The sequence below is a fragment of the Glycine soja genome, chromosome 17 (assembly GCF_004193775.1).
Source record: "Glycine soja cultivar W05 chromosome 17, ASM419377v2, whole genome shotgun sequence".
Lineage (NCBI taxonomy): Eukaryota > Viridiplantae > Streptophyta > Magnoliopsida > Fabales > Fabaceae > Glycine > Glycine soja.
In genome coordinates, this window is record NC_041018.1 from 40,705,460 (window position 1) to 40,849,638 (window position 144,179).

Genomic DNA, 144,179 nt, shown 5'->3' on the forward strand with positions numbered 1-144,179 from the left:
TACTCTAGTATTAAACTTATCTTCCATCTCACTTCTACCTTATTTTTTCTACTTATTTTCTATTATATCATTTGTTACATTTATCAATTTCTTCTTCCTATTCATACTCTCAAAACTAGTTTTTTTTTTTTTTTAGTACCATTGCTCACAACTATTATATGTGTCATTTACCTAGGGTGGTAAATGCGAAGAACAAAGAGTAGTCTTGGTGAGTGGAGTAATGGAGTTGGCACGTCCCATATCAAGATGACCCACAATCTTAAATTTTGTCACGAAAAGATAGGGCCCAATTCTTAAATAACAATTACGTTCAATTACAAAACGGTTCCAATATAAATTCACTTGGCCACGTTTTTCATTCTCACACACTACTTCAACTCTACCTTCTCATTCGTCTTTCTTTCTTCTCTATCAAAATCATGGCTCTAATCCCAAACTCAAAAACCTCTGCACTCTTCCACCTGCTCCTCTTCTTATTAGGTAAACAAACGATCTCCTTGCTTCACATTCAAATCCCCCACTAACACACCCACTTACATGTTAATACTTAATACCTTATATATGTATGGAGGATATGTGCTAATGTCTTCAATTATTGCTTGTGATTGCAATTGTGACTGCAATATTAAAGATTTACTTATGTGTTAGATTGTCTAGAATTGTATCAAATTGCATGTAGCCGTGTGAACTCAAGGTTTTTGAGACTATAATTGTGATTGTATCAACTATCAACCTACATTTATTTGTAATTTTCTGCTGCCATATCAAGAATCATGACAAAATAGTTACTGCAATGTATATGAAAAAAAAAATCTATTACACAAATTTTGAAACACTATTTTAAGATATTAATGCATGTTTAAAAAATATTTTTGAGACGAAAATAATTTTATCAAAAAATTATGACATTTATTTTTGCGTTCATTTTATTTTTACTCGTTAGATTTATATTAAAATATGTGCATAATATTTTTAACTTCAATCCAAACATCTACTTAATCTTTTGTTCCCATCCTAAAACTAGTATATGTTAGCTAGGGAGGTAAGTTTTTGGTTCTCCGCCCAAATTAACGTTAATTTGTTAGGAGATTGAAGTCAATCTCAGATGGATTTTGATATCTCAAAAATAACATACCAAATAAAAAAAATCACAATTTAAAACCTTAATTTTAATTATAATCAGTAAAATTTTATTATGTGCTAATTGTGAAAGAATTTTTGGATTGCCTTTTCTATTTATTTTTTAATTTATGCATGAAAACATTTGCAGGCAATGTAGCATATGCCACAGTGTTTACCCTGGAGAATCATTGCAGTTACACAGTTTGGCCCGGCACACTTTCCGGCAACGGCGCTGCCCTTCTCGGCGAAGGCGGTTTCGCCCTGGCACCCGGTTCGGCGGTCCAGCTCACCGCGCCGGCTGGCTGGTCCGGCCGCTTCTGGGCCCGGACCGGGTGCAGCTTCGACGCCTCCGGAAGCGGAAAATGTGTCACCGGAGACTGCGGCAGCGGACTGAAGTGCAGCGGCGGAGGCGTTCCGCCGGCGACTCTGGCGGAATTCACCCTCGGAAGCGCCAGCAACGGCAACAAGGACTTCTACGACGTGAGCCTGGTGGACGGTTACAATGTGGGCATGGGTGTGCGGGCTACCGGCGGAACCGGTGACTGCCAGTACGCGGGGTGCGTGGCGGACGTGAACGGTGTTTGCCCGGCGGAGCTGCAGGTGAGAGACGGCAGCGGCGCGGTGGTGGCGTGCAAGAGTGCGTGCTTGGCGTTGAATACGGCGGAGTATTGCTGCACCGGCGACCACAACACGCCGCAGACATGTCCGCCGACGCATTATTCGGAGATATTCAAGAATGCGTGTCCCACAGCGTACAGTTACGCATACGATGATGCGTCGAGCACTTGCACGTGTTCTGGATCAGATTACCGTATCACATTTTGCTCCACGTGATCGTACTCTTAGTCATTGGAGATTTTCATACATTATACACTCCATTATGAATAAAAATCTTTGTTTTGTTTTTATTCTTTTCAATTTATAACACTGAAGAATTGAAAAATAGTTGATTTTTTTTCGATGGTACCATTGATTTTGCAAGTTCTGTGATGATTCAATATCTTTATTTCAAATCTGTTTAATTTGGTGTCGTTCATTTTAATTTAGTTAACTTTTCTAGTACTTTTGTTTTCAAGTTTAACGTGGAGAATTAAATTAAATTAATTGGAGCTGTAGAATGCAGATATTGTAGTCCAAACCAAATAAAAATAAAAGAAAAATCTATTATTCCAATTTGCTTGTCTATTCTTGAAAAACAATCCGTTTGAAATCACTTCTCTTAGCCAAGATGATTAAGGGGGACGTTTGTTTTATTTATTAAGTTTGGATATATTTTTTACTTGGAAAATCATAATTTCACTTCCAGTCAATATTTAATCTGGTGAATAAATATACATATCATCTTCTTATTATCACACTATTCTTAATGATCTATTCATGGATATATAACGTATATTTTGTTTGTCATTTATTAGTCTTAGAATAAAACTATTTGTATATATTATAAAAAAAATAACATCTTTAACGCAATAAAACAATATTTTAATAATTATAATATATATTCTAAGGAAAACATAACTTAAAGGCAAAGACAATTTTCACATTCACCATGTTGTTTAGTTCTACTATTAAACTTTAATACTCTTCCGTGAGATATAAATATTATCAATATTCTAAAGATATGGCCCAAAAGCCAAAGTACGGTTATTTATATATTTGTTTCATTGAATTATAGTGTTTGAATATCTAATGATATATCGTATTGGTTAAATTATTTACTATCTAATTCTAATGGTCTTAGTCTAACGTTTTTTTATTTGATACCACACAATTAGATCATAATTTTATTAAATTAACTGAAATAAATCCCTTGACATCCAATCTAATAGTTGTTTTGCACGCAATTAATAATTGTTTTGCACGCAATTAGTTATTCATTAAATTTTCTTACTGTTGATATTTTTGGATAAAATTGAACAGGGCCTAAAGACAATCACAAAAAGAATCGCATACCAATATAGACAAAACTCAAAAAATTAAAATGGTGAATTAAAGGACAAGACAGACATCAATATCAAGTAATTATAAATTATATATACAGAAAAAAAAAATGAAGCTTACTTTTTTTCTTTCCCAGTTTTCTCAACAAGAGGCTCTCTTTGAAATTCAAATCTGAAATCTCCTCATCCCAATTTTCCTAGATAGTTTTGGATAAGAAAGCCCTAAATCTAAGATGTTATGCATGCCACCATTTTTTCCTTACAATAGACACCCCTGTAAAAAATTACAATCCAAGTCCAGTGACAGTGAATCTTCACATATGCTAGATTATAATCCTAACATACAGAATGCATGACATATTCTTTGTCTATTGTCTCCATCCTTTCTCATACTTCTTGGTTAAGATCAGGGAATTAAGTGTCAAGATATTTAGCCAAATAAGCAAATTAACTTCTAAAGCTTCATTTTTAGCACAAGTTTCGTTTAAAAATATTGAATTTTGACTTCATAAATCTCATCATATGTTGAGCTTCAGATTTGCTAACTATATCTAATATTGGTGAGCATTTTCAGAGATATCTTTTTTTTTTTTTTTTGCCAAGTCTTTGGGAAGACCAAGCTTAAATATGAAAAGTAGCCATTGATTTTAAGCTTTTGTTTGATAGATTTTTAGCTAAAAAATAATTTTATTTGAGTGGTACATTTGTGTTAATATTTGTTACTAGATGTTGCACCTTCGAATGTTTTTGGAAATGAGCATGTTTGATATTGTACTCTTATTTTCTTTATTTTTTGATTGATCAATATTAATTATTATTAGTGTGAGGTATTTATTCAAAAAAAAATGAAAGGAATTTGAACTCATACTTCTCCCTTTCCTCTTCAACTATCAACTTTTGCTCTGTTTTCTTTGTAAAACTTTCATTTTGAAAAATTGGGATTTGGGAACTAAGCATATAAACTATACACGTAGGACGTATAATTAATAAAACGAAGCATTTTTCTACCGTCTGTTTATAAAACAAAGTCATCATTTTATTATAAAGAACACGCGTTGCTTATTCTACCTTGAGAAACTTCTTGATAATTTGTTTGTTAAATCAAAACAATTGAGTGTACTTTCATCCATTCTTTACTCTGTCGATTCATCCCTAGGATGGACCCAAGAGGTTAGACTTGCGTTGGATGATGTACTTGAGCTTGATAATGCAAATTTAATTGTAACCAGGGGTGTTACATATATCATAAGATAAGTCAAAATACTTTATAAATAAGTTATTCCGAACATACCATTAATTTGTGCATATCAACAGGAGATGAGATACTTTTTTAAATGAAAATTTGTAAAAGAAACTATTTAAAGTATTAATAAAGGGATATACTAACTTGCATTCATTTATTTCTTTAGAGTTTTACCAAAAAAACAAAATATTTTTTTAGAGTAGTATTTTAACAAATTATAAATCTTGGGTAGATTAAAATATTCCTTCTAAAAAAAACAAGTGACTACACGTACGTTAACAAATCTTTGTAAGTTTTATTAACATATTGTTTCTAAAAAAATAGGTGAGTGTAGCTTAGTAAATTTCATTAATAAAAGAAGAAAAAAAAAGAATACATCACCGTACTGGTTGACATCATGGAAGAGAGAAAAAAATGGAAGTATATATAGATAAGGTATAATGTATTAATGTGATAGGAAAGAAAAAAATTAAAATAATGAAATCCTCTGAATTCTTCCACCTGCTCCTCTTTATATTAGGGAAACAAGGATCCCCTTGCTTCTCATTCAAATTGTTAATCATGATTAATTTCTGAGTAATTGACAGTACATTAAAGCTAATTTAAACTCTTATAATTATAATTTAAAAGTTTTATTATCTGCTATAATTGCATTTTGGATTTTAATTTTGAATCCCGCGCTATTTAGTGTGAAAAGATCGCACGAATACGGTATGAATACATGTGCACATTTTTAATTGATTCATCAGAAGTTAAAAAAGGAAAAAATAGATTAGTGTGTTCGATGCAAAAACATGATTAGTGTTTCGTATATCTTTCGTCTATTATTTTTCTTCGTACTAAAAAGTATTACGTACCCTTTATTATTGTTTTGGGGATTAGATTCTCATCTAATCACAGATTCTGTTTGTCATGTGAGGTAAATAAATAAATACATTAAAAATTAAGTGTAAATTACAATTTATTATTCCTATTATACTCTTTATATATATATATATATACACTATACACACTTGCAGGTAACGTAGCATCTGCAACAGTGTTTACCCTCGAAAAACATTGCAGCTACGCAGCTTGGCCCGGGACACTTTCCGGCAACGGTGGTTTTCCCTTGGCGCCGGATTCATCGGTTCAGCTCACCGCACCGGCCGGCTCTGGGCCCGGAGCGGGTGCATCTTCGACGACTCTGACAACGGGAAATGCTTAACCGGAGACTGTGCCGGAGGACTGAGGTGCACCGGAGCCGGTGTTCACGGTCGGATCCGCCGGTAACGGCGGCAGCAATGACTTCTACGACGTGAGCCTGGTGGACGGTTGCAACGTGGGCGTGGGAGTGCGGGGGGTGCTCGGAGGACTTGAACGCGGCGTATATAGTTACGCTTACGATGATGCTTCAAGCATTTGCACTTGTTCTGGATCTGATTACGTTATCACTTTTTGCCCTGCTCATTAATATCGCCAAGGAAAAGGAAAAATATTAGTGATCATGAACACCGAATTATCCTGTAGTACTATTCAACACCTATAGACCAAAATAGCAAAAGTATGAGTATGATTAGATATTAGATAACATGATGTAATAAGCAAAGAGAGAATTGCAAATGAAATAATAAGTGTCCGTCATCAAGTGTTTGATATTAAAAATAGTTTATTTTTTGTGTGATACATAGGTTTTTTTATGGTAAATTTTAATTTTCTTAGAAATGACATTGGGAGGATTTGAATGGTGATCTTTCTCTCCTTTTCTTTTACCCTTAAATTATTCTTTAATCATCGGATGAATCTTATATCTCGCTCTCTGCTCTATGATACTAGTACATTTTACAAATTTCTGTGATGATTCAATAGGAATCCGTCTAATTTGGTGCCCTTCATTTTAATTTAGTTAACTTTCCTAATTGTAGTTTCAAGTTTAATGTGGAACGAAGAAAGGCAACATGTTCAAGTCACGGAAAATCAAAGAGCAAATGAAATGATGAACTTCTAACGATGAAATAATGACATTGAGTATGTTTGCATGCACTTTATGAGCATGTACCATCTTATACATATTATTTTTACAAGTCTTGGTGATTTGGAGCCTGTGGTTGGACAATGGTGCCGGGATTTGTAAGGTAAAAAAAAATAACTATTTAGAGACTTCATCAAAGTTGTATTTGTCTTTTCCTTCAAAGCTTTCCTGGGTATGAGAGCAGTGAACATTTTGTGATGGTTGTGGATTTGGATAAGAGATAAATATTATCACTGTAAAGATATAGTCCAACAGCCTAAGGACTATTATGTATCTATTCACCTATTTGTTTGATTTTGCTATCTCTTGTCAATAGGGTAAATTTCCTCTATTGGTGTACCATGTTATTTTCAAATTTTAATTCTAATCATTTAGTTAATCAACTTTTTTTTATATCATGAATATTCGATACTTTGCCTGGTGCTTTTAAAAGTGGTCAATATTGAGTTAAGGATTATTAGTGCAAATTGTCTTAAAATATACTATAATTAACAGGTACTAATTTCTTTAACTTCATATTTTAGGAAATAAGGATATGTTATATTATCTAGTGGAATAGTTATATAATTCGTTTATTTACATCTAATACTACTATTCTCAGTCTATGGGTAGCTCTTTTCAGAGCACTCGTTATTTAGAATAAAAAAACAGCACCTAGTTATTCTTAAAATTTTCTTACTGTTGATAGTTTTGGGATAAAATTGAACAGGGCATAACAAAAGAACAAGTTAAAAAGGGTTAATTAAAGAACAATATTTAACTAAACATACAGATGAAGAAATGAAGCATAATTTTTTTTCTTTACCCTTTGATGGCCTTCGGCCAAAAGTCAGTTAACCTTAACCATGTGAGGTTCTTCCCTTTTTTTTTCCTTTTTCTTTTTTTCCCCTCATTACCTATATCCAATTCCAAAGACTTTCAATTTTCTCTACAAGAGGCTCTCTTCGAAAGCCAAATCAGTAACCTTCTCATCCCCCATTTTTCTAGACAATTTTGGATGAGCAAGGCCCTAAATCTACGACGTTACGTGCCACCAATTACTAACTCCTACAATAATAACCCTGTAAAAATTACAATCCACTTCCCCAAAAGTGAAAAACAATTGAAGCTAAAACTGCCTATATCTTACAGATATTCCTTTGGAGAAACTGTTTCTCAAAGAAAAACTATTTCTCAGTCGATTAAACCATGACAATTTCATTTCACCAGAGCCAGTGCACAGACCCTCATCCCCCCCCTCGCTGCTGAAAAGGGTTTGGTCACCACAGTCCAGTGAAGCTCCACATGCTAGGTTATAAGCCTGACAAGCGGAATGACATACTCGTAGCCTGTTGTCTCCATCCTTCTCACACTTTTGGATTGAGATCTGGAAATGAAGTACCAAGATCTTCAGCCAAATAAGAAACATTACCAACTAATGCTCAAAGTTCTAGAAACAGGATCACCAAACATTATACGATTTAGAAAAGAATTATAGTTTATGTTTCAACCATCCTCAAAATGCACATGTTAGGATCAGCATCTTGGTTAGTCAGAAAACAGGTTTACCTTGTGACTAACGGAATAGCCATTGTCAATATATCATATCAAAACCAACTAAATTGGTATGTGCTAGTTTTATCAGATGGAAAGTCGCACACAATGCATCAAAATGTGTGAAATAAGTAGTAAAGGGAAAATTAAAATAATCACTTTGAAAAGAAAAATTTCAAAGCTGAGCATTACTAAATAAAATACATTACTAAAGGAAAAGGAAGGATCTAAAGAAGGCATGAAAGATAGAATTTACCCAGCATGCAAGCCTTTTAGCTGCCTCATCACAGTAGGAGCTTCCAAATATATTAAATAGTTTCCTAGCACCACCAGGAAATAATCTATGGTAGTTGGGCATGACAACCACTTCTTCTAGCTGCTGTAGTATGCTAGATTCACTGGGAGCACAATGCTGCCCGGAGATATCATTTCCCAGCACATTTCTGCAAACTGAAAGACTGGAGAAGAGCATGGAGCTGTTGTGGCAAGTGTATCCCGCATAGTCAGAACAGCGAAATTCGCAAACTCCATTATCACAAACCCCGCCATGAAGGCTGCATTGCTCGTCACAAACAGCTGCGCGTAGTAATATCACAGACAATGAAGAAATTCAGGGGGGAGGGAGTACACAAACTAGGAGCCTTCATGAATTACATAAAACAAGTTAATTATCCTAAATACAGTACATATGTTCAAGTACTCTAATATCCTTCATATTGGCTAACAATGTAAAATATTATTCAAACGGTCATCCCTGATTATCTAACTAATGCTACAAGGTTGGCGTTATTTATTTATTATAATTTAAGCAAGAAATTACAAGGTATGTTTTAGAATATAAAGAAACTAATGGTATTTTAGAGTATAAAAAACATGAGAAACTAACAAAACTTGGAGTTTACCAGTAGAACAGTCAATGCCAGTATAGCCAGATTTACATTCACAAATTCCACTGGAGAGGCACATGCCATTGCCGGTGCAATTGCTGGGGCAGGAACCTGGAATAAGGGAAGAGAGCAACAATTAATAAAAGGAAAAGTAAACTATATTGTGCCACTAGACAGAAGGTAATTTTTAAGCAGTTGAAGCAAAAAAAGAATACTAAAGTTATGACATAATGTGGGAAATGATTCATGAGAACTCACGTCTACTGCAATCATGACCATGAAACCCAAGCAAGCAGTGGCACCTTCCATCAACACAGTCTCCATTGGAATTACATGCACTGGGACATTGCCCAGACACAACCACTGGATTTGTGTTACAGAGCTCATGATATGCAGGGCAGATTAATTTACCTATTGAAAAATATAATCAAAAGCAAGCCTTCAACTTACTGGGGATCTAACATTAATGTGTAAACAAACAAAACAACAGTAAAATATTGACCATTAAAGCCAGGAAACTGAAGGGGTCCACCAGCCTGAGGACACACTTTCCAGATACCATCCACAGCAACCTGTATGGAACAAGGAGCTTCAGTGGTTTCACAAGAAAGGAAAGAGAATGAAGGTGTAAGAAACCAAGAATCAATTCAAATAGAGGCCAGAGAAAACACAAGCAGCAGTTGCAGTCTGTCCAAAATAATAATGAAGTGTGCTCTACTAAAATATGGACAGATTTAAGAAAAACAGCATTTTCCTAATTATTAACACTCTAAACTATACCTCTAAAGAATTGTTGATACACCTGTGCTGATAACAACCATTTCCCTGGGTCAGAGAACCTCGTACAAATCCTGTGCGCACTAATGATGAGGCCATACACCTGCATTGAAAAGGAACAACAGTTAGAAATCCTACACCTGTTTATATTAGATTGCATGTAAAAACATACCACATTATAAATTTGAAGAAATCTGACCTAGAGTTACTTCCTCGAACTTCACCTAGCATTCTATCAGGCGCCCTTGCACTGCTAGTGTCTGTACATGACCCATCAGAGTATGCAACAAAATAAGTGCAATAATCAGCCAATGAGGATTGTCCTCCTGCACCATGAGTGAATAATGAGATTTCAATTTCACAACAGCCAACTCATCATTTAGTATTTAAAACCATTTACAACAACCAATGACAAAAAATAAAAATAAATGAGCAATAAAGACAATAAAAGAAGTAGCTCCAAATAAATCAGAATATAACATCCTTGAAACTACAGCAATTGCTTGACAGTCTGCAAGAACGGCACCAGAAATAAGAAATGAATATGATTATGAAAAGAAGGCAAGAGACACAAGACTTTTATCATTCCTCCTCAAGTCTGTCCAGAGAAGATAGATATAAATGAGAATAGGGTGTATACAGGATAAGTAGCTTCAGAGAATCCTTTCCCTTACGCACCTCCAAGAGGACATTTGAGAGTCCTTGGCTCTCCCTTCCCATCCACTTCTAACTAAATTCGCCCCTGCCTCTACAACTCCCCCACTCCTATATTTATATGAACTAATTCTGCTAAATCATTAACTGTCCACCTTTACCCACTCTGACCTTTCCCTTATCTATCCTACTATAATGTTTCCAATTGGAAGTGTAACACAGTCTAGCATTAATAAACAAATAATCTGGCCCAAGTAATGGTTGTCAATAGATGAAAGGCATCAACAGATCATGAAAATATTAGAAATGAATACATGAAAATACATACCTTTATTAGCTTGAGGAAAATACTGAGCCCACTGAGGAAGGTCTCCGCTGTAGGTTAGAATTGGGCAGTAACCCTCTGCCTCTCTGTTATACGTACAACCAGAGAACTGTGTTGTGTTGCAATGATAGGCCCCTTTCCAGAGATTGCAAGGGGAGGTAACAAACTCAGTTCCCTGGTTACGACCCCAATCAAGTCGGTCTGCCATGCTATAATTGGCTTTGTACCATCCACTATCTTCTAAGAGAGCTAGTGTCATTTTTGAAACTACAGATCTTGTATCCACAGAACCAGTCATGATCTCATTCATCAGAAGTCTCTTTTCCCAGTGAGACCCTGTAAGCCAATCACCAAACTTGGATTGATGAAATTGATGGTAGGTAGAAAAAGCCCTTAAACATCATGCATGGTATGTTCTAAGAAACATTTTTTTTCCATATTTTTGTTTGATTATTTTAAGTGTCTTTTGGGCAAATGCAAATTCAGAATTGAAAGCTAATGCTTGGTTTATAATCTTACCAAGAAGGCAAAAATATTTCAATATTTCATTTTTGCATATAATAATTCAGTTTTAAACCATAAAACTCATGTCACTTGAGCATATTTTATAAACGTGATACCGCAACATTTAGGATTCACCAGTCTTACTACTAATATTCGTTGGACTTAAGCACAGGGATAGTATTATTCTTACAAACAAAAAAGGTGGATAGGAAGGATGATGGATTGGAAATTTAAATAAACAGATAAATTGTTCTAAATGAAATTCAAGATTTGCCTGCTTTCATGAATTGCAAAAACAGTTAACCAAGGTAAAAAAAAAAAAATTATAGAGTTCCAGTGGAAAGAACAAAAACAAAAGGAACAGGATGACAATTATAATAAGAAAGAAAAAATGATGAAATTAAAAACCTGATGTGCCACGTCCTCCACCATCTTCCAGCTCTAAGCCAGTAAAATTTCCAGAAAATGCCTGCCAATAAATCATTCACCAATCACTAGTTGAATCTTCTAATGAATATCACATTGAATATATTAAAAGCAAAAAATGACATTGAAATTTTAAAGAATATGTTCCCCAGCAAATACCGCATAATGATGTCGAGAATGCATGACAACACGTGGAAGCACCACACGTGTTACCATTCGCCCAATCTTTTCATCCATTACTTGTTCGGTAACCTGTAAAGACAAGTAATGATGAGCTGCCAAATCGTGACCTAGTAAATGCCTGAAATGGAAAAGGTGTGCTTAAAAAGAAAAAGGTTTGTAGAATTCTCCTAAAAAGTCTTGCATTCATTGAAGTTCCTCAACTTATGTTAAAGACAAAACAAAGATACTGTATAGTGTATACCAACTCCAGTACTATAAAAATTTGTCTCCACCAATACATACTCAACTATCACGTGTTTCAAACATCACGTCTAACGTAAAAGATATAATTATAATAAGGAGAACACAAACAACTTCTATATCCAAAGAAGGGAAAAGTTGTCATGATTTAGTTATGTAAAACTCAAATCACCAAACATGGAGTAAAGTATGCTCAAAAACCAATGGTTTATATATGTAGAATATACCATTCTATAGTAAGAAAAAAGGAATCAACAACACGAACAGCAAATACCTTATTACGGCGTCTTTTTCTTTCATCTCTAAAATGAGCAAAGGCATGAGGATCGAAACCAAGAACATGCATAACCTGAAAAGTATCAAATACAATCAACAGAGCCACAAAATTGTCAGCCATGCTTCAAATCTAATCTCTTCTATACACAAAAAAATAAACAAACCTCATGTATCAGAGTCGCTGAAAGCAAAGTCTCTGCCTCAGCTGTCAAATGACGAGGAGCAACATTAACATGTCCTGCACACAAACAAAAAGGCACTTTCAGTTACAAAGCATCCCAAATGCAAGATAAAGACCACCATTTAAACCAACACAATTATAGGATAATCTACCAGCTATAGCACGGCCCCATTGGTCCCGTTCACATGCCACAGCCCAAGCAAGTGTATTTCCAGTTGTAGGTCTTGTAGTCACCAAGAGAACTAAGTCGGCATCAGAGACTCCCTCTGGGAAGGTGAACAAAGAGGTCATCTTCATAAATTCACAAGTACAGCTAACTACAAGCTTTATAAGAACTACATTTTCAACAACAGGGATGCAACAAATGAATCATACCTTCAACATATTCATGAGGAAGCTGCACACCTCCATCTTGTCCACATGCAGAGTACCCACTTAATCTCAAGTTACCCTTGACAGGCTCAACAAACAATGCTCTCCTAAACCAGTCAGCTGTCTGACCTAATGCCTGCAATAAGTTACTACATTTGACAAATATCTCTTTCCAATCTTTATGTAAATAGTAGTACTGCAACTATTATTATAGCTTTAGCAACACCAATCACCATGCCCAACGATAAATAGAAAACTGCCAAAGATGACACAGAATCACATATATCATTGGTCTAATGAAAGGGAGCCATAGCATACTGATTGGAGTTGTTGCCATGTGACTTAGAAGTTATAGGTTCAAGTCGTGTAGCCATCCTCTTGCAAATGCAAGGTAAAGCTTCCTATTATAGACCCACAAAGTGGATCTGACCATTCTCTGGACTCCACACATAGCCAGATCTTTAATTCTTTATGGCACCAGGTAGCACTTTTTCATTATCAACCTAGAGAAACAAATCATAGTTGAAAGGAGAGAGATGTGGGATGTGAAACAAACCTTACGAAGGCGATGCTTTTTGTCCTCTCCTGAAATGTCTTCAGAAGTGCAGTTATACCAACAATCACCAAAGACTGGAGGATCAGCAAGAGGATTACAAGAAAGCAAACCAGGAAGAGAAGTCATGGGAGGCTCCCCAAGCTGTTCATAGAAAATTAATGATTAACTGTACTGAGAGTATATGTGAAAGAGAATACCAATGTTAACACTAAATTCTTTTCTTTTTCTCATTCAATTTAAACACTCACCTTGACAACGTCACCAATTTTTTGGCAATCCCTATCAGGGGAGTGGCCAACAGCATCATAATTTAGATATATCCTAATAGGTTGTTTTTCATTCCCTTGCAACTCCAATGATGTTGATACACCAAGTAATGTCCTACCTTTATGCTGGAGTGGTTTCGAGAGACCAGGCTCATATACCTGTGGGGTAACTGAATAAACCTTGTGACCAGGTCGCTTTCTCTGTTCAAGTATCTGGTCATGTATGCAAGAGTGTGAGGCAATGTTCTCAATCCTCCCTTCCAAACCTCCCCATTGAAATTGGTGTTCTTGGAGCTTTGCATTGTTGGCTTCCAACCATGCCAATATCAATACAATCTGAAGCAGGATTTAACAATAGATATCCATCATTAGCAACTGTATTGTCTACACTCTACACCCTTAAAAACAATATATTAAACAAACATTATGAAACAAAACTTATTAATTTAATAATTTGTTTCTTTCAAGCAATGACCATATCAGAAAACACCAATGAAACACTAGCTACAAAGATATCATCAACATAGAAACTTCAAAATTTTAACCCATAAGCTCAATGTTACTTACTCTGAAGCTATTAAGGACATGTTTGATTTTCTTCTCACTTTTCTTATTATAAAATTGCTTTCTAAAACAATTTCGCTCCACTCAGCAATCAATTTCTCAGCCAAAATCTAACAAGTTTTGAAAATAATTTCCAAAACAAGTGTTGTATTTTGAAAACATTTAGGCAGTAAATGACATATTTCAAAAATAGAAATCAAACACCCTAAATCTTCATCTTCTCTCTCTCTCTCTCTCATTAATGTTCGTCCAAATCATGTAAATATACGTTACAGAGAAAAAAATCTTCAAACAAAAAAACCAAAAACATTTAGGCAGTAAATGACATATTTCAGGTCCGAAAATATAATGGCCAAGCATCAATTATCCTCTAAATCTCCCCTCACATTCTTGAGCGTCAAATTAGATCCTAAGCATAGTTCAGCATGCTAATCAGAAAAGCCTATGCCATATACGCTAGAACAACATTGAACTAAAAGGAATCTACGAAAAATAAACAAATAAACGAACGAACAAAAAAAAATCATAAACTCATGAAGTAGCAGAGTCCACCTCGAAAACAACGACGGCGAATCGAAGGCTAAAACGAAATCTGGATAGCGCGCACGAACTACAACACCGAACCATGAACTCCATGGAATGGCGAACACCGAAGCGCAAACGTCGCCGTTTCCATCAAACCGCCGGCGATTCCTCGATAGGAGCACACGACGAGAACCGCTCGCTCCGATGCATTTTTCAGAAACGCTTCGCGCAGAACAGAGAGAGAGAGAGTAACCTAACCTTTTTGCCTCTGACCGTAACAGTGGCTTCGATTTGTAGCAAAGAACAAGGTTTTAAGATATACAAGTGATAGCGGAGCCTCGGTTTCTGAAGAGAGAGCGTAGAATGATTCAACGAGCTTTGAATTCGCAGAACGACATCGTTGCAAACGATTTGAGCTTCTCTCTCTCTCTCTCTCTGAAACGAGGGAAATTTGAAGACACTGACAGTGAAAGGAATGGAAAGATGTTAGATAGAGAGAAGAAGCTGAGAAGAAGAAGAAGAAGAAGAAGAAGAAAATACTGGGTGGAGTTGTTGGATTTTAATATGTTTTTAATGTTTTCTTGATATTTTTATTTATTACTTTATGTTTCCACTTTTTGTAACAAAATATTCAGACTTTAATAAAACTAAATTTCCTAATCACGCCTATTATTTATTAAACATTCTGGAGTATTTGACAATTATTAACTAACGCGTGCAATTAGTTCTTAATGGTTAAGTTTTTTTTTATTAATACATTATTTGTATGAAATATTTAATTATATTTTCTTATTCTCAAAGTTGAGATTTTGTTTGAAAAATCGAGTATTATTAGAATCAATAATTTATTGCTTCTTAATGGTTAAGTTTACTGTTGAGGCATATATAATTCCTTGCTTGCTTTATACCCAAGAATAAAAATTACTAATTTTGAGCTGAAATAATAATTGTTTGTTAAGACATCTTTGAAATTAATAATGTTCTTCAAATCGTGATTTGAGTTTGTTCTCCTTATAACCAGTATTTAGATTTATTTTTTTCAGAACTAGTATTTAGTTTTTGAATTATATCAGATATTTTTTATGTAATTGAAAATTATAATGAATGAATATTTTTCAGTCTATAAATAAATAGCTTTAAATATAGAGATTATATTTTAAATTTTGATATTAATAACCAAAAAAATAAACAAATATTGTTGAAATTCAATTTAAAATAAAGATAAAAGATGTGGTTAATAATATCAAGTATTTAGATCAAGATAAAAGAAACATCTTTTTTTCTTGAAAGAGATTTGGCCAATTGTAAATTAGTATATTATTTTATCTATAGTAATTAAATACAATATCAAAAAATTTATCATACACATATATTTTATTCAATCAATTAAATTAGATCTCTTTAATAAATTAATATATATATATATATATATAAAAGATAAAAGAAACAATTCTATATTAAAATATTCATATACATAAGATGACATTTAAGAAGTGTTTGATAGAGAATTATTTTTTAATCAGTATATCAAACATACATATAAAAAATCCTAATATTTCCTCTACCAAACATTTCTTATAAATATCATCAATAAAGTTGCTATATCCTATGCACCTGTAATTTAATAATAAAAAAATTTTACTTAAAGAATTGTAAGTTTATTTTCATTTGAACCAACTTAACATTGGTGAAATATTATGTGGTATGCTTGTTTGGATTTGTTATAAAAAAAAATATTTTAACGCTCTCAATAAAATTTTAGTTATAGATTTTAGATATCAAATAAATTGATCTAAATAGGACTTATTTTATTTTTTGTGATTTCATATTTAGTTGAGCATTGTGCAATAGCAAGGTTTCTTTTGATACCGTATGAATCTTTGAGGTGAAAGACGGTCATATTTCTATTTTAAAATTGATATTTGAATATGAAAAAACATAGACAAATATATTGCATAAAACACGTTTGATATTGGTCCTGAGTATATCTTTAATCAAAAACAAAATAAATAAATAATGTGTCTGGAAATAGATGCCGGCGAGAAATGGGTTTCGTTCTCTGTTTTGCCAAATATGGAGTAGGGGTCCAGATCATAAATAAAGGTTAGTGTTCTATTTTATAATTTATTTATAATAGAATTAATTTTGGATCTACTTTTATAAGTGCTTTTTCACATTTTAATTATAATTAGAGTTTTTATTTTAATAATTTGTATAATAATATTTTAAAACATCAACCTAAATTTTTGAAGGAAATTTTTTAAATCTATTGAGTGGTGTAACATTTCATTGCTTTCATGCGAAAAAAAATTATTTAACAGAAAAAATTCGTATCAATTTTCACCATGTAAACAGTAAAAATATTTACAAAACTATCTAAATTTTAATTCTGTAATTTATAGTACTATTTTGATCCCATATTTTGAGCATCATAATTACCCATCATGCATGTTACCACGCTGAAATGTCTCACGCACCAACTGACAGAATTGTACCTTTGCCATTTCATATGGTATTCATATCTCTCAGTCTGACTGATTAAAACCACGTTAAAATGTTTCAGGCCTCTTACAATAACGTTTATCAATAGATTAAACACACACATTATTTGATTCCTTATCAATAAGTTCTGAGGACATAATCATCAACAGTTAGAAAACGATAATTTAACCAATAAAAAACATGAGTGGGGAAATAACGAAGTGTTTTTTTTAAGCAGTGAAGTGTTTTAATCTTTAGCGCATATAAGAAACCGTAAATTAAGATATACTAATTGAAAATTTTCAGACCCTTGTTCAAAAATTAGTATTAGTCCTTTCTTTGAATCAAAATTGACATTCCTCCTCATTCCTTTATTCTTTCCTTTTTCGCTTTTGGTTTTGTTTTCACTCTTAATAAAGCCACTTTTCTTCCATTCCATATATTCTCAAATTTGTTGGAGTAACGTGAACTGTGGTTCTCTTCTCGTTCCGCATAAAGCCGCAACAAATACTGGCCCAGTTACCAAAACCTAGCTGCAAGTTGAAAATTTAATTTTCACTCATTCTCATAAAATCAGACGGTTGAAGGAGAACCAATGGGTTATTTTAATTATCAATACATGATGAGTTTGTGAAGAAGAATTTTGGATTTGATTCTAATAGAATATATTCTTTTGAGAAGGATAAAAAGTTTTAAATATAATTAAATTTTGATCCAGAATTAATCTCATAATTAATTAAAAAATTAAAATTTTTAAGAATATCTTTGACTAACACTAGGAAGTGTAGGATCCTAATTACAGTGATAAAAAAATTGTTGAAGGAGAAAAATAATACAATTGGTTCTTTCTCATAAGTGTACAGTGCATTTCTAGTTTCTAGGCATATAGTAGGAAAATAAAAGGTATAAAAAATATATACTATAAATATATTAATTTATTAAAATTAAATAAATCTATACTACTATTAACAATATTAATTATTATCTTCATTTTTTGATAAAAAAAACATTTTACTTATTCTGTAATTTATTAACCTAATAAAAAATATGAAATTAACTTGGCAACCAAGCCAAATGGATGCTAAGGATAACATCAAAACAATTCTTATTTGAACCCAGCAAATTAAGCCAATGGATATAACTCACTTACAAGCAAAAGACCAAAATCATGGTTATCTTGTAATGGGGATGTGTACAACCAAAGATGGGTTATTGGGCTGATTAGGTTTGGTATTTTGCTAACCTACAATCTAAGCTTTCAAGATATTTTAATATGCTTTGACCTTCCAACCTTTTTGTATTCATAATCACCAAATTGGATTGGATAAAGTAAACATACACGCGTAATTAAATATAGTATTGATTTTGAATTAATAACTGTTGAAAGATCTAATAAGGTACTGTAGTACTATTAGCTCAACAACGACGTTGATCAGGAAATTGGGTACAACTCATCCACCTCTTGGTGACCAACCAGCACAAGATATTTTAATCATAATTGATTAATTGAACTTGTGGATATAAATAAATTGGTGGATAATTTATAAATACGTGGATTCAATTTCAATTATCAATATGAATATTTATTGGTGAATATTTATTGGTGAATAATTTATAAGTTTCTATATAAATATTCACTGATTTTTGAGATAAGTGTTAATCCCGATGAACTTCCGAAACTTAATTCACTTAAATTTTTTCTTATTTTTTTTAATAAGACTAGACTCATTTATGAAAAGTCTTACTTATCCCATCTAGGTTGGCACCAGCAATACAAAACAACAAAGAGTCCCCAATTTATTTCATTAAAAGGAAGAAAGCATGGGGTAGTACCAAATCCATGGTTAAATATTTTTTTCTTATTAAAAAAATTTGATTATACAATTGGTCTCTTAATTGTATTTTAAGGTTTAATTTGGTTCCTCAATTATTAAAAAATTTAATTTAATCAGCCAATTGTTTTAAATGTAACAATCATGTACTTTCTGTCAATTTTACTACATTGACCATCATCACCCTCATACCCTCTTTTCTAAGCCTCATCAATCAAAAGCCATGCCACCACCATCACGCTACCATCGCACCATTGTTGTTTCATGGTGAATCCTAATCTGCACCCATGCACCATGCGAGTAAAGAGAGAACAAAGAATGAGCTCGCTAGAATGGGAAGGAAGAAGGGGTATGTTGAGTTTGACGAAAATTGAAGGTATTTGCAAAAATAAATTGATTTTGGGACATCCTTGGTGTAAATTTGGTAGTTAATGTAAAAAGAGCTTTTTCATAGGTTATATTGACAATCGATGTAAAAATACCAATTTTCATCAATTAAATTAACATATCTAGTGAGAAGAGTATAATTGTTTTATTTTAAATAATTGAAAGATTAAATTAAACCTTAAATTATAATTAAAGGACCAATTATACATTGAAGTTATTTTTTTAAAATAAAAAAAAGATGTCGTTTTGAATCCCCCTGTCAGCATAGTTTTATATAGATCTGTCACAGGAGAGGTGTTTGTGTTCCGTGGTGTGGTCATGAATCATACTCCCGAAATCATTCTCTGAAAGCTAGTGGGGCCACCCACACTATATATGGTTTTTCTTTTTTAAGACACTTCAGTCTTTAGATTTAGTTTATCTAATTATCCTAACGTGGTTAAGTAGGGAATTGCACGCTTGTTTGATCAAGTTTGACTTTTAAAAAAATGTTTTAAATCGATAATATATATGTCTAGAATTTATGGTAAAAATTGGATAAGATTGTTATAAAAGATCAAGAAAATATTTTTTTGTGCTTTTCTTAGAACATACATATATATATAAAATTATACCCCCACCTATGTATGCAAATTAGGTATCTATCTTCTTTCTATTGTCACTGGATAATGTCAACCATTCGGTAGTAGTTGTTTTTCTTTCCCCCAATGTTTATACTACATTATATAAGGAAAATGCGTAATATATAAACTATTAAGATCAGATTCTTTTTTCATATAAAAAAAATATTCCAATTAATCCATCATTTTGTCAAACTTGGGTTTGCATATGTTTTAAGTGCTCTCAATGACTGTGGTAAATCAATATTTGTTTTAGCCGAAAATTACCTTTTTTTTTAAACTTTGTCTTATTAATTTATTTATATACGTGTAATAAATTAAAATTTCGAACCCATAACATAAATTTTTTAAATGGATGTAAAAATTATGAGAAACAAAAAAGAATATATTAATTTCACTATTTTATACTTTTAACTTTTGATAATACTAACAATATGAAAAAATCATAAAATATTTTAAAAGTATAAAAATGCATAGATAAAAATTGTAATATGTAGAAATTTTAATATTTTAGATTTTTTATAACATTAAATATTTGGTAAAAGTTTGTGATACTTTTATTTTACTAAAATATTATAAATTATCGAGTTAATTATATTTTTGGTCCTTACATTTTTTGTAAATTTTACTTGTAGTCTTTAATTAGACAAATTTTTTCATTTTTGGTCCATGTAATTTTCTTTTATTAATAGTTTTAGTTTATGTTGTTGAGTAATTATAATAATTGATGATATAATCAATTTTGTTAACAATCTGTAACTTGTCAATTCTTAAGAAATTTGATGCGAATAATCACATGTAATTTTTCAGTAAGTTGTGTTCTTAATTCAGCAAACTGTGTTATAAAATACTTCATATACTTAGATCAATTGATGATGTGAAACAAATTTACATAATATTAAAAATATATTTTATTAAAATAAAATTACACATATTTATCCAACAAATTTTCTGATGTCACAAGTTACTAGACTACTAATATGAATATTTATTATTAATTAACATTGTTACTTGATATAATAAAGACTAAAACAGATAACAATAAAAAAGTATAGAAACCAAAAATACCAAAAAAATTGTTTAGAAACTAAAAGTGAAATTTGTAAAAATTTAGCAAACAAAAACATAATTAACCTTATCCTATTTTTTGTCTCCACCAAGAATATTTTTTGGATCCGCCACTTTAGTCACGTTTATTTCTATCACTCCTTTTTATAAATCAATTAATTTAGAAAAACTAAAAATCAAATAATATAATAAATTAGTTTTGAGAAGATTTTGGTCACGTTTATTTTTTAAAATACATATCAATTAGTTTTAAAAAGCTAAAAATCAAATAATATAATTTCAATTAAGATTTGATCATGTTTATTACCATTATTAGTTTGAAAGTTATTATAAATATATCAATTTTAATAATTAAGACTAATCAACAGATATATGTTGTATTGAAAGTATAATCTTGTTTCACAAAAGTTTATATTATTTTTTTAAAAAATATTAAATTATCATGGATTTGAAACTTTTTAAAAGTATAATATTTGCTTGATTTTTAAATTATTTTATGAGACAATAGAATAAAAGTAAAGAAAGGAAAGACAGTTATTTTTTTTAGATAAAGTATTTTATTAGAGGAATAGAAGAGTGTTTCATAATGTACGAGAATGAGATAACATATCATCAGTAATATAAGAAAATTTTAAATAAAATAGAAAAAAGGAATGTAAAAATCGTTTCCGGTTATAAATAAATTATTTAGATAAAGAAATCTGGTATAGTTGTTCCTCAATTAAGGTAAGATATGATCTTTTATTTTTTATAATAATCTAAGTATGTTAGTTTTAGAAATTTTAGATAAAGATATTATTTCCATTACCAAGAGATTACTAAAGGTCATTTAATGTTTACCAATTAGGTCAACAATGAGCAACTCAGTACTCTTGTCCCACAACCTCGTGTGGGAGATACACAGCCTAAGAAGTAACTCTTGGAGGAAATTTGAAGTTAATACTATGCCTTATCGTTCTTAGTTCGGAAAAAAAAAATATTAGGCCTTTTTATTACGGACATTGTGACTGTAACAATTTCCCAGTATACCTAGATAAAATGTGTCAATGGTACTGTTTGGGATGAAGAAGAATGTTTGACGCCAATTGACTTGAGCAATGAGGTGTTTTTTTACCACACTGTTAGCCTCAGACATGGGTGATATTCATCCTATTTTTCAAAGACACTTGTTGTTGCTAAAGGGATTCATTGTTTTGTCTTCAAGAAAACGATACACACGTGTATTTATTCACATATCAATTTTAGGGGAAGTTGATGTGAAAGAATCATGGATTAAACTCTTCAGGGTTAATCCGTTTGGTCCGTTACACTTACCATGCATTCGAGATCTTATGGGAGCAGGGAAGAGATGTGAGATATTCTTCAGAAAAATACACTTTGAATTAGGCTGGTTTGATTTAAGTACTCAGAAAATTGAAATGCTTGATTTTAACAAACGACAGATAGTAACTTACCAGGAAAATCTTCTTTCAATGGGAGGATTAAAATGCTGGTTTGGGTTAATTTAGGTTTATGATGGTTGTAATTGTTAGATTTCATCTTAAAATCAATTGGCATGTGAAGTTGTCCAACAGATATATAAGTTGCACTTCAAGGATTGACACAGTTGATGTAGAATTTGGATATTTTTCAATACATTCCCTTCACGTCTAACACTTATTGAGCTTGGTACGTGAACATCATTAGTGTGTCTCAACTATAAGTCACTTTTATATAAAATTGGAGTTCATTCGATCATCATTCTTACAAATTAAATGTTAAACATAAACCTTCAAAACAAAACTGATAAAGCAATATTCATACCCTCAAATGGTTTCTTAATTTGTCCTAGGCTTATGTATATAAAGATTAAAAATGAGTAATTTTAAACAATGAAGAGAGATATCTTTTTGTTAGTAGTGAATATTTATATGTATGTGTGGAAGTTTGTTAAGAGACACACTAATGATGTTCATTCTCTTGCTAGAGATGCTATGTCTTTCGCTGCATACACATCATACCATACCAAATTGTATCTCATACCATGTTATTAATAAAATGAGTTAAGCATATTTCCTTTCAAAAAAATTATACGTGTGGAATGCATTTCCCAAAGAAAGAAACGGGATTGTTGAAAATCTCTGATAAAGAGCGAAGAAAGTGACAAATTCACTAAGTCTAAGTTAAGAAAGTGACAGATTGAACACATTTTATTATTATTCATTGGTTACAATTTATTGAAAATTATAAAATAAATATGAACCCATTAAATAAGAAGTGAAAAAAATATGATTTTTGAAAAAATTCAGTCCCAGTAAAAAAAATCAGTTAATAGTTAAGGTTTTGTTCCAAAGAAGGTGTTGTTGATTATTTAAAAAAAATTATAGTATACAAATAGATTATCAATATATATATATATATATATATATATATATATATATATATATATATATATAGAGGCTCTATTGCGGAGCCCAATCAAACCATTTAGTCCAATGCATTGATAAGCTGAATCTGACAGACAGGCCCTAGGCCCAAAGCAAAACATAAGAGTACACTTTCATGCCACCTTTCATTCTCAGATGTTTGTGTCTGTTCTCTGATAGTCTCATGGGTTATTTACACAATCATTTTATATAACATTTTATTATAAATATTTTTTTAATCTTTATTTTATCCCATATTTTTTACACAAATTTAAGTACAAATTTCTCTTCTGTTCTGGCGCACACGAATCACAATCTTTTTTCATGTTGGCACTTCCCTTCCCTACGTGGTACTTGTCTATGATTTACTATATTTCTTCTTACGCTTTTTTTTTTAAGATAAAAAAGGATGGATGTCTTACAAGTCACATTTCATTAGCTAAAATTGTTAGAATATATAATAATACATTCTGATTTTATACTTATATTCTAATTTTGTACAGTTGTCATATTTATTAGGTGTATATTTAGTCATATAATTAACCTTTAACTATAGCTAATCAGCTTGTATTCTTAGCCTAACTTTAGCCTAATCTTGTATATAAGGCTTAATGAATTATTCAAAAGAAATAATTTCTTTCACAAATATTAATCTTATTTGTACTGTGTGTGACTGCCTTTGATTAAAAAAATTACATACCAAAAAAATTAAACATAAGTTCTCCTCCTAAAAAATTATTTTCTCATATGTAAATATATCAAAACCTACACGGCATGAATCATGTATATTACCTTAACACCTTGTTTTCACATGCTGGTCTGATTTTTCATTATAATTTGTGAAATATTAATTCATTTTAGTGAAGGAGACTACTTTATTCATTATCTGAGAATTATGTTGAATATGGTGTTGAAATCATTGTCGTATTTTCTAGTAAGAAAAATGATCTAGAAAGAAATTGAAAAATAATTAAATGTTACTTAAAGCTCTGCTTACATTCTTTTTGTAGTTTGGTTATACTAGATTTTGTCGTGTACATTAACTTTTATTTAGATTTTGCATTTATGTAATGTAATTTGTTATGTTTTTTCTTCAGACTTTGATAATAAAAAAAATATTCATTTGTTATATGTTTTTCATACTTGTGATGTTTGTAAAATAAAACATTTAATAAAATATTTAAATCGGAAAAAAGACATTCATAAAAGGAATTCAAATTTAAATTATTATAATAAAAACATAATTTTACCATAATAATTTAGATATTAATGTGATTTCATGTAAATTATTTCATCTCGTGAATTAAGTAAAAATTTCTACTTGCTTCTATATAAAAAAAAAAAAAAAAAACAAAAAACCGCATTCATCACTATGTGCTATATTTTACAGGCATGGATAACCTAATACTCGTCCCTATTCCGTTAATAAACATGTAGGGAAAATATGTTTAAATTATGTGGGTACCCATTTAACAATTTATCTTTATTTCATTATAGATTTTATCGATTAATATTTGTGGGTGCATGTATTTTTGCCATCCTTAGTGATGAGCTTCCTCCACTATTATCGGAAAGTGTCCCAAGTCATCCCATTTTTTCAACTGAGGAAAATCAGAGTTAGTCTGCAGCGAGGAGCTGGTGCTTGTGAAGATGACTCCTTTTACTCGCAAAGCCTTTAATTTAATATTCCATGAAAGAATAGAAACTTATTTAAATGTCATAATTGATAAATAAAAAAAATGAAAATAAGGGCAATCTCTTTCTCAAAAAAAAAAAAACACATGTTAGGTAGTGTTTCCTCCATCGTATATATCCACAAGCTCCACACTTGATGACCATTCTACAAGTTAAATTCCTTTTAGGTGCCATCAAGAATTGGATCAAGAGCCTTGCATGGGTTAACATTTGAACATTCATGATCATAAAGAATGCCATTTTCAAATTAATGGTGGATAATTTCTTTTGAAATCAGGGTGAGGGATAAATTGTTTACTAGTGGTTCCCACATTGCAACAAATTGATTATTCAAAACAAGAATCTTTATCCCTTGATTGGAATCACCATATGACCATTCCTTACGTTTCCAAATTTTAACACTTTCTGATCGATTAGGGCACATAAATTTGAAAATACTGCACCATTAGTTGTGCCTTCCACGTTATTCACAAAATTACAAACATATACATCCCTAAATTTGGTATACGTGAACCATGCCCTACATTTTTTTAATTTGGCACATTATTGTTATGATTTATGTTGCTACCATGCAAAGAATTAGGATTTATTTGGTTATTCCAATCCCATACATTAAAGGCAACATCTCCACCGTCGATTTTGATCGTAAAGACCATAACCTTAAAGATCAAATGCAAAACTAGAAGTGTCCCAACACAGGAAAACTCAAATCAATTTCCTCAAACGCTTGCCTTCACAATGCTGACACTAATGCTAAAAAGACATTTTCATCATAGTACTCCATCCTCAAACAAGGATACCTTATCCAAACTACTGTACTATAAATCTTCATCGAAGATGCTGTGAAATTAGATGTCCATGGTCTCATACTGAGTTAGTAATTAATCAAAGATCATCCACGAGCCACACCAATAACCTTTTCTCTATCCATTGCAAGATCAAACTTGACCATGGCCAATATTCACCACATCTACACCAATTACCCTCTACAGAGTTTCCAAATTGCCCTAAGTCAATCTCATAGAAAGGAAGCTAATATTCCTCCCAAGTAGTTTATGATCACTACATCGTCTACAAGAAAATCGCGATTTAGAGAGGTAATGTGGCCTCCATCTAATTATTTATATTAAAATATTTTATAACATATATTATGTATAATGTATAATTACTATAACATAAGAAATATTTTTAGTTAATTAATATATTGAATTTCTTATTTTGTCAAAAATAATGTTATATTAGTTAAACATTCTTTAGTATTAATTAATATAAATTAGTGTTTAGTTTTATTTAATTACTAAAATTATTTTTAAAACAAATTTCATTTTTTTAATTTAAATTAGCTTCAGATTTGCCAGGGAATCATGACTTCGCTATTTTGCAAGGAAAGTGCGAGGAATATATCCTCTTGCTAAATTAAATATTATTGTCCTAAATTCTGTGAAATTTTTTTTTTTTGCAACAGTTTAAAAAATGGTTGTTATTACCTCGCTCAGTAGCGAGGGATTTGAGATGAAAATTTATCCTTTCTAATCCCGTGTTATTTATCGTCGAATTAGTGAGAAAAAAATCATAATCTCAAGTCCTTCACTATATAGGGATGAACAAGTGAGAGGAAATTTTACTTTCTTATACATTGCTAATTAGTGAGGAATTAGCAATAGAAATAATTTCTTGTTAATTTCCCTCACTATATCCCAATTTTCTTGTAGTGATCTTTCTATGACAACCACAATTCTTGCAAGATGCTTGCATCTATGTAGTATTTCAATTTCAAGCCTATCACTATCTTCCAATTCAATCATGAAAAAGTTCCTCCCAATAAATCAGTAATGGGCAAAGGGTGTTGTTGCAACCTACCAATTTATCTCGAAAAGATAATTGCGTGTTGTAAATAAAAAAAGTAAAAAGGTTAGGAAACCTAAACTGATATGACATAATTTTGACTAAGGGTTAATGACTTTAGTGTCACTTCCATTAATTAATTAATGTAATGCAATTGATGCAAAAGATAAACATGACATATTTTTTCCTTTTTTATCATTCAAAAACTTGTCTAATCATCATATTACTTTAGACATGCTCCCCCTGCTAAAACACTTCCACAACCCTGCTAAAACACTTCTAAAAAAAATTATACAACTTCACCCTTAATTTATGTTTTTTTAATCAAAATATTCCTTAGTCAAGAATTAAGGATTAATCTCCTAAAACATTGAAATTCATTTAAGAAATTTATATCTTACAACAAATATTTTGTCTTACCCACCAATCAAGGATCGAATCATAATCACATGTTTTAAGAATAATGTTATCTATCAATCATGTCACGCCATGATATAATTTATGATTTTTTTGTTGTTTCCTTTTTTGGTATTCATGGGGTTAAAGTGTTACAATTTTATGGGAAAAAAGGTCCCAAAGAGCCACAAAAAAGGATCATCCCAAGGGAGGCCGGAAAGACAGACAACACTTATATTCTATGTTCAAACCCAACTTCATAAGTACAAAGCGCCACCATGTCCAACAATGGACAAGGCTTTTTTCATTTGGAGGTAAAATGCCTTCTAGCCTTTGCCTCTTGCCTTTGAATATCATGCATCTTTCGACCCAAAAAGAAAGAAGAAAAAAAACTGAACATCTACAAAGTACTGATCCATCTTCTCTACATCTTTCTCTACATTTACTAGACTAATGGAAAGATATCTCAGTCTGTATAACTTTATAATCAAATTTTAGTTATGTAGTTCAGTTTATTTTTCCATCTTGTTTAGATAAAGGGCATTAGGCTCCATGGTGATCACAAAGTAATACTCTTACTTAAATAAATAGTCATTTATACACATATAATTCTTCAACGATGCAAGGCTCTTAGATCAGTTAGATGTGTCTCCCCAGGGTAGTGGAAGGGATAAGAAGATTCAAATTTGGCACCACCATGATAATTTGTATAGCATGCCTTAAATAACTCGTTGTACCTACTCATGTCAAAGTTGTGTGTCTTCATGAGACGCTCTTGCTTGGCCTTAAACCGGTGATGGAAGAAGCCCTGAAAGGTGGGTTCTGTGGAGGTCTTGAGGAAGAAAAGATAAGCAAGAGCGAAGCCGAATGAGGTAACAAAGAAGCATATGGGCTCCATCACATCCCAGCTTAGTTCCCAGAAAGTGAGCCTCATGAACCCGAGGGTCTGGACTGTCAAGAAGCCCAGCCCAAAATAAAGCTCAGCTCGGACCTGGGCCTTGGCCTTTTCATCAATCATCCACTTTTGCTTCTCCATCAGCTCTAGCTCCTTCCTTCTAGGGTCATTTGGATTGGCTATTGATTGATAGATTAAGCTCTATTGATTTTGCCACCTATAAAACAAGAGAATCACATTAACTTTATACTCAATGAAAAAAAAATACTATGATTTAATAATAGTAGTGGACATTAATTGACCAGGTCTTTGTCCCATAGTGACAATCAAATCCTAAGCTAATTGTTAAAAGTCACCGAATCTATCAAACCCCACACTTTCTGCGATGAAATAAATTATTAAAAGTTGTAGTACATATAATAGCATTTAATTTAACTATATCATAAATCATTTAATAGTGTTTAATTTGACGGTATATGTATGTGAATGTGCATATGAAAAGAGAAGCAACATGAGTTTGTTTTAAACGCACCGTGGCTAGCAACATCAAAGGCAAGAGTTTGGTTTAAAAAATTAAAGATAATTTTGTTGCCTCTTGATGAAGATTGAGAGCCGGAAGACCCGCGGGCAACGAGAGCTAACATACATTACAGCAAGGTGCCACGTTTTTAAGAACCCAACAGTATAAAACACAGCATAGCAAAATGTTGGTGAGAATGTAAGGAATGAATGAAAAACATGCACATGACTAAGAAAGAATCCATGCAAAAAAAGTGGTGGTGATTGATCACACACGACCTCCCCCAGGTAAGAGGCATATTTAGATGCCTCACATTCCACATGTCCCACCCGAAAGAAACCGTTTCAAGGGAACCAGCCAAAGCACCGTTACGCCACACTAGGATAAGGATCCACGTCATCATCATCCTCTGCAGTCTGCAACTATAATTCAAAAACTGAACTGCAGTTTCCATTGAATAGCTTCTACTGACACCCACATTATCACTTTTTTTTTTTAAGGGGACCAGAATTTTCTGCATTTCAATTTTCTTTTTTAGGCCTGTGCATGCTGTGACTGCAGTCAGTGTGGGCTTGTGACTGCAGAGAATCATGGCCAAGAAGATACTATAAGAGAATCTCACAAATATTTTCTTTAAGAATAGCTTTTTTTATTTTGTTTTGACTTTTTCCAGTACTAAATTAGCATTAATTTCTTGCCATTCATAACAACAATAATATATTTATGAGAAATAAATGCAAGTAATTTCTGTGGTAAAAACATGGATTATTTCCCACCGAAAAGTAAAAACTAATCTTATCTTCACAGATGTTTTCTTGGAATCAAACACTTGATCTGATCACATACTAAATCATATACTTGAGCCATAATTTAATTCAGTTTGCAAAAAATTATTATTCCTTTATCACTGAGATGATAAATTTCCAATAAAAACGCAATCAAACCACACTTCAATGTCATTTTAAGATCGGCTCATGTATAATTTGAATATTTGATGAATGAAACACTTGAGCCATATTTAATTTAATTCAGTTTATAGAAATTTATTATTCCGTTATCACTGAAATAATATTTCTATTAAAAATGCAATCAAACCACAGTGGTTTATATCACTCCACAAATATTAGGGAATTAGTTATTTCTATATATATATATATAAAAGAAACCTGAAAACAACAGGGAAATAAGAATGTCAGTTAGTGGAGCTGCCAGAAACAGCAGAGCGGAATACCTCCTCTGGCCGGAGAAAAACTGCTTTCCCCAAAACGATGACGTTTCCGGATTCATCCAAGATCTTTGCGAACTTAGCCCCTTGCTCATGATTCTCACACGTCTCAACGCAGATCCGCAAAAACTCCGAGTACGGAACCGAACTCTCCGAAACGTTTCTCAGCTTTGCCTTCACCTTCTCCATTTGCGGCACCCTCAAAATCTTCCTCGCGTGGCTGACAGACATTCCACTTCCAAACACCGCATCGCTGGCCATAGGTGCCGGAGCGAGAGCAACACAACAGTCTCCTATGCCGGCTATGTTGTTGATGCTTTTGAGTTTCTCCCGGAGCTTCTCTCCGACGGGGAGAGACAGGAAATCCGGGAAACGTGCCGGACTGGAGTGGTACACCGCTTGCCGGAGGAGGAAAAACCGCCGGAGAAATCCTCCGTCTGCCGAACTCGCTCCCGGCATGCTCGGAGGCGCGATGACTTGTTGTTGCATAGTTGGAGACGACACGACACTGCGTTCAAACGGCCTCATTTTGACACCGTCAAAGAAACGCTTTGATAACAGTTTCTGAAGCACCATTGATGTGTTTCTGAGTGTCTTTTTATTTTTATTTTTTATTTTTCTTCTCTCTGTATTTGAGAGAGATTTAGAAAAAAAAAAAAGAGTGTATAGTGTGTCCAATGGAACAGGATCCAGAACACTCTTGAGATCTAGGGGAAGAAGTTTTCCCAGAGTGTATATATATAGGTCCTATTTTTTATTTATTTATTTTCCATTATTTTTTTGTTATTTTGGTGTTTTTACAAAAGTAGAAAAAGAATCCCTTTTTTTATACCAGTAGAAAAAGAATCTCAAGTGGTTTGGTGTATTAATTCGATTAATGTATACTCCATAGTCCATACTTTTTTTATACCAGAAGAAAAAAGAATCTAAAGTGGTTTGGTGTATTAATTCGATTAATGTACATTCCATATGCAGATTATTAACATACATTTTTCTTATATCCAAAAATGTCAATTCAAATAATTTAAACTCAATCTCATTTTCTTTTTTTCTCTCTTGGTCTTTTTAATAATCACTATGTCAATATTACGTTTCCTATTCACTAGGAATAAAAGTAGATCGATTTTTTTCAATCCAATTAAATTTGAGAATTAATTTGAATTATTTTTCAAAGAAAAAAATAAACCTCAATCCAAATTAATTTATTTGTAAACGATCTAGATTGATTTAGTTTAATGGGTCAAAACATTTAAATTTTTCTAATATTTTTTATAAGCTGAATTTTTAATCAAATGAAATATCAAATGAATTATTTAAAATTATTACCTGTAATCAACTTATGTAAGAAGAATCTCATTGTTGTTATCTCGACTTGTCAACACTCTTATTATTAACATACATTTTTTATTTTATGAAAGAAAGTCTTTTTTTATTTATGCATGTAATGAAGATTTAATATCAAAAGTCTTTCATCAAAGTGATATTAAATCAAATACTTTTAAGCAAAGTCTATGGTTTTAGTATTATGGGGGGAAAATGTGGTTGAGTGAGAAGAACCTTTATTAAAGGTGATCATGAAAATTAGCCATTAATAAAGTTCAACAATATTTCATAATATTTCATGATAATTTGCATAGTTTTTTTAATAATAATACTCAGCCTTAAATATTTTTTATTTTTGAAATTTAGAAGTAATTATTCTCGTCACTCTAATTTGAAGGAAAAAAACCCACTTTTGTTCCTTATTAGTAACTAAAATGATTTCAAAATAATGACACACAAAAAAATATTTTTTTATTTAACAGAAAAAAAATACTTGACTTTAAATTTAATAGATAAAAATATACTTAAATCAAATTTTAGTTATGTAAATTACGAAAATAAAACTCTAATTTTAATTTGAGAATAAAGCAAACAATAAATATATAGCTATATATAAGTTTGTCCAATTTAATTATAGTTGGAAATTAAGTATGAATGTAATTAAATATATATCACTTTAAACTCTGTATTAGACTTTGAGTGCAATTTAATAATTTTTGTGGATTTGGATTTTTAAATAAAAATACTAATACTTTTAAATCATTTTTGGTACTTTTTTTTAATTTTATTTCAGTACATTAATTATTTTAAATCTAATAATGCTCGGAATTTTTTTTTAATATATGATTTCAGACCTTAAAAATAAGATAATGTCCCCTTTCATACTTTTTATGTAAAGTCTCCTTTCATAACTTTAAAAATTGTCTTATTCTAATTCTTTATTTATTGGATTATGTCATTTATATTCTTATTTTCATAGAGAACAAATTAAAAAATCAAACAATTTTTTAAAAATGATAAGAGCTACATCTAACACAGTTTTATGAGATAATAATAATAATAATAATAATAATAATAATAATAATAATAATAATAATAATAATAATAATTTTTGAATGACTAAAAAAACATTTATGTATTTATTTACAGGCCTAAAAACAATTTAATCCATTTATTGTTTTCTGAGAGAATATGACTCATGCTAAAATTCTTAATAATAATCCCGTCCTCAATATAATTGTCACTATTTTAGTCGGTTTTCAATTATTTTATTTTAAAAATTTAGGAAGACCTTAATTATTTTGATATAGTAAATAAAAAATAAAAATACCCTGTATTCCTAACTTGTTAATTGCTATGCATGATGACATTTGACAATAATATTTTAGTGGCCGACACATATCCAGATTTTTTAAGTTTACAAGTTGGAATTGAAGGTTGTCAAAAAGAATTGAATTGAGATGCAAACAACCATTTAATTGACCTGTTTTCAAACTTTGTTGCATAAAAGGAATTATATAATTCTCCTGTTAATTATTGTAAAATCTTTCCATACACCGTAACTTGTCACAAGTAGGGATGAACAAAAACAAGGTCACAACTAGGAATGATAATATCTAATTAAAAAAAAGGAACAAAAATAAGTAATATCTAATTAGAACACTGTAATAGTTATTATTATATTCGCACTTGAAATCGATCTTGCTAATTAACAACAAATGGAAGAGGGTTTAAATGTATTAGACGGGAGTCAATTTTACTTTTTATATTTTTTTTCGTATATACACAAATGATCCTAAGGAATAGAGTAGAAGTCAGAACCCCTCCTTGTCTCCATGAATCCATCCCTATTGGTGTTAACACCTGTCATACTAATGACAAAAGTTTTAATTGTAAAAATAGGATGTATATAGAAATTTTTGGGCTCTATGTATTATTTTTAAAGAGACTTAATATTACCTAAATGTATTAAACTAGTTGCCTTTTTAATTTAAAAAATTATTTATTAAAATTTTATAATAAAAAAATTCTATTATTTAACTATCAATATATACGGACTAATTTATTCAATTTTATCTTATAAAATTATCTATTTTAGATAAGAGTTAAAAAAATTTAAAAATCATTTAATTAAAAAGCTTTTTACAGTTGTTGTTACAAGTGAAAAAGTTTTTCAAATTATAAGCAATTATTTTAAATATTATTGTACCTATTTATATGAAGGCATGCATGCACAAAATTGCACAGACACGCACACAACATTACATGCATAAGCAATGAGAAGATAAATTGTTTAGTTTTTTGTCTTCTATTATTTATTATTGATGAATAACTTGTGAAAATTTAAATTGATTCTATACCTTTTTTTTTAAAATAATATAAATAAATTATCAAAATTCTCTATATAACTTTTTATGCATACAAACAAAATTTGGGGGTAAAATGCCTTCTAACCTTGCCTCTTGCCTTTGAATATCATGCATCTTTCGACCCAAAAAGAAAGAAAAAAAAAAACTGAACATCTACAAAGTACTGATCCATCTTCTCTACATCTTTCTCTACATTTACTAGACGATGGAAAGATATCTCAGTCACTATAACTTTATAATCAAATTTTAGTTATGTAGTTCAGTTTATTTTTTCCATCTTGTTTAGATAAAGGGCATTAGGCTCCATGGTGATCACAAAGTAATACTCTTACTTAAATAAATAGTCATTTATCCACATATAATTCTTCAACGATGCAAGGCTCTTAGATCAGTTAGATGTGTCTCCCCAAGGTAGTGGAAGGGATAAGAAGATTCAAATTTGGCACCACCATGATAATTTGTATAGCATGCCTTAAATAGCTCGTTGTACCTACTCATGTCAAAGTTGTGTGTCTTCATGAGACGCTCTTGCTTGGCCTTAAACCGGTGATGGAAGAAGCCCTGAAAGGTGGGTTCTGTGGAGGTCTTGAGGAAGAAAAGATAAGCAAGAGCGAAGCCGAATGAGGTAACAAAGAAGCATATGGGCTCCATCACATCCCAACTTAGTTCCCAGAAAGTGAGCCTCATGAACCCGAGGGTCTGGACCGTCAAGAAGCCCAGCCCAAAATAAAGCTCAGCTCGGACCTGGGCCTTGGCCTTTTCATCAATCATCCACTTTTGCTTCTCCATCAGCTCTAGCTCCTTCCTTCTAGGGTCATTTGGATTGGCTATTGATTGATAGATTAAGCTCTCTATTGATTTTGCCACCTATAAAACAAGAGAATCACATTAACTTTATATTCAATGAAAAAAAAATACTATAATTTAATAATAGTAGTAGACATTAATTGACCAGGTCTTTGTCCCATAGTCACAATCAAATCCTAAGCTAATTGTTAAAAGTCACGGAATCTATGAAACCCCACACTTTCTTCTATGAAATAAATTATTAAAAGTTCATTTAATAGTGTTTAATTTGACGGTATATGTATGTGAATGTGCATATGAAAAGAGAAGCAACATGAGTTTGTTTTAAACGCACCCTGGCTAGCAACATCAAAGGCAAGAGTTTGGTTTAAAAAATTAAAGATAATTTTGCTGCCTCTTGATGAAGATTGAGAGCTGCCCGAAAAGTCCACAGAAAAAGCCCGGAAGACCCACGGGCAACGAGAGCTAACATACATTACAGCAAGGTGCCACGTTTTTAAGAACCCAACAGTACAGAACACAGCATAGCAAAATGTTGGTGAGAATGTAAGGAATGAATGAAAAACATGCACATGACTAAGAAAGAATCCATGCAAAAAAAAGTGGTGGTGATTGATCACACACGACCTCCCCCAGGTAAGAGGCATATTTAGATGCCTCACATTCCACATGTCCCACCCGAAAGAAACCGTTTCAAGGGAACCAGCCAAAGCACCGTTACGCCACACTAGGATAAGGATCCACGTCATCATCATCCTCTGCAGTCTGCAACTATAATTCAAAAACTGAACTGCAGTTTCCATTGAATAGCTTCTACTGACACCCACATTATCACTTTTTTTTTTAAGGGGACCAGAATTTTCTGCATTTCAATTTTCTTTTTTAGGCCTGTGCATGCTGTGACTGCAGTCAGTGTGGGCTTGTGACTGCAGAGAATCATGGCCAAGAAGATACTATAAGAGAATCTCACAAATATTTTCTTTAAGAATAGCTTTTTTTATTTTGTTTTGACTTTTTCCAGTACTAAATTAGCATTAATTTCTTGCCATTCATAACAACAATAATATATTTATGAGAAATAAATGCAAGTAATTTCTGTGGTAAAAACATGGATTATTTCCCACCGAAAAGTAAAAACTAATCTTATCTTCACAGATGTTTTCTTGGAATCAAACACTTGATCTGATCACATACTAAATCATATACTTGAGCCATAATTTAATTCAGTTTGCAAAAAACTTATTCCTTTATCAGTGATATGATAAATTTCCAATAAAAACACAATCAAACCACACTTCAATGTCATTTTAAGATCGGCTCATGTATAATTTGAATATTTGATGAATGAAACACTTGAGCCATAATTAATTTAATTCAGTTTATAGAAATTTATTATTCCGTTATCACTGAAATAATATTTCTATTAAAAATGCAATCAAACCACAGTGGTGTATATCACTCCACAAATATTAGGGAATTAGTTATTTCTATATATATATATATATATATATATATATATAAAAGAAACCTGAAAACAACAGGGAAATAAGAATGTCAGTTAGTGGAGCTGCCAGAAACAGCAGAGTGGAATACCTCCTCTGGCCGGAGAAAAACTGCCTTCCCTAAAACGATGACGTTTCCGGATTCATCCAAGATCTTCGCGAACTCAGCCCCTTGTTCATGATTCTCACACGTCTCAACGCAGATTCGCAAAAACTCTGAATACGGAACCGAACTCTCCGAAACGTTTCTCAGCTTTGCTTTCACCTTCTCCATTTGTGGCACCCTCAAAATCTTCCTCGCATGGCTGACAGACATTCCACTTCCAAACACCGCATCGCTGGCCATAGGTGCCGGAGCGAGAGCAACGCAACAGTCTCCTATGCCGGCTATGTTGTTGATGCCTTTGAGTTTCTCCCGGAGCTTCTCTCCGACGGGGAGAGACAGGAAATCTGGGAACCGTGCCGGACCGGAGTGGTACACCGCTCGCCGGAGGAGGAAAAACCGCAAGAGAAATCCTCCATCTGCCGAACTCGCTCCCGGCATGCTCGGAGGCGTGATGACTTGTTGTTGCATAGTTGGAGATGACACCACGCTGCGTTCAAACGGCCTCGTTTTGATACGGTCGAAGAAACGCTTCGATAACAGTTTTCGAAGCGCCATTGATGTGTTTCTGAGTGTCTTTTTATTTTTATTTTTTATTTTTCTTCTCTCTCTCTGTATTTGAGAGAGATTTAGAAAGAAAAAAAAGTGTATAGTGTGTCCAATGGAACAGGATTCAGAACACTCTTGAGATTTAGGGGAAGAAGTTTTTCAGAGTGTATATATATAGGTCCTATTTTTTATTTATTTATTTTCCATTATTTTTTTGTTATTTTGGTGTTTTTACAAAAGTAGAAAAAGAATCCCTTTTTTTATACCAGTAGAAAAAGAATCTCAAGTGGTTTGGTGTATTAATTCGATTAATGTATACTCGATAGTCCATACTTTTTTTATACCAGAAGAAAAAAGAATCTAAAGTGGTTTGGTGTATTAATTCGATTAATGTACATTCCATATGCAGATTATTAACATACATTTTTCTTATATCCAAAAATGTCAATTCAAATAATTTAAACTCAATCTTATTTTCTTTTTTTCTCTCTTGATCTTTTTAATAATCACTATGTCAATATTAAGTTTCCTATTCACTAGGAATACAAGTAGATCGGTTTGTTTCAATCCAATTAAATTTGAGAATTAATTTGAATTATTTTTCAAAGAAAGAAAAAAATAAATCTCAACCCAAATTAATTTATTTGTAAATGATCTAGATTGAGTTAGTTTAATGGGTCAAAACATTTAAAATTTTCTAATATTTTTTATAAGCTGAATTTTTAATTAAATGAAATATCAAATGAATTATTTACAATTGTTACTTGCAATCAACTTATGTAAGAAGAATCTCTTTGTTGTTATCATCATATAGGTTAACATACTATGTTAAATATAAATTAAAAATTGAAATATAATAAACAAATACTATATCCACGAATCATACAAATCAAAAAACTATTACATTATAGTTTAAAAATTTCAATTCTCAAATAGTCAAATGAATAATATAATTAAAATTTAAATTAAATCTAAAATAGTTTGAATCATAATTTTTGTGATAATGAAATTGTAAACTGTGATAACTGAGTGAGAAAAAGAGAGGAGAGTGAACATAGTCTCACTCACTTTTAGTTAAATAAATAATTGATTTTTTAATTTAAATATATATAATAATGATAAAATAATAATATTTTAATACAAATTAATAAGTTATGTCAATGGATCATATGTTCATATATTAAAAATGTGATCCAACCAAAAACTTAATGGTTTGATTGATTTGATGTGGATTTGACAAAAATACTAATTATTCAATCCAAACTTAATTTGGATTAGTTTAGATCAATTCTTTATAGGTTATCTCGACTCGTCAACACTCTTATTATTAACATACATTTTTTATTTTATGAAAGAAAGTCCTTTTTTATTTATGCATGTAATGAAGATTTAATACCAAAAGTCTTTCATCAAAGTGATATTAAATCAAATACTTTTAAGCAAAGTCTATGGTTTTAGTATTATGGGGGGAAAATGTGGTTGAGTGAGAAGAACCTTTATTAAAGGTGATCATGAAAATTAGCCATTAATAAAGTTCAACAATATTTCATAATATTTCATGATAATTTGAATAGTTTTTTTAATAATAATACTCAGCCTTAAATATTTTTTTTAAGTTTTGAAAAATTGTTAAAAAGAAATAATAGATTAATCTTTGTTTTGACAAATAATTAGATTTAGAAATAATAGATTAATCTAAGACCCTCGTACGATTTATTTGGGCAAAAGCTCAAAAGGAGGGCTGATGTTATAAGTTTGTGTTTTCTTCCTACTTGTCCATTACCTTTTTGACTTTTGGTCCGCACAAGAATTATGGCAGCTGATAAGCATGTTTAAAATAGGTTTGGGGGAGCTAATGAGGTCTCATGAAATAACATGAACCACCGTACAAAAATATAGAAAATGTTCCATAAAGTTAACTAAAAAATTAATTAAAAGTTAAAAAATTAATTAATAGTTATTAATTTTTAAGTTAACTTATTAAATTATAAGTGTTTGATAAAATTAATTATTAAAATAACTAAAAATATAAATGAAATATTTAAAAATATAATAATAAAGAAATTAAATACTTTTTAAAGATAAAAAATATAAAAAATAAAAGATATAAGTTAATGTTTTAAAAAATACTAAAATTCACTTTAAAAAACTTATTTTTAAACCGGCTGAAATGTTAGATGAACATAATCATAATATTAAAATTATATTTAACAAAGTATTTTACTCAATTTCTAACTTTTTTACTAGTTAATTTTTTTTAACTGTTTGATAAATAATTTTTTTTAGTGTTTTTTTTAAAACGATATTTTCTAATTTTTATATTTTCTTTTATTTTCATTCTTAATATATATTTATTAATTTTTCTGATTATTATTTTAAAATAAATTGTGATTTAATGATTGTCATGTCATTTTATAGTTATCAGATACTTCAATGACTAATTTTATCGAATAAGTGTAATGTATTAAGTTAGACTTTGAGCTTACAACCATCTACTTCTAGCTTTCAGCTATTTTGTAAACTAATAAAATAAAATAAATATGTATGTTTATTTAGTCCTTAATTAAAAACAATTTTGGACAACTATTTCTTGCATATTTTTAATATTATTTAATGTGAAATTAACTTCTTTTTAGAGGAATGTGAAACTCACTTTTAGTTACTGTTTTTTTTCTTTAAATGTTTTCTGTGACCTAAACCCCTAATATTAATACCTATTTGTTCCTAAAAAAACATCTAAATTATATGAATATTATAAAACTATGAGCATGTGATCTTAGAAATTTTATTTACTAGTTACGGCGCTAGCGATTCAAATCATGAAGTTGATAAAGTTTTATCAATTTCACCATCTAAATTTTAAGATTTAGTTTCATAATTAGGTATGTATAAATATTCCGTTAAAGACAGAAAAGAATAGAATGTCATTCCTTAAAAAAAAAATAGAATGCCATTGAGATATATTATTTCTAAGTTCTTAGAATTGAATATGACTTTCTTTAAAAAAAAATTGAATATGACTATCTGTTGTAAAAAAAATTGAATATGACTATAGACATTTATTATTATTTAAAGTCTCATTTGAGACAATCATCAAAATGATACATGCATCTGAATAATTACAATCTTTTTTCCTTTTTCTAAAAACTTAAAGGAATATAATATTTTCTTTGACAACTTCTATTTTCTTTTCAAAGTAGGATTGGAAATAATTTTTAAGAATGTATCTTATAGCTTAAATGTAGACTCATATAACGATGAGTTGAATAGAAAATCTAACTCAATTGATTGAAGATGATATATGAATATTATAGCTTTTGATACATTGTTTAATTCATACGTATAAAAAAACTAGAAATAATATGTTAATCAATGAAAAGAGATATTTAATAGCATGTATGATGCATAGTTGCATAGATAAAATGTTTAACTTAATTTTATAAATCTTATAATTTTATATAGATTTAAATATTTTACACAAAAATTTGCTTAAATATTAAGATTGTTAAAATGAATGTTTAACTTAATTTTGTGTGTCCTACAATACTAAAAAAATATGTTATTTGTAGTATAAATGTTTTAAACAATGATGACTTAAAGAAATGACTAAAAAAGTTAAACACATGTAAAGATTCCATTTGATATGTTAGGTAGATTAAATTTAACATTTGTGATAGGTGTGCTATCCATGTTTTATTAGAATATTACTTAAGTATCGAAAAAAATTAATATAGATAAAGGTTAGTGTCACTTTCTTCCTAACACTTGCTTGATGATCAACTGAAATTTATTAAAAATTATTAATTTTGGTGTGTTTTATATATAATTTAATGATCATTTCTTCTAAGAGTAAAAATGCATTTTGGTTCCTGACTTTTGATCCTTTTTGCAAATTAGTCATTATCTTTTTGAAATGTTAAAAATAGTCCCTATCTTTGTATAAGTTTTGCAAAATAATTCATGTTATTAAATTGGAAAGTAACACCGTTAATGAGGTGCATTGTTGGTATTTTTAATGTCACATAGACTATCAAACGTGAAAAATTATCCTAGATTGTGACACGCACACTAGACTTTGATACAATATTTAAAAAGTTGTCAAATACTTTATAATTCACTTGCTTCTTCTTCCTTAAATTAGGGTTTCTAAAGTTTCTCTTCTCTCAATTCCAACATGGTGGAGTCTTAAGTGTGTGTTTTTCCCTGTCTTATTTGTCCCCTTCGCTCCATCTTTTTCCTCCCCTCACTCCATCTTCCTCCTAGTGGGCGTTGATTTCTCCATGTCTGCAAGTGGCATCATATGCTTTATATGGTGTGAAAGCTTGCCCTGCTGAAGGATTGCTTGTAACTAGCATGCACTGGTGCATGTGCGCATCTTATGTTTTGGTCTGTGAAATGAAATTATGGTTGAGTCATGTTGGTTCTCTGGTTTAGGAAGTGTCAAATGAAATTTGTTAGCAGTTTTCTGCTCAAGTGTTGGAGCTTTTATGCATCCTTTGGAGCAAATTCTGCTAGCAATCTCCTTTGCATCTATACAATTTTCATGACAGTAAGAACTATTGATATGGACTAGGACCACTATTACCTTACAACAGCTTGTAGAGTTTGAAAAATAATCATGTGATTTAATGTCATGTTTCTTCTCTTTCTCTCTTATAATTTACACATTGTTTTGGAGTTTGAGCTTCATGCATTAGAACTTATTAGAGAGAGAACAAGGGAATGACCATTACTAAAAGCAAAAAAAAATATAAAAGATCATCAAAAGTGTCAAGAGAGAATTGGAACAATGTGGAGCAGAAAAGAAAGCCAGAGCACAGGATGAGTCTACCAAGATATCTGAAACTATCACAAATGCTAAATCTAAAGTGAGACACTTTGATAATTGCTCTCTAGCGGATGGCTTGCTTTAGCTTTATCATTTCTTCAACCAATTTGTAGGCTTCTTCAATGGTAATGATTTTAGGATAGTTTAATGACTTATATAGATTTTTTAGATGATTATGCTTTAAACGTATGCAATCAACACCAGAAAAGTATAATCAATTATATGATATTTGATCAAGTTGAGCATCATTCCATTATTCTGCAAAGTAATTGACAGTAGATAGACCAAAATCAAATTTCAAATAAAAAACTTGAGGAACTGCAAAGTAACTGACAATAACAATAAAAACTTGAGGAACTTCATTCACAACATTTCTTCAGCAAAATAACACTTATAATATGAGAAGATGCTACTACAAATCTTTCCTAAAATATATTCCCCCTAAAACTAACATTATAATTAAAATTAAAATAACACAATGTTTGTTAAATTTCTCAATGTTTATAATAAATATTTTAAAAGATGTTAATTTTTTCAATATTTATAATAAATATTTTAAAAGTTGACATATCATTTGTTGACTTCAAATCTCATACTTGTTGCTTGAGTTTAAAAACTAATATCAGTAATAATTTTTTTTTTCTAAAACATTCACGTTAGTTGATCCACCTATTTGTCTTATTCTAATTCTTTATTTATTGGATTATGTCATTTATATTCTTATTTTCATAGAGAACAAATTAAAAAATCAAACAATTTTTTAAAAAAGATAAGAGCTACACCTAACACAGTTTTATGAGATAATAATAATAATAATAATAATAATTTTTGAATGACTAAAAAAACATTTATGTATTTATTTGCAGGCCTAAAAACAATTTAATCCATTTATTGTTTTTCTGAGAGAATATGACTCATGCTAAAATTCTTAATAATAATCCCGTTCTCAATATAATTGTCACTATTTTAGTCGGTTTTCAATTATTTTATTTTAAAAATTTAGGAAGACCTTAATTATTTTGATATAGTAAATAAAAAATAAAAATAACAAAAATACCCTGTATTCCTAACTTGTTAATTGCTATGCATGATGACATTTGACAATAATATTTTAGTGGCCGACACATATCCAGATTTTTTAAGTTTACAAGTTGGAATTGAAGGTTGTAAAAAAGAATTGAATTGAGATGCAAACAACCACTTAATTGACCTGTTTTCAAACTTTGTTGCATAAAAGGAAATATATAATTCTCGTGTTAATTAATGTAAAATCTTTCCATACAGTGTAACTTCTCACAAGTAGGGATGAACAAAAAAAAGGTCACAACTAGAAATGATAATATCTAATTAAAAAAAGGAACAAAAATAAGTAATATCTAATTAGGACATTGTAATAGTTATTATCATATTCGCACTTGAAATAGATCTTGCTAATTAACGACAAATGGAAGAAGGTTTAAGTGTATTAGACGGGAGTCAATTTTACTTTTTATATTTTTTTCGTATATACACAAATGATCCTAAGGAAGAGAGTAGAAGTCAAAACTCCTCCTTGTCTCCATGAATCCATCCCTATTGTTAACACCTGTCATACTAATGACAAAAGTTTTAATTGTAAAAATAGGATGTATATAGGAATTTTTGGGCTCTATGTATTATTTTTAAAGAGACTTAATATCACCTAAATGTATTAACCTAGTTGCCTTTTTAATTTAAAAAATTATTTATTAAAATTTTATAATAAAAAAATTCTATTATTTAACTATCAATATATACTGACTAACTTATTCAATTTTATCTTATAAAATTATCTATTTTAGATAAGAGTTAAAAAAATTTAAAAATCATTTAATTAAAAAGCTTTTTACAGTTGTTGTTACAAGTGAAAAAGTTTTTCAAATTATAAGCAATTATTTTAAATATTATTGTACCTATTTATATGAAGGCATGCATGCACAAAATTGCACGGACACGCACACAACATTACATGCATAAGCAATGAGAAGATAAATTTTTTAGTTTTTTGTCTTCTATTATTTATTATTGATGAATAACTTTGAAAATTTAAATTGATTCTATACTTTTTTTTAAAATAATATAAATAAATTATCAAAATTCTCTATATAACTTTTTATGCATACAAAGAAAATTTTCCTCCAAAATTTACTTGTAATACAATATAGTTAAATGTAAAGTAAACAATTAAAAAAATTGAGGCCTAGATGGCCTAGCCTTGTACACGACCCTATGTGAAAATCATTTGAGAATGAAAAAAAAAGTCAAGATCAATATAACTTTTCACATTCTAATTAAAAAAACATTTTTTTTTTAGTTCCTTAGTCAATGTCCTTGGGATACTAATTAGTATTTGCTTAAAAATAATACATGTATCCCTCATATCCATTTGAGTAACAACTTTAATCTTATTCTTCCTATATACTCATAGTTGTATATGTTATCCACGTTTTATTTATGTATGGAGTTAATAATCCAAACCCATTGTCAAATTATTTATATATATATGCATATTTTTTTATTATTATGTTGTTATAATGAAATATTCACTGACTTGATCGATAAGGAATCTAGTTGATATTTTTTCTTAAAAAAGAAACATGAAAACAAAAGGGAAATGAGAATGTCAATTAGTGGAGTTGCCGGAAACAGAGCAGAATACCTACTCCCATCGGAGAAAAATGGCGTTCCCCAAAACGATGACATTTTCAGAGTCATCCAAGATCTTTGTGAACTCAACACCTTCTCACGATTCTCACATGCCTCAACGCAGCTCCCCAAGAACTCCGAGTATGGAAACGAACTCTCCGAAACGTTCATCAGGTTCGCCTTCACCTTCTCCATTTGCGACGCCCTCAGAATCTTCCTTGCGTCGCTCACAGACATTCCACTTCCAAACACCGTATCGCCGATGATAGGTGCTGGAGCTAATAGTCTCTGACGCCAGTTATGTCATTGATGCCTTTGAGTTTCTCCCGGAGCTTCTCTTCAATGGGGAGAGACAGGAAATCTGGGAACCATGCCGGACTGGAGTGGTACACCGCTCGTCGGAGGAGGAAAAACCGCCAGAGAAATTCTCCGTCGGTGGAACTCACTCCCAGCGCACTCAAAGGCGTGATGGCTTGTTGTTGCATAGGTGGAGACGAGATGACGCTGCGTTCAAAGGGTGTCGTCCTTTTGACACCGTCGAAGAAACGTTTCGATAACATTTTTTGAAGCACCATCTATGCATTTTGAGTGTCGTTTTATTTTTTCTCTCTCTCTGTATTTGAGAGAGATTTAGAAAAATGTGTGTAGTGTGTCCAATAGATCAGGATTGAGGACACTCTTGAGATATAGTGGAAGAAGTTTTTGCGGAGTGTATATATCATGTTTATCAAACTTTCTAATTAACTCACTAATTCAAACGAGTGCACTTGTCCTCTACGAGTTAACTCTTGAATAAACTCATGTTTTAATAGACTCTGAACAAACTCTATAAAATCTAAATAAACTCGGTAAATCTTCGAGTTTATTACCGAATCAACGAGTTAGCACGTTAAAAAAATTAGATCAAAATGTAATTAATTTTTTATTGTTTTCTCTCTGTATAACATTCAACGCACTTTCATTTAATATGTTATTTTCGAATACAAAATTTTTGTGTTTTTTTTTAAATATCTCATCTTATATTGTTATTCATATTTTGAATTAAATGAAATGATTTTATCTTCCTTAAAAAAAGAAAGACTGAGCAGTATGTTGATTAGATTATATTTTGTATACATTTTTAAAATCAGAGAATGATGATTTGAATATTAGAGCGAGAATAAAAATATGAGCACCCTACTTGAATGAAAAGAAATAGATTTTCTTTCATATGCTAAGAATCAATATAAAAACACTTAGCATGTTAGTTGTAAAAAAGAAATCTCACAAATCTTGTCAATATTCTGCGTCACTTAAATATATAATTGATCTAGAAAATATTTTATAGATAAGTTCTTTATATAATAGATTCAAAAAAAATTCCCAAGAATTTCATAAATTACTATAACGATTACATTCTAGATCAGTTGACAAATCATTGATAAAAAAATATTCTATGCATCTATCTATTCTTGTTACAATTGACATAAAAAATATTTTTTAAATCGATTCTAAGATAATAAACATAGAATATCTATTCCAATAGTATAAAATGTTACTATCACACATTTTATGTAAGTTTTCCACAAATTATTATAAAACACTAAAAAAATCTTTAAGAACTATAAACAACAATTCAAAACTACTCCCCCTCTTGCAAACACATTATAATCATAATAATTATAAATAATCAATAAAAAATAATTATAAATAATACAAATCTTCATATAGACAACATAGAAAGTGTACTTGGATCGGATATTATTTATATACTTCAGTTAGGTCAAGCTTGATGAGAATCTCCATACTTGCATTGGCAGCCCAATCTGAAGCAACTGTAACTCTGTTATTACTTATTTATTACATTATTTAGCTGAATAGTACTTTGTAAATTTTTATTCATAACCTTTTTTAAATTTCGTTCATTCTATAATTTTTTTATTAAAATTATAAATTTAACTATCATTCAAATAATAATATTAAAAAAAATTAAATCACTCAATTATATATTAAAAAATAAACTTATTATCACGTACTCTAATATGAAAATTAACCAATCGATAGAAAGAAAATAAAGTGAAGATGATAGAAATAGGAGAGAAGTAAAAAATTAATGTGTTTGACTATAAAAAAATGAAGCTGAAGGGAGATGAGGAGAAAAAATTTAATGGTGTGGGTTGTTCCACAGTCTATTTTTATTCAATTTTTATCCTTTTCTTATTTATTTATTTGTTTTTATACTCCTAAATCAAATATTTTTGTTTTTACTATATTTTTCAATTATTTTGATTCACCTTATTTTATTTCTCAATTTATTTATTTTTCTCCGCAAACATACCTGGTGAGTGGCCAGGAAAAGCGTATATATGACTATATATATACACTACTTCTACCACCAAGAAAGTACCAAGATTCAGCAATATATTGATTGATAGCAACAAGATGAATGGTACTTTTAGATTATATATGTCTGTACGTACAGAATGCTGTTAATTTGTTTAACATAATACTAGTGGATTTGCGGAAAGAACATTTTTTTTGCTTCTCCTACCAGCAGAAAATGTTATGAAAATTATTTGTTTTATTATTTTATAAGAATAAATAGTAAAATAATCAATCTGGAAAGAAAATCTGAAGAATTAATTGGCTTTTAAAATTAATATTTCAATAACTGACTAAAAAAGTATTTTATTTAAATAATAAAAAATAAAACCACCTTTTTAGATATAAAATTACTAAAAACATATTCGATACCTTGAATTAGCTTTATAAAGGACAAAAAAAAAACAAGTGAGGTTAATTTTGTAATCTAACTCTTGCATTGAAAGGAATAATATGAAGAAACCACAAAATCCAATTGCAATAATACAGAACAGTACTGATTAACAATAACAAATTTATTCCAGTAAAAAAAAATAACAAATTTACATGTACAATATAAAAAAATGCTGAACAAAAAAAATGTAGAATAAAAAAAATAACAAATACTTTAGTTGATTTTTCATTTTTCAAGAAAAAAAATTCCAAGTAACATTATATTAAGTATTTTTTATCGACCCATTGTGAATAGTTTTTTTTTTGGCCAATTTTTGACTCATTCTGATCTATCTTACTTTTTTTTCAAAACAATTTTTCAGTTTTGTTAATCAAGTTTTTTAACCACATACATAGATTAAATAGGACATAAGTTAGGTAACAAATTTAAATAAACTATTCATAAATTCTCTGAAATAGGACATAAGTTAGGTAATAAATTTGTATTATTCACTGAACGGTTGTTATGGCCTTATGGGGTAGCAAATTGTATTATCCTACACATAAAAAAAGCCAATTGTATTATCCTCAATAAAACATTGGTCCTAAAGTAAAGGTATATAATTTGTTATTTTCTCATTAATATATAATAAATTTGTATTAAGAATGTAAAATAATTTTATCTTAACATATAATCATATATTATTAATATATGATGATACCTTTATTAAATTTTTTAATAATTAATTAATGATTATATCAATAATAATTTGTGATTTAAATGAGATTATAAAATTATTTTACGCTCTTAGTCTATAATTATTAAACTCTTAATATATTATATACTATGTATAGCAAACAATTTTAGTGGTCCAAATATTATAAGAAAACTAAATCATATTTAATATTCTAATACTCTTTGCGAACTTGAAACCACACAACAATTTAGCATATGTGAATTGACATATATGTAATCAAATTGCACGAGCAAAAACCTAAAAGGGTTGATACAATGATCCAACAGATAATAAAAATTACACAAGCAAAACAAGTATTACGAAATGAGTGTGTAAGCAAGATTATTAAACTTGAGAGTCTATACAAATTTATGGAAACTTTATAGACTCGTAATTTTATATAAAAATAATAATAAAATAACTATAAATAACATATCAATTAAATATTTCAATAATATAATAAAATAAAATTATAAATAATAAATTTCACAATATTAAAATAATCAAGTCTAATAATGTACACTACTAGATAATAACTTGAGGAGGTAATTATAATGGTATAATATTCTGATCAAGGATTTAACAAATGTTGTTGGCGAACAAATGTATCTTAAATCATAAACGCATAAAAAATATATAACCCAAAATGACATATGCTTTGATTTAATTTTTTTAACTTGTTGACTAAATCCTAAGTTCGAGAGTCTACCCACTCTACACAAAGTTTAATAAAAAGAGAGTTTATAAACAAGTCAACTCGTAGGGAATGAGTGAAATCGTAAACCTATAAGAGTTAACTCGAGAGTTTGATAATTACTTACGTATGTGTCGAGAAATTATTAGATAGTTCTGGACCACCATGTCATTTATGATTTTGACCAATAATCATGTGACACTAAATAACTTAATATTTTAAATTGATTAGATCCCTTAAATTAAGGGATAACACAATTAGTTTTTATTAGATAATTATTGAGTATATTTTTAATTTAATAAATATATTTTTTGATTGTTCACATGTCACACGATTATTGATTAATATCATAAATGACATATAGTCCTGAATTTCTCATGTGTGTTCGACTCCAAGAATTGTAGGGAAGGATTGAAGTCTAACTTTGTTGTCTTAATTGGGTGCCAAGATCAAGTAGCTTCAAGAATAAAGAGATAGAGGGCATTGGCATTAGATTCGTACGAATTTGAATCCACGTACAAGTTACCCACATATTATGAGGGAATCTTTCCGGCCAGATTGAGAGGATTTTCATCTAATTATTCCCTCAACTCATGCATTCACAAAGGTATTGGGCGTTTGATTCTGATGCTATATATCCTGAATCTAATGTTACTCTACGCTAAGCAATGAGCGCATTAAAACCGAATTAATTTGCTTTCTAGGATGCGAACTAGATATGGATATCAGCACTTGCTTGACAAGGTGGTGAAAATAATGCTAACGAGATAATTAGTTTATGACTCCACTTATCTTCATTAGTAAGATTAAGTGGTCTTACCATATGCGTATAAGTGTTGCTATAAATCATTTAAGCTGACTTTATCATTTATTTTAAAAATTAAAAAAAATATTTTGTATCTATTTTTTGGACTCGATCTATTTCTTTGCAAAAAAAAAAACTATTAAAATGAATATAAAATTTATGAATAAAATTATGATATACAAAAAAGAGACATTTGTATAAAAAAATGTTAAAATATATTCTTTAACATACTTGAACACACTCATTCTTATTCTTATTGACTGAAATTTATTGACTCTAAAAATAGACATTTAACAAATTATCTATGTTGTTCTATTCGATCAATAAAGGAAAAGTGTAGAAAAAAATGTTCTATTCGATTTTGACAAATTAATGTTTCAAAATTGATAAGTGATCAAAACAGTAATTTAGCAGTAGCTGTGATTCTTCAAGTATGTGTTGTTGAGAGTTAGGAAAAGGAAACGCAATAAACCCTAGCTAATGTTTATGTTAGGAATCAGAGGTTATTAGGGAAATAGATTAAGAGCTGTAGAGCTATAGAGAAATGAATTTTCAGATAGTATCATATTTGATTAAAAGATGAAAAATAAATGGAATATTTTGGATTAGGGTCAACTCTATATCTAATAAATTAACAATACAGTCATTAATGTCTCTAATAGTCATTATTATGGATTAGGGTCAACTCTATATCTAATAAAGAATCCATGTATGACTTTCTAATTTATTTTTAGTGTGTCCTAATTTACCACATAATATTTAAAGACTTCAACAAATATTTGTTCCAGTCACACGGTAGAATTATTAAGAACTTAAAATGTGTCTCAAAGTTATATACTTTTACTAATATTTATATTTGTTTCAACTAAGAATTTAATTAAATTGTATTTAATTTGGAAATAATAAATACAAAAAATAAAAATAGTCAAATATATTTAGTTTTTTATCACAAAAAAATATTTCAAAGTAGAAATTTTATTTCAATATTTTTTTATCACAATAACTAAAATATTATGAGAAATACTTATTGTTATACTACTATAATTTTTAAAAATCATTAATCTCACGTCCCAAACAGGGGCGGAGTAAAAAGTTCAGTTCAAGGGAAGCCAAGAAAAAAAAAATATCATTTCATCAACACTTATAATTTTCTTTCATCTCTTTTTATTTTCTATCATATCATGTTATTTATTATACCTACACATTTTTTCTTCTCTGTATTTCTCTCCTTAAGTTTCAACTAACACAATAATTTTTAGATATTATTTTTCCGATAATTTTTCATAAATTTTTAACAATATGCTGTAATTTTTTAACAGCCAACTACTCCTTTTCTGCTAAGATTTAGTCTGTTATGCCCGTTCATCATTTAATTTGGCTTGGTCTATTATGCTTTTTGATGACTTAGTTTGGCTTACCCAAAAAAACTAATATCATGTTACAGAGACTTACATATTATAAGCCCACATATATGATAAGACCAAAAGTATATATTTTTTGCTTAACGAGCATTGTACAGTTTTTAATTCAGTGTCTTAAATGAGACTTCCAAGTGTAGTCTCTAATTAACTTTTTATGTATATTGTGTGTTTCCAATTGGTGGACAATTCTCTATTTCAAACACAGCATTAACACTTATATTTGGGTATATCGTGTAACGTAATTCTTAATGTGAGATATTCATAACGTGGAAAGGAAAGACTTCATAGCAAGGCCTCTCCTGAAAAATCAGCTAACCAAAAGAAAGGCATGCCACCAGGAGTGTAGATTCATTCATTGTGTTGCTGCTCCATTTTTTATACGATAAGTTTGTGTTGTTATTTGTTACAACCCAAAATTTTAAACCAAGTAAGTTTTATATCATGTCGATGGAAACAATGTATAACTAAAAAATATAATAAATTTAGTTTTTAAATATGTAAAAAATATAATAAATTAGTTATGATAATTTAATAATAAATTAATTTTTAAATTTTACCACTTAATATCAAATTAATCATAAAAAAATATAATATATTTTTAAATTGGTCATTGAATATCATACTTAATGATAAGATTATCTCATAAATTCAACAATAAAATTAATTTGTTTACATTTTTTACACATTCATATACTAAATACGTATTTTTCATTTTTAGGGACTAATTTTTTTACCGTATTATACATATTCATATTTTTATTTATTTTCTCGTCTCTGCCTTTCAATTACGTGTAAACCCCCTTATGAAGCTTTTAGTAAAATAATTAAAGTAATGCATAAACTATGTCTATATACCATAACCCATCACTAGTACAAGAGGGGAGAAGATGGTCACGGTTGCTACCAATAAAAAGTACCCCATATAGAATTTGGAAGAAATGAATCATTGAGCCAATTTGCCATTAATATGAAAACACGTGTTTCGACGAGATTATTTTCGAAAAAATAATCGTTTAAATTTCATATTTTATAAAAGAAATAAACAATTAATTTTTAAAATAAACTAAGTGAGACATGTATCGAGACCTGCAAGCTCTATAATAAACAAAACTTGATTTTTTATTTATTAATAATAACCACAATAATTCGGTTTGAAGTTTATTTATAATTTTAGAGTACGTTTGGATAAAAAATTTTAACTTATGAGAATAATTTATTAGAAAATTTAAATTTTTGTAATTTAAAATTCATTATTTGAATTTTTTATGAAGAATTTAAATTTTTTGAATTTTAAAAGAATTTTAAACAATTAAAAATATGAAATTTCCTTCTAAAATGTGAAAAATTGAAATTCTCTTTCTTGATATAAGAATCTTTTAAAACATTGGTGTATTTTTTTTTATAATCTTCATCCTCTCTCTCACTTGAAAGTTCCTGAAATCTCATTCTCAGAATTCTTCACTCATGCCCCATCCGATGATCCTCTTTTTTAAGAGACATTATCTAAGTTGGTGGAGCATCGATCAGGTGTGGGCCTAGGGGGATACATATAACTGCACCTGCCGGTCAGGGGAATAACCGTCATTACCCATCACGCGCGGCGGAGGTGTGGTGTAGGCCACTTCGTCCCAGTTTTCTGTGACTTCTCATGACACATCAATATTCTTCTTTTTTAAGTACACTGATCATATTTTTTCTTCTCTTTGCATTCATTTTCTTTCATCCTCGCAATTTTAATTTTTTTTATTCAAATACAAAATTTTGAAAATAAAAGAATTTTAATTTAAGTATTTAAAATTTTTAAAATTTAAAAATTTTTAAAATTTTAAATTACCTTATCCAAATACATTCTCAAAGTTATCCAGTTATCTCAAAAGTGTATTTTGTAAGAATCAAACTTTAATTTTTTTTAACCACCAAAATTAAAACATAAAGAAAACGCATTGTGGAATCTATAATGAATCTTTGACCGAGGAAGCTGACGTTTTATGTTATGGGGTTAATTGACACGATAAACTCAATCTGATTAATGGCAGAGTGGTTTGCCTCCCTCAAAAAAGAGCATTGGGTCATGAACTGATTATGCAATAATGGTGAAGAATTTCGAGTGGTAACAACAAACAAGTGGAAGGATCATGGATGTTGTCATTTTACATACGGTGCAATTAACGTGTGGAAAAACAAGTGTCCAAAAGGATTACGACATAGGAGACGTGTAATAACCACAATTTTCTTGTAGGATTTCTCATTTTCCAAATTCCATGGCGTGTTTTGTACCTTTAATGTCGTGCGTTTGAATTCACGGAAAGATAATGATACGTAAGAGTAAAATTCATGTTTAACGTGCTTCAATGGATTATGTTAATGTGTTTGAGGTAAATTAAACTAATATTTTCTGAAATAGATTGAGTTAATGTCCTGGTATAGGTTGAGATGGATATGTAAGAATAAAATTCATGTTTAATGCGCCTTGAAAAAATGAGATTGGTCATTGATTTATCTTACATGGATTAAGTTAATGTGTTTGAGGTAGATTAAACTAACATATTGATCGAAAAATAAACTGAGTTAATGTCCTGGTTGAGATTAATTATGTTGATGTTCTAGCTAAAATATAAGATCTCTCTCGCTGGAAGTGAACTCTCAAGTAAGGTTGAAATACTATGGAAAATCAATCAACATACTATTGTATAAGATATTCTCTTGTTTAAGTCAATAATTATTCTAATAGTGATAGTATGTAAAAACGACATGTATCTGGTATGATCGATGTTATATTTATAGGAACACGGAATGACCTATATTATTTGATTATTTAAGGGCTTTCAAGGACAATATTTTTTCTTACAGAGGATCAAAATTTCATCACCAAAAGTTCTGATCAACTTCAGTGAATTATAAGATTAGTTTAGTGAAAAAAAAAAAAGAAATCATGAATTCAAATTATTCTATTAATAAAAACTAACAAACTACTAATTAATATTTGATGATTATTTCATGATTGAAAAATGTTTTCCTATTCCAGAGCTGCAACAAGACAATTTTACTTTCATTTTAGGTGTTATTCTTTATTCATGATTTCATTATAGAAATCATACTCATGGATATTGATTCAGCATTTGAGTTTAGGTGTCCTATTATACGAATTAGTCTTAAGTTCAGTATCGAACATATCTAAAATAAGCACGTGCCTAAGATTCATACAAGAAGAACCTCTAAGTTTCATATATTTAATTAATATACGTATTGTTTTCACTCGATTAAATGATATTTTATTTTTAATGACTATTTTTTTTTATTATGAAGAAAAAAAAAGAACGGTATATACTACTTCAAAAAAGTAAAATGTAGATGACATAAAGCCTGCTAGGTTCCCTTTGGACCGAGTCGAACCGGCCCAATTAAAGCCCAATAGGGTGCGTGGAGTCGTGAGTCACAGTCACAGAAGCTTCGATGATTCAAACGCCGTTTTCATGGATCCCGTCCACGTTCTCAATCGTTCCTACCTCCGCTTCACCGTTTCTCCTTCTAGCTACTATTCCCGTTTTTTCAAATCCTCCTCAACAACCCCCAACTCCGTCACCACCGTTACTTCCCCTCTCACGACACAGAAACGGAAAGAGCCTCGAGCTTTGGTTGACACGTGTGGGTTGTGTAGGAAGCGAGGCCTCTGTTGTTGGCGGCACACGAGTGTTTGCTGAAATCAACTGAACTGTTGAATGCTTTGAAAGCTTTGAAGAGTGGATCGCGTTGCTCGAAGAGGGAGTGTGAGGGTGGTCAACACTCTTTCGTTGACCTGGTACAGGTGGCGCCTCAACTTGAGGTAACGCTAAATTTACGTGTCGGTGACGCTGACTCTGACCCTCACCTGCCCCCAAACGATTTGGAAGGTGAGTGAGTATTTTTGTTCTTTCATTCTTCCTTGGTTATTGATGTTCACGTGTTTTAGTGTTTTACATTAGTAAGGCTTTGTTTGGGTTGCTATCACCATGAGTGAAATGGAGTTTTGTTCAATGGAATAACATAAAATTACCTCACTATTACTTTGAAAATTTTATAATGAATTGGAGGGAAGTTTCTATTTAACTGTTTGAGAAGTGAATGCAATAGTATTGGATGGAATGGGACAGGTTCTGTAACTAATATACACCCATTGATTCTATTTACCTCCATTCCATGTCTTTCTATGAATCCAAATATAGCATAAGAGTTAATCTAACTTCAGGGTTTTTTTTTTAATGTCAGAGGTCATATTTGGATAAACTTCTTTGTAAATACTCATAGTAGAATAATTGAATTAAGCTTTTCCCATAATTTAGTTGAGTGCACTTCAGCTGTTGGAGAAGTTAGACGAGAGTACTCATATAAAAGTTAAGTGCTTAAGTTGATTTTGGCTTATGGGAGAAACTTAAGGGTCTGTTTGGGTAAGCTTCTTTAGAAACACTTCTAAGATAAAAAAAAATGAGATTAGCTTCTCCATAAGTCAAAATGAGCTCTCCATTAGCTAATTTCTAGAAGTTCTCTCTATATAGTTTCTCTAAAAGATGAGTGAACATCTACAAATTAGATAATTCATTTTACCTTCTTATTTCTTTCTCCTATATATGCTTATGCAAAAGTTTATCGAAACATAGATATAGTCAAGATACCTGTTTTTTGTGGTGGCTAACTATTATATTGAGTTTCTTCTGTCATTGGCATAATGTTGGAGTCTTTTTTTAGTTAAATTTTGTGGAGGTGGCTGGTGAACAAAAACTTACTGCATGAATTTAATTCTTTGATTTCTCAGATTCGCCTAGTGTGCAATGCTGCGGTGCTCCCTGCATTCAATAATTTGGTTGCTAATGACACCAAGGATGACGCGGTGGCTGAAATTTTGAACAATCGTTATATAATGCCCCAGGAGAGTTGCTTTTACATGGTATGTTTAAACCTCCATAATAACATTTGGTGCGTTTAATTTTCGAATTTTGTTTCTGTTGTAGTCTCTTCTTTTGCTCATCTTATTTGTTGAGGATTTGTTTTTTTCCCTTAGGTTTTTAATTCTTAAACTTTTATTCCTAATCCAATGGAGTGTTTCTTACATGTTATGATACTTATTTGTTTTCATATGTGGAAGTCTGATCTGGGACAGATTCGCAATCTAATTCCTGGTAATGGTTGCACATAAAACTCAATTTTATTTCTTGTTATATATCTTGGTACTTCTTAACAACTGTCTTGTTATTCATTGATAACAAAATGTAAGCATTTTTGTGCCATATTCACCTTCATGAAAAGAACAGGAATGCAGTTTACTTGTTGATATTTCTGGCAATGTGCCATTCTTTCTCATAACTTTAAATAATTCTTCTCAAATGTTGCATGACATGTTAATGGAGTTATCTTGACCTTCCCTCAAATTATGCTAGATGGAAGGTGTTGCATTCTGCCTGTATGATCTTATGAATGGCAACCCAGTTGTTGAAATTCTTTGTGGCATTTCTTAGAGTACTATTTGTGTTTAGGTGGTCAGGTAATGAGGGTGTTGTTTTTCATATTTAATTGGGATTTTGTTTGATTAATTTATGCAGCTCTTACTGATTCTGGTTTCAACCTCATAGTGGTGGATCCACCTCAGGAAAATTCCAGTGCCCACCGGAAATCAAGGTATATTAAAAGTCACACTATGTTTTGCTGACGTAATCTATATATTATATCAAATCTGTCCAAGTACTACAACTTGCAGCTATTTGTGCAATTGTTTCCTGCTTAATGTTCAGTGGCTTTATTGTAATTTTGTCGAGAGTCGTGGATATCTAATTTGAATTAGAGAGTGATTGTTGCATTTCTTTTGTACAAAGCACTGACACCCTATTCTGGTATTTACAAATTTCCTGTACTATATATTGTCTGATTAAAGTAGAGATTTCCATGTGAGGTAATACGTCCTTGCATTGCCTTTAAGGATATGCGGTGCTTCTCTTTGAACTTTAATGTTCAGATACATTTCTCTCCAATTAATCTATGAGGAGGTTGAAACTTGTTATTTATTCTGTCTAGGTTTTTCACCCTGGGGGGTTTGGCCTTGTTAGTTGCAAGAAAATGAATTCGACTTTATTTTCTAATTAATTATCAATTATTGAATAAGATATATATAGATAATATTATATAATATAAACAGAAATAGCTTAGTGACTCATTGATGAACGCGAGCTGTTACTCAGTTTAAATTGGCTAAGAAATGTAGCTTTTTTGAGGGAAGTCTTGATCATAATGTCATCAATGTAGGTACGCAACCTTGCCCAACTGGTTTTTTTATCCCTTCCTATTAAGCAACTCACTCACACCGAAGGAGCGCTTGTAGCCTTATGGGTGACCAACAGAGAGAAGCTACGTTGTTTTGTTGAGAGAGCTTTTTGCTGCCTGGGGAGTTAGCTATGCTGCTACTTTTTATTGGTTAAAAGTGATCTCTCACAAGGTACATCAGTTTTAGCTATGCTGCTACTTTTTGCTGTGTGGCAAGCAAGTGTGTGATGTCATTCCAATCTCTTTTATTTGTTGTCGATTGCAGGTGAAAAAAAATGGATCCTGGATTTGTGATTTAGATCTCTTCCATCATAGGCCATATGAATGCCTTATCTTGGGATATAGTCCTAGGAAGGTCAGATTTTGCAATGTTTAATTAATAGGCCTTCTAACTATCAGATCCCCCTTTCTTTTTTAAAGTTCTCACTTGTGTTCTTTTGTAGTTTTCTAGGTGAATAATACTGACAACCAATCAAAATTTAAACCTGTGAATAATGATCATGTGATTATGAGCATTCCTGGGGATTACTCAAGGAAACCTCCAATTGCAGGTATCCTTGTTTGTTTAATGTGGTGTATTCAATTTACAAATAAGAAGGAAATTCTATATAATCACTTACAAAGAGATGAAAATAAGAAGGAAAAATAATTTGACTTTCTCGCACAAGTTAAAATCAACTTTTTTGCCTAAACTTCTATGCAAGCTCTTTTCATTTAACTTTTCCATAAGGTACATTAGTTTATTTTAGCTTATGAAAAAAATTCATTATATTTTACCTTCTTGTTTTCTCTTCTTATAAGTAAGTGTTTATGGAGAAGTTTATTCAAATAGGGCCTAAATAAGTTGTACTGAAGGTTAGTACATTATTTGAATGAGATTCCTTTTCTTGCTGCTACTGTGGTCAGATTTATTACTGGAGTACGTTCCTGGGTTCAAACCTTCTCGATGTATAGAGCTATTTGCTAGAGAAATTATGGCTGGATGGGTTGCTTGGGGGAATGAACCCCTCTACTTTCAAGATTCTAAATATTTTGTCAAAAAGATGGACCAATGATTCTTGAGAAAAGAGATTCCGTCCTTGGTGATATAATCTATTGTCATGTTTGAATTTTCAGCGTCTATATTTTTTTTCCTTTGCATTAGTAATGTTGATCTCTTCTGGCTGCCTACACCTTTTTTTCCCACTTCTTTTCTATGGTTAAGGGAAGAAGCATAGATATACTGAAGCTCTGCTTCTGCTGTGAGAGAGAGTGGCTTAAAACATTGGCAGGGGATGGTTTCTTATTTCTGGGCCGTGAATAGTTTTAATTTAAGTATCTTTGCGCTATCAACTAATTAAAAATCACTTTTTATTTTATCAGAATTAAAAATCACTTTAAATATGACTTTTAAAAGTAACAAGTTCATCATATATTAATAATACACAATAATAATTTATGATTAGATATTTGGATCAGTGTATTTCTAATTAAATTTTTGGTCAAATATTTGTTTGTAAGATTAAAACTAGTGTTTTCCCATAGGAAACAACTAGACTGGTGTTTAGGAGTAGGACACAAATGAGATAGAAGACAATTCTGTAAATTCATTAAATGGCTGTATGTTGTAGCAAATTTTCAACATTTTTTTTGGTGTTGTAGCATATTCAAACAGATAATTTACTATTAGATGGTATGCGAAATTATCATGTCATGATGTGTTACAAGTTCTCATCACCCATGTGTCTTTAGTTGGTTCCAGCCTAACTTGAAAATCTTTTTGTATTCCCATACCTAATTTAAGTTTTTTATGACTTTGAAAATAAAATCCACCGAAAGCGATTTCCATGCTGAATCATTCAAATAAATTCTTATAAAAATAAATTTGTTCTTTAAGTAGGTTGTTTTTTCTTTTCTTTTAATGAAGTATATTGTGATCTTAAGTCTTTTTTTTTTCAGGGTAATTATGCAGTTTTATGCAAGTAAAATTTATTTATATGTTTCATTTGCAGTTAGCTAGTTGGAATAACTTTAATTATTCACTTGAGTGGCAAGTTTTGTGAAATTGAATATTTTATTTTCTTACTATGAGGTTTTGAAATTGTTTGTGCCTGTAATAACCCCTAAGTATGCTCTGCATCTACAGTATGATTTAACTGGATTCATTTAAATCTCACCCCACCCACGGAGGAACATCTTTTTGTAGCTTCAATCTTTGACCCTAAAGTGAGTGTGGAAAAAGAAAAGTTTACAAACACTCCCAAAAAGAAGGTAAAGGAAAAGCATTTCGCCGTTCCCAATCGAAATCGATGACGACAGTTTGAAGAGTCATCAAAATTTGACTAAATGTTACTACTATTTTCTTTTCAATCAAAGAATACCAATATTTATTCAACAAAAAAATGCCCTAATTTAATCTGAACCACATATTAGTTTTGTTTATTTTTTCATTTTAATTTATATGTAAGTTAAGTTTCAAATAAATACAATTAATTACTTGTAAGAAAATATTTAATTCAAAATAATAATTAACATATATTCTTATCATTTTACTATTTATTTAAGTGAAAAATAAATAAAACTCCAGCTTACATATTTACACATTAAATCATTTTCCAACAAAAAAGTTGTTTAATTAATTATAATCAACTATGAGATTTGGAATACGAGTTTTATTTAAGCATATGGTCAAGTAATTAACTGTAATTAAGCTGTTAATTAAATAACTTGATAATTTTTTTTTGACAAAAATAACTTGATGTGAAAATATGGTGCTAATCCTGAAACTAAGTATGCATTTGTTGTACATTCATTCTTTTTTTAATCATTAATATTTGAAAATCATGTTACATCTTAACTGATCTAAAGTTCTATTTAAATAAATATATTCGTAAGTATTTATATAAAAAAGAAGAAATAATACATTAAAATTTTCTATAAGCTAAAATGAACATATGTACTTTAGCTTTTAGAGAAATTAAATGATTTTTTAATAAAAGTTAAATACGTAAGTTGATTTTGGTTTATGAAAAATGTTTAATTTATTTCACATTTTTGTTTTCTTCTTTATAATTGTTTATAAAATGTTTATCTAAAACTAAGGCCTAAAATTAAGATGAGTTAATTTAAGAGGATAAAATTCTTCCAACATTTGTTTTCTTCGTATACAAGATTCAAATCTGTTTTTTTTTTTTTACATGTAACTTTATGTAATGCCTTGTTCGGATGATAAAAGAAATAGAAAATAGGATTAAAAAAAAGAAATATAACGAAAATGTATTATTTAAATACGTAAAAATGAAAAAAGAGAGAAAATTTATTTCCTCTTTATTTATTTAATGAGAAAATGGAAATAAATAATATAAAATGACACGATTAACTTTAATTGAAATTTGTTAAATTAACAAGCAAAAAGTGAGTGTAACATGCAGAGTACAAATATTTTTCACTTTATCTGAGAAAATCTCAGCAACAGAAGATGGATCAATTTTTTTGTGGATTTTACTGTAAAAAAAAATATTCTTTTGTCAGACTTTGTTAATGTCCATCTTCAAACACGATTGACTTTTTCTGTAATATATCTCTTTCTCTTTTCATTTCTCTAAATTTTAAATTTATTCATCTAAATTTCCTGTAACTATAAACTCGAGAGGAGTCTTAAAGAACATATCCTCTAACGTATATTCCTTCGAATTCACAGTTTTTAATCAATTAAAATTTATGAAAAATTATAAAATCAAGAGCCAAACAACAAATACTACTATGATATAGGATTCATTAAATTTTATCATTTTAAATAAATTTCAATAAAAGAAAAGAATGTGTTGTTAATATTTCTATATGTGTCAATGCATTTCACGTATTCTTTAATTAATGTAATAAAATAAGAATTTAATGTCTAACAAATTATTTTATATTGTCATCGATCAAAATTCATTATTTAAATTACTTTAAAAAATAATTATTTTAAAACTAAACAAATTTATATACGAACGATTGCGTAAACATTTTACATTAGTAAAATTTACTCATAAAACAAACGCAGTACAATTTTATTAGTTTTTTTCAAATTAAAAAAAATACAATGATAATGGTACAATACATTTGGGATTCAAATATCATAATAATTCTTTTTCTTTCTTTCTTACATACATGAATCATTTTCCTTTGAATAATTTCTGACCTTCTGTTCTGGGTCCCACTCTTTCTAATAATTAGGTTATCAGAGAAGCAGTCCACATGGAATGCAATGCGTCCACGCGCGCCACCAATCAATCTCAACCGTTCAATTTCTCATCGCATCCCAGATCTTACAACGCGCACGCATCGGCCACACAATATTCGGTGCACCTTTCCATACTTGAACATTTCCCCACCTGAAATTTAGCTTTATGAGATTCTTCATTCTTCCACGCATCCAGCGAAGACAATTGGAGGAGGAAAGCGCGATCCTCGTGACTCGCGACCCCTCGGGTTTAAATCCCCTGCGACGCAGCACAAGCTACTACTTCACCGTCACCGGAGAAAATGGCCGACGACGGAGCAACCTCGGCGGCGACGAGCCGGAGAAAGCCGTCGTGGAGAGAAAGAGAGAACAACAGAAGAAGAGAAAGACGAAGAAGAGCAATAGCAGCGAAAATATACTCAGGACTTCGAGCTCAGGGGAACTTCAACTTGCCAAAGCACTGCGACAACAACGAAGTTCTGAAAGCTCTCTGCGCAGAAGCTGGTTGGTGCGTAGAAGAAGACGGAACCACTTATCGCAAGGTAAATCTAATCTAATCAAACTGTTCATAGATCTCAATGAAATTGTGCGTTTAACTTTCTATTTACGCTACATTATAGTTAGTTATCGTTCTCGTTAGTCGTTAGACGAAGCTTTCTAACTTAATCACAGTATCTGATTATGACCCTTTTTACTACTACTACTACTACTACTACTACTACTACTACTACTACTGTGTAATTAGATACGGAAATTGTAGCTTGTGATAAGTAGCAATAAATCTCTGCTTGTTGATATGCTGAAGACGGAATCAAACTTTGGTGCTCAAGTTTTGTGTGTTAAATTGTTGATTTTTTTTTTGTTAGGTGATGTAAATAATCTTAATCCTTAATGAAAAAAAAAAAAGAATTATGTGTATTTCAACATATTCAGAACTTGTAATGCATGTACTGAGATTATTAGAGTTGCTCACTTTAGACTGTTAGTTGTTGATGTGGTTAACTTGCAGTAAGTAATATGAAATGTTGATTTTCTCATCAACTATTTGAGATTATTAGAGTTGCCCGCTTTAGACTCTAAATTGTTAACGTTAACGTGATTAATTTGCAACAGATAATATGAACGGATGCTGACATTATTAGTGTTGCTCACTTCATATTATCTATTGCAAATTAATCACATTAACATTAACAATTTAGAGTCTAAAGTGAGCAACACTAATAATGTCAGCATCCGTTCATATTTCAACATATTCAGAACTTGTAATGCATGTACTGAGATTATTAGAGTTGCTCACTTTAGACTGTTAGTTGTTGATGTGGTTAACTTGCAGTAAGTAATATGAAATGTTGATTTTCTCATCAACTATTTGAGATTATTAGAGTTGCCCACTTTAGACTCTAAATTGTTAACGTTAACCTGATTAATTTGCAACAGATAATATGAACGGATGCTGACATTATTAGTGTTGCTCACTTTAGACTCTAAATTGTTAATGTTAATGTGATTAATTTGCAATAGATAATATGAAGTGATGATTTACTCACCAACTACTGAGATTGTTAGAGTTGTTCACTTTAGACTCTAAATTGTTAATTTAATGAGATGAATTCGCAGTGGTAACGTGGTTATGTGTTTTGGATGAATAGGGTTGCAAGCCGCCTCTAGCCAATGGTGCTGGGAGCTCCATGAGAAACATTCCCTTTTCTTCTTCTCAAAATCCAAGTCCTCTTTCTTCATCATTTCCCAGCCCAATTCCTTCATACCAAGTTAGCCCTTCCTCCTCCTCTTTGCCAAGCCCGTTTCGTTTAGATGGGGATAAGGACAATGTATCAAACCTCATTCCATACATTCGCAATGCGTCCGTGTCTCTTCCTCCTCTCAGGATATCAAACAGTGCCCCTGTGACACCACCTCTTTCATCACCAACATCAAGAAATTCAAAACCAATTCCTACATGGGAGTCTATTGCCAAAGAATCCATGGCCTCCTTCAATTACCCTTTCTTTGCAGCTTCTGCCCCTGCTAGCCCCACGCACCGTCACCTTTACACCCCTCTCACTATTCCAGAATGCGATGAGTCCGATACTTCCATTGGTGAGTCTGGCCAGTGGGTGAAATTCCAAGCATTTGCTCCTTCTGCATCTGTGTTCCCAACTTCTCCAACCTTCAATCTTGTTAAACCTGTGATTCCGCACAGGATGCCTGATAACTCAATCCAAGTGATGAGGACGAGTTCAGAAGAGTTTGGGGTACAGGTAAAGCCTTGGGTTGGGGAAAAAATTCATGAAGTGGCATTGGATGATTTAGAGCTCACACTTGGAAGTGGGAAGGTGCGGAGTTAGGCTGCTAGCAGAATTACCTCATCTGGGTTATGTAAGAATGAGACCACAGGATTGTTTTTGCTGGTTGGTTGTTCACTCAACTTGGTGTTAGAGCTTGAGTTAATAGCTACCTCATCCAGCTCTGTTGGTGCAAGCAGTTTATCTGGAAGAGACTAGAGAGTTATTATTGGGAACCGGATTTATCAGATGTTGTGGGCATTTTATGCAGAAAATCATCTCCTTCCATGCCTTGGGTAAAATATAGAAATGAGAATTTCACTTCATCCCTTCATGATTAAATCAGCTATGGTTCAAAAAGGCTCATCAAACATAACTGCTTAAGTATTAGGTGGTGTGAGTGATTTGAAATAGAAATTTGAGGTTTTGTCAAGTTTATTGTCTATCAGAAGCTCACAAGACCAGCTTATTTGTTAATGTCATACATTTAAATTGTATTGTTTTTCTTTATGTTCCTGTTCTTTGTATCAAATAGTTTGTATGTGATTTTGATTTTCACCAACAGGTTTTGTAGTGAGCTCAAAGCGAACAATTGTCTCTTTTGTTGTCTTTCTACCATATTGACCTCTTGATAACTAAATGAGCCCAAAGTGGCACGAACTGTGACATTTAATATGGAATTATATTACTAGCCTCCACTGATGAGGCCATGTGGCACTTTGGGGTGTTGTTCCCTGGTTGGTGGCGTGTATAATATGCAATGAGTTGTGCAGAGGAGATGTTTCTTTGGAAAGAAGTACAATGTTCCATTAAGGTGCCTTGGGGGTTGCTGTTATATTTCCGTTCAGGTTTGGTAATTGGGTACTTTCTTTATGTCTTCTTGGGTGATTTATTTGTTTCTCGGAGAGTTTCATTGATGGCTTTTTGTTTTTTAAATTCTATGTTTTTTTCTGTATAATTTGTGGTTGGGTGGGGATGGGTTGGTAGTTTGCATCTTTGGTTGGGTCTCATCTTTATTCCTTTGCTACCCTACAATAGTTCGTAGCAGAACCTCGAGGGTAGTCCGTATATTTGCTAGCCAAATATTGGCATGGCCATAGTTTGTTGCAACAAAGCACATTTGATGAGGGTACATCAGAAAATGTTCAAGTGATCTCTGATGAGATCATTGATCGTGCATTGGAACTTATGATGAATCCTTTTTGGCTAGTATTATATGCAGAACAGAAGTTGTTGGATGTCCGTAATGAAGAGAAGATGTAGATCCTCATGGTACCTAAATAATTAGGGCAACTTGTCAGAATGTCTAAGAATTATTAAAAAAAAAGTATTTTAGTCATATTCTCAATCTCAGTCAATGTGGAACATCTTAACTGATTTCAACCGGTAGGGCTGACTTGCATGCAGAGACGTGTTAGAGATATAACATAACAATTAAAAGTTTCTTACTTCAATTTAAATCAGTCTAACAACTCGTAATATGGGCTTTTATTCAGCAATAGTTGCATGTTTCTTCCTTTTCTGAACTCCTTTCGTAGGTCACCATAATATATGCTTACTATTCGATTTAGAGTTTTGGATCATATTTGCTTTCCAACAAACTTTGGCTAATCAATCCCTCTCTGGGTTCTTTCTTAGGATGGATCCTCCGGAGTTGCCTCATGGAGTCAGTCCTATTCTATCTTGAATTCGAAATTGTATATTTGCAGCAAGAATGTGAATCATCCCGGTTGGACTGCATTGAATGTTGGCAACTTATGTTGGGAAATTTACTCTTGGAAGTGCAAATATTTTGCAAAAGCTATTGTAGAAACTTTTTTTATATGTAAGAATCAAATGGTCATCCGATTATATGATCATTTACTTAATAAACAATAAAGAAAGAGATAAGAAAAAAAAAAATCGGATAGAAATGAATTGTATGAACACCTAACAGTAAAAATATAATATTTCAGATGCAAAATATGTATTTTTAGTTTTCAATTAATAATTATGTTTTCTATTGCTTCTCTCTTTCATTATTTGTGGCTAAATTACTCACTCAGTCTCTAAATCTAATTTAAGTTGCGATTTTTTTTTCCTTATTCATTAAAAGTTATAAAATCACCTCTTAAGTTACACTATAAAATTTTGGGGCATAATTTTAAACTTTAGATTCTCCTAAAAAAACTATTAAATTCAACTAATTCATAACAAAATGGAACATAAACAAATAAAGTTGCATAAAAAGTGTGCTCCACCAGCAACCAAAAAATTGAAATATGTAATATCAGATTTTTTTTTTTTTGTGATTGATTAAGAGACTTACTTTTTATGCTGTTTTTTTATCATATTTATAATCATTTTTGTTTCAAACATTAATTCATTTTTATATGTAAATAAATATAATAAAGATAAGTTTCATATTTTGAATTGGTTCAAAATTGTATCTCAAAATCTGAAACATTCATTATTTCAAAATATGATTGCGTTATAAAAAAATCTTACTTAAGGAACTATTTTAATTTTTAATAAATAAAGAATTAAATTACAACTTTAAAAAAAGGTAAAGGCCAATATTTTAACATTTATCTATTTCTTCCTTAATAAAAAAAAAAAATACCATTTTCATTTTTTTAGAAATAGAAGAAAACTGACTTTTCAACTAAATGCGTGTTTGAACAAGCTTTGATAAAAATGATTTTAGATAAAACTAATTTTGTGAAATTTATTTTGTTTGAAACTAATTTATAAGTGATATGATTAATGTTTAGATATTTTCATTATGAAACTTAAGAGTAAAATTTAGTATAATTTTTATATCAAATCTAAAAACTATTCAAAATTATTTTAACCCAAAATCAATTATAGATCCAAATTCAATTTTCAAATCTTCTGTAAGCATAAAACTAAAGACAAGAGTATATCTAAAATAAATTCTAAACTCAAAATAAATTCTTTTACATCAAACTAAACACATGATGATTTTTTAGTTTTAGTTTTGAATTTATAAAAAATTAAACCTAATTTTAATTTTGAGGGTTATGTTTCGGTTTTAAGATTTTAGATGTTGTTTTAAGTTGAAAATAGATAAAATAAGTATCCTTACGTATTTTATCAGGTTCTATTATGAAATCATCAGATATATTAAAATTAATTAAACATAATAAAAATAACTAAAAAGTATAAAAAAAACCCACAGTCTGTTTTTCTCCTCATTACTGTAACTTTTCATATGATCCTCTCCTCGATTTGTAAACGCTCATCAAATTCCAACATCACCATCACCAAACCTATAATCGAAACAAAAAACACAAAAACCCCAACATCAACATCACAAACTAACATGAACAGTACAATATTTAGGATCAAGAAGCCAAAACTAGATTCTGCGATGAGGAAAATGTGATCTTCCAAGAGCCTTAGGATCGTTGATTTTGTGCGAGAGAGTGTTGCGACAGTTAACAGATCGGCGACTGCAACATTGCGGCGCAAGTCCACTATGCTCACTCTGTGTTTTTCTTCCAACTTTCTTCAACAGAGGGAAAGGAGACACGCAACAAAACTAGCAAAGAGAGAAAGAGAGTTGTGAGTGACCAGCACACAACACCATCTTCAAAACCAAGAGAGACCCACCAGTTCTTTCCTAAAACCTATTTTTATTTTTATTGTTTTGTAAATCTAGTCAAAAATGTTTTAAAAACTAAAAAAACACAAACTCACAATAAATTTATCCAAATAGATTTTAGATTAAAAGTAACATTTCATTTTAGTTCACAAACTCTCCAAACAAAACCTTAAAAGAGAATGACTGTATTTTAAAATCCAAAAAATTAAACACTCAATCAATAAGTATATTTTCTCATTATCTCTCTCTTTTTTTCTTTTTTCTATCCCATTACATCAATCATTTCTTTGTCATGTCTTCCTTTCTTTCTTTTGTAGACACATCTAACATTTTTCTTTAAAAGACTTGCAGTTGCAGCAGCATCTGTTCCCAGTCGGTGGCAGAACAGCACCACCCTCAATGGATTCCAATTCCAAACCTTCCGCACCACCCCCGAACCCTAACCCTAACCCTAACCCTAACCCTAACCCTAACCCTAATTCATCACCCTCGGAGAAACACCAGAGAGACCTACTGAACCACGTCGAAGCCTACCTCGCGAAGCGCGACGGCGTGGACAAGCTCCTCAAGATTTCGCGCTACACCGCGAAACTCATCCTCGCCACTTCGCTCCTCCAATCCAACAACCCTACCCTCTCCCACCGCCTAAAATCCTTCGAATCCAGCGTCGGCGTGAGCCGAAAGGCCTTCAGACTCGGTAAATTCGTTCAAGACCTAAACGCCCTCAAAACCACCCATCCCCATTCGAACCTCGATTTGTTCCTCTCCGTCCTCGCCTACGGAGGCGAAGGCTTGTACTACTTCGTGGAGCAGTTCGTCTGGCTCGCTAAATCGGGACTGATTGATGCCAAGCACTCGCGGAAGTTCCAGAAATTGAGCGCGTGGGCGGAGTTAGTGGGTTACTTCGGGAGTGTGGCACTCAAACTCGGGGATTTGGGTGCGATAGCCAAGGAGGAAGCGTGTTTGAAGTCGAGCGTGGAGATCACGCGCCTGAGAGAGGGTGGGTGTGTTGATGAGGAGGCGCAGTTGGGGAAATTGAGGGACAAGAAAACGATGAAGAGGCTTTCTGTTGTTCAGGATTTGGCCGATGCGGTTATGGCTTTGGATGATGTTTTGAATGGAAATGGACCGTTTTCGAAACCGGTTTTGATGGCTTCCGCGGGGCTATTGTCTGCGCTTATTAGCACTCACAAGAATTGGGTTTCTTGCTGAAACTTCTTGTTGCCTGAGTAGTTAGTTATTTTCACATATAATCAAGGAATATAGGTAATAATATATAACACGGTCTACGCCAAGAGAAAATGGTGTTTAATAGGTTGTTTGTTATGCTTATAGTTTTAGATTTGTTACTGATTTATGAATGGATAAAAATGACCATGATTCTACTCTTTTTTATAGTGTTGTGGTTGTGATTGTGGCAATCTATCTATTCTTATTACAATTCTACTCTTTTTTATGAATGAATAAAAATGACCATGATTTGTTACTTGCTGCCTGACTTTGTTTCATTTGGTGTGGTTTTGAATTTTGATAGAAGAGAATCATGTTAGCTTTTGTGTTATGTAGAATCCTATGGTTGATTAGTGTGGATTTTGTTGAGAGCAAAATTGTATGTTTGTAGGGATTGGATTATATGTGTGTGTATATATGTATATATATATATATATATATATATATATATATGTATATATATTTTGTTTTCTTATAAGCTGAATTGTACATTTACATGAGAAATGCTTTTCTTAGTTGGAAGGGTATTTCTCCCGAAGGGTTCTGTTTCGTGCTTCTGTCAAGTTTGACTAGGAGGAGGTTCACTACATTATCCAACAAGAATATTTGACTAGGAGACCTTTTTATCCTTCTTTGATATCTATGAGTATTGATTTATTGCAATGTCAAGCAATTGGGCCAATCCCTTTTAACGAAATTTGGACCTCTCCCCATACAGACTCAGAACACAATCATTTTACCATATTACATATATTATCTCATTTCATTTGATTAACAAGTTTCAAATATACAACATTATGCGTGTCAACCACATTCTTTCATCATAAACATTGCTTCAAAAGTATAATGCGACATTTAATGAAAAAAGCTAATGCTGAATTCATTTATTTAACCAATATGTGCTCTTTTGATGAAAATATTGAAGAAGTATTGTGCGCAATCATCATGAATATTAATACAATAAATATTGTTAATAAAAATAGATATTTTTTTATTTGGTACCACCGGTCTTTAAGTTTTTCAGTGACATCGTAACATATTCTTATAAGTTTTAGTGTTTTAGATTGATTATAAGATTAATTTTTTATCAAGTGTCAGTCATAATTAAAGGTCATCACCTCTTTCTAATAATATAATAATATATTATGCGGAATCAAACTTGATATTTATTGTATATATTTTTTTAAGTTTCGTTGGCTAAATTTTCATTAGATATGTTAACTGTTTAGTATTTTTTTAATCATTCTATATATGTTTGTTATGAAACAAAAATTGGAAAAACATTGAGCATAATTTTTTTCACTTTCATATTTAAGGGTATAATAATAATGATGATTAAACAATTTTATTCTTAAAACTGAAATAAATAAGATACTAACATTTATCTTTTTGATGAATAATTTTATCCTTATAATTTATAATTTTTTTAGGAGCTTATAATTTATAATTTACTTCTTAGTGTAACGAATGTATTTGAAACTTTTATTTGAAATTCAACTTATCTTTTTTCACGATTTCCTATGCATGACTTGCATAAGTTTACATGAATAATGTTAAAGGTTAATGCTAATAAATATAATATCTTACAAATCAATATCTTTAACAGGATTTGATAAATGAATGTTTAAATAAAATTAGGTTGAAGATATATAAAAAAATCATAAAAAATAGAATTTAATTAAAATATACTGTTACGGTAATTACTTCATACATTTATTATCTAATACTTTTCTCTCCATATACCAACAAATATTAAAATGTATAATAAGTTTGTTAATTTTTAATGTTTATAATAAATACTACTTTAAAAATTATAATAAAGATAATCTATGATTAATGGATAATATAAATTCTTTTACACTAATAAAAAATATATCAATTAATATTTTCTTGATAAGTTTAGTTTTTTTTTTTCCTTTTCACTTTCTATTCTTATCTACTCCTGTAATAAAATAAAATAATAATATAAGGGGCTGGGATTCATGGAAATTTCGAGATTCCTGAAATTATGGCAATTTTCTATATTCTTCTTCCCACCGGTCATCATGTTGTGGCTGTGGCTGTGGCTGTTGCAGGTCCTTCTCCGAAGCTTCAAAGTTAACTGAGAAAGATCCTAACCCTAACCTAAGCCTCCCTCCCTCGTTCCCTTAACGGTAATTCCTTTTTTCTTCAATATTTAACCCCTTTCGGTTACGTTCCTAGCTTTTTCAGTTAGGGTTTTTATTCCCTCCAATTTTAAAATCCTTCGTACTCGTTTATTTTTTTCTTTCAAATTTTCCTTTCCCTGACTTCAATTTTATTTTAATTATTACTACGAGCATGACTTTCTCAATTGGATGATTTGTTGACCTTTTATTGTGGAATAATAACCCAGGTCTCTGAATAATTGAAGATTTGTCGAAGGGATTTGTTTTTGCTTGTGTGCTGTGTTGAATGTGAAATTTAAGCATTAATGTGTTGGGAGCTATGAGATTGCATTGTTTAGCTTGTGGTGAACCTTAATTACTGCGTTGGTGAGAAAATAAAATGCCATCTAATTACTTTTCAAGGCTCGCAGCTTCGATTCAGAGATCGATTGCGGGGAAAGAAGGCCGAATCCGGGACTCTGCCGAAGTTCTCATTGGGCAAGGGAAGTTGTGGTTTGGTAGTTCTAAGTTTTTTCATTCTGTGCATAGCTCATATTGTGTGGAAGTGCAGCTTCTAGTTTGGCCCGACGTAGCCTTAGCTTCGAGCTCTGAATTAGGTGGCAAAAGGAGAACATTGTCTGTAGTTGACACGCTGTCTCGGACATTTTCGGTTCCGTCGGTGTCAGGGCCTTCGTTTCAGGTCTGTGGATACCACATTGGTTCTACCCTTGCTGGACCTGATCAGTTTTCTAGTGGGACGAGATTTCAGATTAAGACAATGGCTGCCCACTTGCCCAGAATATTGGTTGGTGAATCCTATTTAGATAACCTTACTTTGAAGGGTAGTCGCCGTTCGCTGTCAACCAAGAATAGCAGCAGTATATGTTTGAGCACGAGTTTGAGGAATCGTGGAAAAGTGAGCATGAGATTGAAAAACCATCAGCAGCCAGATAACACTGCAATTTATGGATATTTAATTTATAATGCTGCCAAGACCTGGTGTAATTCTCATCCTTACATGCAGTCAGGGTCTGGAGATTTTCATACTTTGTCATCTTCGTGTTACTCTGTTGGGCCTGCTCATGATGTGCCTTTTGACACTGCTGCCCGCGAGGAACAGTTAAGCAGTTCTGCAGATTCATCTGAACAGTATGTTATTTTCCTTTGGTGTTGACCATTCTAAACATAGCATGTATATGAAGCAATATCAATTCGCTGCAGTTAAATCAATATTTATATATTGTCAGTGGCGGAGCCACTTGCAGGTGTTGGGGGCCTTGGCCCCCCTAACTTTTTTTTTTGATTATATTTGTTTTAATGTATATTAAGTAATTATTTTTGTTTGGTATTTTTATTTGGAGTTTAACTATTTGAGCATTATTTATCTTTTTATTTTTTATTAAGTATTTTATTCTTTTTATAGTCTTTATTGTGGAAATAATATTTTTTAGATTAAATATTTGAGTATTTTTTTAAGTGTACTTTTCTTTTACAATCCTTTATTGCTATTTTAAAATATATAAATGGCTGTATTTGCAATCAAAATAACTTCATTAGTCTGTCATTTTTATTGATTTGATAAACGTCATTTATTAACCTTTTTCAACAGACGGGGTAAACTTATGAACACTATACAACATATTGACAACTTGAACATTGAGACACACCAACAAATATTCTTTCTGCCTATCACTATTCTTCACATATCCTCTTTGTTTTTTTGGCATTTTGTTGTTGTTATTGCTATTGTTTGTGACGCCACACTCTGCTTCTAGTCTTGGGTGCATGATTCCAAACTCACTGTCATGTAAATCTTGGGGAAGAAAACTGGATATGGAGTTGCACTGGAGGTCGGTTAGAATTTACTTTTAGCACATTAGTCTGTCATGACAGGACATTCTTCTTCTACTTTTCAACTATCTGAAAATAAATGATTTCTCAATGATTTTTTACTACTAATGCTATTGTCGTAAAAAATAATTTGGTAAGTAACAATTTATTTTAATTTAGTAAATTTTTTTATCATAATGGCTCCCCCCAACCCTCCCAACCTGGGTCTGTCCCTGTATATCGTGATGCTGCTTGTTTGTGGATTAGAATGATAATTGTGTCACTTATAGTTGACTGTTTGTGGTTATGGCTATAATAAACATCCATCTATGATTGAAATGATTTTAGAAGGCTTGAAGAGTGCAGATGTTTTGAACATGGGGATTTGGCTGATGCTATTTTGAGTTAAAAAGATATTGTTGAATTCCATGTTTACATAAAAAGGTTCTTTAATCTGTTTTAACATATTAATATTTTAAAAGCACACTAAAGATGAGATTTATAGACATTTGCATTTGACTGGTGCAATTCTGGGAACATAAACAGGAGAGTTCCCATACTAGAATAGAATATGCAGAAATGCATAACCCTCACCTGTCAAAATGGAACAGCTTTTTAATGGTTTTATAAAAGAAAAATAATGATCAGACTGTGTTAGTGTCTGCTGCATAATTTTCTGTTTCTCTTGTTATTTTGTACTAGTCATTTTGATACCATCATAATACCATCCTACAGGGGAAAATTCATAAATTTGCTTTGTTGTATTGCCTTTTGGATCAACAGGCAACATATATAAGCTACATAACAAAAAATGTGTGGAGGCTATATATGGTGGTTAAAAGTATGTTCTAAATTTGCAATCTTAATGGCTGATATCTCATGATTGGAAATGTTGACTGCAGGAAAACTCCTTTAGGTAAGACCCTTAAGTTAATATCAGGATCATGCTACTTGCCTCATCCCGATAAAGAAGAAACTGGTGGAGAAGATGCTCATTTTATATGTTCTGAAGAACAAGCAATAGGGGTGGCAGATGGTGTTGGTGGCTGGGCAGATCTTGGTGTTAATGCTGGATATTACTCTCGTGAGCTCATGTCCAAATCAGTGGAAGCTATTCAGGATGAGCCCAAAGGTTCAATTGATCCAGCTAGGGTGCTGGAAAAAGCACACTCAAGTACAAAAGCTAGGGGTTCCTCTACAGCGTGCATCATTGCACTTACTGATCAGGTTACCTTCACCTTTATGCTGTCCTCTTTGGAATATTGTAGCAGCTTCTGTTCCATCACTTTGACTTATGGTGCTTTAAGCATCTCAGAATGCTGATAGACTAGTACTTAATTTACCTTAGTTTTTGCTTCCATTTTCTTGATGTTTTGAGTATCATTTATGTATTATCCAATGGTCTTCTGGTGATTACTTTCAGCCCTTGTAGCTTATTTTCCTCATTCCAGCATTCATTTGTGATAAATTTTTAAAGTCCTAGAAAACGAGTCAGTGATATTCTGATTTTCAACAGGGACAATATAATTTGTCAAGGCAGTAATCTTAGAGTTAGAACTTTGTAGATCTTGCACCCTTGTGAATGTTAACTGACTGGAGTGAATTATGATGCAAAAGTATCAGTTTACATAACCAAATGCTGTCTTAAATAATTTATGGTAAAAAGTGGCCCGTGATGTGCCTGTAATAGTTAAAATCACCCTTAAAAATCTTTTTGATGACTTGAAGTTAATTTTTTGAAATACAAGTTTGTCAGCATTGGACCCATCTAAGCATAAGATTATGTAATATGAAGCCTCATTTAATAAAGATGGTGGTGTTTGTTGAGTAGCTTTGAACTATCAAAAAGACTAAGGTAGCATTTGATGGACAGCTTAAAATGGGGCGGAACATAATATGTGTTCTATTATATTTTGGTGCATTTTAGAAAGAGAATTGAACTGGACACAAGGTAATAAAAGTGGTACATTTTGGTTAAAGGGTGGAACCGAGGAGAATGAAGCTGGACACATTATTCCATTCTGTTCTATTCGCACACCAAACACTACCTAATAATTTCTAGAAAATTTCCTCAAACCTAGACTTTTTTTTTCCTGTTCTTCCTATTATATTTGTTACTTGAGGGTACTATGATGTTTCTAGGTTACTAATATTTTGTTGTAAATAATCAACTATGCTATGTTATTTTATAATCCTGGAAGAGATTGCTATTTTGTTTCATTCTTTTTGTCAACATATATTAATTCGTTTTTTGTGTTTCTTTCACAGGGCCTTAATGCTATCAATTTGGGAGACAGTGGGTTTATGGTGGTCCGGGATGGGTGCACCATATTCCGGTCCCCAGTGCAGCAACATGATTTCAATTTCACTTATCAGCTGGAATGTGGTAGTAATGGTGATTTACCTAGTTCTGGTCAGGTATTTTCCTTTTGTGGACTCATCCTTGGGAGAACCTGATTAAATTGGCCATTGTAGCATCTTTTATCCACTCTTAATGATAGTGTGTGCTTAATCCTGATTCATGAAAAAATGTTTGCCACTGAATCTGCTGCTTATTTATCACTTCTAATATTGTTCTTGTATATATACTTTATATAAAAAATACATACAAAACTTTATATTATTTTTTCTTTATATTCACTTTCTAATTCATAAAAATCTATCATTCCCTTTTGTATATCTAATGTCAGCTTAAACTTTATAGTAATTTTTCTTTATATTACTTTCTAATTCATAAAAATATCCCATTCCCTTCACACAAAACTTTATAGTAAGTTAATTAAGGCATTTATTTATGAGTTGTGCTGCACAGGCAGCACAGCCAAAAATATTTAATCAGAATTCAGGTAGATCTAATGGTGGTTATTAGAGGGACCAGAATCACATATCTATCCCCCAGAGTCAATAAGCATGTCAATTCGTTGTGTAAAAAATTCTAGATTCTAACATTTTCATTTAATTTATTGTTGTTGAGTCAAGCATATTATATTCCCAGTTTTTGTTCCGTGAATCAAGATTTGGCTGCTGATACAATTGTTAGATGGCAGGTTTGTATTTGAGGTCTTAGTTCTGCAGTTTTTTCTTGGGGAGACTGTTTGTTTCTATAAATCTGGTTATTACTTGATTTGCTGCCTAATTTTGTGTGTTGTTTATGCCCTGCAGTATTTTAAACCATGACTAGTAGTCAAGTTTGATTTTAGATTATTCTTTATGGTGATAAAATTGGAGAATATACTCATTCAGTTATATCGGAAGTTTGGTTCTATGCATCTGGGTTTTTGCTACTAGTAGGATGCTTAGATGGTTTGTCTTGTTTATGTCAGGTTTTTACCATTCCCGTTGCACCCGGTGATGTCATAGTTGCTGGTACAGATGGGCTATTTGATAACTTGTACAATAATGAGATTACAGCAGTGGTGGTTCATGCCATGAGAACCGGATTAAGCCCTCAGGTGACAGCCCAGAAGATAGCTGCATTGGCACGTCAACGGGCACTGGATAAAGACAGGCAGACTCCTTTTTCAACCGCTGCTCAAGATGCTGGTTTCCGTTACTATGGTGGCAAACTTGATGATACAACAGTTGTAGTTTCATATATTTCCGGCTCTGATGATGCATAATTTCATTTTTCTGTGCCCTCTGTATATAATCACTTTATCTCGGTTGTGACATGTGATTTAAAGTTAAGATTTGTAGGTCACATGATAGCTCCATTGAATTTAAAATTTCCATCGTCCTTGTTATGCTTGGATTGTTTGTCCAACTGAGTAGCTGCTACACTGAGAATAGTGTGTCCAGTTAGATTTAAAGGGAAAAAAAGATACTTGTTTTGAGGTTGAGCAGTGAGAAACCGAGTCTATTGACTTCGGTTGGAGGTTAATTCCTGTTGTCAATGTTGTGATCATAACAAATAATATTCCCTATCATGAATTAGGGTTACATTTTTGTTGATTTTGATGGCATTATCACTTATCTGTTTTATTTTAAATCTGCTAATTCCACCAATTAGCAGAAGGCTAATGGAATGAGTTGCGATGGACTTAGCTTTAGTCTAACTTGAAATTTTTAATAAACTCTTCATCTGAACTGAAAGCATGAGATTGGATCAATTTGAGTTGTAGACATTATATATTAATTAAATATTATGTATGATTAAATTATAAAAATGAAAGAGATGTAAAATTGAAATAAATATTTCAAAACAAATAGTATCAATGTAAATAATATATTAAGTTATGATTTGAAAATTCGTTTTTGACGTAGAAAATTTATGTAATATCATGGGAGAATTTCTTTTATGAAAAGTAGAAGAAAATAAAGAATAATTATTTTTTCACAATGTTGAATTCATTAAAAAGAATATTTTAATGGTTACAAATTTAGTATAATGGTGATTTGTAATTGAATGATAATATAAAAATATATAAATAATTGAATAATAATATAAAAATTATTTTACATATTATATAATTTTTTCTGTAAAAGAAAAAGAACTAAAGAATTTGAATCCTTTCAAGAGTTTTGCCAGTAATAAAAATTTAGAGAAATCTTTATTTTATTTTATTTTTTCAAAAGTTATTCTTCTTGTGTTTTACATAAGCATAGTAGAATTAAAACATTTTTTTCACAATTCTGCGAGATATAAGAATTCTTTCTTGATTTTGTTCCTTTTTCAAAAAAAAAAAAATTATTATTTTGTTCTTTTCTTTTCATGCATTGTCCATGCCATCATTTTTCCCACTTAATCCCCAAAGTTGTTTGCTGGCCAAAATACTACGTTGGTCTGGCAGGTAACCCGGTACATTGGGTTAAGATTTTCATTCTTTTGCGTGACCTATTATTACTTTCCAAAATATTGATGGAAATTCAAATTGCTCTTAAGTCTTATCCATTAACAACAATTGTTTCTCTCACGATATTAGCATAACCAATAAGTATATTGGAAGAGCACAATTGCTCGTATATTCCTGAGCAAGAGTACCTACCACATTTCTAAATCAATTATTTCATCATAGTTACAAAGTTATCAAATAACAAGAGACAGCTCAGAGTTTACTAAATAACATGTTCAAGCCCACACTGATCATGTTTGACTGTTACCTAGCACTGTAAACTGTAAAGTAAACACATGTTTGACACCAACAATACTATGGTTTTGTTCTGTCATAATGGAAACCAACAAAATGCTGTCATCTTTTAGTTCAATTTGTATTCCTCATCATCAGGTTTACTGATTTGGGAGAATTTGCTTAATTCCAATCTACCTTCATCCCCAAGAAAGTAAAGCCCAAAATTTGTGTTATGTTGCTTAACCAAAAGCCAACACACTAATCGGTCTTCCTTGTTTAGGTTTTTTTTTTTAATCGACAATTATTAATTATCAGAATTAGTTTTGTTTGGAGAAAAGATTGAACCGTTCTCCTCCTTCCCTTGTACCTTAACTGTTAGAATGTTATGAGAATATTAGTATTTATTTGTTTGAAGTTGGTACAATTTCTGATCATTTGTAAATTGTGATTCTTCCGCAATTTGGATCAAATTGGATGCATGCATGATACATGAGTAATGTCTCAAAGTCAAAGAAGTCGAGTTCATTCAAATGTTATAGATTTCGAATTTCCTCATTTCTTTTATTTCCATTGTTACTATTCATCTGTCTTTTTTATTTCTTCCAAGTTTATCACCATTAATACCTAAAATGCATAAGATATTTCATCAAAATCTATGATGGGATTTCAACATAAGATGGCGAGGGAGAATTGTTTCAAATATCAAGTAATACTCCTTTCTTGAATCATTTTTTTTTCATTAATGATAAACGCTTCGCTTTCATTCTTCTTTATTTTTTGCATATTTTTCACACATAAATACTATTTATTTCATTTCACATTGATTGTCATTTTAATATTTAGTTTATCTCATATTGATTGACATTTTCAGTTTTAATAAAACATTAAAATTTTATTCTAATTTTATCCCTATTAATATTATTGTCTTAGAATACTTAATATTTTTTATAAGAAAATCAGAAAGAAAAAAAATAAATATATTATAATAAAATTAATTACTACTAATGAATATTACTATTTAGAAATAATTGATTTTCTTAATTTGTGTAAAAAGAAAAGAAAGAAAAAGAAAATCCTAGCATGAAAGAAGTAATATTGAGAATTGAGATTAATCAATTGCTCATTTTTTAAATTGTATGTAAAATTTCCCTGAATTAGTAGCTGTTGAGGTATTTTCTAATCCAGGAAAAAAAAAATAATAAGAAGATGGATCCCATTATTACATTAGCAAGGAGTTGACACTGACAGTGTGTTAGGCAAAGCATAGAAATAAAAAGTAGAAACAAAGACTCGGTGTGTTAAGTTGTTCTTGTCCTTGACTTTGTTTGTGAGTTGAAATCTGAAGCTGAATTGTTGAGTTTTAGGGTTTGAAGTTGGAACTGAAAGAATGGCGGGGTGTCGTAGAGACGCATTATTGCTGACAAGAGATAAAGGCCAATCATCGGTCGGATCTCGAATCGTCGTCACCGGAGTTCTCTTCGGCTGCATCTTCGCCTTGTTCACCGGAGTTCCCACTCCACTTCACATTCCCAGCCCTTCTAAGGTTTTCATGTTCCTCTTTCTCTTTCTCTTTCGTGTCTTCAAATTCAGTGTTAGGAGTACTGTTATATCAGCTAAATTTTATTCTCGACCAAATTACCTTCATTTTATAGTTCAATTTCTATGCACTTACACTTTCAACTAATCACTGTTAGAAATCATCCAAGGTATGACTTTTAAAATAAAAAAAAGTTAACAAACTTACCATAATTGGACAACAGTGTAAAAAAAATAAAAAATACTGTTATTGCATACCCTATGAAAATTGAAAAGTGCTTGAAATTAATCAGTCATCGTAGTTCTTAATATTAACCATCTCTCTATTTTTTAATGTTAGGGACCAAATCGACTTGTGATTACTAATTCAAGAACTAAATTGATTAAGTTTGTAATTTTAAGGGCCAAATTGACTCGTACTATCAATTTTAGGGACTAAATTAAAAGATAGTTGTAATAGTCAGGGATTAAATTTGCTTTTTTTTTTATATAATATGGAGAGTTTTATTGACTTTTACTTGTAATTTTGGGGGTTTTTTTTCTCTAATTACACCTTCTCTCTCTTACCTTTTCTCAAAATACACTACTTTTTCAAAAAATTCCCAAATTGCACCACTTTAATACAAATCTAATGAACCGTACATTATTTTTTTAAAATTATTAAAATAATATAAATATTATATTATATAAATATTTTTTTAATTGATTTTAAAAATACTTTTTTATTAAAATAATTTTTATAATTATTTTTTAATTTTTAATTATATATGCTTTTAAATTTTACTTTGTTTTTTAATTTATTTTAATATTACTAACTAATTTTCTCATTTTTTAATTAACGAACGTAATAAAACAAAAACATTCTCATGATACTAAATAAAGAAAAAAATCAATAAAAAACTAAATGCATTTAATATATATATATAAATGTTTACTAAGTAGAAGGATGAGTATGAAGAATATGCAAGAGGATATAAAATTATTAGTTACATTGACTTACTGTTGTTAGATGGTTTCATCTGCATGCAAATCACCAGAACAAGTTAATGCACTTAAAGTTGATATTCTATCAGCAAAAGAGAAAAATTCCGAGCTGAAGAAGCAGGTCAAGGATCTTATGGAGAAGCTGCGTTTGGCCGAGCAAGGAAAGGGTCATGCTCAGGAACAGTTTGTTGTGCTTGGTGAGAGCCACAAGGCTGGGCCTTTTGGAACTGTCAAGGGTCTCAGAACCAATCCACCTGTCATTCCTGATGAATCTGTGAACCCCAGATTGGCCAAGATCTTGGGGGAAGTTGCTATTTATAAAGAACTTATTGTTGCTCTTGCTAACTCTAATGTGAAGGAGATGTTGCAGCTATGGTTCACCAACATCAAGAGGGTTGGCATACCTAATTATTTGGTTGTTGCCTTAGATGATAACATTGAAGAGTTCTGCAAATCCAATGATGTTCCTGTTTATAGAAGGGATCCTGATCAAGGTGTTGATGTGGTTGGTAAGAGTGGTGGTAGCCATGCTGTTTCAGGATTGAAATTTCGTATTTTGAGAGAATTTCTGCAACTGGGTTACAGTGTTCTTCTCTCGGATGTTGATATTGTGTACTTGCAGAATCCCTTTGATTACCTCTATAGGGATTCAGATGTGGAATCTATGTCTGATGGTCACAATAATAGCTTACGGGTATAATGATGTCTTTGATGAACCCTCAATGGGTTGGGCTCGGTATGCTCATACCATGAGAATATGGGTTTCTAACTCTGGTTTCTTTTACATAAGGCCCACTCTTCCTTCAATGGAGCTCTTGGATCGTGTTGCAACTCGGCTCTCTAAAGACCCAAAATCATGGGATCAGGCAGTTTTTAACGAGGAGCTCTTTTTCCCTTCGCATCCCGGTTATGATGGACTTCACGCTGCAAAGAGGACAATGGATATGTACCTTTTTATGAACAGTATGGTTCTCTTTAAGACTGTCAGAAAAGATGCTAAGCTCAAGAAGCTGAAGCCAGTGATTGTACATGTTAATTACCATCATGATAAGTTTGCAAGGATGAAGGCAATAGTTGAGTTCTATGCCAATGGGAAACAGGATTCACTGGATCATTTCCCGGATGGTTCTGACTGATAGAAACATTAGTATAAATATGTTTCTAACACAGGAAGGATTCGTACGCTCAAATTGATGTGATACAGAGGCAATCATTTCAGTTCACCTCCCTGGATCATTTTTTTATCTCAATGTACTTTCTGTTGAGTTTTACAATTTGTTGTGTTTGACGATTAAACATGTTTTCTGTAACTTTGTATATATTTCTTCTCTGCCATGAGATGAAATTCAATGTCTCTGCAATGAACTTGGCCGTTTTGACGTTGTTTTTTAATGTAAAGAAATTAACTGTGTATTACAGTTTTTGGGATATGAAATCCACATAGCTGGTTAGAGATTGTTGTGGGAATATTTAAGCTATTGTTGCCTGCGTATTGGTTTCAAAGTGACCTGGAAAATGTGCAAGTGCAATCAGTAGGAAGGAGAAATGGTAAGTCTGATCTTGAATATTTGTGTGTTTGGGCGTTTGTTGTGGTTTTTTCATCAAAATTTATTGGTTAGATTTGGCTCTTTTCTTTTGCTAGTATATTTGTTCCTACCCGTCATTATTTTCCTCACTTCACATGGCAGGTTACTATTTTTTTTTTCCTAACATGAATGATGGATCACATGACAGTCACATATAGGAGAATTGAGTTGTGGTGGTAGGCAGAAAATCTGTATGGTTTAATTGAAGTTTAGGTGAGTCAACGCATCTAAGGGTACAAATAGTGCCCATGAAACTGTGAGAATAATACAACCTGTCATCTAGGCCAAATTTTTTGGTTTTTTCTTTGTGTGTTGGTGTCTTATGTGGGTACAATAGTGGATTTATTTAGTATTTCCTACATTCTTTTTACATTTTAGAATCTTTAGTTGTTCTTTTATACAGCTCACTTTATAAAAAATTATGTGCATTAAATAATCACATCATGGTTAATTACTCTTGTCTATTTTTTTGTCAGCATGACTTTACACTTTTCTAAATGAGACAAAAGGTCATATATTGATCGTCTAACAAATTTTACATAATTATTTAATCACAATTAATTATATAGGATAAGTTTGTTGATTTTTAAAATTATTTTACACCATTAGTATTTAGATGTTAAACTCTTTCTAAATATAAAAAAATTACTAGTATATTGACATTAAAAAAAGAAAAAAAAAGTTATGCAGTGATAGTGTATAAAATTTTATACAATCATCAAAATATAATTTATTGTGTATGGTAAGTTCATTCACTTTTAAAATAATTATCTTAAAATCAAACGATGGTGTATCATTGGATAATGATATAAAATTATTTTATATCGTTAATACATAGACATTAAACTCTTAAAAAGATGATTTTAATTCTTACGTACAATTTTACACTATCATTCTATTACAAATCAACTTTCAAATTACTTTAAGATCATTATTTTAAAAGTCAACAAATTTATCATATATAGTAGATTTTAATTGGACGATTGTGTAAAACTTTTTTTTCTTTAAAAGAATATTGGAAAGATAATTGAAGTGGAGAGACAAATTAATTAAATTAGTGAAGTTGTTAATGAAGATAATTTTAAAAAGTTTAGATAGTTATTATAAATAAGATTACTAACTAATCTTAACAAATATTCTTGATATGTGAATTAACTGAAGATTCAGAAAAAATGTTAATATTTTCAATTAATGTTATGAGAGAAAGCTTGTTTAAAAGAGTGTGTATTTTTGGCATTTTTCAAAATTAAAATATCTTATAATAAGAAATAGAGATAGAATCATAGAATCACAAAAATTCTACTCAGCACGTGACGGGGTAAAGTATGAGTCATCACTTTTTTTCATTTATCCTTTAGAATTTTCTTCTTCTTTTGACCCATTAATTCGTATATTTCTGTGGCTTGCTTCACTATCTAAGATTATTGCCAATAATAAAAAAAATTGCATACGTCCTGCACCGCTTGTGTAGTACTTCACTCAGAAGTTTCTCCCTTCGTGTCTAGATGACCTCATCCTGTGCATGACAAACAATTAGAAAAAAAAATGCGTTTAGAATATCTGCAAATATCTATTTATTAGAAAAAAATATTAAATACCTTTTTTTTATCTATGTAGTTCACCTGAATCTTGATTTCGGTTCTTGTAATATAAACTTTTTTTAAAATTCTTTTTTATCTTTATGTTGACTCGTTGGCAAGTGTACCAAATCGTCACAAGTAATAAAGTAATCGGAAGTCCGAGTGTCGAATCCACAGGGACTTTGTTTGTACTTAGATTAATGCAAATTCAATTTAAAAGCAAGAGATAACAATTTAAAATAAAAGATAAAGAAAGATAGAAGATAAGGTAGAGAAAAGATAAGATATTTAAAGATAAAATTAGAAGATAAAAGAATTAAAGATAAAATTGAAAGATAAAAAAAAAGATGAAAGATTAGAAAAGTGAAAGATAAGAAAGATAAAATATTTAGATAAAAAAAAAAGAAGATAAATTCAAGATAAGATAATGTTGGGAACTGACTTGCCTAGCCTGCCTAGGATGTACGAGTTTATGATTTTTTCTTTACCAATTCATTTACTTGACCCCGATGCCTCACGATGACAAGCCTATTTTACCTATCTATCCCCCAAATGCCTTTGCAAAGACTCAATAGATAAAATGCATGAAGTTCTAATTCTAGATGTTTGCTTTGGCGCATGAGCATAATGCAATCACTCTATGCCTAGCAATGATTTTATTATGATATCTTTTCTTCTTGTTCTATTAAAAATTATCCTCTCCCGAGCGTCTAACCCCTAAAACTAATGCATGCATATCTTCTTTAAATCTTATTTAGAAATTACCCTCTCCCGATCATCTAACCCCCCTAACAGAATATGAAGATGAATATGCAAGGTAAAAACAGAAAAGAAAATAGGGAAGAAAAACCTGGTATTGCATTGATAAATAGTGAAGAGTACTTCTAGGCCTGCTAGGCCCTAAGGGTTTAGCCACTCATGGCCATTGAGGGCTTTACAATGAGAAGGGGTGAAAGAAAGGGAGTAAATGAAACCCCTAGGAGAGGGGGTTCTGTCGTGGTGTGTTCTTTCCTTTGGACTGACTCTCTATTTATAGTGTTGAAGTGGGCCTTCGTAGGCGCGCTCAGCGCAACACCCCTCGCTTAGCCCGTGTAGATCGCGCGCTTAGCTCGCGTGTTGTAGGCTTAGCGCGTTCTTCTGTTGGATCACAGGCTTAGCGCGTGACGCACGCTCAGCGCGCGTCTTGGGCTGGGCCTGCTTCAGATTTTCTTCTTTTCTTCAATTTTTCTGGCCTTTTTGCTTGTTACACCTCCAATTTTTATATCTGCAGTCAAAATTCAACAAAACATAATTATTTAATATTTAAGCGCAAATAACTGCTAAATAATTATTTTTAAAGACAATTTTACCTTATTTTCTATTATCAAAATATAATTATTTAGCAGTTATCACTTTATAATTTCATTCATTTAGGGTTTGGTCTCTATAGTTTTCTTCTATTTATTGGTTCCTTTAGCCTCATGTAGTTTAGGTTCTGATCCTTACATCCCTGATGGTTATCTCTTAAGTAATACGTGTGTTAGCATATTGCAGCTGTTACAGGGAGCAAGCTATAAATGGAATTGAGTATAGGAACTAAAACTCAAACTTATAAAATATAGGGACCAGAATTAAAATTTAGGTAAATTATAAGGATGGAAAATATATTGTAGTCAATAATTTTTTTTTTCTCCCAGTTACTAAAAGGTTTTTTTTTTTTTTTACAAAACTTAGTTATGTGCTGTTTTCTAATTAATTTTTTTTTTATATTTTTTAAAGTAAATTTTTATATTTTTAAGACACTGAATATATTTATTTTCTAAGTACATTTTTATTTCAATTAATTTTGAATAAATATTTTTAAAAAAACTTGAGGCAAGTTGTAAAATTAATTATTTTTTGATAAAAAATAATCTCGACTTGAACTCTTATATAAATTTGTTTCGGGTGCTCATTTATGCGAGTCTTCATGATTCCGTGTGTAATTTGCAGGTCGTCTCGTGAGTTCAATTTTTGGTTTAATTTGTATGTACTTAAAAAATTGTATTATCAATCAATTATAAAAATTATTATTGCTATAGTTTTCAAGAAAATTACTGTAAATATTAGACTAAAATAGAATTTTGGTTTATTATCTATTTTAGATTTCAATTTAATTTCTTAAGTTAAAAAAGTTTTACTTAGATCACTTAAAAAATTCTATTAGACTAAATTAAATTAGCTTTTCTAACAATTTATCACACTAATTGGTCAACTTGATTACATATAACAAATTGTAAAAAACGTCACCTCAAGCCAAACCAAAGTGAAACATTTTATACTATTTAGCTTAAAAAATAACAAATCTACCATAGTACATTTGATACATAAGCTTACCATAATACATAAGAGTTTATGATTAAAGACAATATCAAAACCTTGTACTATTACGCACATATACTATTTATTATTTATTAATTTTTCTAAATCTCACTATTAATATATTTACTAGATAATATTAAATATATTTTTTAATTTTTCAACCTATTAAATATATTTTACAATTTTATTTAATATTTTTTATAAACTAGTATTACGAAAATTCAGTCTGCATAAAACATTACTACTCTTTTTCACTCTGACTCTTTGACTCTTGTTTGTGTTCTAAGACCAGATAGAGTCAGCAGTCTGCATTTAATTAATTTGATTGTCTCCTAATTCGGTTTGAAAGGTGATGTTCAGTTTTTGTCTTTTGACTTTTGAATAACTTGCAGAAATTAATAGCTTAAGAATAAGCTAGCAACTGTCTTTTTGGATGAATGAAATCCTATCTTTGTACTTTGAAATCAAAATAGGAATTTCACTGTGTCAAGTGTCAATTGTCAAGCAAGGTACTGGATTATTGACAAAATTATTCACTTCTTATTGGTTCCTAACAACATGTACTTTTTTTTTTTATTTGATTCCTATAGACATTATCTTAATTTATTTTTCCCTTCAGCGTGTAATATTGGACTCATTTATTTAAGCTTATTTTTATAAAAAATATTTTTTAATAAAATAAATAATTTGATGTTTTTATGTGTTTGTCTAAATTATTTTTTTCTTTGACAAACATTTTTTTGCTTTTTTAAGAATGAAACTTTATCTATTTCTTAAAAAAATTGTTTTAATTTTTAAAAAAATTTAAATAATAATAATAATAATAATTGCATCATTATCGTTAATTATTTTTATTTTTTTCACATTTTACTCTAAATAAATTAATTGTCACATTTTACTTCTTAACCTTTTAAAAACTTATAAATTTTACCTTTTGTTTGAGCTTATGTGGAATGCTGTAATAATTACATATTTTTTATCTTCAGTTTTTTATTTTATATATATATATATATATATAATATGATTAAGGTAATAACTATTATGTAAAATTAATTATGTATTTATTGTTTTTATAATAATGATTAAAATTATTATCATTTAAAATAAAATTTTGTTTCAGTTTTATGTGTAAAAATAATAATAAAAATAAATAAATATTAATAGGTTTCTGAATCCGTGATGGTGAGACGCACTTTTTAAAGCATTTGTAAGTGAACTTTTGATCATGAGTTTGTCTAGCAATTACTTTCATTGAGAAAACATCTTATTATATCTTATTTTAGATAAGGGCACAATCTTCAAGGTAAAATAACGATTATTTACTTGATAATATTTCTCCATTTATCTCATTTTATATATCCTTTAAGGTAATACACATGTTTTGATAAAATGATTGATTGTATCAATTTATATGATAAAATAATATTATCTGACTATTATTTTTATTATAGCAGTAGGTAGGTAGATAGTAAAAAACCTAATTCAATAACATTATAGCTAGGTTACAAAATAATTTATAAGTATATTATTTAAAAAACTATTAATATTTTTAATATTCTAAAATGATAACTAAATTGAGATAAAAATATTTTAAAAGAGACCACTAATTAGAAAATGATAAAAATAATGATCAAATGTAGAAGATAGTTTAAATTTGGTCTACGAAATTGATTTCTTGACCCTTAGAAAATAAAATTAGCATATCGGGGGTAGGAATATATTGTTTTGTGTGCATCCAGCTTAGTACTTAGCTCGGAGTATATGCCTATACTAATTTTGTGGTTAAATTACTCTATAAGTCTTTCAATTATGTGACAATATTTAATTAGATTTTATAACTTTTTTTTAATTGAATCTTTACGCTTGTATTTACTTTTTAAATTAGATCATTTTATCTAATTACTGTTACGTAAAATTAAGCAAAAAGACTCCATTAATTCATGAATCCAACATTGTCATTCTATACGTTTAAATTAAGTATTTTTACCTCTACAAATACCAATATTAATTCTCATATTTACAGGCTCTAAATCCAATAACTTCAACTTCAATCTTTAAGTGGTATTCTCATTTATATGTAAGTTCACTTAAATCAAGTATTCTTTTACAAATTTTTGTATTCTAGACTTCACCATAAAACAATTTTTTTTGTAAACTTACACAATTAACTCGAGTAATTAAACTTTTATAACGATAGTTAGATAGAAAAAATTAATTAAAAAAACAAATACAATTTTAAAGACCCACTTAAAATACATATTCAAGTTCAAGAAGCAAATTGATAAAAAAAAATTCAAAGACTTAATTAAAATCTATTAAATAATTCAAAGATATGCATAATAATTTAACCTAACTTTAATTAGTAATTAATATTGGAACTCCGAGCAATAGATTGCACATTCTAAGTATTAACGATAATTTAAAAACTAATTAAATTCTAATATCTTTTTAAGGAACTAATTTGATTAGGATGTAAATAAACTTCTGTCCATCGTAAATATAGTCAAATCAACCTTAAGATAATTGTATCCAGTTTAGTATGGTTTAATTTTAGAAGTGTCAAACTTTATCCATGTCATGTCAAGAGTTAAGTCTCCAAGTTAAAAATAAAAAAGTATCAATCAACACAATTTATCCAACTTGACCCATCTTTGTTTTTTGTTCTCCAAATTTTAAATAATGTTATTCAATACTATGCAATAATTTGTGGTAAAGTATGTATCCCGCAAAACACTGAATTATAGAAGGAAGAGGTCCATATAAATTTGAAGGACAATAATAAGAAGAGGTTGCACTTGGTGGTTCCAAACCAAGTATTGAAAATCAAAGAAAGTCTAATTTAGTTAATGAAGTAGGATATTCAATTTTTACTAATAAATAAATAAAAAATAAGTATTGAAATGCAGAGCTAGAAGAAAGTATTACTCACAAGACTCTGTTGGTTTCTTTCACTTGTTTGGGAAATATTGTGGTGGGTTGCAGCAGAAGGAGGTCCTACTATTCTTCATTTTGAACAACAACGTCATGGTCATGTCATGTATTCTTCCCAATCACCCCACGTGCTCTCTCAGTCTCGTGCCATTTCTGTCACCCATTTTGAATTTGGGGCCCTCCTTCTCTCCATTCTCATCATTATTTGTTTTTATTTTAAAAAAAAACTCTTTTCATATGGTTGAAAAATGTAAATATCATTAAATTGTATTTTTTTATAACTTTTAAGATAATTATGATAATCTATAAATTTATCAATTATCATATATTTACATTGTTAGTGTATAACATTTTTTTCTCTTATTAAAAATTATAAAATAACAAAAATATTTTTTATTAAAAAATCACAAGTAAAAATTATCGAAGACTCACATTTAGATTTTCAACTAATTCTAATTTAAATTAGAAAGTGTTAAAAAAAAAGTATGTTAGGATACTCCATCCCCATGGAAGTGCTTATTTGGTGCAAACTCATTAAGCACTCGGTCTTGTTAAGAATATGTCCATTAGGACAAGTTCTTATCAATTATTTATGTAGCAGTAGATGCTTATATAAACATTGGTTCTTTAAATATTTTCTGAGTCTCATTTACTTGTATTTTTAAGAAATAATAATAAAATGAAAAAAACGAGATTATCTGTAAGACTCATTTCATCAATATTTTTTTTTTATCGTTGTTGAATTAGATGAGTGACTTAAATTATAAAAAGTAAATATCAATGATGTGTAATGAATAATGATTTTTTTAAAAATAAGCTTAATGATTAATGATGAAACCTATTAGAACCTAAAATGCTGAAAAAAATGAAAATAACCTTAGAAGATGGATAGGAATATATTACTATCGTTTCTCTTTCTTGCCATGGCTACCAATAATGTGATTCTTATGAAGTGAAGAAGTCAAGTGGTCCATTTGCATTATTATTATGCATCACTTAATGAAGAGTAGATTGCAGCTATATTATTAAGTTCTTTGTTGAATATTTAGACATAATTTTAGTTGGCTATCATTAATGCTACTGACTTAACATTGTTGCTGGTGAGCTGTTGGATGCAAATACACAGTGCAATATTGTTATTATGAATGAAATTTGACATTGCATTGACTGAACGTTTTAATGTACTTTTTTAATTTTTATTTTTACCTGCAAACACGAGAATCCAACCGAAATAATGAAATGAAAAAACACTGTAGGACAAAAGAAAGAAAATAAAGGGGAAGGCTCACGATGCCCGTGGAATAATCTAAGCTATAAAGTAATGACATTCAAGTACTTTGATGGGAAGATACTATTATCTCAGTTTATATGAAAAGGGAAAAATAAACAGAGAAGAGACTAAAATACAGATGATAATATATGTTTAAAAACTAATAATTTTTTGAAAGTAAAAAAATTCACGTTTTTATAATTCAAATTTTAAATTTTTTTCCTCTTGCTCTTTTATTTATTTCTCCGTAACAATTAAAGAGATGATTAAAGTTAGATTATTTTTGGTTTTTTATACAAAAATGAAAAACTTAGTAGGCAAGACGCTGTTGAAGGCGTCAATTAAATATAAAACCAAACCAATTTATTATGATAACAACTTGAGAATATTTTATAAAAGTTAATGAAAAAAATTGTGAATTTTATTTATCAAATTTTTATGATTGATATTTGACGGGAAACTTATACCATTTGAGTAAATTTATTTGCAAAAGACACCCAAAATAACCATTTACACACGAAAATAATCCCAATACTATCAACTTTTTAACCTCATATTTATTGGAGTATTAAACATGTATTAATATTTTTTTTACAGATTACCGGTAACTAAGCAGGATAACCATATTGCGTAAAACAAAAAGTAGGATAATTCTAGATTATAATTTTTTTTCTTAAGTATTTAACGTAATTAAATATCTAATCACTAGTGTAAATTGATTCAGGCTATCAATGATCTGAGTGAGTGAATATTTAATAATGCGTTTACAAACACATTCTATTAAATAAAGTGCAGAAACAATATGATAAGTAGTGTTTAATAAAAACACAAATTTCCAATTATCTGTGAAAAAAGAGTATCAAATATACAGTAATAGTATCTTCGTTAATGTCGACACTCATTGACAAATCCTACGTGGTACCAGTGGCATGCGTAGTTACTCGTGTCCCCATCAACATTTGTTAAAATAATAATAATAATAATAATAATAATAATAATAATAATAATAATAATAATTTTCCGAAAGAAGAAAAGAATAGATGTGCAATTTTGCAGTTTTGCTGAGAATAGATGCTTACCATAAAAATAGTCGCGCTTTCGCATCGCTGGTAAGAATAATACAATCAAAACTAAAAAAACTATAATAATTATCCTCATTGTTTTTTTTTGTTCTATTATGATTTTGCTGAGTGTTGAATATTTGTTGAAAAGAGAAAAGTGACCAAAACATCTCTTAACACACTACTTTAATTAAAATCATGAGTCCCATTAATTTAGAAATGAGGTTGAGAAATACATGTATTCTTTATGAGAAATGGAGTAATTTTTTTCTTAAGATAAATTCTGTTCAAATTAAGTACAACGATAAAGATAGATTTTTCTCATAAAATATTTAACATAATTATACGTTTAAAACTAGAACCGAAATTTACTGATTAAATTAAAATTATTTTATAATATTACTTATTCTTAAATATAAAACTTTTTTAAGTTTTATTTTTTTATAAGATTCTTTTTATGTTCTCTTTTATATTAATTATTTTTAAAAAAATATCTTTAATTATTTTACAATAAATATTACGAATCAAAAAGATAAATACATTCTCTCACTTACAAGGATTAGAGAAAAAAACAATCACATTAATTATATAAAAAATAATTAACTAAAAAAATGATATGTTCAATAATTTTAAAACTCAGTAGAAAAAACAAAGTTGAATAATTTTAAAGGTAATTTTAAAAAATAATATAAATTGTTAACAAATTTAATGTTGTTAATTAAATTAATAATTTTCTTAAACAATATGAATTAGTTAAAAATAATTATATTTAGAGAGCGAGGTAGTAATTGAATTAATTTGACTAATCTAATAAAAAAAAGTATAATTCGTACCAAAATAGAATGTATAGCATTATTTTTCTACTTCACAAAGGTTTGGAGTTGCTAATGCTAACATTACTAAACAATTGTTGTTCATTCAGAGCTTCACTCAATCCTTTGCACGTCTCAATCTGACTCTTCACTTCACTTCATCGATTTTGTGATTCTCTCTCTCAATAATGGCAGCACGCTTTCAATCTGCAGCTGTAAGTTCTTCATTTTTTCTCATTCTCTCTGTCTGCACTGAGTAATTTGTAATAATATTCGGTTCTTGCTTTTGAGGTCACTGTTTCTTTCTGCAGTTGCTGCATTGGCATCTTGGGACCATTTTTTTTTTCTTTACCACTACTTTTTCACTGGTTCCATTGTTGTATTGTACTCTTCCTTGTGCTAGATCTGAAGCTGGAACCTTCCCCTTTCTGGTTCTAGTATATGCCCTGCTTGATTTGGTTGCTCTTAACCCTTTTCAGAAATCAAAAACACTTGCAAGTTCCATTCTTTCAGTTTTATTATTATTATTATTATTATTATTATTATTATTATTATCAGGTTTTAGTCTATATTTGCTGTTGTGATCTGCTGCTGATTCTGTTATGTATATGCTCCTCATGTCTGATTCTGCTTCATGTATTCGTGGCCATAAAGACATTTGCGCTGAAATTAATAATCTTTTTGGGCTTTTTGCTTTTGGGAAGTGTTTGGAAGATCTTGTAAAATTGAGGGGGAGCAAAGTGATTCGGGCTCAAAGTGCCCTTGTCATTTCAAGTTATCATATCTCACATAAAGTTTGTTATGATTTTCTTTTTGCTATAATTTGACAACCTTTTTCCAGTAAAGTAAGAGAGAGAGAGAGAGAGATGTTCACTGATTACTAAGATTGATAGGTGAAGTTAAATTGAATACTAAATTTGTCTAACATGTATGCAAGCCTGCGGAGTCTGTATCAATATGTAAGATGTTTGTTTTTCCGCGTTAAAAATAGTGCATTCATCCAATCTGAAGGTATCTTTAATTGGATTTTCCTGTATCAATTTATCTTATATAACTACGTCGTTTAACTTTTAAAATGAGCGAATGAGTTGATTGTCTTCAGAAAAGAAAGGAATGGCAAAATCTTAGTTTAGCACACAGTTTTCTGTTCTTATTAACTGAAGATGTTAACGTAAACAGACATGCTTGTGCTTACATGTTTGCTGCATGCAGGTACTATGCCGGTGTTCCCTATAGGGAAAGATGAAATTCAAGTCTAAGAAAGGATGGAAATCTATTGTACCACTTCATTTGAAAGGAAAATCGGCGACCCGTTTTTCTTTATTTCGCAAAGTCAATTCAGCTGCCTATGGACCTGGCAAAACACCCGTTTATCTGAATGTGTATGACTTGACACCCATGAATGGTTATGTGTATTGGGCTGGTCTTGGTATCTATCACTCTGGTGTAGAAGGTGCAGTTTTAATCTATTATGTTGAATTTTGATTTTACTTTGCCTCTTAATCCAGGCATGTTATGACTTGTAGTAATCTGGCTTTTATTTCAAATGTGTTAGTACTAAATCCTGTGTTGGAGGGATACAAAACACTTTTGTTTAGTATGAATTGCATTTCCTGTATAACCAGACAACTGGGCAAGGGAAGAGACCTAAATTTTAATCCTTGTGTTATATGATACCATTTCAAGCTGGTCAAGTTTTGCTAGGTCATATGCTGTCCAAGTAACTTCATGACTAGAGAAGGTTATTTTTCTGGAGTGTGCAATAATGGTGATTTATCGAGCCTAATGTGTGTGTGTGTGTGTCTTTTCTAATTTAACTTTTTGTTTTACACTGATAACTTGAGGGCACTCTGAGTGAGCAAACTGAAAAATATCAATTTGTCACTTCCACAGAGTATTTGTTCCTATAATTTTCTGACTTCTATCTGTCCTTGTTTTCAAGTTCCCCAAATCTTCTGTGCAATCCAAACTCATCTAAAAACCAAGAAGCTGGTAATTATTTTTCTCCCATCATATGCAACTGGATACAGGATATAAATTAGGGACTTTATGTGTACTTAGGGTGGTTCCCTTATTCTGCAGCAAGTTGCTGCTTGGATTGGCTTCTCTTTAAATGTAGCTATTTAGTTTTGAATTAGCACTTATACATCATCTGATCAATTTTACCTGTAATTTACAGTTCATGGTGTCGAATACGCATTTGGAGCTCATGACTACCCAACCAGTGGTGTTTTTGAGGTTGAACCTCGCCAATGCCCAGGCTTCAAGTTCAGGAAGTCAATATTCATAGGAACCACATCTTTGGATTCTACTCAGGTTAGGGAGTTCATGGAACGCCAGTCAGCAAGCTACAACGGTGACACATATCACTTAATTGTCAAGAATTGCAACCACTTCTGCAAAGACATTTGTTACAAGCTGACGGGGAAATCAATTCCAACATGGGTAAATCGGCTGGCCAGGCTAGGTATTTTCTGCTCTACTTGTTTCATTCAGGTGGTAGTTTACTTTTTGCAGTGTGTTTGGATGGAGGGAATGGAGAAAAGGAGAGGGAATGAAAGGTTTTCTTGCAACATGAGATTGGGAGGTTTTTTCAATGGTAGTGGTTCTTTAATTTTATGCTGCTTAAAATTAAATTGTCAAAGCTCATCAGCAGTACTGCCTACTTCTTTTTCCTTCTTTTTTATCTTAAAGTTTAGCAGCCTAACCATTTTTTTTTCCACATTGGTAAGTTATTGATTTATGACTTCCACTTCCATCACTCTTTTCTGGACATCTCTAGGTTGACATGAATTTTATGCTTGAGTACTGGGCGTTTCTTTCAAGTCATCCAGATATATTCCCGGGAATAGGAGTTGGGAATGTATCATTCCCTTGTTTGGTACAAGTTATACAAAACTATTCCCAGGAATATACTACATGATTTTTCCTCTCTTGATTCCCATGTAAAAGGGTGGGAATCCAATATTCCCATGGAAATAGAAGTTACTTTCTACAATAACTTCCCACTTTCACTTTATTCCATTTTATTTTTAATAATTTTATTTTAATTAAAATATTTTATAATATTCCAAGGAAGGTTAATTAATTACCAAACATGTTGATGGGAATAACATTCCGAGTAATAGTATTCCCACGAATATCATTCCGAGAAGTATAATTTAGTCCGTAAAACAAATGCCCCCTATGTTTGTCATCTTATGTTATCATGGATGGTATGGCTTTTCCTGTATCTTTTGTCTATTTTTTGTTTTCTTAAAAATTTAAGACTACACTTGGACAAGTGCTTTTCTTAGTGCCCTTAAGGGCGCCTTTTAATTTGTCTAAAAGTTATGTGGGACAGCATGTGACACATTTTAATCTGTATCATATTAAATCCAAACAGCTACTGTAAGGGGAAAACTAGTATGAGTTATTATGACCCATAACCGATATCATTTATGTTGAGTGTTGACTCTTAGTGGCAGGTTCAATTTGCAATTGCATTCTTCCTGAAGCACTAAGAATTTCTGCTGTGGGGCATGATCCTAATTATCAGCCTCATGATAGTGAAAAGAGAAGGCTTCGAAGTGGCTTCAATTGCTTGTCCTCAATCTCAATGCGTCAAAAGCACCTCTCCACATCTTCACTGTTTCTACAGTCACCCATAAGAGGCTGCTTGTCGTCGTCATGGCCCTCCTCCGAATTGAGAAAATCCATTAACCGTTCCCTGAAAGAAAGATAACTGAACTTTGAGAAGGTAGGAAATGAATGATTGTAAGAATCTTGTTTATGTAAGTAGGATTTGGGTTTCATCACATAACTTCATTTTCTTTTCTTGTCTTTTGCTGTTAAACCTGTCCTGTTTTTTATTGATTGGGAAGAATGATCCTTTCCAAGCTTAGAAGAAACTTTCTAAATGAGCATCACCACCATCTGCCGTACTGTATTATATATATATATACACACACCCACATGTAAATTGACTGTAGATGGTCATGCACTGGCAGTACTATACCATTGATATGACTTTAAGATAATTAATTATCATACATAGTAGTTATGATATGATTAGATGACACTGAACAATTGGTTTACACCGTCATTACACATGTACAAACTATTTTCTTATATAATTTTATAATTCAAAGTGTACACAATGCGTCTTACACATTTTCAAACTATTTTCTTATATAATTTTATAATTCAAAGTGTACACAATGCGTCTTACACATTTTCTAAAGGTGATATTCACCCGTCATGATATATAGATGGAATACATGGCAACATTTGATCAAGGAAATTAATCATAAAAGCTAGCTTAAATTATAAAATTCATAAAAGTCAACTTAAATATTTTATATATCTATGATCTTCCCTGCGCCCATAAGCTTCAGCACTTGTTAAGATTAAAATCATTACCAGATCACAAACTAGCAACCGAAATCTCCCCAAGCAAAAAAATAAAATCATCAGAATCAGCAATGATATTGTAAACAACCCCATATTGGAGATTATCTCCCTGGACCTCGACAAATTGATCGACCATTAACATATGTATCTACTATCTAGTTCAGCACAGGATTATGAGTTCTATTTTTTTTCTTTCATCGCATAATACAACCACGCAGTGAATACACTGACCATGAGGACGAGTTAGCGTTGGGAAAACAACCCTTTAGGAACACGAAACAAATTATTGAGATCCAAGTTTACATGGCCTTTCTGAAATGAGTCAGGAGATTTATCAGGGGTGCCCTTCGATAGTATTCTAGTAGCACGGATCATCCTTATTTTTAGGCAGGTTCAAAATACATTTGCTTATAAAATTAAACATTTTCATTGAGACAAATATAATTATGTTATTGAGTTATACAAATGGAGTGAAGTGTAATATTTAAATAAGATTGGAGTTTGGTCACACTTAAATAAATAAGGTAATATAATATAATTTACTCTAAATAAAAAGAGTGTATTATATGGGTTAGTTTTGATGTTGCTATCCACATCTCAATCCAATTTAAAATTGAAAGAGTGCACATTAAATAAAAAGTGAATATCACATAATGACATCTCATTGGTTGATTTGGAAAGACATGAATTACCAATAAATAATTGTGAATAATTGATAACATCAAATGAAATAGTTTACGTTTCTCTATACTAGTCCCGTTGGTTTTTTGTTGGGCTAGTTTTATTGTTGTTATCCACATCTCAATCCAATTTAAAATTGAAAGAATGCACATGGAATAAAGAATGGATACCATATAATGACATTTCATTGGTTGGTTCAGAAAGACATAGATTATCAAAATAAATAATTATAAGTTGTAGATAACATCAAATGAAACAGTTCACGTTTCTTTGTGCTAGTCTCGGTGGATCCTCGTTGGGCTAGTTTTGTTGTTGTTCTTATCCACATCTCAATCCAATTTAAAATTGGAAGAACACACACCACTTAAAGAATGGATACCGTATAATGACATTCCATTGGTTGGTTCGGAAAGACATACATTACCAAACATATAATTATGAGTCATTGATAACATCAAATTTATCGTTCACATTTCTTTGTGCTAGCGCAACTGGATCCTCGTAAAGGCTTTCAAAGCTTTATAATGTGGAATTGTGGCAATGCACCCTCCATCTTCATCTTACCATCACTTTCACACATGTGATTATTCATATCACATAAAATCTACACTATAAAGTCAATTACCTCCTTTTGTTCTCACCAAATAGATTATTAGACCTAGAGGTCCAAGACAAGATTGACGTTGTCCACACTTTATAATTGTTTTTTTTTTTTTACTTTTAGTATCTTTTATTGTTTCTTGAATTTTGCACTCCAATTATTTATGCTAGATCCATGAGTTAGGCAACAAATCCCCATTCATGGACCTTTGTTGTAGATTTACTCATATGGAAGTTGTTGATCATGTCTTATATTTCTCCATCCTTTCTTTTATCCTTTGCCCTGTCCTTTGTTCTAACCATGGACAATAAACATATTTAACAACTGTGATTTCCTTCATTAATTAAACAAGGTAAGAGTTTTAACTCATTTGTTATGGTAAATTAACTTACTTAATAATAAGAATTACATGATTAATTTTCATCCTCATCATTCGTAACCTACCATTGTTAGGCGTACCTCTAGTGTCAGTTGAGCTCGCATTTCTTGTTGGATTATTTTCTGTATCCAATTGGGAGCAATCGACTATCAATCCCTGGAATCCACAAATAATATATATGCATGTATGCCTCCATCACCAAAAACATATTTAAGAGTTCTTCATGTTCATTTCCTTGATCTGATGCGTGTTGTTCAAACTTCACAGTCAAACCAATATATACATAAGCCTAAAGAATATTGCTATTTTGTACGAAGCCGTTGTCGCACGAATCATTATGTGTCAATAACATGTGCTAATTGATGAAATACAAGGCAAAAAAAAAAATTCATAACAATTAGCATTTTCCTAAGCCTAAATTTAATTAAAAGTAATTTTATCACAATGCACCTACAAAAAATTACAATTAAGATTAGAATAATTTATTATCAAACAGAAGCAACTCAATGATATGTCATAGACAACATGAATTACTTACAACTTACTCCATGGAACAACTATCAACATTATATGCATTTTGATTTTTTTTTTCAAATGCTTGTTAATACATTAAATACATTATATATCATCATTATGGCCCCCATTGTACAATCAAATTTCACAATTGTGCATCCTTAGGAAACACGAATTGCTATGTTTTTCTACAGATAAAAAAAATCCAAATCATATTTATCTAACTATTAATCCTATTAAGCTAGAAACAACTACTATGACTTTAATTTTGAATATGGTTTCTGTGGTCCTAAAAAAAACTTATCATTGTTTCTGATTATATTGATCTAAAAATTATAGTTCTCATATCAATATAATTGTATACTTTGTCTTGATATAATACCATGGTAACTTTACTCCAATTCGAAATATAACTTTACTTCATGGTATCTTAAGCACCTACATCGAGGTGTTGCCTTCGGTCAATACATGAAATTTTGGATCAAATTTTTTATATACTCGTCTTAAAATAAGTGTCACATTTTTATCATACTTTTTAGTTTTTTATCATACTTTTTAGTGTAATTTTAATTATTTTTTTTACTGTATCACTTTAGTTTTCTTAATATAATTTTGATATTAAGGTTAATTTTATAAAATTATTATTTTTTATCTATTAATTAATTTTTCTTATTATGTGTAAAATAACCTAAAACACACTTATATTGAGATTGAATACAAATCAAAGTGTACAAAATGCGATGTACATTTTTTTAAAATAAAAGTTGTATACTTTTTCTAAACATGATATTCACCTGTCATGATATATCGATGGAAAACATAGGCATGATCAAGGAAATATCACAGAAAAAAAATCTAAAATCCATAAAAAAAAAACAACTTAATCATTTTACATATCTAAGATCTTCTCTTCTACCATAAGCTCCAGGACTTGTTAAGATTGAAATCATTACTAAGTTACAAACTTGCAACCCAAATCTCCCTAAGAAGAAAATGAAATAATCAGAATCAGCAATGATATTGTAAATCAGATTTCCTATACTATCTTTCTTTCATAACACAATACAACCATACAGCGGATACACTGACCACAGAGCCAAGTTAGCATTGGGAAAACAAACCTGCAGGAACACAACAAATTATTAAGATCCAAGTTTACATGACCTTTCTAAAACGAGTCAGGAAATTTATCAGAAGGGGTGTCATTCGATAGTATAGTACTGCTCAACTGTTTGTAAATTTTAATACAATCTAGTAATTTTTCTCTACAAGTGTCTAACTATTGAAACCTTTTACCTCTTCTCTCATCTATTACAAATTAATTCACAACAGATTTACCAAAAACATTACAAGGTCTATGTAGAAAGTTATAAACACATAAAGAAAAGTGATAAAATTATAAATAATTACAAACTCGTAAAAGTAGTAACATTCTACCCTATTATCAAGGCAAATGTTCTTATCACAATCATAGCTTGAACACACTATAACCTATTAACTCTTGAATTGTGTGCTTCAGCAGCAGTTCACCAGAAATTAATTTAAAGTCATTGCTAACCACATTATTTGCAATCGAATTACACAAGAACGTATTAGCATTATAAATATAAATACCCCTCACATAAGCAGTCCATTCATAAGCAGATACTAATTATGTGTTTGGATGAGGAAAGAAAACACCGATAATGATACATTCTCTTTTGTTTGGTTAAAAAATATGAAAAAAGAAAGAGGGTGTAATTGCGTTTAAAGTGTAGTAAAACTTTTCAAGATTTACTGCAGAGTGTTGTTTGTGTAATTGTTGTACTATCCATACCCAATGTTTGAAACAGTAGTTCATTATAAAACTACTACCCGGAAAGCTACATGATTCACCATTAAACAACAATAATCATGTTCATAATCTCCTAAAGACAATTTGCATGCCATATTGAGGTGTCACAGTCATCAACAACATTGGTCCGTGAGCATATGTTGGTGATACAACAAAAGAATACCTCTGTAAGACCATGACAAGTACAATTTTCATTTCAAACAAAGCTAAATTTTGACCCACACAATAGTTAGGGCCTAATCCGAAGGGAAAATATGGAGCTAAATGCTTCCGAGGCTCGACAAATCTCATAGGATTGAATTCAAGAGCATCTTCTCCCCATAACTTTGGATCATGATGAGCTGTTGTGATAGATAAATATAGTTGTGTACCAACAGGAATGTCAATGTTCCTTAATTGAACTCTTTTACTTGCTTGTCTTACCAATGTCCCTGGATTAGGGTAGAGTCGAAGTGTTTCTTGAAGTATCAAGTTCACCTGTATGTATAGAGAAAAACAAGAATTAGAGATCTCTAATGATTATAAAAGGGACAAAAGTTGGATCAAATCGTTTGGGCATTTTTAATATTATTCTCTAACTAGAATTAGACTTCCACTATTATAATTTACATTGACCTTTAGTACAAACTTTTTATTATGTAATTTATTAAAATAAAACTCTAATTCTAATTAAAAAATAATGCCAACAGTGTGTAAGAAATTGTATCTAAGCTTTGTGATTATAAAAGTATTTTAAAAAAATTAACAAGGCATACATACACTTACAAGTTTTAGGTCATTTAATGCTTCTGAAGTTGGAGAAGTATTAGGTCCCAAAACACTTAGTACTTCCTCGCGTGCCTTGCTTTGCCATTCTTGATTTATCCCTAAAAGGAGGAGTGCCCAGCTTAATGAATTTGCACTTGTTTCCTTTCCTGCCATATAAAAGTTTTTACAATCATCCACTATCTCGACCATACTTAACTTTTGTGTCTCATTGTTGATAAATTTGTGAGAAGACATCAACAAAGAAAGCAAGTTCTCTGAATTTTGTTCTGCTTTGTAGTTGTCATTAATCAACACTTGAATTGATTCACTGGTTTTCTTCTCTAATCTCTTTCTTTCTCGGTTCTTCTTCGTAGGTAAAAACCTGCATGCATATTATTGTTTCCGTTTATATGTTATTGTTAACATAAAAGGAAAGATCAAACAATTATATAGGTGAATTGGAGGTGGTTGGGTTTTTATTAGAACTGAAAAAATTGATTTGACCCCACCTAAAGGGTCAAATAGATCAAACTAGACCCATAAATTTTTGGCACAAATATTTGACTTCACATTATTTTTTTCCTTTTAAAATTAGTGTAAATTTAAGAAGAAAAAAAGTAGGTCAATTTGGTCCAGCCAAACGGGTCAGAACGAACTGATCTATTTGATAATTCTAATTTGTGTCATATGATATATACCTGAATCCAGGAAGATAGACACTTCTGCTAGCAAGGGAGACAAGATGATAATGTTGTTCTAGTAAATCAAAAATCCCCTTCCCTTCTTCATAGTTACTTCCGAAAGCGACTTTAGATATAATATCAGATGTAAGGTCATGGAGATCTTTGCTCACTTCAATCTCAAATTCATCAACACCTTTGTTCTCATCTTCCCACTTGTAAAACATTGTTTTTGTGCTATCTATAATTTGTGGAATCCAACACTGATACAAATACATTTTAGTCACGAAAATGTTAATTTTTATAGAATTCCATCTCAAAGATTATACAACACTATAAATGGTAACTATTATGCCATAAAATCCTTGAAACTCATTGGTTGGAAAGGATTCGTCGTGCCAAGTTAAAGAAAACATTTACGATATAAAGGCTAAGTGAGAAGGGTTAACATTGTTTTATTATCACTCTTTCTAAAGTATTCCTGTCTTATTTATTACAAACTATTAGAAGTTACAAAACCAAGACTAAAACTTATTAAATAGGATATGAGAATTATAAAACTATAATTTTTAATAAATTTTAACTAATAACAAATAGTTTGCTGAAAAAAATATTACTAACATTTTTTATAAGTTATTTTAAACATATTTCATGTGAAGAAATTATTGTATAGACCAAAATATGTAACATGTGAGAATTTACAAAATGTATTTCCCATGTGATAATAATAACACTTCTCAGTTAACAAGAAAGTGATAAATAACTTACAACCTAATAATTCTTGATTATGTAATAATTTCTCGTGAATATTATGAGTATAAAAAGATTACCTTGACCCGCTCTATTTTAAAAGCCTGATTAGCTATTGCTCTATGCACTGCCCATTTGTCTCGTTTCAACACCAATATTCCTTCTCCAAAGAACCGTTTCGCCGACGGATTCGGATCTATCCTCTCAAACCAATCACCCGTTTTCAAAAGGATCTCCTTTATCATATCCGGGTCGGATAATACCAGCATGGGATCCGACCCGTGCCAATACAGAACAGTTTTCCCATACATGCGTGACCATTTGTGATAGAATGGACACACACGCTCGAGGATGTCGTGGCACAATGCCATTGGCCTGGATTGAACTTCCGCGTACATGCCTCTGATCTCATCGGTGTTCCCTTTGATCGGACGGTAGGAAGGACCCCTTATGCCTTGTTCACGAAAGTGACGTGCGATGACCCATGGCACCCAAATGATTGAATATGCAACTCTTGCAAGAAACACTAGAAGCACAACAAGGATCACAAAGAGTAGAAGATGGTGCATGATTGGGGTTCCTAGCTAGAGAAGTGGGGAGTTAATTAACGTTTCTTAAGCTTCTTTATATAAAAACAAGTTATGAGTTTCATGAATGTGTTAGGTGGATATACATGATTATGCCCATGTGTGACTCTAATTACAATTTATATTTTGATGACACCAATTATAATTCGCCTTGCGTTTAATTATAATTAGTGAAGTACGAATCACGTGATAAACCATATAGATTTATCGGAAACTCCTATGAGGACATGTAACGTTGTTGCAATTGGCTACTGAGGTATCTTGCATTGCCATGATTATCTCCATGTCTTGAAATCTTAAATTCTGATGAAACAAAGCAACTTTTCTTTTTAAAAAGTACAAATTACATGAGAAAGAATCCAAAAAAATTGATGTATGGTAAGATTTTATTAAATTCATACGTGCAAAAATAATTTATTTAATGAAAGAATTAATTCATGAAATTAATTTATATTTGATTTTTATTATATATAACAAAAAATTAAACTAACAACCGTGGTGAATAAAATTAATTTTTAATCCAACAAATTAAAACGTGTCGATTGATCTCTAATTTAGTAGCAACAAATATTACATATGAAAGGCCATGTTGATTAAGGGGAACTCGTAAGAGGACAAATCACAATGATGCAATGAGTGACGTATCAATCCACCAGGTTCATAATAGAAAGATTGAAATAGCAATTTCACGCACGTTATGTAAGTAGTAGTTACTATTTGCTACTTTGGCTTGGAAAATGTTTACATTATATATTGGCGTAAAAATTCAATTCTCACCTTATAAGGTGCATTTAATTTAGGGTGAGAATTGAATTTTTATAACTGAAATTTAGGTGGTTTAAATATAAAATGTAAAATTATATTTTACCACATAAAACTTATTTGAATGAATATATTAAAATTGTTTTTGTTTCAACTTAGAGCTTATTTATTATAGTTTGTTACAATTTTTACTATAAATAAAGAACATAACTAATGGAGAAGATACACATGAAAAAAAAATATGTGAGAAAAGAGATTGAAAAACAAAGTCATTTGTTAAGATAATAAAAGTGTTTTTATGTGAGAGAGTTATCATTTTTTGTAACTATTGAGTGAGGTACTCGAATTTGTAGAGTGATACACAATTTATGGTAAGTTACAATTTTATAATCATTTTAATGATAATAAAATACTTTTGAGACGGTTCCGTGAACATAGACAAAAAATATTGAACCATGTTTAAATTTTTGTATTTGTTATTATTTTTCTAAATGATATAATCTTTATTATATTTTCACCATCCTTTTGTGGGTATAGATAATTTTATTTGAATGAGTGTTGATTAGCCAACAATATCAAGCATGAAAAATGCTACTTAGATAATCAAGCATGTTGTCGATGCGCGTGAGATGGTGAGTAAATGTTTACCTTATACTACTTGGGTAGTCATGGAGTTATCTTGCACGTTGGGGTCACATTGACACTACCGAGGCAAGAATGACAAAGCAGATTAATACAATTACTCAGATTCGTCTTAGAAGAGAACTGAAACACATCTCCATTTACAGTTACAATGACCTAAAAACCTTATCCATTGATTTTTCAAAAAAAAAAAAAAACAACCCAATCCAAATGAACCTTTCAAAATTGAATTTGTTAGCTATAATGAAGTTTGCACCAAAAACATATTAATTAATCATCATTATTATTATTATTATTATTATTATTATTATTATTATTATTATTATTATCTTTTTGTTGTATGCGTTGTAGACATTGGACCAAAGTGCCGAATATTTTATTATGCTTTGTTTGGATAAAGCGTTTACTTGAGAAAGTATGTATGTTGTTTATATATTTTTTAATTCGACCGAGAATTTGTATTTATTATCGTAAGAATCTCTCTCCAAAAGTTCCTCGCGCTTTGTTTCTATTTCTCCATCTGAATCTCTCTCCAAAAGAAGTGAATAAAGGATAATTAAGACCTCCATATATATGTGTATATATGCTGAACACCGATTCTCTAGCTTTGCATGTTTAATATTATTGTTCCATTGTAATGTGGTATTAATAATGCTATTTTGATCATGTTGAAGAGAAGATGTTGTTAACCTAAGCCTCGAAACCGAAGCAACGATGCAATGAATGGTGTGCCACCCATATGATAGAGATAGGCATAGCAATTGGGCATGAGATTATTGCAGAGAAATGATGATTGAGAACAAATTAAGCCATTGTAGAAGGTGCAAATATGCTTGCAAAAACCTTGGTACTTGTTGAATTGTGGAAAGGGTACGGTGCATGCCGGTTCCAGCATTGTTCACTGGATTGACCATAATTCCTGAAAATGCTATATATAATATGACAATGAATTAGTTTGTATGACAAAAAAAAATGTAGGAAGAAAAATGATTTATGTAATGGAAAAAGATAAAAATAATAATAATAGTAATATATAAAATGTTATTTTATATATACAAGTGCTGTGAGATTTCAAATTGTTTTCACCATTGAATATAAAAAATGCATGTTTCAGTATATACATAAATTAAAATCGGCTCAATTATTTTTTCAAATAACATGATTTTTTATTCGATCTCTATTTTTAAAAGGATTTAATTTTATTCTCGTAAGAAAATTTTCATATTATCCTTGTGTTAGTTTTTCATTTATTCTGTTAGTTATATATCCATAGATTTTGACACATTGAGCTATGATTTTTTGACAATGGTCGGTGATCTTTTTTTTTTCTTTTCCAATTGATGTATTTATATTGAGCTATGATTTTTTGACAATGGTCGGTTTTTTTTTTTCTTTTCCAATTGATGTATTTATTTATCATGTAACATGTTTATTAATTTCTCTAAATTTGTACTTTTTTATTCTTAATATATTTATTAAGATTGTGTTTGACAAAATTAGTTGTAAAAGTAGCTGGTAGCAACCGCTAGTTAGAAGAAGAAAAATTAACTTATTAAATTATAAATATTCGATAAAATTAGTTGAAGTAATTGAAAAGTGTAAAATGATGAAAAATAATAAAACCATGATTTATTTAAAAAATGTAAGCAAAAAATTTGATAAATATAAAAAGCTAGAAGCTAGCATTTTAAAAAAAGTTATTTGAAGTAGCATTTCAAAAAACGCTAAAAACTATTGAAAAATTACTAAAAAAACATGTTTATCAAACAACCAAATGAGTTATTTAGCTAGGAAAAAAAAATAGAAACAGGTTGAAATATCTTGTCGAACATAGTCCAAATTTTGTTATTACTTTATTTTAAATAAATCATGATTTTATTACTTTTATCTCATTTTACTCTTTTAAGTTACTTTATCAACTAGATTTAACGAACATTTATAATTTAGGCTATATTCGAAAAGATATTTCGTCTAACTTTTAACTTTTTTTATTAACTGAAAAGTTCATTTGGTTGTTCGATAAACAAGTTTTTTTAGAAGTTTCAGAATAGCTCCTAACGTTTTTTGAAATGTTACTTCAAGTAACATTTTTTAAAACACTAATTTTTAGCTTTTGGATTTTTATATTTTATTTCAATTTTATCCTCGAAATATTTCATTTTTTTTCTATATCTTTTAAATAAATCATGATTTTATTATTATTCTGTCATTTTATGTTTTTCGGTTATTTCAAGTGCTACTTTTATCGAACATTTCTACTTTAATAAGCTAATTTTTTAACTTTCATTTACCAGTTAACTTTTCAATTAATTTTGTCAAATATAGTTTTGCCAAATATAGTCAAAATAAATAGAGGAATGAAAAGCATAATTAATCCACTAAATATCAATTTTAATAATAAAAATTAGGCTTAAATACTATTTTAGTCCTTCTAAAACGAATGAGTTTTAATTTTAGTCTTTTTGTAAAAAAAAAACCCTAAACTTTTTATCCTTGAAAATTTAGTAAATTTAGGTATTGGTCCTTAATTATAAAAGATTTTTTTTTACCTTTCTTAAATATGAAATTGTAATTTTGCTCTCTATTAATGTTCATTGTAAGTAAATAAATATCATTCATTTTAAGAATTTTGAATAAAGGTTTCACTATGTACATACATTAGTAGGTGTCTCCTAGATGGTCACTAGACCTTCTATAAAAGAAAATAAGCTATTGATTAATGAGTGTCAAATGATAGTAAAAAAACAAAAAATAGTAATTTTATATTTTTAAAATGAAAAGTAAAGAAGATTTTTCCAAGGAACAAAATTTACTTACTCTCTAGGAATAAAAGTACCCAACATGTTTATGTATTGGGTTGGATTTAGGGTGTGTTTAGCAATAACAAAAAATGGTGAGAAATAAAATAGTTGAAAATAGGTAACAAAGGTTATGTTTGTTAAAATATTCCAGCTATCTTTTAAATTTTTTTATTGGTTGAAAAGTTTATTTGCTTGTTTGGTAAACAAGCTTTTTTAGTAGCTTCTACTGTTTTTTGAAACATTATTTGAAATAGCCGTTTTTTAAAATTCTAGCTTTTAGCTTTTTACATTTTCTTCCACTTATATCCTCAATATATTTATTCATTTTACTTGTTACCTTTTTAAAATAAACCATGATTTTATTTTATTTTTATCTTTTTACACTTTTCAATTATTTCAATAGCTAGTTTTACCAAACACTTCTAATTTAATAAGCTAGTCTTTTAGGTTCCAGCTATCACCTAGCTTTTTCAACTTCCAACAAACTTTCCAACTAATTTTTTCGAACATAGCCAGAGTAAGGCTATGTTCGGCAAAAATAGTTGAAAAGCTAGCTAGAAGTTGAAAAACCAGTTTATTAAATTATAAGTATTCGGTAACACTACCTATTAAAGTAGTTGAAAAGTATAAAATAATAGAAAAATAATCAAATCATGATTTATTTAAAAAGGTATCAAGGAAGATGAATAATATATTGAGGATAAAAGTGAAAGAAAATATAAAAAGATAAAAGTCAATGTTTTAAAAATGTAACGTTTCAAAAAACATTAGAATCTACTAAGAAGCTACTAAAAAAAACTATTTATCGAACCGTTAAACAAGTTTTTCAGCTAGTAAAAAAAATATAAAAGCTAACTGAAATATCTTGTCTTACATAGCCTAAAAATATTATTATGTATGAATCTATTATGCTAGATAGTACTTTTTTAAATGAGATATATTGACACCATTAAATGATATTTAACTAACTTTTTTCATAAGCATAAAAGTAATTTTTTTTCTTATATTTAAGACCAAAAAAAGTTTATAGACAAAGCGTAAGACAAGGATGTAAATTACTCCAAAAAGTTATGTTGTTGAGTTTGTACAAACGGGGTGAAATGTAATATTCAAATAAGTTTGGAGATTGGTGTCATTTAAATAAATATGAAGATATTATAATATTATTTACTCTAAATAAAAAAAGTGCATTACATGGTCTAGTTTTGTTGTTGTTCAGATCTCAATCTAATTTAAAATTGAAAGAGCGCACATTGAATAAAAAGTGGACACTGTATAATGACATTTTATTGGTTGGTTCGAGAAGAAATAGAACAAATAGTTGTGATTCGTTGATAGCATTAAATCGAACAATTCTCATTTATTTATGATAATCTCGTAGGACTAGTTTTGTTGTTGTTATCTATATCTCAATCCAATTTAAAATTGAAAAAACACACAGAATAAAAAATGGATATCATGTAGTGACATTCCATTGGTTGATTCAAAAAGACACGGATTATCAAACAAATAATTATGAGTCATTGATAACATTAAATTGAACAATTCATGTTTCTCTATGATGATCTCCTTGGATCCTTTTTGGACTAATTTTGTTGTTGTTGTTATTCACATCTCAATCCAATTTAAAATTGAAAAAACGCACATAAAATGAAAAATGGATACCATATAATGGCATTCTATTGGTTGGTTTGGAAAGACACAGATTACCAAACAACTAATTGTGAGTCGTTGATAACATTAAATCGAACGGTTCATGTTTCTTTGTTCTTATCCAGCTGGATCCTCATAAAGGCTTCCAAAGCTTTATAATGTGGAATATTGCCAACACACCCTCCATCTACATCTTGCTATCACTCTCACATATGTGATTATTCCTACCATATGAAATCTACACTATAAAGTTCATCACCTCCTCTTGTTCTCATCAAATAGACTTATTAGACTCATCACATATCTAAGATTGACGTTGTTCACACTTTATAATTATGTTTTGTTGTGTTGGCATCTTCTCTTGGTTCTAACTTTTTTGTGCTTCTTTTGTATATGGTACGTAGATCCATGAGTCAAACATCAAAATCCTATTCACGGACCGTCGTTACAGATCTAGTCATATGGAAGTCATTGACCATGTCTTATATTTCTTCTCCCTCTCTTTTATGCTTTGCCCGATCCTTTGTCCAAACTATGGACAATAAACATCGTCAACAACCGTGATTTCCCTGATTAATTAAATAAGGTAATTGTTCTAACTTCATTATCATAAATTAACTTTTAATAGTTAGAATTAAGTATATGACTAATATACATTCTCCATAAATTTACAAATATAATTTATTTAATAATCACACTAGTTTTTTATTCACTATTAAATAAAAGATTAACGTCTTCTGCAGTTGTTAAAGCTCCTCCAATTAATAGCTCATTTTGGAGTGGCAAGCATTTGTTCAGCATGCCCTTTCCTTCAGATTTGGACTATTCTTTGCCTTTTGAGTCTCGTGGAACATCTTCAAGGAAACCCTAAACTTTTTGTATGCGGCAGCACATAAAGTTTAGTGTGAGTGACTGTCTATGACAAGTGTTTTTGTCATGGAGGTTTTCCAATGTCAACGTGGATCCGAAAACAACCATGTTGGGAACGAGGTTCAACATTGTCACGAACGCAAGTCCTCCAATTTCAACGACCTTTGTTCTCGTATCTCTCTTGTTGAACTTGTGCTGGAATTTGTTATGCGAGGTAGTACTGATATCATACACTTAATAAATCAATATTATTACTATTAATATTTTGCTTGGATGTGCACCTTTATTTATCATTCGGCGTATCCCAGAAAATATTATCATAATTTCAACACCGTCCTTGATGACTGTCATGTTATAATTAAATATGAAATTATAATCAAATTTGTTTTATTTATTAACTTTTCTCTTACAAAATTTGTTTTCATATGTAGGAGGATTATGAAGATTGGGAAGCTGCACTTGTGTGTTCACAAGTATCATCTAAGGTGCATCAAACAGTGGCTTGTGCACTAGAACCAATGCCCAGCGTGCAAAAGAGTTCAATCCATAGGTTGAGCCCAAGACATGACAAATTTAATTATTGTGATTTCCTTGATTAATTAGTGTGTTAGGCCTTGCAATCCCAAGAGACGAAATTGCATGGGAACTCTAGTTCAGAATAAAAATCTAGACTTTTCTATTACTTTCCTATATATTATCTTATTTGTAATTTCAGTCTGTAGGCCTCCATTAATTGCTTCTTGTGTTGTTAAAATATTCGATGTATGGAGATTGTATCAAAAGGTTTTAAGATCTCCAACTCAATTAATCTCTATAAATATATTCCATTGAGAGAAATGGCCTGCACATTTGTTTATTTCATTTCAGTTCAATATTCCTATACATGTTTTATTCCACTGAGAGAAGTAGGCTGCACGATGAAATTCTTAAATGTTTTCCCCTCTTGTCCTGCTCCTCCTGAAGCCATCGATGGTATAGTACTTGAATGACGATTTCATTATTCTACATATAATTCAATCCCAATATCCATCAATCTATCTTATACACAATGGGGAGACACATTACACAAATTATGTAAGATATGGACATACCATTATAAAAAATCACGATGAGACTAAGATTTTATTTAATAACTTATGTTGATGTGAGAAGTATACAATTATAACTTTATAGAAATACACCATTACGAACTTATTAATACGACTTACTCCGAGAAACACAAATCAACATTAATACGACTATTATGCATTTTGATTTTTTCAAATGCTTGTTAATACATTATATTCAAGCATATTGTAACTATTGTCCCATCGCCCAATCAAAATTCACAACTGTGCATCCTTGGGAAACACGAATTGCTCTGTTTTCTGCAGATAAAAAAAAAATCCAAATCATATATGGGTGTGGCTCAAGCTTGAATCCCAATTTTTCTGATTAGATATAGCGTCTATTTGCTTTGACGTCGTACTGATGCCGATCATGTCTACATAGAAGCATTCTATTGTAGGTTCTGCATCATTTGGGTGGTTTGACATGGTTCCTAAATGTCATTTCAGACTAGCTGAGAAATGTTGGCACAAATATTTGCTATTACTAAAAAAATATTACATGCTCCAAAATCACGTGGTCTCGACTATTCTCCATGTGACATAATTTCATTTTTTAAAATTTACAATGTCACTTAAAGATAATTTCTCCTCATTAGTGAAGCCTTCTTGTCTCAAAAGGACAAGTCCTCAAACTCAAAAGTACCACTAAAAGTTTGTAGAGGAATATGCACAGTGCCATGGGCAGTGGCATAGGCTATAGCCAATTTAGAACTAGTTAGTAGTTCATAATTGTTATCAGTAGTTACTAGTTAGTTTCTCTATAGATTATATTTTATACAGCTTGATTGTGGTAAAATCCTATCTTCAACCAGTCCTTGGGACAATATATTTCTCATATATGGGACTTGTTAATAAAATCAAAACTCGAAGGACATAAAAAATATATGGGAGAAGAAAAGACTTGGAAGTTTCTCATTATAATTTATTTCTCTCTTTTGTGCAACAACTTGAAAGTTAAAAAACTGCGAGACCAGATAGCAAATGATGCATACGATTAAAAGCTAAGGAAATCTGAAACTAGTTAGAGAAAAACCTATATCATGCAATTAACTCTGCCACTCAACTGCGGTCATTTACAACTTGATTCCCTACAAACATACCATCTCTTCTTTTAGGAAAACCTGGAGGGTCCATGGTGGAGGCCCTAAATTTGAGCTCGGAGGCTGCACGAAAATCTGGATCAACTGAAGCTGGCCTAGCATTGTGATCAGCAGAAGCACCACCAACACCAAGCCTATAGGAAGTTGCAGCCCCGCCACCGGGATACCTTGAAGGAGAGCCATACCTTCTCGGTGGAGCTCTGAGATTTCCACCTCTAAGATCCATAACCTCGGAACTTCTCGAAGAAGAGTCTGCAAAAGATCTGTCCCCAGAGGCAGATGCCAACGGCGCACTGGTGGTAGCTGACGTGGAACTAAATGGATCATCTGGTCCCCATGATGTAAGTGCTTCCTTCTTCTTGGCGAAAAAGTGCCAAGCCCCAAATAGGAAAAGTATGAAGAACAACACAGGACTAGTCCATAGCATGGTATTGAATTCCCCTTTGAAGATAGGTAGATTAGAATGATACATTCCCACATACCCACCTCCAAGACCAACAATAACAAGCTTTTCACGGTCACTAGCTATCAAGGGTGTCACTCTTGTTTCTCCATCCAAACTTGGGGTTGGATTATTATTCAAGAATGATGATCTAAGCTCATCAATACTTGAGGAGAAAACAGGTCGAGGCACACCAACTCTCACGTAATGCGGAGATGAAACATTGTACACAAAAACCTTCTCCGGGTTAGCAATCAGCAAATACCCCTTAATTGCCTGCAGAGCAACAAGAGGCTCGTCTACATCAAACTTTTTCTTGTATCTAACCCTGCATTTGAAGTTCATCACATCTCCAAGCAACAAGACATAAATCAGATCCCCATCCGAGGTAAAACCATATGCCTTGGAACGCTCCATGGCGTCGAAAACATAAGTTCGAGCAATAGAGTGGTTCAACCCTTCACATTCAGATTCCCTGATTTTCATGCCCCTTAAATCCAATGAACCTGCCCCAGTTTCCGTCAAGAACATAAGCCGTTGCTTCAAAAAAACTAGCGGCCTACTAGAGGGCGAGGCAGAACCGTGTAACGAACCATTCTCCTTAAAAACCTTGATCTTCCCACTTGTATCAGCTGACAGAATGTACTTCATCCTCCCTACATAATGAACTTCCAAGAGACTCACCGGCAACCCATCTTCATGGTTTTCAGGAGACAGAAACTTACCAACATTCTCCATGAAAACAGAACTATAATCCTCTCCACTAGACCCTCCCTCCCAAACTCTATGTATCAAGATTTCCCCATTTCGATGACCAGTTACCACAAAACTCTCATTCTTATAAACCGAAGTATACGAAACCATTGCTGTAATTGAAGACTCCAATGAGGTATCAAACTCAACCAACACATCCCCATTCCTCGTGAACACATACACTCTTCCCCTCTCATCACTAACTGCCACATACTTACTCAGCCCCTCATGATCCCTAAAAGGCAAAACATTTATACAAGTGACCTCGGAATCCAACTTCACAGCAGATGCAAACTGGAACCTCTCTGACCAAAAAGGTGTGTACTTTGTCACAGACGTTCCCCTAGCTCTCTCCCCATCTCGGATTTTCCCCTCAAATTCACCATCTTCAACTCCTTTACTACTTGATCTTGCATCATCCTCATCATCGTCATCACCACCACCCTTTCTGTGAGTAAACCTACCCTTTTCTTTTGGAGGGTCAGGTAGCTTTGATTCTAATCTTGAAACTAAATCACTAAGATTTCTCACTAACTCCTCAAGCCTATCCAACAAAACTTGCTGATTCAAATTATTAGCTATTTGGGGTTGTTCAGGAACATGTTCCTGGCATGAATCGTGGTCCAGCTTGGATTGTACTATAGAACATGATTCGGGGTCTAAGGGGGCACTGGAAACATGAAGAGAAGAGAAAAGGAAGAGCAAAGAGAAGATAAAAAACTTGCCTTTTTGCCACGACGCCATTGAATTTGAGGAAGAAAATTGGAGGGTGTCTCGGGAGTTGATGGATCTGGCAATAGAAAATTTAGCAGAAATCCATGTAAGATTTAGGGACAGGGTATTGACTTGGGTTGAATTAGGGCAAGCAAGTGGGTTAAGTAACAGAACCGGACACAAAACCAGGTTGGTTGAGATCGCTTCAGTTGTAGTGTAAGTGTAACTAAGGATATATGATCTGGTCAGATCGCTTTGCTTGGACTAAGTGAGGTTCTACACACTTATGCTCCTGGGAAAATTTATAATCCCACATTTTTTCGGAGGTTAAGAATTTATAATTTTTTAATATAAATATCTTTATAGTCATGATTTGTACTTTTTAATATAAATATAAAAATATTACCCCACTTTCTTATAAACAGGCCTTACTTTTTCCATTTTTTTTCTTTTTTTAATCCTCCTATTTATAAATAGAAATGAAATCTAACTAATTTGAATTTCGATGAGAAGATTAATAAAGTATTATAAAAAAAAATTATCCATATAAATATATGTTGTGTCCATAAAAAAAAGTATACATTGCAAATAATTTTACAATTTTAATGTGTAAACTTTTAATGATTATTTCTACGGTGTAAACTATCTCGTGGCTGATTTATGAATAAATTACTTCTGTATATATTTAGATATAATGATATTTTAATCAATGGTTGAAATATTTAATTTGTTACTTGTTAGAGTGAATAGGTTTAACTGTAAATAAATAGTTTTAAATTTTAAAAATTAGTTCTTATATTTTACTTTTGTTTTTACAATCATAAATCTTCACAACCTGTTGACCCTCGAAGTCCAAATTGTCATTATTTTTATACATACACTTTGCTTACCAAGACACTGGGTAACTGATTGATTTCACTCAAATTCTTTCCACATGATGATTTTCAAAATAATAACTTTAAAACTAAACTCTTAGCATTACAAAGATAGTTCACTTAAGATTGTAATTCATTTACCTAGGGTGGCAATCAATTTCTCTTGCAATCAGACTCAGTTAATTATAATTATAACATGTTTAATTTTGATTCAATCGTAGCACCCTACTACTAGTAGCTTTGAAAAAATGACATGACACGACAAGATTTCATGGCATCTTGAGGACGAAAAAATTTGGATGTTTAGTCTGAGTGTGATTTTTTTTGTTCTAGTTAAGAAGATTATGGATGTATTTCAATTCATTAAGTGATGCGTAGTTATCTTTAATTCAAGAAAATTTTACACACCAAGATAATCGAATACGAGTTTTCTTGTTAAATAAATTGTTAAATAAATTGTTTTTGATAACGAGATTTTATACCATTGCCTGAACTCTTGAGTTTATTCAAAGTGTGATTAAGTTTACCTTAATAATTTTACCTTTTTATTGGAAAAAAAAATTCTTACTAATTGCTTCATAAAGTGATAGGCTCAAAGAGACTCTATTCTACGAATACTAAGAAAATTTACCATTAAAACTATAGAGAAAAACTAATAAAATAAATTTGATATTTCTTCGTTGATACCTCAGTAGAGTACAAACCTTAGGTTAAATAATAACCCTAAAAGATGACAAATATGCATGTGTCATCATCTAGTATTTTAGAAAACTAAAATAAATAATAATAATAATAATAATAATAATAATAATAATAATAATAATATGAAAAATATAATATCTAAAATTATCTATTCTATAAAAATCATCTATTTGGGCCTCTTAGGTCCATCCTATCATAAAGCTATATCTATCTATGGTTTGAATTCAAGAATCATGTTCACAAGCCAATTATGATTTTACCAAACATGCTATCAGCAATAAAACTGCCAAGCATGTTATGATTGTTACCATCAGTGAGACAACTCTGCGGTTTGGGAGTGCACAAACTATATCTCAACTTGCTATTAAACTTATTTATTTTGTTTCAAGAAAAGCTTTTTATCAAATGGCAAGATATAATTTGAATATGCAAAATATGTTATGATTTTAACCTCAAACCTACAATGAAATAATACAGCTCCAGATAGAACAAGATATCCTTCAAACCATTCTGGTAAGCATTGAAAAAGCAAAGAAGAAACAAAAATCCTATATAAAATAACTTTTATGTGAATGAAGGAGCCCATTTTACAGACAAACAATTACAGCTTTTTGTAATGTGAGGTGAATTTCTGAATAGTTCAAAAATCAAAATGGGAGGTTGTTGCGGGACAATTCATGCCAGAGTTGCTTATACAACGTGATCAAGGTCATGTCTGTATAAGTATAAACTTCATAAACATTTACAAAAAAAAAATGTTAAATTTTATCCATGAGATCAATTGATAAAAAAGATTCAATAAAAATTAAGGGCATACATTGATTTTATCTTACAATAACAATAACTCCATTTACTTTTATCTCTTAATTTCTTTCCAAATACTTAAGCAGAACCAAATCACTTTCAAGTATATAACATAATATTCAAAGGCAAAATATGCCCAATGATATAAAAACTTAACACAGTAAACCTATCAAGCAATTAAAGCACCAAAGTGGGAGTAAAACTACATCTTAAAGTTCCATGTAGTCTCAGCAGTAAGTGTGGGAGTTTTCAATTTCTCAACCAATTTAACGGATGCTGCAATCTGGAAGATAAAGCATCAAGTTAGACACCAGAGAATTTGTTTGAGAAACAAAAAAGATTCATACCACTCTCAAACAACATAAAAATCACATCTACAAAATTGTTTAACAAAATAAAATACAAGTTATCAAATTATAAAATTGTGGTTGTTACTTTTTGCACTTCCCAAGTTGTTTTCTGTCCTCTTTCTGAAAATTTTTTAACCTTTCGGATTCATCATTTTGAAAGAAAGAAAAAAGTATATTTCGAAATGTAATTTTATATTTCAAATTGGAAATTCTGAAAGACAAAAACGAAGTGTATGAAACAACTAGAAAGTGCATTCTAAAATTGTCCTACATTTCTCAATTGTTTCCTACACTCTTTTTGGAATTTATTTTTTTCTTCAACGTGTGATCACCGTTGCAAAGTCCCACGTATTCTTAGCCATGTCATAGGTAGGTTCAAATGTTGTCAACTCCTCATGAACATAAGTGTACTTCAACTTGCAGATTTTTGAGTCAAACGCGTAATTAACCGAAACCTTGTTCGCAGGATCCAACTCAAAGGTTCCCTCCAAAAGGGTTGTATTGTTGCCCCTGCTGTGTTCGTAACTAAACTTCAATGGCTTCTCCCCGATCACAACCGTGTTCATAAACTTAAACCGTAAGTTCTACACGTAACAAACCCAAACTATTCCATAACAATGTTTAATTTGTTTAGATAAAAAAAAAATTGTTAACTACCATAAATTTTACAAATTTCCATTCTTTAGACGAATGTGAGATTAATTTTGGGTTCCAGACTTAAATAATTTTTTTTTCTATTAGTAACTATATGATAACATAAATTGAGTTCTGTTAAACTAAAATCAATTTATGTATATACTTTTATAAAAATTCTCTTATTTATCTTTTGTAAAAGTTAAGTATTTCTAGAAATTAATTGATTTTAATTTCTCCAACAATTAACCTCCAGGTATCCCAAATGAGAATTAAGGTTTAATTTCTATATGTTATAGGCAATAAAACTGCCAAACATGTTATCAGTGATACAACTCACTCCGCAGTTTTGGGTGCATAACTATAGCTCAACATGCTATTAAATTTATTTATTTTGTTCCAAGAAAAGCCTTTTTCAAATGCTAACATACAATTTGAATATGCAAAATAAAGTGATCCATACAAGTTGTACACTTCAAACTTACAATGAAACAATACAGCTCCAGATAGAACAAGATATCCTTCAAATTTCAAATCATTCTTGTGTGCATGGAAAAAGATCGAACAGAAAAGCTATATAGAATAACTTATGAGAATAATTGAGCACATTTTATAGGTAAGCAATTACAGGTTTTTGTAATGTTAAGTAAACTGTGAAATAGTTTAAAAATCAAATGGGAAGTTGTTGGTGGACAATTAATGCCAGAGTTGCTCATAACATGATCAAAACACTTCCAAGAATATAATATTCAAAGGCAAAAATATGCCCAATGGTGACCCAAAAAGCCTTGAAAACTTGACAGTAAACCTAGCAAGCAATTGAAACAATATATTGGAACCAATCTACATCTCAAAATTCCATGTGGTCTCAGCAACAAGTTTGGGAGCTTTCAACTCCTCGGCCAAGTTAACAGATGCTACGATCTGGAAGACAAAGCTTAAAGTTAGACCATCTGTGAGAACCAAAAAGATGATAAAATATATTTTGAGGAGGGGGAGTCAACCCAATTAACCAAATTTCATGCAGAAAAAAATTATAACAGAATCCTCAAAAGTGAAACCTCCATGGATTAAGTTACTAAAAGAAAAACAGACAAGGCATCTATAAGTCAAAATGAGCAGTTCTAACTTCTAACATTTATCCTAGTCTGTAAAATATATTTTGAAGATAGAGAGAAAGACCACATCACTGACAAGTAACTCATTGTATGCCCCACGTATGTAACTGATTAAGGTTAACAAATGTAAGGAATGATGATCCAAGGGAAAAATCAAGACTACAAATAAAGATAGATATCAGTAGCCATTGCAACTCTAACAAATTCCTACCCATTTAGGATTCTAGACATATCATATGAGCTTACATAAATAATCCAATACAGCCTTTACTTTGACTATTAGCACCAAAAGAGGTGAAATCATTTTCTAAATCCCCCCTTGTCCCATCTTCCGGAAGCAATTGGCACCTCCTCCCACATAACCAACTTCACAACCTACTGGCTTCATATTTTCAAACAGAACTCCCTTCCCACGATGAATGACTACATCCTCACTCCAACAGCCTTTATTCATAAACTGACTCATCAGTCATCGCAGAACCCTTCCCTTGGTAAATGAACCCTTGAAGTTTCTACTATTGAAAATCAACCGTGAATGAACCCTCTAGCAAAATATAAAGCAACCAATTTTCTAACTCTAAGCATATAGCAAGATTGGTTCCACCAGTGTCCAAAATTCCAAGCCTTTGTGGGAAGAGATTAAATGTACCCAACACACTAACAACCAAAATTCATCATCCAAAATCAACTCAAGCCAAACACAAAAACATGAAGAAAAAAAAAAATAACAATCTTACATTTTGGATTTAGGACTAACTCAATCTCAAAAGTTAGCTCGCAAAGTGAACGAGTTATCCCCACTTCTACACATTATTTCATCCATATCACTAGTTAACGGAGATCACCAACACACCTCTCATAATTTGCAGGACTAGACATCTGAAGATGATCTAATAACAGTTGGATAACAGGTGGCCTGATTGTCTTGCGAACAACCATTAAGGTAAACTCTGATAGCATGTTAGAATTTGGAATTGGACCAAACTCTACTCCAAAAGTCATCTCATGAAAAGTTCCCCTGCTTATATATACACTATTTTGACTATACCACAAATCAACATATATATAAACTCTACCAAACAAGTTAAACTTAAACATCAAAATTCTCACAACAAAAACAAAAGACAATCAGCTACAACTAGCATCCAAACATTGACATTCATTTGTAAACTCATTTCACCTTGAAGCCAGCAGTGTGTTTGGGATTCCTCGACCACTCAACTCCCAGAACCCTGCTGGATGTCTGGTAGGAGGCCCTCAACGTGTCGTCGCCGCCGTAGACCCTCCGCGAGACGGCGAAGTCCCACGTGTTCTTGGCCACGTCATAGGCGGGTTCAAACGTGTTCTTGGCCACGTCATAAGTTGGTTTTCAACTTTTTTAAAAAAAATAAATAAATATATTCAGTTGGTCAATATAGCTATTGTGAAGAAAATAAGACACAGTCAATCACAATTTATTATATATGTAAGAAAAATAATTTATAACAATTTGCTTTATAAAAATAACTTTTTTTTAAGAAATTTACTAATTAATTTTAAAATATAAAAATTCCAATATATAAACATTCTAAATATGAATGAGATCAATAAAAATATTTTTTCATTGATGGCTTAACCATAGCAAGAGCGCAATCAGAAATTTTCTATCATAACCTATTTTGGGTAGGAACTTTGTTTCCTCGGGCTGCCAAGCGTTAGTTTTGTGGTTCTTTTCCTTGTTATCGAAAAAAAAAGAATTAAAAAAAATATTGACAAAGGTGAACGGGTTTAAATATGTAATATGTAGTTTAACCTTAATTTACAATGAAAATTATGTGCCATGATTGGGGCATATCTTAAATTCTTAATTTAATAATAATTAAAAATGGACAATTAATTGAATTAAATGCATCAATGAAATTATACTTAAATTTTATCACAAAAAATAAAATATAATGAAATTTTTAATATCAATAAAAAATTATTAAATTGATTCGTAGAAATAATCATAAAAACGAATAACTTATTAAAATAAATGCATTAGATATTATCATTAAGCAATGGTTAAGAAAATATTATTTAAAATGGACGACTAAAAGATTAACCATAATTTTTTGGAATCTTAAATCTTAAATGATAGACATCCAAAAGTAAATTAATTCGTTTGAATTAATTATATACAGTAATCTTTATTTCCATTAATTTGCTCATAAATGGTATATATTTCCTTAATATTTTTTAAAGGATACTATTTGAAATAATTTGATCATAAATGATTAACAATTAATCATTTATTAAATCTGTTTTAATTTATTAAAAAAAGTAAAACAAATTTTTTTGGTCATTATTAATTTATTAAAAAACAAATGTTTTATATACAATAATCTTTATTTTCGTTAATTTGCTCATAATTTTTTTATTTCAAATAATTTGATCATAGATGATATATATTCATCTACACATGTTATATTACTTTTATTAGTTTGAATTATTTTTTCATTATTTTAATTATTGGTTGAAGGTTTTATTAATCTCTTGGTACCTCTTTAATTCTTAGGGATAAAAAAATATGTCAACACAAATAATTAAATAAAAAAATTATTTTTTAGCTTAAAAAATTATTAATTAACACAAAATTATCCTACAATTACCCAATCTCATGCATAGCATACAGATAAAAAAAGACAAAAATAGTTTTATTGTATAGAGACTAAAACTTTTTTTCCCAATCTAATCGAGGTTATAAAAAAAACACACTGAACTTGGATTCCTTTTAAGTGAACAAATTTAAGAGTTTTAATAGCCGCGTCCTTATTTTATTCATTCATAACATTAAATTTAGAAATCTTATGTAAACTTTTATTCATCCAAAATAACAGTTCGAAATCTAATATAAGAAAAATTGAATTCCTTAAGATTTTTTAGTGTGAACCAAATTTTGAGAGATATAGATTATCACAATTAAAACCAATAAGTATAATCTTTAGGGTGTGTCCGCTTTTTCATTGGAGTTTATAAATAGACATTTGGTCAAACTTAAAAAAATAAAAATAATAATAATGCAGTCAAAAAAGAAAGAAAAAAATAATGCAGTAAAAAAAAAAAGAAAAATCTTTCGCATTTTCTTCATTGGAACGTGCGCAACGACTTCCTAATAAATAGCCATAGCTTTAGTCCAATTATTTTATCTTTATTATTTTTAATGAAACTTGTGATAAGAGATTAAAATCTTTACTTGTTTTTATCTAATTCTTAAAATTAAGTATGACTTCATTACATTTTTTAGTTTGAATTGTCATCAAATAATTGAATGAGAATAACTCAAAGATTCAATTCTCACATAATAAACAAAAAAATTTAAATATGATTGATAACAAGTTAGAAACTTGTGAAAATATTCTAAGATTCCATTGGAGAGTTAAATCCAATGATTACAAAATAAATTGATATAAAACAAATACTATATTTTTAAGTTGAATAATGTAAAAATATATATATAACTATGACTTTTCAAAAGATGAACTATTCACGTATTTGAATTGGTCTATTTTGAAGACAGATTCTTTTTTTACTTATTGAGGAAACTTTTTTTAAAAATGAAGTTAGTTCTTTTTTAGGTCTTTATTATTAGGGGAAAGAGCTTCTAAAATAGAAAACTAAACTTGCACTTCCTAATATATATACTTTTTGTCATTCTAACTTGAGAAAAAGAATCTATCTAGCTCGTTTTTTAGATTGAAGAAAACTAGGCAATTGCAATATTAAGGATTATCTTTAACAAAAATTAGGGGAAAAACTAACTATAACAGTTATTATGTCACGTAATATCACTAATCGTGTGGATCATATCTCCATGGATACCAGTAGTCTTGAAATTAAAAGAAAGAAAAATCAAGTCTTCTAAGATTTTGAAAAATACATAGCTAGATTCCTGAGTATGTGAATGCATGGTCGAAGGAATCCCTTTTTGTCTATAATTGAATTTGTGCTAGTGAGACACTTGTCTCTGATCTCTTCATCTAGCTAGTTGACGAATTTCCCGATTTCCTCTAACTTGACCAAACCAGCAAGAGAGCTCATGTGACTCGCTCGCTACTTATTGATTATTGGTTGAAGTAATTAGTTGAGAGGGTTTTCTAAGTTTGAACATAAATAAATAAAATTACTTTTCTTTTATCTGTGTTTTCTTTCAAGTTTGAACTAAAAATAAATTATATATCCAACGTGTCGGCATTGTAGGTGTTTTATATATGTTTTTATGTTGACATTTGATGTGAGTTTTTGTATTTTATGGTTCAATGATTTATTTATCATATATTGATTCAAACATGCTCTATTTTAAAAGAAAACTCTAATGATCTTTACTTTTTTCATCTAGCTAGTTTTAGGGTCCTTTTATGTTTGACCGATAAAATTTAGACTAGTATCTTATGGTGACTTATTAGAACCCCTCCCTTAAGGGTGGAATGACTTCAAAATTTAGTAATTAAGTCCTTGGACCTTCTTTATAAATTAAAATTTCTTTATTTTCTAATTAGTTGCAAGAATAATACATCATATACCTAAAGAAGAAGAAGAAGAAACAGAAAATATTATACTTGAAACAGAATGAGTTGAGGTGAGACTCGCGATGATTACATTAAACTCAGTGGTTTTTTGTAAGTTATATATAACAGAATAGTAGATTAAATTCTGGTTATTTATACTAGGAAAAGTGGAAAACATACGCTTTGGACCTAACTGTTTTTTCAAATAAAAAGAAAAATAATAAAAGTAAGTAGATGATTTATGTAATTATAGAGATAAAATAATAACCTACGAATATTGTTACAGTGGTAGGTATGAAAATATGTATACTAAAATATCATATTTCTTTTATATATAATTATAGATAACTATTTTCTGTGAATAAGAAAGGAACTTATTAGTGTGAAAACCAACTCATTTAAACTTTTTCTCATGAAAAAAAAAATACTTTCAATGGAAAAAGGAAGAAAAAAAATGAAAAGGAATTGTGAAGTTTTTGGTGCATTGCAATTTGCATGCATGCTAGATTTCCGTTAAAGAAGGTTAATTGGTGATCCCAAAGTACGTCGTGGCCACACGCACCTGAAAGCTCCACCGACGCGCATGCAACCAACGCTAAACGCTTCTTCCTGATTTCTCATATCCAAACACACAAAATAATCATCAATTACTACGTACAATTCCCTTATTGAAAGATTTTTTTGATGAGGAAACTGTGTCCGAATTATGAGAAGGTGAATGGGTTGGAGACGGTGCTGGAGGTTCCTATTCCGGAGGACATGTGGACCAGCATTGGCAGCACCGCCTCCAACCGCTGGCTGAATCTTCGTGCTCTCTTGAGAGCTCAAATTAATTCCAATAAAACCTCCTCGTCGTCGTCGTCATCGTCATCGTCATCGTCGTATCTCGTTGCTTCCTCCAACAACGAATTCATCGACTTGCTTAAGCTCGTTGGTTGTCCCCTCATCCCTCTTCAGGTTCAATCCGATCACACCCTAACTCGTCCCCTCAAAGATGCTTCTTCCATCGTAAGCTTCCTTAATTTCCATTCTCACCCTTCATTCATATATACGTTTTAATTTACATGTCAATTCGTTGATATGTTTACTTATTAACGTTAATTAATTAATTTGCGAGACTTAATTGCCTGCAGTAAATGAGTAAATTATACGTACCTAATTATAACTAGGACAAAACTTGTGTGTGTTTTGTTAATGGTTTAATTTTTGCGTTCAGAATTAAAATTCCCTCTTGTTTCGGTGTTGTTGTCTAATCAAATGCAAGTTCCATCTCTTACCTAGTTACCTATAGTAATAATGTCTTTAACTGAGCCTAATTAATAATTAGTGATAAGAAACTCTAACTTTGATTATTGGAGTACAATGCCAATGAGTACAAAAGAACAACATATGAGTTTTGTTCCTTATAATACCCATAGATTGATGGTTGTTTTCTGATTAGTTGAAATCTTGATTTGATAAGCTTAGCACAGGAATGTTGTATGTTATTTGTGTGTTTCATTTATCACATTTGTTATTCGGTGTGCAGGAAGCTTCAAGTGCCAAATATATAGTGCAGCAGTACATAGGTGCGATTGGAGGAATGGTTGCAATGGATTCGCTGAAAAGCATGTATGCAGTGGGACAAGTGAGAATGTTTGGTTCGGAGATGCGTCAAGGAGGTGAAAACATCAAACCAAAAGGCAAGGCTGAAGTAGGGGGTTTTGTGCTGTGGCAAAAGAACCCAGATTTGTGGCACTTTGAATTGATTGTCTCTGGATTCAAGGTAAGTGCAGGGAGTGATGGCAAGGTAGCATGGAACCAATCTTCTTCTCAACTTTCACAAGCCAACCAAGGTCCCCCTAGACCCCTTCGCCGCTTCTTTCAGGTATCATTCCTAGCACACACCAATCGATGATGATATTGTTAGCTAATAACAAGTTAATAAAAATCCATTTAATTCGTTGAATAAGTACTGCCACACAATTTAATCTTAATATAACAGAGAAAAAATAAAGTTGGTCCTGAAGAATTGTCAATCAATCTGTCATAATAAGGGCAATGATCAAATTTGAGTTTCAATTGCAGAAACTAAATGTCTTTTTATATATGCCTTTAATCAATAATTGAGTCATTCTCCATTTGGTGTGCAAGTTAAACTTTTGATTTATCATTAAGGGCATAGTCATGCATATCAAATTCACATTTTAAAAGGGGGAAAAGAAAAAAAGCTTTCTGATAATAATATAAAGAGTAACAAATTGCTTAACTAGATAAGTCTTATCCTAATTCTACTTATTATGGTTAAAGGTGATCAATGATTGTTTTTGACTCTGTTTATTTGTGGTTGTTATTGTCAGGGGCTGGATCCAAGGTGTACAGCTAACTTGTTCATAGACGCAGTATGTGTAGGAGAGAAAACAATAAACAATGAGGATTGTTTTACACTCAAGTTAGAGACAGCACATAACATCCTCCAAGCACTGAACACGTCCCATACAGAAATTCTAAGACACACAGTGAGGGGATACTTTAGCCAGCGCACGGGGCTACTAGTCAAATTCGAGGATACAAAGTTGGTAAGAATGAAACATGCTAAGGGAAATGACTCGGTTTTCTGGGAAACAAGCATGGAGTCTGTGATTGAGGACTATAGGTGTGTGGATGGCATTAACATAGGTCATGGTGGCAAGACAGTGGCCATCTTATATAAGTACGGTATGGCGCATAATCACCAGCGAAAGATTGAGGAGACATGGAGGATTGAAGAGGTTGATTTTAACATTTGTGGCTTGTCCATGGATTGCTTTTTGGCCCCCTCTGATCTCAAGAAGGAACAACATGGTGTAGTGTAGTAGGAATGAGCTAGGATTCTCCTTTCTTTTTGTCCTCATTTTCATTCTTACAGCTTGTCAACTGAAAGAAAATTTGATGTACCTATTACGTAGATAGGCATAACTGAATGTAGAAAGTCTGATGCGGTTCTAGATTTTGTGAAGTTCCTTGATTCAATTTTTATCAGGTAGTGACATAAAAATGAGAAAATGAATTTCAAGGATTTGTCATTAAGAATAGTCCCGTTGAATGATAATTCACAATTCGAGTCATTAAGAACCTCCTAACCAAATGCTCCAAAAAGTAAGCTGTCGAGCAAATAACAAACCCTCTTAAGCAGCTAAGAATTCACCTTGCAAAGCATCTACAGCACCTGCAATGGATATGCATCTACAAACCACCTTGTACTCTTAACAGTAAGACAATTTATATTTTATACAGCACTCACTAAATCATCCTGCTTTAAAGCATTTCAAAATGAATTGGTTATTTCATCAAGTCAAACATAAACTTCAAATCACATTTCAAAAACCAACAACAAATCTAAAGAATAACTCAAGTCTGGTTCACATATTTTTCTAAAATTCAATTAGGAACACCAGCACATACTAATTACTCACCCCATGCATTTCATCAGACGGCTGGAGTAAAGACCTTGATAACTATCTTGTAATTTCCCCATCCTTTCAATAATAGATGGGCATACATTCACAGAGGACATTAAATCATTATGATACAATATCTCGTCGCAGTATACTCAAACAAGTGTAAAATGTACCGCATAGTCTCAACTCTTTTCAGTTCCAACTCAACACAATGGAAAGTATAGAAGTGGTTGATTATCATGCTAATGTATCCTGCGACACAAAGCAGCTATAAAGTGGTTCCTCCTATGTTTCACATGATATCACAAATTTAATTTTGTCAATTGATTCAACTCAGAAGTTTTTGGGCTATGAAGCCCCGATACTTCAAAAATAGAAACATCAGTGTTATACCAGTGTCGGATACCGACACGCTTTCATACGTCCCGCTAAATCCAATAGGTCTAACACCTATTTACTATTATGGCAGAAGACTTATGAAGGATAAGGAGGAAAACAATAAAAGAGAATATCCTCTCTAGTGTCTTAGTGGGAAAGAAAAAGTGGAAGTCAATCTTTTCCAATATACCGACTATATACTCTTTTTTGGTGAGGTGTCCTTCTCAAACGTGCTCACTGTAAAAAGTATGTTGAGGTGTTTTGAATTTGTGTTAGGACTTGTTAAATTGTCGATTGTGTATCTTGGAATCCCCATTGGTGGTAACCCAAGGAAAGAAGAGATGTGGAGATCGATAGTGGAAAAATAAAAAATAAAAGATTGTCATCTTGAAAACATTCTACTCTATCTTTTGCGGGTAGAGTTTGCTTGCTAAACTCGAATATTACATCCTCGCCTCTTTTTTATTTGTTCTAATTTAAAAAAGAGAACAAATTGGGGGTCAAGAGGGAGAGAGAACAATACATTGGGTGAGTTGGAAAAACATGTGTAAGCCAAAAAATGAGGCCTTATTAGGAAAGTGAAGACTTTGTGGGTTAACATTTTAGAGTCTAAGTATGAGGGTTGGAGAGGGCTTATGGAGTGTAGAGTGAACAATAAAGCTTCCTCTGTGGTGGAGAGATTTATGTTTGGTTTATGCTGGAAACAGCAAGGAGAAATGGTTTGAGTCTTGTGTGAAACAAGGGGAAGAAATGCTTGTATTTTCAAGGATAACTCTTTTGACTTTGATAAAATTATGCAGGAAATCACGTTTTATGCTTGGTTGTGGATGAAAAATTTGACAAACTCTGATGTCTGCTCTTTTGCTCAGTGGCAATCTTAAACTGCTGTGAGTATATTGGAGTGTATGCGCAGGTAAGGTGGGGGAGTTGGACAGTTGGTGCTATATCGGTTATTGCTTGGTTTTGGTAATGAGAAGGTGATATTGGAATAAATGAGAATATGATAAGGATTTGGGCTCAGCCACAATTAATTTGAAGGAGGGAATTATGGGAATATTTATATGGGTTGCGTATTTATTGCTCAAGGAATGTAGCTGTGCTATTTGCTTCCTGTGATGGGTTAATATTCCCATGCATTTATGATAATTACTAGATTTGTGAGATATCTTATCTCTTGGTACGTGTTTTGGGGGTGGTGCTTTTTAATTGTGTTGATGCTTAAAGCATTATGATATTTGGTTGAGAGGTGATTGGTTAGTGGGATTGGCCACGACATACGTTATGTAGGGGATCATATATTAAATTTAGATAGGGCCTGCTTGGTGGTGGTTAGTAAATATTTATGGTACTATGCCTTAAATAGATAGTAAACACTATTCAGTATTTGTAGGAAAGCCCTTCATTTTGTTTTTGTAGCTTTTGTAAAGGTATATATTATACCTGCTATTACCCTTTTATATTAATATGCATGTTTTTTCGGATAAAAAAAGTTATTATTATTTAAATTATTTTAAGAGTTAATAAATTTAGTTATGATTGGATAATTGTGTGAAAAAATTTATACAAAATTAATATATAATCTTTTTTCTCTTATTTAATTTAACTATTTGAGTTCAATAATTCCTAGTTTCATTAACATATTTGTAACATTTTTAAAAAGTTATAATTTTTCAAAAATTATTTATAAAAAAATTCTAATTATTATGAATCTCCTTATCACGCTACAAGCAGGTAGTGTTGAGCATGAGGGAGGGTCATGCAAAAATAATATTTTGTTCCTCATTTTACAAAGAAATAATATCCTGTTTTAACATTATAAATTCCTGATTATGTGCTTCCATATCAAATAATCAGAATTCCTCAAAGGGATAGAAAGAATTTTTTGACAAACAGTAAGAGGGAAAGAAGAAATTAACCTCTGAATATTCCACAAATGCTCCTCCAAATCTATGAAATTTGCATCCATGGAATTTCTAACCGAGTACCATTCCCATTAATCTTCCATACTGAGCCCTCTATCACAATATCCTTTGCAGATTGAATACTCGTCCATGTATAGTTCGGTCTGTAGTGTTTTACTGCCTCCAAAGGTGAAGAATAAGGGTAATACTTTGCCTTTAAAACTGTTTTTTTAAGAATTTCCCTCCCCGCTTTTGACAGAAACAGCTCCTTCCACCCATTCAATTCATATTATTTAAAAAATTATATTAATTTTTATTAGTTGACAGTACAAAAAAATTTATATTAAAATTACTTACAAATTAAAGTAGAAAAAAAATAATATTTTGTCATGTATATGTTTATTAACATTTATAAGTATTTTAAAAATTAAATGGAGACTAATTTTTAATTAGTTAACAATCTAAAAATACTACATTAATAATATAAATCAAAATTAAAATCTTATTTTAAAAAGTTAGATTCAAAATATGTTTTAATTTATTGACAATATCAACATATTTTTCTGAATATTATATGAAAAATAAACTCAAATATATATTATTTTAAAGTATTATACATGAACAAATTTGAAAATATGGGAGTTAAACTTCAAAAAAATTACATATAAAATAATTAAAAACAAGGGTTATTTAGAAAATTTGAACTTAGAAAGGATATGCTAATAAAATTAACATACTAACTAAACTAACATTTATCAATAAAAAAATATTTAAAACTTAAAATGCATATATATGTGAAGAATGTCAGACACTTTCTTTGGCACTTTCTAGTTTCTATCTAATACACTCTCTATGATTAAGCTTGAATTTAATAGAAATTATCATTAAATAAAAAATGAGACCCATTAAAATTAGTAATTTATAATCAATTTTAATTAATCATATGTAGATAACACTTAATTGTTACATAAATAATTATGGTTAACGCTTATTAGTGTGTTGATAATAGGGTAAATTTTAATAATGAATAATTGATGTAATTGATATTGGCATAGCCACGGGTTAATACTATACTAGAGTGAATAAATAATTGAGGAGAGGGCCATATATAATGCCATATCAATATCACAGACCTTACCTTACCTTACCCACCCACCAATACCATTTATATTTGTCTGTGTTAGCGAAAGTGCTTTTTATCTTTGGTGGCTAGTGGTGACCAAATTAAAGCAAAGGCACTGAAGGGAAGATGAAAGACGAAGATGGCCAAAGCCAAATTGCAGGGGGGAAGGGACAGTACAAGAAGTTGTGGTGGGTGGTGGGTGTTATAATTCTTCTTGCTCTTTGGGTGTTATAATTCTTCTTCGATTCTACCACTCTCCATGATTTCGATGTCCTCGTATGTATTTATCTATATGACTACATAATAATACATGTCCTATGCACTGTGTGTTTGCTTCAGTCTTTTTGCAAAATTGATCTTCAAATCACATGATTCGTTTTGATGTGTTTTTATTTGGCTAATTAATCATTAATTGCTCTAGTTGCTTTTATTTTAAGGTTTTTAGTCCTTATGGTAAATCTCAGTCTCTAAAACAGTTTTGCGTGACTGTTGAAAGCTTTTTTTGCAGCGATTTTTCGTTGTTGGAAAGTGTTCTGTATTAGCAATGGATTAAAAAAGCTTCACTTTTATCCATTAATAAGGGTTAAGATTTACATGGTTTTTTTTTTATAGAAAGACCCAGACTTAGAATGAAATCAATTATCAGAATCAAATAATCAGTTTCATCTTTTCAATCCAAAAACAAGTTACTAATAAAATTTGTTAAATTCTACAAATATTACATAAAAACTACTTTAATTCAAAATTAATTTTAAAATATAAAATCAAATATGTAAATGCATTTATCTAAAATTGTATTAGTTGTTAACTAGCAGTACTACTTGAATGTGATTTTGGATAATTTTGTATACTCAAAGTAAGAGTGGCTTACCTCGTTTTTGGAATGATGCTTTTCATGCGGCTTACGACCACTTGGTCAGTGATGTTCGGAGCGTCCGAGATGCTGCTGTCTCCGAAATTGCCAAGATGTCCCTCCACTCTCTTCCTCTACACCACCTCAAATCACACTCCGTAAGTTTTTTCTTTATCGATAAATTTTAGTTTTGTTAGCAGAAAATCGAACCAACCATCTTTTCCTTTCTTTCCTTCTCTCTTAACCATCCAACTCACCTTATATCTCTCCACTCAGAAAGTTGAATATTCTAAATCTCAAGTTGTTTGTTCTTTCTAAAACTCACTTCTTACTTCCAACACCAAATCAAATTCTCTCAGATAACTCTTGCTAATGAAAATCTCACCATACATTGGATATAAATACAATGGCTCAATTTATCTCTACAAACATTGATTAATCTTATGGATTGGGATGAACTGACTTCCCAGATACAGACTTTTGCTTACTTGCTATAGATAATAGTCGTGTTTTCTGATCAGATTGTGCAGAATATCATGGGATCAAGAAAAATGAAGCAAGCAGAGAGTAGCATGGACACTACAATTGACAATAACCAATAACAAGACTTGTTACTTTTGCTGTTCAACATCGGAACCCATTTGACACTGATGTGCACACCTCGACAGACTGAAATTGATTGTTTAAGAGCAGTACACACGAAAACACTCCCTCACCCGTGTCTGAGTATTACTTTCCAAGTTAATAAAAAACTATTTTGTATAGGTTTCGGCATTGGGATATATACAACCAAATAATTGTATAAATATTATGTATCCCATCTTGTATATTACGTATTTACGCTAGCAATGTCATTGAATGAATGTACCGAAGACAATTGCTTTCTTGGACAGTTATCAAAAACTGTTATAAGTTACAACGAATGGCACGAAGAAAATGGTTTGCTAAATAAATTCTCGCATCTGTGTACTCCGGACATAACCTTTTCCGGGGAACAATTAATCAAAAGTATAACTAAACTAGATCAGGTATCTACAACTCTTAAATTCTGTATCTTCATTATGTGTCGCATTAACCATGATATTTTGAAAAAATTTATGAATTTAGCCTAGTATTAAAATGATAAAAACCGTATATATTGTCAAGGACTAGAACCATTCACCATGCTTTACATAATCCTCAAAGTTGTTATTCAAAACGAATTTGAACTGTTATAGATGCAAGAGTTGAATAATTACAAAAATTGAAATCAATGACAAATTAATTTAAATTATTAAGCAGCATTGCCAACACGAAAACTGGTTAAAAATGAAAAAAAAAAATTAACACCATTAATAGCAATCACAACAAAATAATTAAAAGATGAAAATTTGAATTGAAACACGGTAAGACTGACAGATAAGATTAAAATCATTGTCAAAGCAATGAAACGTCAAAACAACTACATTAGATAACAAAATTGGTTAAGCAGATCCAATAAACGCTGCTAATGTTTCTGTATAAAAAAAGAACACAACGCCTAAAAACGTAAAAAACCATTTACAAAGTCCGACCAAAATATATGTACATCTACAGTAACAACCTCAATTAAATTAATCTTCTACACTCTGGATCTCACCCATCATGATCCGGTTACTCACAACGTTAAATCCCAAAACTGAAGGGCTGACCTTTTTCCCCTTTTTCCCTTTCTTCTTTCCACCTCCTTTGGAGGATCCTCCTTCAGTGTAGTCCACATCCTGTATATCTGCATTAGCTGATGCCGTGCCTGCCGCACCATGTCGAGTAACTTTCTTATCATTCCTACTACTCTGAAAAGCTATGTCCAAAACATCTGATGGTAACAACTCCTTGTAATTGAGGAATTTATCAATGAATTCATGGTCAGGATCATATGATCCAAGGTTTTCTATAAGAAGCATCTCAGCTTCTGATCTGGATTGCTTCAAGCAAAACTCAAGGAAACTCGTATCTGCGATGCACCAAAAAATAAAACAAGGGAGTTAAAAAAAAACATTTGACTGTATATAAAGAATAAAATACTTTCAACCAAATCGCAAGATTCAAGCAAAGTGATTATAAGAAGCATATATATATATATATATATATATAGGGGGCAGCCTAATCCATGGTGTCATATTTTAACTGTTCAATTCAAAACCAATATCTGAATGATATGCGTACCTTTTGTCCCAATAAGCCTAACACACTCATTCTCGCACCAATCTCTGAAGTCCATGGCCTCTGAAAATTTAATAAATAATTTGTCAGTATTTAAGAGGATTGTCAAAAGATTCCAATCCAGACAGTACATTATAATTTTGCAATCAACGAGTAGAATAAATAAATAAACTATAGCTTTTTACCAGAATGCCTTGTCATGGCATCTTTTTTCAATTTCAGCACTGATTGAGAAGAGGCAGGTGATGATGCTAGAGACCGTTCAGTTGGTTTGCCACTCACTGATTTTTGTCTTGTCAATAATCCAGGAGAATTACCTTTTAAGGGTCCATTTTTCGAACCCCAGCTACCCTGGCTTGCAAGCTGAGGGAAATCTGACCTGCTTAGAAGAAAAAACAAATAAATCATCAACTGTCCACCAAAACTGGATGTTTGTGGAGACAAGACAACGAATACTCAACTACTGTTGGATAGGGTACTTTAGAGTATTCAAGTTTTATAATGAATACCACACTTTTATAGGGGAAATTATTACAACTGCAATGCTACAGAAGTCTTGTCAAAACGAAAAGCTTATAGACAAAAATTCAGAACAAAAGTTTCAGTTGAGAAATTTGACTGTAAACAGAAAAGCAAGCAAGCATATAGAAAACACAGCAAAGAGATAGAAAACATACTGCTTAGTATCTTGCTTAGATTGCTCGATTGGACCCCAGAACAAGTCATCATCCCCTTTGTACTTTGATTGAGAAGCTTGGGAATTTATCTGAATTGGAGAAGCATTTTTAGATGGAGAGGATGCTGAAATTGACCGTGAGGAAACAGTACTCCATGTAGACTGAGGAGGCTGAGATTTCTGAGGGGGAGGCATTGGGCTCACAGTCACAGGAAGTGCAGAAGAGCCTTTTCGCTCCTGCTCCTTCAGAATGTCCCTTAATGAAGTTGGTTTTGGAACCCTGCCAGAATCAGTAGACCATGCTGGAGAAGGAGATGGGCTTGGTTGTTCTCGCTCTCCTTTCCAAAGAACAAAATCTCCCAGAGAGGGTCCTGCAGGGATGGCAGGCAATTCTTCTTTCTCCTGCTGTGCTGAACGGGAGTTTTTTCCCTTTTCAATGGGGCTTGAAGCTATAGGTGCCTCGGAAGATGCAACGGGCAATGAAGCTTTAGTTCCCAAACCCTTTGATTTTCCAGACTTTTTTCGGCTTCTTTTAGTATCTTTTGCCTCAATAAAATTGCCATCATCCAGTGATTCTGAATGTGCAGCTATATTATGTGAGGGCAATATACTATCTGGAACCTCAGCTTCTATTTCATTAGATTTTTTTAAAACTTCTTCTGCTAATAGATCATGTAGAGGACTTTTCTTGCTCTTAAGATTTTGAGAAGTTTCAGATTTAACAGGATATTCTGTATGGACTCCTTTGTGACATTCACTAGAAACATTCACAGAGTCTGGATTGGAAACAACCCCAGCCCAGGGACTTACCAGACTCATTGAATTGACAGAAACAGCAATATCAGATACAAGTATTTCAGTCTCTGCCTTCCTCTGTTCTTCCTGTTGAATTTCTAAGAAAGATTTTGGTTTGAAACCAGGAGCCGGTTTCCAAGCTCGTCCTGCAGGTACTTCAACTTTCTGCATCGAAATAGAGCTAGCTGCCTTGGCCTCACCCACATCAACTGTTTCAGTGAGGTTTCCAGCAACAATAGCAGGCCAGCCACCAGCTTGTTGGTGATCAACAGCCTCTATGACTGCACTTCCAATCTGAGTTCCCTTGACTCTTGTTTGTTGCATATTTGTTTCATGTAATGATTCAGCCCTGTAGGCTTCCCCCAACTCGCTTAATTTTGGTATTTCAGCTTCTGGCTGATTTGATGGCTGCGAAGTCACATTTTTTAGCACTCCCTTTATTTGATCAGAAGACTGAGATTTGGCTGATTTTTGCTTCTTAGATTTCTTCTCAGTAGCCTTTTTGGGTTCATGAGCTTCAATGCTTCGTATGTCTGCCGGAGAGGGATCAGATACAGAGCTGTCTCTTCCAGAATGTTGCTCTTGATGCACAATATCTGATTTGGTCTTCACCTCCATACCAGGATCACTCGCAGGCGGTAACTCAATCCTGTTAGATCCAGCTGAAGATGAGGCAATGGTGGGTGCAACACACTGTAGATGTCCAGAGTTCTCATCTGGCTTAGAAATTGAGGTCACGACATCAGGCGTAAAATGGCTAGGTGGCAACTGCTCCACTGACTTAGCAGCGTAATCAGAAAGAGAATGAGGTTCTGGACCAATGTGTGGTTCCTCTTTGGGTCTGTTCTGATCAAGCAATGGAGAGCACTCAACAAGAGTTGATATGGGGAAAATTTCATTCTGATACTTTTCATTAATTTGTTCAGTAAGACTAGGGCCCCAATTTTCTGGACTAGTAGCCCCAAATAATTGGTGAGGCAGACGTATAGAAGCTTCACTGCTTACATTACCACTTGTGTCTTGACTAACATTCAGTGGTAAATTCAAAGAATTAGAACTATCCTCATTATGCACACTGGGAATTGGCATCTGAGAGCTTATAGGAAAGATCTCTTGTGGTTGTTGAAGTTGAGAAGGATCAGCATACAAATTCCCCATGGGTAATACACCTTGCAACTGTCCAAAAGATGAATTGTTAAAAAGCTGGCTAGACTGTTGGTCTTGCAACACTTGTGAAAGCAGTTGTTGCTGTTGCCGCAGTAACTGCTGCTGCTCCTCCTGCTTCTGTTGCTGCTTCAGCAACAGGAGTTTATCAATCAAGGGCATCTGCTGTGCTTGAGAATGCAGTTGCAACAAGTATTGCTGTTGCAGCATATTTAATATTTGTGGATCTTGTGATAAACCTGAAGAAAGTAGCTTCTCTGCTGCCAAAGTGTTAGATGGGTTATCACCAGCTTGAGCCAGTAAATTGCTTAAAGACAATTGGTTTTGTGTCGGCAGTCTTTGTTGTTGAATCCCAAATGGCATTTGAGGAAAATTCTGATCATGAAGCAAGTCAATTTTGTTCTGTAGGGGATCCAATGCACCTTGCAAGGGATAATTTGGCCATCCAGCAGCACCATTATTTAAGCCTGCAGAAGCCCTATCGGATAATCCTTGGATGATTGACATTAACTCCGAATTTTGGGACTGAGGTTGACGAGAGTTATCACTCACTGAAGACAATAGTTTTGAATGCAATGATGCATCTGGTACAACATCCGATTTTGGAGCAAATGAAGCTGCATCATGCCCTGGCCAATACGGGTAGGGATTGGGTGGTAAGGACCTCTGCCGTTCAAGCACCATCCTCTTGGCAAGCAAGTAAAGATTATTTCCACTATCAACTCCTGATGGGCCCATATTACCAGGATTATTTCCAACAAACCCTTGTAAACCTGAAATGAATAAGTCAAGATCAATGTCAAACCTAATCATCTCAAAACATATCACAGTGTACGAAAATGATGGGGGGGAAATACAAGGGGAAATGATCAATGGATGGAAATAAATGTGTAAATTAGCAAAACAAAAGAGGAAAAATAACTAATAATAACAGGCAAGAACCTTCTGATAATGTCAGGCTATCAAGGGGAGGACTATTCTTGCTACCAGACATAAGTGACTCCAGAAACCTATTTTCAGCTTCAGTATCCGAACCCTGCCTGTGCCTAGAATCACTTCTCAAAATGTCAACCTCATTCAAACCAGCAAGCGTATTCCCAAAAGTATTGGAAATTTGCCGGCCAGGAGCATCTGTAAAGTCATTCAGTTTTGGTGCAGAAAACCCAGGTGGTGGTCGGGCTTTAGCTCGCAAATGAGGCATGACATCACCAAGAGAAAACCACGGTGAGTCCACCGCTGAATTTTCCAGACGAACAGGTAAATCAATACCAAAATATCCTGCCTCAAACCATCCAATAATATCAATTCCTTTAAATGGACCTTGGATTAGACCCTTAGGATCTTTATATAAAAGCGATAACTCCTCTGGAGCAGTCTGAGGAACTCTCCTGGTTTCAAGTTCACTGTCCAAAATGCCAGATAACTGCCTCTTAATTACAGGATCTTCGTTAGCTTGCCACTTACCTACTTCTTTGGAGTCAGATAAATAACCCAAATTATTTTCCCACTGATTATGAGGATCTTTTGGCTGGTGTGAGTTCAGATCTCCTTTTCTTAATCTAACATCACTAGTTACATCTCTGCTATCATGAAACTGGGTGGTAGCATGTTCGCCCAACAGCATTGTTCGCCGTGGAGCACCAGGATGAACAGAGCTATTTCCTTCAAAGGATGAATCTCTATTGCTGGACACCTCATCAGGCACTTTGTAAGAACCTCCATCTTCACCTCTATCTGTTCATAAAATATATTAGACAATCTCGTAGTAAGTGGAGACACAGGAAATTATACTTATGAAAAGCCAGAAAGTATAGTGCAGTGGACCATATCATGAAGAGGATTAAGTCATTAAGTTGAAAGAGGAAACCAAAATAATGTGATATTTAACATAGTTTACACAGTAGAAGTGAAATAATTAAATTGGGGGTGAGAGGATCATTAGTTGAGTTTGTTTGAGACCATGTGATAATACATATTAGACCAGTAAATCTTCAGAATTGTAGATTTTTAAACAATGTGTTACAGAAATGAGTATGACCTTAAAAACCCTTAGAGAAACAAGACTGTTAACAAGTGGTGATATAGAAAAATACCCTATTCACAGGGTTTCATTTATTTCTGCCATTACCCATTCCTTCACTTTTAATTTGTTGGAGGATGCCCTAAGATCCTGTATTTCTCAAATTAATTTGGGAGCCATAACTAATTGTTTTCATTTCATATCAGGAACTTTATGAACAATTCATATAACCAATTTTCAAAGTGTCAAAAACTTACACTCTATTAGTGTCAAAAACCTTACTCTATTAGAGCCTGTAAAAAATAATCTGTGAGTATACAAATAAATATAGTGAATGTACCTTGGAAAGGTGCACTACCAGGTTTCATTCGTCTTGTATGAGTAAAATCTGTTGAGCTCCTTCCATCTTTTGGCACCTGGGGTGCACTGCTGCTAATTATCTCCCCTTTGTCAATACCCTTTAAGACAGTCTGTTCAAACAGAAGAAAAGAAAACACTAAACCACTGAAAAAGACAATTTAGGTGATGAGTGTGAGAACCAATTGCATTCAGTAATTAAAAAACAAATACAAATACACCAATTACCAGTTCCTCGGAATTTGGTGTCAACAAAGCAAGAGGCTCCACTGGTTCATCCTGAGTAAGATTAGGTACTTGCACAAAATCATCAACTAGTTTTCTATTTGTACCCATACCAGTCATTCTGTACACATCAAGCAATTTTGTCCTATTATATTTAAAGGGGTGATTTTCTTCATGCCCGCTTTCGACTTTTTCCAATGCAGTTCCAGGGTATGTGCTACTCAAAGAACTACCAAAAGAACCAGCCCGACCATGTCCAAGACTAGAGACTGGGGATGTATTCTCCCCGCGGCCACGCCCATAGGAAAATGTAGAGGCTGGTTTGTTTGGTGTCGTATGGGAAGGCTCTACCCTTCCACGACTTTGTGAGTAGTTAGGTCTCCATGGCCGATAGTGATCTCCCTCCTTCTCATCCTTTCCTTGATTGGAAATGTTAGGCAAGCCTTTTTCCAAATGTATATCACCATCTTTGCCAGAGTCACTCCATTTTTCACGAATGCCTTCTGGCTCCTTGTCATCAGGACCCCAGCGTGTGTTCCACTTACTCTCACGCCGCTGATCAAAGTTAGTTTCTCGATTTCCTGAATCATTCCATCTATGATTATCAGATGGACCACGGCGTACTTCTGCAAAGTTCTTTGTGGACAAATTATCTGTCCATCGATCCACTCTTCGAGAATCACCTAGGTCTTTGTCTCCATCCCTCCAACGATCCTTCCGGACAGAGGACTTAGTGTCTCTCTCCTCATCACGCCAACGGTCACGACGTCCACTTTCTGAGTCAAACATGGATGGCCTAAAGACATCCTTTTTCTTATGGGCATCATGAACATCCTCTCCCTTTCCAGATGTCTTAACAGTCTCTGAGCGATTGCCAAATGGTGAGTTTGAGACCACATGGTTCTCCTGAGTAGTGAGAAAAGGAAAAGGCAAAAACATAAGCAGTTAAAAATTATTTCTGCAATGTTATGGGTGCGCCCCCAAGTCTAATTTGCAGACAACAATAAAAAAAAAATTAAGAACTAGTTAGCACAGACCACAGATCCCGATCCAGGTTTACTCTCCCCTGGCTTTGGCAGAAGCCACTGTGGTGAGAGTGGAATGGGATTGTCAGATCCTTGGACATCTGCACACAATGGATACAAACTTCAGTTATTAAAAAAAATTGAAGATTTTAACCAATCTCAAAAATTGCCCAATATCATTAACGTTAGTTCAAAAAATAGAAAATACACAGAAAGCATGTAACACGGAAGAAAACCTATATGAGCAACATGAACCAGAATGTGACATTGTGACAAGCATGCAGACTTCAACCAAGGTTTAAAAATAAAATAAAAAATAAAAAAACGCAATCAAATGACTAAAATAGGAGCAAGAATGTCAGTCAGTATATCAAGCAACATGAATTAGAATCACGTGGCAGTAGCCTATATTTGAAATCATTCTTTTTACTTATTTTGGTAAAAAAAAATGAGGTGCAGAAGGCGGATTAACTCAAAAAACCATTTTTTTCTCATTTCAACCATAGTGAAACCAATTATTATGGCAAATATCTGAACAAAAAAAAGCTTCGACTTCAAAAATTGGTGACGTTTACTGTAGTGTAAAACTCCAACCTTCTGAACCTCAGTTCACTAAAAAAAAACGGCACAAACGAATTTTTCAAAAAAAAATCAAAAATTTATTTAACTTCAAAGGTAGTTCAGAAAAGAGCAGAATGCGGCACGCAAATCCCTTGGCAGCAACGAATTCGTGAATGTCACTTCCGTTCCGGCGCCGCACACAAAGCAAAAACAAAACCCTAAACTCGAACACGAAAACGAAGTGCATTTAGGTCGTTCAAACAACGGAAATAAAAATAATAATAAAAAGGCAGGTTCAGGGAAGCTAGGGTTTACAGAAGTAAGTGATAAACCGCAACTGAATAAGAATCCAAAAAGAAAAAACATAAGTGGCGAAGGAGAAGAAGATTTGAAGAAATAAAACAATCGAAGCTAAGGCACGTAAATCAGAAGATTCAAATTCAAAACAGAAAAAAGAAAAACCTTTGGAGATCTGCAATGGCGGTGCGACGGAGAGGTTGAGGCGAGTGTCGGAGGCGGCGCGTGGTTCAGCCATGGATGACGATCAGCGAGAGTAGGAACAGAATGAAGCGAGTGAGCACTGTGCGAACGAAAACCCTTCTTTTCTGTGCGAGAAAATAAAAAACCAAGGGGGGAATATAGGTTAACTCTTTCAACACACTTCATAACAATGTGTGTTAGGGTACACGATAACCCCGTGCAACCCCGTGGCGCACGTTAGCGAATACCCCAGTGATTATCGGGAAGAAAATAGCCACGCGCTTTGGAGATGTCCGTGTCCGACCCGTTATCTGTTTACGAAGGACGTGTCTTCCACGCGCCTCGTGCATTGAGAAGGGTTTTTTACGCTGTTGAAAATGCAATTCCCCTCGTATTTTTTCGATTATTACCATCATAGGTGTGCGCACTTCTCCCCAACCCGATTAACACGAAACGACTACGTATTGTGCGCGGTACTAGTGATCCTAGGGTATGGTGTGATCATAAAATTTATTTTCCGCTTAAAATATATTTTTCATATTTTTTATCATTAAATATTAATTATTAATATGTTAATTTTTGTTAGAAGGATTCAAAATTACGATTTATTTCTTTTTTCCTCCTACTTTAACTATCAACTTAATTTTATATCTCTAATGTTTTTCATACTTATGTTATACTTCTTGTTTAGTTACTATCTAAATTTTAATTTATTTTATTACATGACATTTTCAAATTTGTATTTTTGATATATGTCATTGGTCTAGATATATTAAATAATAAGATCATATTTTATTAATTTATTGCATCATTTTGACATGATATTCTATTAGTTTGTTATGTGATTAATTAATGGATTAATAACAAATATTAAAAATAAAAATTTAAAAATTTTAGATAGGAAAATAAAAAAAATAACTAGCAATCTGAAGAAAAAAATATACAAATGAAAAATATATTTAAGTTTTTATTTTTATTTATTTTTTAGATAATTAAAATTTGGGTTTATAGATATTTTTGGTAAGACTTGGACCGTAGCACATGGAATGTAGGGTAAAATCTTGATGTTGTTCTTTATGTGCTTCTTATTATTTTTGCTTTTTTTTTTTTTCAATTATGTGTGCCGCTCCTTCATTAGAACTTGGCTTGTGGACAAGTAATTCATGATATTCTGATTTTGTGCTTTTGGCTTTATCATGCGGCAAACTAATATCTGCAACTATTACTTTTTTAGCGTGATCATGTTTTATTATAAAATAAAAATTATAATCAAAATTATTATATGCATATTTTAATTGTATTTGGTCCTTTAAAATTGACTTAATCAAAATTATTTCACTTTAAAATAAGGATGAGTTTATTTAAACTTATTTTTGAAATAAGTATTTTTTAAAATAAAATAAACAGTTTTATAATTTTCTGATCAGTTTGTCTAAATTATTTTTACTTAAAATAAATAATTTTCGATTTTTTAAAGAAATAAATCTTATATTCCTTTAAAAAAAACACTTATATTTTAAATTTATTTTTAAAGATTTAAACAAAATCACTTATTGGTATCTTAGATTTAAAAAAAAAACGTCTTGTTAATCTTGATTGGCAAATCTCCTTCCTCATGTCCAAATGTTCTTAGTTATTAACTTGTTGCAAATGCCCTAGGAACTTTGTTTGCTAGGCACTGTTAGTTTTACCTCTCCTGTCTTTGTCTTTGTTTCTGAAAAAATAAAAAATAACTCACCCCAAATGGGTCCTAAAGCTAAAGATGGGGGTGGGGTTGCTTTGGATTTTCACTATATCACACAGAATTAGCAAAATCAAGGGTTACATTAACCCTCAACCATTAATATAGTGTTTAATGCTATTAATGCAGTATTATATAAATATATTTAATTTCTTAATTTATTAAATATAATGTATAATTAATTTTAATATTGATATTGTGTATTATATTTATTAAATATAATAAATGTAATTCATGTTTATTAAATATATGGCATTAAAAATGAATATAAAGAAATATGTTAACTATATTTAATTGTAGTGTGCACGAGATAAATTAATAAATTATTCATAAATAAATGATATTTTTCTCTATTTCAAAGGATTAAAACTTGAAACGATAATAAACTTACCATTAAAAAAGCAGTACCACTTTAAATTAAAAAAATCAATTGTACAATATATATAGTAATTTATCTGTTGAATTCTATGCTCGATTATTATTTTAAATAAGTGACTTTGAATTTAATAAAACAAAAGTAACTGTGAATAATTTTATATTTAACTAAATAATTAATAGTTTTTATTATTATTATTTTAAACACCTTTCGAAGTAACTAAATAGAAAAAGGAAAATAGACCTAAACACACAAATTAATATAATATGTGTATAAATATATAAATAAAAACAGGTTTATATGCAATTAATTTTTTAATTTTTTAATTTTAAAAATAATAAATAATAAATATTAGCAATATTATTAATTGTCTATTTTTAAAATTTAATAAATATAATATATATTTATTAAATATTTCACTTTTTATGAAAAAATATATATCATGAGATTTTTTTGAAAAATTGGAGCAGCGCATTCAACATATCACTGCAGGCTCATCGCAAAAAGTCAAGTTGTAGGTTAGTTGTACTTTACATGTGCGATAAGCATATTTGTGCATGCTTAGCACACAAGATTTTCAAAAAGCATGACTATGAGCATTTTGAAAAATATAGAAATGCTACACCGTGCTTTTTGGATGGAGTAGGCAATAAGGACACAAAAAAGAAGCAAAATACTCAAACTCTTATTCTTTCATTTTCTTGGTTTCATCTTTTGTTTTTGTGTCTCTCATGACCAAGAGGCTAAATTACCATTGTTGGGGGCTTTGATACCAAACACTCTTTGATATAATGATCTTTATTATCCATTTAACGTTATTTTGATATTATTTCTTATTTTCTAAGTTTATTGTCTTATTTATGGTCTGATCACTTATTCACATGTATGTTATAAGGTTTTAACTATTGGGAAATGTTTTTCCCTAAGAACTTTGAAGGAACTTTTAGGTAATCCATGTATAGGGATAGAGTAGTGTTATTTTGCCTTTTTATGCATCTTTAGTCTTAAAGCAAATTACTTGATTTAGCTCTTAAGGGATTAAAAGTGAAATTAGGTGATTTGAGCCTTTTCACATAAGAAATCATAGTCATAGTAGTCTATTTGATGAAGATAATAGTTGAAATAACCTTAAATGATAAAAAATCTTTAACATTGCATCAAAAATAATTTTAGTCGGCGAAGCACCCAACATTTCCACAAAAATTTGCACCGAATATCATTTTCCACCTCGAACTGTTTGTTTTTATTGTCTCTTGCATCTTGGTCTCTTTTTCTATCATTTGTTGTGGTTGAAGTTTATATATTTGCATTATCACTTTGAAAGATATATAATTTTAGCCATTTATTCGCTTAAAATCTAATATATGTAGACTCTGAGTACAATCATAATTTCTATGAATTTGAGACTCAGTCTTACTATTTAAATATTACTTACAAATTGGTATACTTAACAAGGAGTTAACAATCATCAAGACTTTAAAGTTTATATTTGAGATCAAAGTGGGAAAATATAGACATGAGGATGTTACAAAATACTAAGTATAAAAAATAAATGAATTCAGGATAAATGTTCGAATCAAATGAAAGTTATCGAAAGTTATTAATTCACACAGTTTGAAACAAATGTCATAATTTTATGTACTTTTTTAATTAGTTTAAACACTCAAATTTATCAATCGTTAAAAATAATAATATGAAAATAAGACATTTTACATTCCAAATTTAGCTGTTAAAAGATTTATACAAAACACTCCATAACATGTAACACACCTTACATCACAATGGCTATTAATTCAATGACTTGAATGTGTGTTTTCAACTACGCATTTAAATAATCCAAAGGTTGGTGCAATGATGTAAAATTTTATTGCATTCACAAGAGTAAAAATGATTGATTTAACGAAAAAAATTATATTCAATTCTTACTATGTATACAAATCCATTGAATCAACACAATCACGCTACACAAATGAGATTAGTCTTTGGTTGGACACACCCATGATTTATAAACTAGGACAAAAAATACTATACATTTAAATAAAGTATTTGCATTTATTGCAATTTAGATTTCAAATTATCTACTTTTCAATTATTTTCTTCCTTCATATTTTTTCCACAAGTCATTTACTTTTCAATTCACATTTTCTCTCTCTTTTTTCTTTAAATTTATGTATTTACTTTTTGGGCAATTTACACATGCTTTCAAATTTATTTTCTTATCCATTTATATTTCAAGCATTTTACTTTAATTTGAATTATTTACCATTGTAGTTGTTTAATTTCAAATTACTAATTTTAAGGCATTTACACTTATGTATGATATTTTCTTTGAAATTAATAATTTTAATTTGAAATTTATGTTTTTTGTTTTTATTTCTTTTAGTTTTATCTGACCTAAGTTTATACCTTTTTGGTTAAAATTGTACTTTTATTTCTCTTTTAATCTTGATACCCAGTTTGTCCTTCCTATTTTTTTGCATTAGTCTCCAAATTTAGAAAATTAATATTTTTTGTCCAATTCTTAATTTTGCATATGTTGACTGTTTTATTCAAATGTTGAGTAATAATGATTTAGTATTGTGATGAAATGAAAATAACCCCTAATAATTAAAAAATAATATAATTAGTTAAAATGTAAAAATTAATACATTTATTTTACAC

The 144,179-nt window shown here is 31.2% G+C and overlaps 15 protein-coding genes, 2 long non-coding RNA genes and 2 pseudogenes across 24 annotated transcripts; 10 read left to right on the forward strand and 9 right to left on the reverse strand.

Annotated features, from left to right (window-relative positions):
• The first annotated feature begins 366 nt into the window (after positions 1-366).
• LOC114391843 (pathogenesis-related protein 5-like) lies at positions 367-2,098 on the forward strand. The gene is made up of 2 exons (XM_028352832.1): positions 367-480; positions 1,271-2,098. The coding sequence occupies exons 1-2, from the start codon at positions 420-422 to the stop codon at positions 1,954-1,956; spliced, it is 747 nt and encodes a 248-aa protein (XP_028208633.1). The 5' UTR covers positions 367-419; the 3' UTR covers positions 1,957-2,098.
• Positions 2,099-7,038: 4,940 nt separating this feature from the next.
• On the reverse strand, positions 7,039-15,121 carry LOC114393424. Its single transcript, XM_028354778.1, has 17 exons — positions 14,613-15,121; positions 13,479-13,832; positions 13,231-13,371; positions 12,678-12,810; positions 12,455-12,568; positions 12,286-12,359; positions 12,120-12,194; positions 11,582-11,674; positions 11,405-11,465; positions 10,496-10,828; positions 9,713-9,839; positions 9,517-9,616; positions 9,239-9,308; positions 8,995-9,147; positions 8,752-8,847; positions 8,106-8,425; positions 7,039-7,682 (listed from the first exon to the last, which is right to left on the reverse strand). The coding sequence occupies exons 1-17, from the start codon at positions 14,694-14,696 to the stop codon at positions 7,425-7,427; spliced, it is 2,586 nt and encodes an 861-aa protein (XP_028210579.1). The 5' UTR covers positions 14,697-15,121; the 3' UTR covers positions 7,039-7,424.
• Positions 15,122-27,574: 12,453 nt separating this feature from the next.
• LOC114392981 (calcium uniporter protein 3, mitochondrial-like) lies at positions 27,575-30,794 on the reverse strand. The gene is made up of 2 exons (XM_028354241.1): positions 29,961-30,794; positions 27,575-28,426 (listed from the first exon to the last, which is right to left on the reverse strand). The coding sequence occupies exons 1-2, from the start codon at positions 30,528-30,530 to the stop codon at positions 28,376-28,378; spliced, it is 621 nt and encodes a 206-aa protein (XP_028210042.1). The 5' UTR covers positions 30,531-30,794; the 3' UTR covers positions 27,575-28,375.
• Positions 27,928-28,350, reverse strand: LOC114391762 (calcium uniporter protein 4, mitochondrial-like). Its single transcript, XM_028352712.1, has one exon. The coding sequence runs from the start codon at positions 28,348-28,350 to the stop codon at positions 27,928-27,930; it is 423 nt and encodes a 140-aa protein (XP_028208513.1).
• Positions 30,795-33,798: 3,004 nt separating the features above from the next.
• LOC114392934 (calcium uniporter protein 4, mitochondrial-like) lies at positions 33,799-36,760 on the reverse strand. The gene is made up of 2 exons (XM_028354199.1): positions 36,047-36,760; positions 33,799-34,513 (listed from the first exon to the last, which is right to left on the reverse strand). Exons 1-2 carry the CDS (start codon positions 36,614-36,616, stop codon positions 34,013-34,015), a joined length of 1,071 nt encoding a protein of 356 aa, XP_028210000.1. The 5' UTR covers positions 36,617-36,760; the 3' UTR covers positions 33,799-34,012.
• Positions 36,761-44,441: 7,681 nt separating this feature from the next.
• On the forward strand, positions 44,442-57,947 carry LOC114391763 (annotated as a pseudogene).
• Positions 57,948-61,159: 3,212 nt separating this feature from the next.
• On the forward strand, positions 61,160-63,903 carry LOC114394110 (protein BRASSINAZOLE-RESISTANT 1-like). The gene is made up of 2 exons (XM_028355683.1): positions 61,160-61,523; positions 62,631-63,903. The coding sequence occupies exons 1-2, from the start codon at positions 61,284-61,286 to the stop codon at positions 63,324-63,326; spliced, it is 936 nt and encodes a 311-aa protein (XP_028211484.1). The 5' UTR covers positions 61,160-61,283; the 3' UTR covers positions 63,327-63,903.
• A 2,576-nt stretch (positions 63,904-66,479) lies between these two features.
• On the forward strand, positions 66,480-68,265 carry LOC114392242 (peroxisomal membrane protein 11A-like). The gene is made up of 2 exons (XM_028353291.1): positions 66,480-68,086; positions 68,168-68,265. The coding sequence occupies exon 1, from the start codon at positions 67,270-67,272 to the stop codon at positions 68,080-68,082; it is 813 nt and encodes a 270-aa protein (XP_028209092.1). The 5' UTR covers positions 66,480-67,269; the 3' UTR covers positions 68,083-68,086; positions 68,168-68,265.
• A 1,806-nt stretch (positions 68,266-70,071) lies between these two features.
• LOC114393353 (probable protein phosphatase 2C 55) lies at positions 70,072-76,007 on the forward strand. 2 transcript variants are annotated; one of them, XM_028354661.1, is made up of 5 exons: positions 70,072-70,253; positions 70,475-71,375; positions 72,959-73,283; positions 74,325-74,474; positions 75,380-76,007. In XM_028354661.1, the coding sequence occupies exons 2-5, from the start codon at positions 70,627-70,629 to the stop codon at positions 75,674-75,676; spliced, it is 1,521 nt and encodes a 506-aa protein (XP_028210462.1). In that variant the 5' UTR covers positions 70,072-70,253; positions 70,475-70,626; the 3' UTR covers positions 75,677-76,007. The 2 variants fall into 2 exon arrangements, with proteins under 2 accessions (XP_028210462.1, XP_028210463.1); XM_028354662.1 differs by having other exon boundaries at positions 70,475-71,345.
• Positions 76,008-78,378: 2,371 nt separating this feature from the next.
• On the forward strand, positions 78,379-81,098 carry LOC114392770 (annotated as a pseudogene).
• A 10,180-nt stretch (positions 81,099-91,278) lies between these two features.
• LOC114392073 (deSI-like protein At4g17486) lies at positions 91,279-95,162 on the forward strand. The gene is made up of 4 exons (XM_028353105.1): positions 91,279-91,440; positions 92,438-92,678; positions 93,405-93,692; positions 94,693-95,162. The coding sequence occupies exons 2-4, from the start codon at positions 92,468-92,470 to the stop codon at positions 94,947-94,949; spliced, it is 756 nt and encodes a 251-aa protein (XP_028208906.1). The 5' UTR covers positions 91,279-91,440; positions 92,438-92,467; the 3' UTR covers positions 94,950-95,162.
• A 4,369-nt stretch (positions 95,163-99,531) lies between these two features.
• Positions 99,532-102,421, reverse strand: LOC114393012 (cytochrome P450 734A1-like). Its single transcript, XM_028354269.1, has 4 exons — positions 101,883-102,421; positions 101,071-101,315; positions 100,391-100,754; positions 99,532-100,102 (listed from the first exon to the last, which is right to left on the reverse strand). Exons 1-4 carry the CDS (start codon positions 102,369-102,371, stop codon positions 99,689-99,691), a joined length of 1,512 nt encoding a protein of 503 aa, XP_028210070.1. The 5' UTR covers positions 102,372-102,421; the 3' UTR covers positions 99,532-99,688.
• A 6,037-nt stretch (positions 102,422-108,458) lies between these two features.
• LOC114393493 lies at positions 108,459-109,963 on the forward strand. The gene is made up of 3 exons (XR_003662563.1): positions 108,459-108,833; positions 108,991-109,331; positions 109,549-109,963. It is a non-coding gene; the product is annotated as an uncharacterized LOC114393493 (long non-coding RNA).
• A 1,146-nt stretch (positions 109,964-111,109) lies between these two features.
• Positions 111,110-113,537, reverse strand: LOC114393492 (uncharacterized membrane protein At1g75140-like). The gene has a single exon (XM_028354853.1). It carries the CDS (start codon positions 113,263-113,265, stop codon positions 111,286-111,288), a length of 1,980 nt encoding a protein of 659 aa, XP_028210654.1. The 5' UTR covers positions 113,266-113,537; the 3' UTR covers positions 111,110-111,285.
• A 2,281-nt stretch (positions 113,538-115,818) lies between these two features.
• Positions 115,819-116,532, reverse strand: LOC114391764 (outer envelope pore protein 24A, chloroplastic-like). Its single transcript, XM_028352714.1, has 2 exons — positions 116,299-116,532; positions 115,819-115,899 (listed from the first exon to the last, which is right to left on the reverse strand). Exons 1-2 carry the CDS (start codon positions 116,530-116,532, stop codon positions 115,819-115,821), a joined length of 315 nt encoding a protein of 104 aa, XP_028208515.1.
• A 756-nt stretch (positions 116,533-117,288) lies between these two features.
• LOC114391765 (outer envelope pore protein 24B, chloroplastic-like) lies at positions 117,289-119,086 on the reverse strand (the record flags this gene model as incomplete). The annotated part of the gene is made up of 2 exons (XM_028352715.1): positions 117,289-117,523; positions 118,898-119,086. Coding segments are annotated over 2 exons (270 nt in total), but the record flags the coding sequence as incomplete, so codon positions are not given.
• A 3,841-nt stretch (positions 119,087-122,927) lies between these two features.
• On the forward strand, positions 122,928-125,294 carry LOC114392150. The gene is made up of 3 exons (XM_028353188.1): positions 122,928-123,251; positions 123,772-124,110; positions 124,583-125,294. The coding sequence occupies exons 1-3, from the start codon at positions 122,928-122,930 to the stop codon at positions 125,075-125,077; spliced, it is 1,158 nt and encodes a 385-aa protein (XP_028208989.1). The 3' UTR covers positions 125,078-125,294.
• A 3,770-nt stretch (positions 125,295-129,064) lies between these two features.
• On the forward strand, positions 129,065-130,870 carry LOC114392472. Of its 6 annotated transcripts, none has more exons than XR_003662322.1 (3): positions 129,065-129,340; positions 129,922-130,075; positions 130,439-130,870. It is a non-coding gene; the product is annotated as an uncharacterized LOC114392472 (long non-coding RNA). The 6 variants fall into 6 exon arrangements; XR_003662318.1 differs by having other exon boundaries at positions 129,067-129,259; XR_003662317.1 differs by having other exon boundaries at positions 129,067-129,252.
• Positions 130,871-131,288: 418 nt separating this feature from the next.
• Positions 131,289-139,569, reverse strand: LOC114393623. Of its 2 annotated transcripts, none has more exons than XM_028354985.1 (9): positions 139,384-139,569; positions 138,373-138,461; positions 137,339-138,241; positions 137,112-137,223; positions 135,676-136,467; positions 132,776-135,506; positions 132,284-132,477; positions 132,102-132,161; positions 131,289-131,889 (listed from the first exon to the last, which is right to left on the reverse strand). In XM_028354985.1, the coding sequence occupies exons 1-9, from the start codon at positions 139,454-139,456 to the stop codon at positions 131,510-131,512; spliced, it is 5,334 nt and encodes a 1,777-aa protein (XP_028210786.1). In that variant the 5' UTR covers positions 139,457-139,569; the 3' UTR covers positions 131,289-131,509. The 2 variants fall into 2 exon arrangements, with proteins under 2 accessions (XP_028210786.1, XP_028210784.1); XM_028354983.1 differs by having other exon boundaries at positions 137,094-137,223.
• Between the last annotated feature and the right edge of the window lie 4,610 nt (positions 139,570-144,179).

Coding starts and splice junctions, on each gene's coding strand:
- LOC114391843 (XM_028352832.1), top strand. CDS start 420: ATGGCTCTAATCCCAAACTCAAAAACCTCTGCACTCTTCCACCTGCTC. Junction 481..1,270: donor CCTGCTCCTCTTCTTATTAG/GTAAACAAACGA, acceptor AAACATTTGCAG/GCAATGTAGCATATGCCACA.
- LOC114393424 (XM_028354778.1), bottom strand. CDS start 14,696: ATGGAGTTCATGGTTCGGTGTTGTAGTTCGTGCGCGCTATCCAGATTT. Junction 12,569..12,677: donor TCCTCATGAATATGTTGAAG/GTATGATTCATT, acceptor TCACCTTCCCAG/AGGGAGTCTCTGATGCCGAC. Junction 9,309..9,516: donor GTATCAACAATTCTTTAGAG/GTATAGTTTAGA, acceptor TGTTCCATACAG/GTTGCTGTGGATGGTATCTG.
- LOC114391762 (XM_028352712.1), bottom strand. CDS start 28,350: ATGGAGAAGCAAAAGTGGATGATTGATGAAAAGGCCAAGGCCCAGGTC.
- LOC114392981 (XM_028354241.1), bottom strand. CDS start 30,530: ATGGTGCTTCAGAAACTGTTATCAAAGCGTTTCTTTGACGGTGTCAAA. Junction 28,427..29,960: donor TTTTTCTCCGGCCAGAGGAG/GTATTCCGCTCT, acceptor CTTGTTTTATAG/GTGGCAAAATCAATAGAGCT.
- LOC114392934 (XM_028354199.1), bottom strand. CDS start 36,616: ATGGCGCTTCGAAAACTGTTATCGAAGCGTTTCTTCGACCGTATCAAA. Junction 34,514..36,046: donor TTTTTCTCCGGCCAGAGGAG/GTATTCCACTCT, acceptor CTTGTTTTATAG/GTGGCAAAATCAATAGAGAG.
- LOC114394110 (XM_028355683.1), top strand. CDS start 61,284: ATGGCCGACGACGGAGCAACCTCGGCGGCGACGAGCCGGAGAAAGCCG. Junction 61,524..62,630: donor ACGGAACCACTTATCGCAAG/GTAAATCTAATC, acceptor TTGGATGAATAG/GGTTGCAAGCCGCCTCTAGC.
- LOC114392242 (XM_028353291.1), top strand. CDS start 67,270: ATGGATTCCAATTCCAAACCTTCCGCACCACCCCCGAACCCTAACCCT.
- LOC114393353 (XM_028354661.1), top strand. CDS start 70,627: ATGCCATCTAATTACTTTTCAAGGCTCGCAGCTTCGATTCAGAGATCG. Junction 73,284..74,324: donor TCATTGCACTTACTGATCAG/GTTACCTTCACC, acceptor TTTCTTTCACAG/GGCCTTAATGCTATCAATTT. Junction 74,475..75,379: donor ATTTACCTAGTTCTGGTCAG/GTATTTTCCTTT, acceptor TGTTTATGTCAG/GTTTTTACCATTCCCGTTGC.
- LOC114392073 (XM_028353105.1), top strand. CDS start 92,468: ATGAAATTCAAGTCTAAGAAAGGATGGAAATCTATTGTACCACTTCAT. Junction 92,679..93,404: donor CTATCACTCTGGTGTAGAAG/GTGCAGTTTTAA, acceptor TGTAATTTACAG/TTCATGGTGTCGAATACGCA. Junction 93,693..94,692: donor AAATCGGCTGGCCAGGCTAG/GTATTTTCTGCT, acceptor TCTTAGTGGCAG/GTTCAATTTGCAATTGCATT.
- LOC114393012 (XM_028354269.1), bottom strand. CDS start 102,371: ATGCACCATCTTCTACTCTTTGTGATCCTTGTTGTGCTTCTAGTGTTT. Junction 101,316..101,882: donor TTAAAATAGAGCGGGTCAAG/GTAATCTTTTTA, acceptor TATTTGTATCAG/TGTTGGATTCCACAAATTAT. Junction 100,103..100,390: donor CATTAAATGACCTAAAACTT/GTAAGTGTATGT, acceptor CTATACATACAG/GTGAACTTGATACTTCAAGA.
- LOC114393492 (XM_028354853.1), bottom strand. CDS start 113,265: ATGGCGTCGTGGCAAAAAGGCAAGTTTTTTATCTTCTCTTTGCTCTTC.
- LOC114391764 (XM_028352714.1), bottom strand. CDS start 116,532: ATGAACACGGTTGTGATCGGGGAGAAGCCATTGAAGTTTAGTTACGAA. Junction 115,900..116,298: donor ATACGTGGGACTTTGCAACG/GTGATCACACGT, acceptor TTTATCTTCCAG/ATTGCAGCATCCGTTAAATT.
- LOC114392150 (XM_028353188.1), top strand. CDS start 122,928: ATGAGGAAACTGTGTCCGAATTATGAGAAGGTGAATGGGTTGGAGACG. Junction 123,252..123,771: donor TCAAAGATGCTTCTTCCATC/GTAAGCTTCCTT, acceptor TTCGGTGTGCAG/GAAGCTTCAAGTGCCAAATA. Junction 124,111..124,582: donor CCCTTCGCCGCTTCTTTCAG/GTATCATTCCTA, acceptor TGTTATTGTCAG/GGGCTGGATCCAAGGTGTAC.
- LOC114393623 (XM_028354983.1), bottom strand. CDS start 139,456: ATGGCTGAACCACGCGCCGCCTCCGACACTCGCCTCAACCTCTCCGTC. Junction 136,468..137,093: donor TGGTAGTGCACCTTTCCAAG/GTACATTCACTA, acceptor TTTTATGAACAG/ATAGAGGTGAAGATGGAGGT. Junction 132,478..132,775: donor TCTAAGCAAGATACTAAGCA/GTATGTTTTCTA, acceptor TCTTCTAAGCAG/GTCAGATTTCCCTCAGCTTG.